At 38.7% G+C, this 144179-nt stretch overlaps 2 protein-coding genes across 2 annotated transcripts; one reads left to right on the forward strand and one right to left on the reverse strand.

The window, feature by feature from the left end:
• Positions 1-736: 736 nt before the first annotated feature.
• Positions 737-8855, reverse strand: COMMD6 (COMM domain containing 6). The gene is made up of 7 exons (XM_062487777.1): positions 8164-8855; positions 7902-7960; positions 7375-7440; positions 7135-7211; positions 5697-5865; positions 4433-4585; positions 737-3441 (listed from the first exon to the last, which is right to left on the reverse strand). Exons 1-7 carry the CDS (start codon positions 8219-8221, stop codon positions 3391-3393), a joined length of 633 nt encoding a protein of 210 aa, XP_062343761.1. The 5' UTR covers positions 8222-8855; the 3' UTR covers positions 737-3390.
• A 4975-nt stretch (positions 8856-13830) lies between these two features.
• On the forward strand, positions 13831-54015 carry UCHL3 (ubiquitin C-terminal hydrolase L3). The gene is made up of 9 exons (XM_062514793.1): positions 13831-13872; positions 14093-14104; positions 23746-23874; positions 26999-27155; positions 27508-27593; positions 28690-28737; positions 49480-49555; positions 52132-52190; positions 53462-54015. Exons 1-9 carry the CDS (start codon positions 13831-13833, stop codon positions 53543-53545), a joined length of 693 nt encoding a protein of 230 aa, XP_062370777.1. The 3' UTR covers positions 53546-54015.
• Positions 54016-144179: the final 90164 nt, after the last annotated feature.

Below are 144179 nucleotides of genomic sequence, written 5' to 3' on the forward strand. Positions count from 1 at the left end.
AAAAATAAAGGGGGTGGGCTCACAATGAACAAGAAGGTCACAAACCTTCAGAATGTGGTTAAAGAAAGGCAGTATAATTTTATGGAAGCCTAAAACTGAGACATGCTTTTACTTGGCCAAAGTGTGCAGAAGGTAAATATCTAAATACTAGTGCACAAAAATACTCCAGCCATTTGTGCACTCCTTCTGTGGAGCCTTCTACACAATAGCTTTCTGCAAGTGGGCTGATGTGTTTGAAATACATGGAGAAAAAAAAAAAAGTCATGTGATGAAGGCAACAGTCACGGCTAGGACATTCCTTCATTATTCCCTCTCCTTCTTTTGTTGACTGTGCAAGATTCCACCCCCCCTTCCTTTCTCCTGCTCTGTTCTAGGCAAATGTTGGAAAAAATAAAACGTTTACTTGTCTCCAAAATACAGTTAAGGAAGGAAAATCACTTGCATGTAATTTCCTGCAAAATTTCATTAATCTTATATGTCCTGTGTCTTTTCCTGGTTCAATACATTTTATCTAGCTTTTAGTAATTGATACAAAGCATCCTTGCAGCCTGCAGTTACCCACTAACTCCTTGGTACCCCATCACAGAGAAAGACTGCATATGTCTGAACTTCTTCCTAATTTAATAAGGAAAGAAATTTAGTCATTGTCAAGTCCTGAACTTTACTCATTGCGGTATTTACAAGACAGATTTCTATGCGGTAGGCTTAAAACAAAACACAGACCAGCTTTATTACCTACATGTTTAATGACTGTGGACTTACAAAAATATTCATGTTATACAATTTCTATTCATCAACAATTAGAATTAGAAATACACAAGGACTCCTGATTCTCTTTGAAAAGATCTGGTTTCTGCATATGCAGCCAAACAAATCATCAGTTTGTTTGGACATATTAGTATTGCTACCCTTAAAACTGTTACCTTTTTTTGTTTGGTTTCCTTTTAATAAAATACTTAATTCTTCCATTACTCAGTAGAGGAATTCCTGCTGATAGTGATCAGGACACATTTCAAAAGTTTGAGTACATAGCCAACTTTAAATCATAACTTCTCTGAAAATTCTCCAGACAGTAAATTGGTACAGTATACATGTCCAAGCATCTTCCAGCCAGAATTAGAACATGCTGGAATTCAGGGACATTTAAAAAATATATTCAATGCTTCCAGAATATCTGACTTGACAAAATAAAAGCATTTACAAAGGCTGACAACTTTCTCCTCTTGCTGATGGAGCAAGCAAAAATGCTAATTGGGAATTTCCTCATTACCTTCCCACATCTACTGAACTGTTAAGACATGATTAATTACATCTTCTTTTCCATGCAGTTCCAATGAAGGCACAAGTATTTCCAGCTATATGAAGAATTTATGTGCATTAGAACAAACAGGAAATTATTTATAAGACTCCAGCTTTACTAAAAAAAAAAAAAGAAAGAAACAACCTTATTTTTTTCCTGGAACTCTTGCACTGATGTAAAACAATTAATTCACTAGGCCAAAGCACAACGATGTTTTCCAGTTATTGCAGCCTTACACTCCAACTTCTGCAAATTAAAAAACAGCAACAGAAAAAAAACCAACAGCTGCTCACATCACTTTTCCATACACATTTGTGTGCTCTGTGTTCAGCTCTGAGCCCTTGCAGACAGATAAGGGAAGAGGCAAACAGGAAGTGTGCTCCCAAGAGCATTCTGTGATACTGTACCAGAAGCGTCCCAGATAAGACCAATCTGCCCTCCCCAGCCACAAGGCAAACACCTCAGACTTCAACCAGCATAAAGAAAGAATCATCCAGACCCAGGGTCATGGCCAAAGACTTTTGTCAAAGCCAAAACTGTTTCACTTATTTGGGCTTCTAACCAATTCTAACCAATGTCTTTATGCATCATGCATAATGCCTAAAATAGGGGCATCCCTGAAAGGATTGTAGCATATGCAGCACGCACAATGTCTGCAGTTTATTTTCATAGCACAAAAGGCAGGTATAACCTGTATCAGCTTCAGCCAACTCTTAAAAATGTTAATTTAAAAAAAATATTTGAGTCAGAAAGGTACAGTAGATGTTTGCAATTTAAGTGGCCCTGAAATCATTTGAGGATCTGTCCCAGCAAAGCTGGTACTCAGTCTCTAGCAGCCTGAAGCTGAAGCAGAAACTTCAATCTGCTTATCAGCATGAACTATCTCTCTTCAGATTTATTTGTTCTATTACACCACCAGCACATGTGGAGATGCAACAGTATTGCTTTTATTTCATCCCACATTATTTGCAGTGTGTTTTGTTTTATGGAAAATTCAAGGGAAAAAATTAAGAGGAGAGCATGCAAGCACATTGGATTTATCACCCCCTTTAGAAATGCCCCCATTCTTCAACATCAAAGCCAAAATTTTGTTGGTTAGGACACCTTCTTAAGGCAAGCATACAGAACACAGTCCAGTGGCTGCCTGTTACAATGCAACACACGAAGAAGTCTTAGTGTGGTCCTTTCTCTGATGTGCTTGGCCACCTCTCCGGCCTGAATGTTCAAGTTTCCTCTTGATTTTCTAGTTCAGAAGTTAAAGTGAGGTAACTACATCAATATTTTAATTTAATTAGAAAGAAGACTGCTGACCAAAATATTAAGCAGAATGCCACAGATTAACAATGGATGGAATGAAAAAGCAGAAACCTATTAAAACACTTCTGAATTAATCTGCCTTTCTACCTTTATGTAAAATTAGCCTCTGGGCTTCATTAGAGAGAATTTTGGTCTCTGGAAAAACTCAATGCATTAATTCAGTCTTTATAAGTCTAGGTGGTGGGAAATAAATATTTGAAATAAACAAGGTGTTAGGACAAGTACATTTTCCAGTTAATAAAAAACTGGAAGCCAGATCTGCAAATAGCTGCAATCAGCTACTTGACAATGCTATTCTTCAAGAGTAGCTGTATGCTTGTTACACATAACTTCATATTCTCCTAATATGTAATACTATTGTTGAGTCCAAGCCCATCCTAATCTTACAGACAAAAATATTAACTCGGAATTTAAACCTGTCTCAGTATCTTCCCAGTCAACATTTTCAGTTGTCTTTCTGCAGTATGGAGTATGTGTGCAGTTTTTTACTCGTTGGTATTAGGAAGTCTACAGAGATGCTTCTCCATACACATCCTGATCTTTTGTCTACGAGGATGGGTAAAGCTGGACACGTTTTCACCAACACTGCAGAGTTGACTTCAAGTCATTAAAAAGCGAAGAAATCTTCACAGCAATGCAAGGGTGATGGTGACCAATTCCTGTCAAGAAGACAAGGATACGTACCTTGCTGAACAATGGCACTTTATTCCCTGTGCAGAATGTAAAGTTTACTTGATCTTCCTCCAACATGTCACTGGAAATACAAGTTCCTTTCAAACCGTTTCAAGAACAGATGCCATTTCCTTGAACTGTCTGAAGAAGTTCTAAAAAGCAAGAATTGAGACAAATTTCAGTTGCTTGAAGAAATGCTTAATGCATTAGACAAAAAACACTGTCCATATTTCTCACTTCCAATGCACAGCTCAAACTGAAAGTTTCTGCCTTTCTTTCTGTGGGTGGGTTGCCATTTGAACACATGAACTACAAAATCTACAGTGGTATTGCCTTAATAGCATGGGCTTGCCTATTAATAGGAAAAGATGCTAGCAAAGAAAAATAAAAAGTAGCTCTCATGCCATAAAAAAATTTCTCACACGAATGTTTCTACTCCCAGTTGAAACAGTCCAGACTTCTCAAATGTAGCATTCATTTCCTAAAGTAGCTGATCAACAAATTATTGAATAGGCTTCAGAATAAATACATTTCCCAACACCCAGATTCAGGATATCCTTCCCAAATTTCTGCCAATCAAATTCCAAGAATCTATTTAGGTTTTTATGATATTCTAGGTGATGCATTGACCCTTTAAACAGGAACAATAATACAAGGGCCATGTTTATGCAAAATTAAAGTTACATAAATTCATAGATGGAGATATAGCAATTAAAAGTCAGTGGTGATAAAGCGGACTGATCTCTATTCCTAGTCATTAGCAATTGTTAGGTTTAAGCCAAGTTTTATATTTTGAGGCTGGGGAACAGTTCCATAGAAAAACATTCTATGAATTTTTAATATGGCAGAGTGATAGCTGGCAAGCTCTTAAAAATTTTACGTCTTTGGTTCTTAGTTTATTTGTAAGAGAAATTATCAATTACTGTTAAATTGACATTTTCAACTAAGTGATGTAGAACTAAATACCATGAAGTAAGTATTTAGCTTCTGTGTTTTAAATAGTTATTTACTGCTTCATGTTTGCATGACTGTATGAATAAACTAGCAGCACAGACATATGTATCAGGGTATACAGCTGACCCTCACAACAATGGCACTGTTGTTTTTAGGAGACTGAAAGTTCAAGTAACACTCACTACAGACCTTGAACTGTGGGATAGTCATTTCAAAAGACTTGTCTGTTATTTGTCCCGAAGGATCTGCCACTGTCAGTGTCACTGTCACATACGGGTACTTCAGAGACCTGCAGGTGTCAGAGCTCATCGCAACTCCCAGTTTCCATTTCATATCTACAAACTACAAAGATGGAAATCATTAGAAATAGTGTCAAAGAGAGATCCATCCCCTCATGGCTATTCACTTGGAGGGATAGCTCACAGACAATGCAGGACATCTAGAGATCTTAGCCAAACGAAAAACGAACAAATATTCAGGTATTATTGTGAATACAAATCATCTGCCCTTCCCTTTAATGGTGAATAAATAAATAATTTAGTAAGGTTTTTTTTTAGTTTAGTAAGTGTTTTAAACGCTTTATGTGTTTTTCTTATTCAAGTACAACAAACAGTCAAGTACACTCTTCTGAAAATTTTAGCAAAAGGAGCTTAAGCCACAGAGTTCACCCAGCTTGTGTATCATGCATGGGGTTTTTTTGTCTTTTTTTTTTTTTTTAGAAGTTTCTAAATCAAAACCAAAGTTTCTAAGTCTAAACCAAATAATTTTTAATGGCAATAATAGAGAAAAACTATAGCATTTCATAACTGCATTTTAGGTAAATCAAAGTACATAACATATACATTTCAGACAAGTAAGTTATAATTTTTAGCCTTTCATGAAGAAGGGTCTTTGGAAGTTTGTATCAAGCCTCAGAAAAAGATTCTCCCTTTCTAATTCTGTACTCTTTTAAACTTCTGTCAGAGCAAAAAATCTTAAAATGTAAATAGATTGCTATTTTTTCAAGCAAAAAGGGAATGCTGGAAATTGACAAAAAGTATCTTTTAAAATAATGTTTAAATTTAAGGGAGACAAAGAATAAGCAGTCAGGTGGTGCTGTTAACAATATACACTTAAAACAGATTTACATAATGAGCCAGTACAATAGTCTGCCAGACTGACTGCCAATCATCTTCTCTAAGAGTACTACAAAATATAAATTTTTAAAAAGGTACAAAATGTGACTTTATCACCCAAACAATAACATCAGAAAACTGCTCAGAATGTAGACAACCTTCACCGTATATTCTGCTTTATCTGAGTAGGTATTTGGCAAGATGCAAATGTGCACACAGGTAGGAAAGCTTTCAGCACTATCTACCACTGTCTACCTGACAGCACAACACACACAGTGAGACACTGACATTTCTGAAATGTTCATCATTAGCACAGCTGCACTTTGTCCTTTAGTTACCTGCCCCACTGTGGCCACATTTCTTGCATCTTCTGACACAGCAATGGCTTTGCCATGCTCATTCCACACGTGACGAATAACTTGAACTGCATGTTTTGGCAGCGTGCTGACGCCACTGCCCAAGGTGGCGACGAGTTCTTCTGTAGAGAGGTTGTTCCTGGCTGCTGTGCTATAATAGAAACATCCAGAGATCACTGCATCAATTTCATTCTCCACCAATTTACTACAATTCCTCATTTCACCCCAAAGAGACAGCTTTTATTTCTACTTTACGTGCACTTTAAAACAATTCAGCAGCCCGTGATTACCTTTTTCCCAGAAAGTTACTGGTCTTTTGTATGCACGTGCAAAAAACTAACATGACCTCAATATATCTTAATATGTAGAGGTCTAGCTTTGCTGGGCTCACATAACATCCAATAGCAAATCAAAAATGATAACAGCCTCCAAGTGCTGTAGCAACCAGAACATTGCTCACATGTCAGCCAAGGGTGTATGCCCAGAGCAGTTAAACAGTATCATTACTTTAGAAAAGACACCATTTAGTTAAACACTCAGCAGGTGGAATTGAAGAACCTCCAAAAGCAAGGACTTCTCCTTCATGGTATAACAGGTACTAACAGGAGTCAAATGATGCCATAAACCCTTCAACTAAAAAGGCAGCCAGTCTAAAGGAAAATTGCCATTTGATTTCCTCTACAGAAAGAAGTAAACAAAAACTCCTACTGTATGTTTGTTCATGCAGGCTCACTCCTCTTAAAGAGGCATTAATGTAAGAGAAAATGAGTTGGTCTTCCAAGTAGTGTGGTCAAATATAACTTCAGACACTATTTTACAGATGGGAAACTAGTATTTTAAATTTCTACTGGTATATTTTCCTAAATTGTATTAATGTTACATAAAATACTTAGATACTAGATTTTTAAAGAACAAGAAAGATCTTGAAATTTTTAACTTTCTCAAAATAGAAAACTTTATCAACTAAAAAGACTACCTAAAAACCCAACTCATAGCAGAATGCTGTAAGTGCTGTATCCTTCAAAAAGGCACCAATGCTGATTTCTGACCTCCAAGAAACAAAAGGTTTTCCAAACACACTTTTACCAGGCAAAGGCCAGCTGACTTAGCTTTAAAAGTGAGCTTAACTTCCTCTGTCTTGCCACTAGTTCTAGAGCTTGCAGATAGCATCTTGGAACAATTTCCTCATTTTATTTTTTAATTACAAACAGTGATACTATATATTAAGCAACTACACTTTTTAATGACACAAACTAAGCCCAGATGTTCTTTTCTGTGTACTGAGACTTACAAACTTTTGCCCTTTACCCACATCAGTTCATTTTATATCCACATTTGATAAAACATTTCAATACCACCATTAAGTTGTGATGGAAGGAAAAAAAAACACATGGTGCAAAGTAAATGATTCTGTGCTTACCTGAACAGAAATGAAAGAGCGTTAGCTATTTTTGCCAGGTCACCAACATTAATGTCAACCCCCGATGTTTGAATTCTCTAAAAACACAGTGTTTAAACAATTACAAATAATAAACTACACATTAGTAAAAGCACCTTTGTATATACACACACAAGAAACCCCACATCGAGGTAGGAATTCTATCCTTAACAGCAGATACACCTACTATTCTTGCTTGCAAGGGCTGGTGTACCAACTTACCTGGCACAATTCAGCTGTATTTATACCTGGGATCTTATGGTTCAGATGTTGAATTATTTGTTCACACTGTGAAAAAAACATGTTTGAAGACACTGTTGATACAAAAATGGACAAAGAGAGTGAAAAGGGCAGAGTAAAGAATGAGGTAATTGAAATAACTGATTTTAAAATTCCATCAAATCAAAGGAAAATTAACCAAATAAGACTAGTTTCTACTTCCCTATTGCTAATTAACACACCAGTTTCATACTACAGTAAACACACCAAATTATTTTTAGACACATTAGCTCAGTATATCATTTAAATGACAGACAAAACTAATTTTTAGAAGTCTTCTGCGATAAAAACATAAATTTAAACTAAACCCATTGCTCTTACTGGGACTGATCTGTCTTATGAATCAAGTCAAGCTACCACATACTTCAGGTTCCCTTTGCATCACACAAAACCCAAAAGAGCTTAAATAAAAAGGCTTCCTGGAATGCCAGAAGCCCTTCCCCATTTATCGCATTTATCGCCCTACTTACCAGCTCTGCAAAAAAGTCTTGAGGTATTAAACGAATCTTATCTGCTGCACCACCGCCATCTGAAAAACAGTAGCGATCGGAAGCGAACACCTAAATGAAGTGTCAAACTAATACATCTAATCTTTCTCTGAAAGATGCCTAGGCCATCATGCAAGCATTTACCGTCACTTAACTCAATTAACGTTAAGCTACACGTACCTAAAGGAAGCCCCCGGCCGGCCGAGCCCCCCGCTCCCTCACCCCGGGTCCCCGCCGCCCTCACCCAGCGCCCCCAGCGCCCCCAGCGCCCGCACGAGCGCGCCCGCGGAGCCGGCAGCCATGGCGCCGCGTGCCGCCGAGCCCCGGCTTCCGCCGCACAGCGCTCGGCGCGCTGATTGGCTCCGAGCGCCGCCAGAGCGAGGCGGCGGCAGCGGCCCCGCGCTGATTGGCTGCAGGGCGGGGAGCACGCGCTGCTCCCGCCCTCAAGGAGCGGGATGTGGGACCGGCCTCGGCGGGGTTGGTAAATGTCGAACTCGTCCGGAGGGAGTCACTCTCGGTTGGAGCAGTTTTTTTTTTTGGTTTTTTTTTTTTTTTTTTGGTTTGTTTTTTTGTTTGTTTTTTTTTTTTTTGCTGAGATTGGTTTGCTGACAGGATTTTTTTGGTGCTCAAAGGCGCAGTACGCAAGTCACAGAACCATAGAATGTTAAGGGGTTGGAAGCGGCCCTAGAGATCATGCAGCCCCAATCCACTGCCATGGGCAGGAACATGTCCCATTAAACTAGGTTGTCCCATCCCACCTGACCTCGAGCATTTCACGGATGGGACATCCACAACCTCTCTGGGCAACGTATTCCAGTGCCTCACCATCTTCACAGTAAAGAATTTCTTCCTAATGTCTCACCTAAATTTCCCCACTTCTAGTTTGTACCCACCCGTTCCCCCTCGCCCCGTCACTACATTTGCTGGCGAAGCGTCTCTCTCTCCGGCTTCCACGTAGGTCCCCTTCAGACCCTGGAAGGTTGCCGTGAGGTTTCCACACGAGCTTTTGTTCTCCAGGCTGAGCAGCTCCAGCTTCCTCAGCCTGCCTTGGCAGGGGAGCTGATGCCTGTTCTGCGTGCAGGCTCCGCATAGGGTGACTTGGTGCTCAACGACCGTATTTTGTGCAGGTGGACTGTGGAATCAGTCTGTATGCCTTCAAATAAACTGTGCCGTTGTGTAGGTAAACTATGTCTTCAGCTTTATGGGGAAATAGCCACCTTTGTAAAACTACAAACAGAACTGTGTTCGGTAAGAATTTCATACTGATATTTATTAAGTTTGGGCTATGGCTGGACTACTAAGGCAACACTGACCTTTCAGCAGTTTCACTTGTAAAAATAACACTTTTACACTTCTCTAGTATCAGTTTTACATTTGCTTTTAACCTTTTTAATATATATATATAGAGAGAGAGAGAGACAATAATATAATCTCAGTAGATCTATTCTGAGGCTGTGACCCTAGTAAAACATAACTCGTCCCACAGTACTGCCGACTAAATCTATGTATTTTCAGTGCTAATGAAAGTATTGATGCATACATAACTTAGATAAAGTTACAATGTGCTTATATAGCTTGAGCTAAAAGAAATCAATATAACCTAAATCATTACTGTTTATATATCAATATAACCTGATATATCTATATAACCTGATATCAGTGTAACCTAAATCATGACATTTTATATATGTATATAACCTGATACCTATATAACCTGAATCATAGTTTTTTATACTTATATAACCCGAATAATAACTTTTTATACAACGTAATGGGTAGTATATGGTTAACTACTTGCTTAATGCTGAGTAGAATAAAAAAAAAGAAGAAAAAAATCACCAGGTGGGTAGCTTTAGAAACAGGTAAGTATAGTACTAATGAAAAATTGCTAAGTGCAAAGCCAGCTACCCACAAAACAGAATTTAGGCTGATTAAGACTAGACAAACCAAGGAACACTGTAACTGCACATGCTCCAAAAACGAAGTTGAAAAGTTCAGATGCAAGGAAGACCTTGGAAGCTTTCATCAAAGACCCCCCATGACCCCCAAACTGGGGAGATGCAAGCACAGTGCAAAAGAACTATCCAATAACCATGAGATCATGCTGTGTAAATTAGTTCTGGCGCATATGTGATGATGTTACAGTGACACAGAGACACAGTGATACTAAGCAATACTTTCTGTATAAATATACCACAGCACTTGACAAAGGTGGGTGAGTTAGGTGGAGATATCCCCCCTCACCACCACCACTGCAATAAATAAATACCTGCTGTGTACATATCAGTCTATGGGGATTTATTTCCAGCCTATCTTTTGGGCACCAGAATCCATAATATATTTCAGGAAAAGACTAATCATTATGGAACATGGTGTGTTTTTATGAGCTTTATACATTTATGACCTGTCTGATCTTGGCCTCTCCCTTCTTAAGTATCTAACTAAGTATGCAAATGATTTTGAGCAGTCTGTGTTTTTATGACCTCATGGTTGTCAAAATACTGGCAATGTATGCATCACTGAGATCTGTCTCTGATGCCAAGGACTTAACAATCTCTTTGTTCTTAACTTGCCTAACTCTAATACATACTTTGTTATCTAGAGAACTTGGCATACTATTTTATATTACAGTTTCATTAAGTCTCTCAGTAGTGCCCTTAGCACTATGACTAATACTCATTATGGAACTTTTCTTCCTTACTTTCTGTCTTCAGCATGTGGAGATGGGAGCTGAAGTTTAATATCTTGATGGTTAGGTAATTACAAAATCATTTGCTAAAATTTTAAAATATTTTGGGTTTATTTTCATCGACATATAAATGTGCATTATTTTTTTAAAATTTGGAACAGAAGGTGGTGAAATATGAATGGATTTTGGCTTGTCTCCCTATCCACACAGTTAAACTGTGCATCTTCAGAAAATTCTGCCTTCTGGAAGTGTTTTCTATGAAATTTTTCATGGCAGAGAATGCAGATGCAGGCCAAGATGGTGCTCTGACATTACAGGCCCATCTTTTAGCTAGAGAAAGACCAAGAAACTAGTATGAGGAGACACTGTATAGAAATTAGAGAGAAATGCAATGAGCTACAAGTATATTGGATAGAGAAATGCTACAATATTGTTGATGGGCCAAAGCAGAAGCTTCAGGCATAGACATGCAGCATTACCATAGTCCTGCTAAGTGATTACAGGGGATGAAATAAGAGCTTCATTAGGTAATTTACTTCATTTAGTACACTTAACATTTACAGAATGGGACATAATTTGCATCAAATCCCTCAAAAGAACTACACCAAGTTCTTCAAAAGCTCTTCAGGCACACAGGAGAAAGCGTATCTGTTAACTGTGCTCCTCCAATGCCTGGGCCCTAAGCTGTGTAGTATCCCCATCCTCTGCCCTTTCTAGCCTCCTGGCACTTGAATACTCCCAGGTGCCACAGTACCTGGAGACACCATCTGCTCCTGTGAGCTGGCAAAGTTCCCAGATTTCCTACACCCTCTCTGCTCACCCCAGATGTAGATTCATGCTCAAGCACCTGTTTCCCATTGCCCCAAGTCTTTCTGCTCACGTGCTGGGCAGCCTGGGAGGCCCAGCTCACAGACTTCTAGAAAAACCTTGTCCAGATATCTGCTTCTGAAAGTTCAAAGCCGTATATGAATGCTTCAAGGGGCTATGTAGCTCAGCTGCATCCACAGAGAACGGTGAGCAGCAACAGTTGGGGATGGCTGGGGCTGAGAAATTATGGAATCAATTGGGTTGGAAAAGACTTCTGAGATCATCCAATCCAACCTATGATAGAACATCCCAATGTCAACTACACCATGGCATTTAGTGCTATGTCCAGTATCTCCTTAAATGCTTCCAGGGATGGTGGACTCCATCACCTCCCTGGTCAGCCCATTTCAATGTCTAATCACTCCTGTGAAGAACTTTCTCCTATTGTCCAAACTAAACCTCCCCTGGCACATCTTATAACTATGCCATCTTGTGCTGTCACTGGTTACTTGGGGGAAGAGGCTGACCTCAACCTGGCTCAGTCTATTTCCAAATAGTTGTAGGGAGTGATAAGGTCCCCCCTGAGCCTCCTTTTTTCCAGGTTAAACAACCCCAGTTCCCTCAGCTCTGCCAGGGATGTGCTCTCCAGACCCCTCACCAGCTTTGTTGCCCTTCTCTGGACTCTCTCCAGCTCCTGAGTGTCCCTCCTGAACTGTGAATTCTAGGATGGACACAGTGCTGGAGATGTGGCTTCACCAATGCCACGATGTGTTCCTTTATGTTTAGCCTTTCTGAAAAAACTTGAAAGAAGGCATAACACTAAATCTGGTATGTGTACAAATATAAAATGTAATCACACAGTACATGGTATGTATGTATTAAACTGTGCTTTATCTTAGCCAAAAGGCCAAGAAATGCAGTATTTAATGGTCCTGAAATGGGAAGCTGTGGAGGAGTTTTGGGCCAGTGAGGCCGCAGAGAGCTTGCTTTACAGTGTTGGGATAAATTGGGCTGTTTTAGTGCTAACAAAGGCATGCTGACCTTGGACTGAGAATAAGAGATAAACAGGTGGCAAGAGTGGGAAAGCAAGCCAGGATGTGCTAATCACAAGAGCAAGAAAGTAGAACATAAACATAAAATGCTGTAACCAATTAGTAGGGTAGTCCCAGCGCATGAACAGTTACTTGTAGCCAATAAATTTTAGTATTAGGCGCATGGGCGTGTGCAGGTATGTTAGAACTTTTTAAAAGACAACAGCTTGTATAAGAAAGTGAAGCATTCACCATAACTCTATGAGTGTTACGTGTCTGACTCTGGTCACTCTTCATAACAGGAAGTATGATGGGATTTGCAGCGATAGCAGATAAATGTTGTTTTTAATTGTGTGTAACACATCTTGCAGTAATTTTCAGCAGAACATATGGGGACCTCACCACCCGAGTCCTTGCTGCCACAGTGAAGTCTCCTCAGGCAAGATGAAGCTGGGGAGCAGGCACCAATTTTTCTCTCTGGCAATCAGTGCCAGGACCTGAGGGAATGGCCTGAAGTTGTGTCAGGGGAGGTTTACGTTAGATAACAGAAGTTTCTTCATCCAGATGGTGGTTGGGCACTGCAAGAGGCTCCCCTAGGACGTGGTCACAGCACCAGCCTGGCAGAGTTCAAGAATGGTTTGGACAACACTCTCAGGGACATGGTGTGACTCTTGGGGACGTCCTGTGCAGGGCCGGGAGCTGGACTCCATGATGCCTGTGGGTCTCTTCCAACTCGGAATATTCTGTGATTCTATGGTGTAGGGGTAATTTACTGCCGCTCAGCAGTTCCTCTGACTAAAGCAGTTCCTTTATCCCGCCTCGCCCCGTGGCCTGCCCCGTCCCCCGCGGGCGTATTTCCCTGAACGCTGCCCATGCCTTCCCGCCGCGGTTCAGCTCAGCTGCGGGACGCCGCTTCGGAGGGGCCGGGCTGCCGGAGCGCTTGGCGGGCGCTCCCCACATCCCCGCCGCTCCCGCCGGGATCGGCTCCAGCCCTTGCCGTGCCCCGACACCGAGCGGCCGCGCCCCCCGGCGGCTGCGGCGGCGCGGGAGAGGAACCACCCGTCGCCCCGCTGGGAGAGTCCATTGCCAGGGGAGCCAGGAGGGCGGGGAGGCGGGGGGAATCTCCCGGGTATCGCCGCCCGGAGCACTGCGGGGACGAAGGGCGGCCACCGCCGAGCGCGCCGCCTCGGCCATCTGTGCGGAGCGGCGGGGCGGTGCGGGCGAGGGCCGGGCGGGAGTTTCCTCCTTCGCCCGCCCCCCCGTGAGGCGCTGCGCGGTGACGCGGCCCCGGGTCAGGGCTGAGGCACGGCGGCACCGTGAGGCGCTGTCAGAGCCGCGCTGAGACAGTCCGCTCCGCTCCGCATCGGGATCCGCCGCCGCTGCCATGGAGCCCCATCGCTGGCTGCCCCTGGAAGCCAACCCCGACGTGAGTGCCCGGCATGGGCGGTGCGGCGCTGCCCGCCCGACAGCCTGCCTGCTGTGGGGCGGGCGGGAGGATGGCGGAGGGGAGAGGGCAGAGGGCTCTGGGCCGCGCCGGACCACGTCGCCTCTTAAGGGGTGGCTGGTAGTGGCAGGGATGGAGGAAGGTCTTAGCCCTTGGATCCGACTGGGTCTTAACTGCCTTCTGTTTTCTGCTTTCTTTTCAGGTCACGAATCAGGTAAGAAGCTTTTATTTGGGATAACCTTTAGTCTCTGCAACTTTGGGCCCATCTCCTCTCGTTTTCATGTAGTAAAGGCTCCTTCCTGTCCAAGGAGAGTGCCCCCTTCCTTCCCCACGCGTGTCAGCGCTCAGTCTTCTCATGTCGAATCGTACTGGAACCTCCCCCATAGACATACTGTATGAAAGAGAAACGAACGGTAAAAAGACGATAGTTGTGGCCTGGTTCTTCCTGTAATGAAATCTCTAATGTTTTTCAAGGTGGGTTTTAATTCATTAATTAGCGATTAAAACATTTATTTATGTATAACGTGTGCCAGGTGTGGACCTGTACGTGGTAGCTTTGGGCACATGTACGAATCTGCTTGTATCACTGTATTGTAGTCTCATTCTTTGACTGACCATTAAAAATAATGCAATTTTACCATATTTGCACTTTGGTGCTTATTCATGACAATATGTACATGATTGGTTGTTGCTGCCTTTGTTAATGTGGTAGAACCCACGCTAGAGAAAGGAAGCCTGTTCTAGTACACAAAACAATGCTCCCACTAAATAAGCTCTGGCTGAAAGGAAATCACACTCTAACCCCGCATCATGTTCTCAGTGACAGTTTTGAGAATAGCATTGATGGTCAGTTGTTGATTTCAGCAGGCCGGTTGGTAATGTTAAAGATGGTGTTTAAGCCAAAGGGCTCTGAAACTTCCAGCAGCAAAATTGTATTCTTAAAACTATATTATTGAAGTATTTTGGTGACTGGGAATGTGTGTGAAGAATATTTTGAGTTTTGTTTTTTTTTTTTTATTGTGGTTGCTCTAAGATACAAACTGAATCTGCAGAAGAGTGAAGGGTTATTTGATGCTTGGTTGTTTTGTGCTTTATAGTTTCCTAGGCAAATAATTTTACAATTCTTACAGTGTTACTGCTGTGGAGTGATTTGAGAAGTCTATAATCCCAGTCTTCTGAGTTAAAATCGACAGTCTTTCCTGGAGCCCATCTTGAACATGCTCTAGATATTTTTCTTTTCTTTTTTTTTTCTTTTTTTTCCTTTTTTTTCTTTTCTTTTTCTTTTCTTTTTCTTTTCTTTTTCTTTTCTTTTTCTTTTCTTTTTCTTTTCTTTTTCTTTTCTTTTTCTTTTCTTTTTCTTTTTCTTTTCTTAAATTCCAGTTTAGAAGAAAATAAGCAAATAGATAACTAGTGAGAACTTCCAGTTATCTAACTTCTTCTGACTTTCCAGATGTTGAGATGAGCTCGTCATGGTAAAAATTAAGACCACCTTTGAAATAGAAATTGAGGAGGAAAAAATAGTGACATTTTTAAATCTGAAATATCTTGTGTGTTTATGTTGTGTGGAGAAAATCCTAGAGGAATGTCAAATGAACAGTTTTAAGTGTGTTTAAAATCCATCTGTTTTGCCCATTGATTTTGCATTGGTGATGGATGTCTCAGTTGTAGATGATCATGGATAATAAGAATTTATACTCCACATGGATTTTCTTGTTTCTGTTTCTGTATAGAAAAGGCCACTTGAAACCAATTAGACTTCCTCGGAACCAATTAGACTTCCTCCTTCACTATATTTTCCAGTCTTGACTGAGCAGGGATTGTTGTTATCTAGACTGAGAGATGTATATTTAAAAAAAATAAAAATGGTGGGTGTTGAATATGAACGCACCTTACATTATTAATCATTGTTCTTTTAATCTTGTCAGTACAGTGGTGAACTGTGTAGCAACAGGGCTGTTAGTCATAAGTTATTCATATCCCGCTTGTGTTTAAAACAGCAATAATAGTAATTTGAAATTCTAATGAAGCTGAAAACTAATTTTTAGAAAATCCTGTTAATTGCAAGGATGGGCATTTCTTGTAGTACTCTGTACTGCGCTCTGTAAAATAGTCTAGAAGTCTTTATACAAAAATCCAATAGTGTGCCCTCTACAAACTGTAATATTAGTGTCTGGTAGTCATTTAACACGTGTATTTGGATAGACATCTAGCCAAGTGCCAAGTGTTTCTTCTTGGGGGTCGTTCTTTTTTTTTTTTTTGTTATTTGGCTTTTTTAGTTGAGTGTTAGACTATCCCTAATGCATACTGCTTTTGTTAGTGTTAAAATTGTTGCTAGGTATGGTAGTAAAGTCTTAGACAAAAAAAAAAAAAGTCATTCCAGTGACATGTAAGATGCATAGTTTCTTAGTGTTAGGTTGTAATTAGAACTATCATTCCAATTCAGTAAGTGCTTACACTGTTTTGATTATTGTGCCCATCATTTTATTCCCCTTATTAACAGTAACTAGTAAGGAAGTGTATTAAATGCAAGTTCATTTGCTTTTACTGTGTTCTTACCACACTGTGTATTCTCTGGTTTTGTGGTATAGGCTGTAAATTTGAGGCTTTCTGTCTTTGTAGTAGAAATTCAGATGTGTCCTGGTTTAGGGCAAATTTTGGGAGGAAACCTCCAAAGGGGTCTCCTCTAGAAAGCAGATTTCAGTGGCCCCTCCCACAACTGGTTCAGGAGAACCAGATGATGGGTATACTGGAACATGCAGTCACCCCAGGACAAGATAAGAATGGAAAAAAAAATGGTATTTCTCAGTTAGGTATGTGAAGTCTTTAAAAAATATCTCAGATGTTTTTCTCTCTCTGAAAGTGTTTATATTACAATACAAGCCAGGAATTTGTAAATCCTTAATCTATATAGAACCTCTCTTTGTGCATATGTGTTAAAATTATTTGAAGGTTCAGAAACTGGCTGGTGAGGCTAAACAGGAATATTCTTTCTTAGCTTTAAAGATTTCCAGTGGCAGTAGAAATCTGCCACGTGTCTGTAGTGATGTTTTCAAGAGAGGACAGTTGTTCAATGCAGCACACAGTGCTGGCTGAAATTAGTGAATTCAGGAGTTAAATGTACCATGTGGTGCAAAGTGATTGTCACTGCACTTTTTTTCTCTTTCACCTCTGCAGTCTGAAAGAATGAATTGTTGTCTATCTCTGATACAGAAAGAGCTGATGATGTAGCATTTACAAAGTTCCATTTTGTGTGCAGTGATGACAGAGAATGGTTTCTCCTCCTTGACTTCCACTGGGGGACCTGACATGACCAGTGCTACCCTCCTTCCTGGTATCTTATGGGATTTTCCTGAGAGAAAGCAAGAAAATAATGTTTATCGGTTACCATATATATTATGTTTGTGTATCTTGTTCCCAATTTCTTATGAAAAAAAGACTGATTTTTTTGAGTGAAAAGATCAGAACACAAGCTGGTTGTTCTTCATCATAATGTTGCTTCTGACTTGCAAGTCTGACTTGCAACCCACAATTGACTGCCTAGGAAGTGTATATAAACAAAAGTATTGGTGGATATTTTTCTTGATGCTCCACCTTTTTTTAATTCTCTCTTCCCTTGCTTCATATTGTACATTCTAAGAAGTATCTCTGCTTCCTGGATAACATTTCAACTTATGTCTTCATTATATCCAAATAAGGATGGAGTAATTGACTGCATGATTATGAAGCTCAAGCACTGGCTTCAGAGTTCAGCTAGTGAGTGTCGGCTGTGGCTTGAGTTTCTCTTGCCTGCTAGGACTTAGTTGCTGGTTCTTAGAAAATTATTTGAGCTCATGAACACCATTGACAGCTGTGACGTGAAAGTTGCAGGGACAGTAAAGCTCACAAAGCATGGAACAAATGGCAGAAAGTGGATATAGACAGTCTTTATCCATTTATGGAACACCTCTCTTCAGGGTGTCAGTCAAATACAAGGAAGAAGTAAGTATCTGGGAAGCAGGCCTTAGTCTTCCTAAAAGGTCTTTTTATTTCTTGGACTCTGAAACATTATCCCACAGGCTTTCCCAAAGAAAAGCCGTAGTGATCAAAATAAATTGAAAATGCAGTGCGCACAATTCCCGACGTGCTTTGGGAGGTAGCACTCATAGATGAGGTACTGTCTTGGTGTGAAGGGACATTAGATGTGGAGAAACACAGACGTCCTTCTAAAAATGACTAGCTAAGATTGCTTTATTTTTTTCAGGTGAGGGCGTGGAGTTTAATTCTTCTGTGGTAAGCAGAGTGAAAAATAGTGGAGATAGCGTACATGGCTTGGAAAACAGTATGTTGTTTCTCATATAGCCTCAGAAGGTGGAAAACCAGGATTCAGTTTGTTTCTTTCTGTAAAGACAATATCCCAGAATGCCTTTCACAGAGCCAGCGAAGGGGAATGTTGAGCCTGTCATGCTGCACAGTAAGGAATAATCACGAGGATAAATATGAAGGAATTTTTTGGTGACCACTGTGAGAGCACTTCCTGAATGGCTTCTTCTAGTTTAAACTATCTCAAGCTAGGTAGATCTCTGACTGAGTTTAAATAGGTAAATATGTTGCACAGGGAACATTGTAACTTGTTTTGGGGTTTAGAGTACTGTTTATATGAATAGTTGAAAGATTGCCTTAGTTCAGTCTTCAGTAATTTGAAGCTTCATGTTCTTCAGTAATTGAAAGCTAAGAAAAGTATGTATTTCATTCCTCTGCTTGTACTTGCCACTTCTGGTCCTTCTGATGTTCTTTTTTTACTCAGTTTCTTGGTTCTTGTTACAAGGAAACCCTCACAGTCTTGAAGACAGAATATGGTGCTACAAAGTGGAAAACAAGTGACAGTCGTTCGGGCCTTATACTATCTTGCTGCACAGAAAATGATGTTTCCCACTTCAACATTTTCCTTGCTTAAAGGATCAGCAGAGTCAGTAGAATCCAATGGTTGTTTCAGTAAAGTGTAAAAAAAGAAATGTGTATAACAGCTTATTTAGAAGAGTGGATTGATCCAGCTCATCCCTGTTATGAGTAACCTCTTAGATCATGGAAACAGGTCTGTTAAGTGTTTTTTCACAGAATAACACAGTATTCTGTTTTGAATCAGTGGCTCAGTATCAACACCTCAGGACTCTGCTGGAAGCATTTTAAGGCTCTTGCTCACTGGTTTCAGAGGAAGCCTGGGTCAGCTGGTTCATCCAGATTTCTGAGTGCTTTTTTTTGCATTGCTGCCTGTGGGATGCCCTATTTCAATATGTGCAGCAATGCCTGGGCATACTGAGTGTTAGGTTTCAAAACTGCTTTATGGGTACGTGAAAAATATATACCTCTCATTTTGAAGAACAGGAACACTAACTATGAGTCAGTGTTGCTCATTTAGATGCCATCAAGTAATGAATACAACTGGAAGAATAAGAATATTGTAAGTTTTCTCATTTTTTTGAAAAAAAATAAATTTGAGATGGGCTGATTCTTTGAACTTTATTGTGGCATCCCAAAATACAGAACCTGAGGACATGAAAGAATTTGTAATAAATTTTGATTTTCCCAAGGAAGTCTTTTATAATGGATCATCTCTTGTTTGAACAAGATCATACTGTGGCCATTCTTAAGTGAAGAGTAGTTGGTAAAGAAGAATAATGCAGCTTATGTAAGTTCCAGCTATCTCTTTGCCCCTGGTGTGCCTTTTGACCTGCTGTACAGAACTAGTTTTTCAGCTGCTAAATATGACTGAAATGACACTGTCTCTAAAATGTAATGAAAAATTATTCCTTCATTTTAATTACATTAATGTCATGATGAAAGAATGAAGAAGTACATCCTTATAATGTTCCAGTAATAGAATGTTGTTTGGGTGGTTCCCTTATTTCTATAAAGGAATTTCACTTCTGAAGTAGACTTGGTTTTATTACATGCTTCTAGAAATGATGTGTAAAGAATTAAAAGCAAAATATTGTGCATTTGTATTTTTAATATAGATTAATAAGATTTGGATACTTTAAGAAATGAATAATTTCCTCTTTCTTGATGGTAATTCATTTTACAGTTACATTTTCAGTTACATTTCAGTTACATTTTCAGTTACAGTTACATTCAGTTACATTTTACTCAGTGTCTTACTACTATTAAGGGAAAAAATTACCTTCAGTTCAATAAAGTGCCAAAAATTCTTGTGCTTTAATGAAAAAATTAGAAAATATTAATTGTCTTAATCGGTTTGTTTACATGTTGTCCTTCCAGTTTCCTGAAACCTATGAACACTTCACTTTTGCAGAGGAAAGTCTTAGCTGTTGTTTTGTTGTGATATAGAGATGCTTTAATGCATTCAGCAGAAGTAGAGTAAAATGTAGATTCTGTGGGTGATTTGTGTTTAGAAGAGGATGGCAACAGTTGGTTCTTCCCACAGAAGCTCTCTTGACTTCTGCGTCTGAGAGTCTGGAAATACTTGTGCATTTTGCCGGTTTTATGCTTTCACGGTTCCAACTTTTATATAAATACCACAGTAAAATGTGGGAAAATCCAGGTCTTGAGTATAATGTCTTAATATTTAAAATGTGGTGTTCCTGAACTATTTGCAGATGCTGTCCAACTTAAATTGCACTTAAGTTTCAAACTCCTATTTTGTTTCAGTTTTTGTCCTCACTTCATTTTTACATGTGACAGGGTAGAAAAGCACATTGCTACTTAGACAATATTGCAATTGTGCACTTAGTACATAAGTTCATAATAAATGTATTCCTTAAGTTGTCTTGTCCCTCTTACCCTTTCTCATCTCCATAAACCTGATAGATCACATCTTCCTACTGGCTCTGTAACTGTGTTGGCAGAAGTAGGATTCTAAACTCATACTGAAGATAACTGCTCTGTGCTTTTTTCAAGGCCTAACACTTAGTAGGCTGAAGTAGTGGTACTAGCAATGGAAACAGAATAGCTTAAACCACCTGCTGCATAGGTAAAGTGCCTAGAAGTACCTATTGTAATGTTTATGCTATTAACCAACATTTAGACATGCAAATTTACTGTTTGTGATAATTTAGAATAGAATTGGGTAGGCAGGAAGGGGCTTTTGAATTCTGCAGATCAACCAGCTCTGTTCAGAACAAGTTGCTCAGCAACCTGTCAAGTTCTGAATTTCTCAAGGCACAAACTCCACAGTCTTTTGGACAGTTAGGGCTAGTGTTTTACTATGATTGTTATTTTAAAAATTTATTTTTAAATGTCTTCCTTATCAAGTTCAAATTTCCCTGTGTTTCAGCCTCACTTCTTCTTGTTCTACTGTGTGCTGCTGAGATGAGCCTGTCTCCATCTTCTCTATGCTCTCCCTTAGCTAGTTAGAAACAGTAGTGGTCAGGTGAGAAAGAAGGGCCTTCTGGAATACTGGGACAAAACAAATTCATAGGAAGTGCAGATAAGGGTGTAAAGTAGTTTCTAAAGTGGCTTTTTGTTTACTGGTTAGCTGGACCAGTGAAAACGTAGGAAGTGTTTTTCAGCAAGGTCTTTTAAGACAAGAAGAAAAGAGACAATCAAAACTATGACAATAATCTGTAAAAATAAAGTTGGGAAAAAGTGAATAGATACAGATGTGTGGGGGGTTTTGTGCTGCTGCTGTTGTTCTTCCTGAGGTCCTCTAAGACTTCTGTAATATAGCCAAGTATTTTTCTTTTTTTCTTTTCTAAGGTAAAAGCTCAAAGACCTATAAATTAAGAATTGTCAGCAGTTTGATAATCAGTGTCCGAAAAAAAATTCTAATACTCTTGTGCAGATCTAGAGAAATAGGAAGCTGCTGTTTTGTATTATCTTGCTTACATAGTATCAATAAATTAAGAGAAAGTGAACAGCCGAAGAAGAGTGAACCCTCAAAGAACTCTAACTGTTCTTTATGGTAGGTATTTGTAGAGTAAAATTCCTTTGATAATCCCTAAATAATTGGAAAGGAAAACAGTAGAGCTCTCACCTTTTTAGACAGTGATGCTGACTAAAATGCATACTAAACTTCTTGCTGTCCTAAAACAGAAATGACTTCTCCCATCTTGCCATCTATTGTTCATCTGTGACCCATCTATCACTCTCTCTTACACAGGGACTTATGCTGCACAGTTTTTAAAATCTACATAATAAATTTCAGAAGGATATTTCTTTCTTTTTTTTCCCATGCCTAGATGAAACCCTCTTGACACACAGAAAGATATCTTCTTTGCCAATTTGGGGTCTATCCTTAATATTTTATTTTTGGTTTATGATTCTACAGTAGAGCTGTTAGTCTGGTTGTGTGTTAAAATCACAGCTTGTCATACTAAGCCTATGCTCTTGCTGTTCTCTGTAGTGCATATCAGAAAAATGTCAGTGACATTTTTCCAGCAAACTCTTATTGTTTGCTGGAAGTTAAAATTTCTCAGATTTTGAAGTTTCTCGGTGGTATGGTAATGTGAGTAATGAAAGGTGCCCTGTATCTATGGAGTTTTAGTTCCATTAAATTCTTAATTCAGGAGTTTGAGTAAACCATTCTTGAGTTTACTTAACATTTTGTTGACTTGGGCTTTAAAGGGGTTGGCTTTATTTTTGTTAATTGGTTGCTTAGTGTTTTTTTTTCCCCTCAGTGGTGTACAAAAGGACAAGAGAGTCTACATCACTTATTTGTCCAGTAGCTTAATGGGATCCTTTATAATTGTCTTTTTTGGTTTCTGGGGTCTTTTTCTAAGTGAGTGCTGTTTTTTTTTATTTTTGAGCTTTTGTAGCCTTATTTAATTGCAAAATATCAAATTATATTGGAGTAGAAAATGGAATTTTTTCAGTTGTGTTACTTTTCCTGCAATAAAAATGATAGATTAATTGCTGGCTTAATAAGAGAAGTACTACAAGTACAATTAATATTCTAATGCATCCATACATGTAGTCCCTTCTCTTTTGAAATTTCTTTTTTTCTTTTTTGCTATTCACAAAGTGGTAATTATCTTCACATTTTAGAAAGTTAGAATAGAGTTTCAAAACACACTGTCTCTTGTTTCATCAGTTACTAAATACTTAACACTGCCCCTTTTCCCCATGTTCATTCAAAGATCTGTATGTGCCACAGTGTAAAATTAGATTTTTCATGGAATTGTCTATGGCCACTGTGTGTGTGTAGTAACGGCAGTTCCTGGATTCAGTTAGCTTCTTCCAGACTGACAATGAAAAGATTTCAAATTGTCTCAGATCATCTCTGTAGTTATTAATTCTGCAACTGTTGTTGTGATGCCTAGTTTACTCAAGTACAAGAAGAATATCCAGTTAAAAAATGAACACCCAATCTTCAAAATATATTAGTCCATCATAGTTTGAAGGGATTTTTCATGTAAAAGGTACACCTACTAAAATGTGTATCTTGTGTGGTTTTGCTTCTAACATCTTTTTGCTTGTAGGAGCTCCAATATGACCACTTGTGCCAGGTATTCTGAAGCCATGGAGTCAAATAATACCTTAAGTTTGTTCATATGTGCTCTGACTGATGGCTCTGATGATTTCTAGTTAATGTGAATAATCAGTGCTCTTCTGTTTTGTGACAGAACAGTTTTTAAATGGTCGAAATGCTTTAATGCTTCAGTAAATAGTGCTGAGAGTGTTTCCACTTCCCTTCCAAAAAGACTATTTAAATGCATAAAACATGGGGATTTTGTGTGTGTTTGTGTGTGATTTATTCAGCCTTATTTACTAAAACTTGTATCTCTTATTCTCTTTAAATTTTAGAAAGCATGAGCTGTTTTAATGTATTTCACATTGTGGATACTCTGAAAAGATAGATGTCTGAGTGTACCTGTTTAATATTATGCTTCTTTTTTCTTTTTTTTTTTTTCTCTTTTCCAGTTCCTGAAACAGTTGGGTATACATCCTGACTGGCAATTTGTAGATGTTTATGGTATGGAACCGGAACTGCTTAGCATGGTGCCAAGACCTGTATGTGCAGTACTACTTCTCTTTCCAATAACAGAAAAGGTAAATGTTTATTTAATAATCAGTTAATTGCTTTTGCCATAAGTTAAATGGGAATGAAAGTTTGAACCTTGTACTTTGGTGTCATATTAGAATCAAGATGAGACTCAAGCTTTATTCAAGAGACTTCTTCATTAAAAATAACAGAAGAAAATGCTTCTTTCAGAACCTTGTTTTGATAACCTTGCATGTATATTTCTGATTTCTTTTCAAATCATAATGGGGCAAGCTAATGTAGAAGCACAGAGGAATATGCCTCACACTTTTCTATTACAGGCAGTTTAAGGGGTTTTTTTATAATAAGCACTGTGAAATGGCTCAATTTGCTAATTTTAGCAGAAAGCTCCAATAACATAAGGAAAATAAGAAATAGAGTGTAGGACGGTATGCAACTCCTTTTTGAATCTTTGTCCTGTTACACTGACAGTTCTTCAAATTCAATCCATTTCAATCCACTTTCAGTTCAGTCATCAGTATTGATATGGCTTTTACTTCTTGGACAGATGGGACATATTATTGATGAAAGACAATTTCCCTGTCTTTCACTATGTTGGACTTTGAAGAGTTTGCTTTGGTTAAACCTTCAGTGTGCTTATTATGTATCATCACATGCTTTTACCTAGTGTGGTTCATATTGATCTTTCAATTTATAACAGTATTACATGATTGTGATAAGGTCAGTCAAAAAGGTTGAAATTAATCTGTCCACAATTCATTCTTTTAAGGTGTCTCTCAAAAAGAATATGTAGCATGTAAGGACAAATCACTGACCTATTGAAGTTTAACTTCTGCTACAAAGAGGAGTGATAGGTCAGTCTTCCTACACATTATATCCTGTAAATCTCTGCGTTCTCAGTTTCTCCAAAACAGCTATGCAGGCAGTACTTTTCAAGCTTGATTTCAGCCATCTTGACAATTTTGAGTTTAATCAAACTTTCAACTCACCTGTCTTCAGGAAATGTCCTTTCTGTCACCTTGGAGGCATGTTCTGTGTGCTGTCATTTCTGTCTGGCTGTTTCAGCTACAGGTCTGAGCTCCTTTCATTACTGTCACTTTCCTTTTGACTCCCTGCTTGTGCAAACCCTTTTTTGGATCATGCTATGGGAGCATTATCCCATGGGAAAGAACAACCTTCCTCTTGTTCCAGAAGGTGTATCTGATTTCATCCTAAGGAAACATATAACAAACAAAACCAGAGAAACAACGTATGCTCTGTTGCATGAATCAAATCTGAGAACCAGTCAAGTGTTGAGTATGTTAATCCTTCTGAAACACAAGGGACACAAGTGTTTCTATCAACTATTTAGCCTGGCTGTGTGAAGGATAAATGTTTCATGGGAGGTCCCAATGTTCTGAAGATTTTGTAGGTCAGTGTGAACTCTCATTATCCTTGAGCATTATTTTGTATTTCTAAAGTAGTTTTTCCCTTCTCAGCCTCCTTTTCAAAATGGCCTGCAAAATTGCACTTTTATTTAGTTTATGATTTATTTGTTTCTTGGCTGTGTCTACATCTATGAAAGTACCTCTTAGTTTTGCTACCTTTGTAAACCTTGAATAATTTGTACTATTTTCTCACATGTCTGTCTGTTCTTCTGTCTGGAAGTTCAGTTGTTTTGTGTTTCCTGTATATCAGTTTCCTTGAACTTGTTTTTCAGGGCAAGCTACTCTTGTTAGCATATAGATAATTTTAGGATTGTCCTCTTTAAAGGTCAGTGGCTTTCTTAGTCTACATAGTAGGTTATAGACAAAGTGAATATTGTGGGTGTTGGCTATTTTGGGCCTAATGAATGAATATGAATGAAAATTATGGGCTATAAATGAATATATGAATATAAATTATGGGCTATAGCTTAGGTTAGGAGGAACCTCTTGAGGTGATCTGGTCTAACCCTTGCTCAAAATTGCATTTCTGGTACTATCAGCATTTATATATTTATTTTTGCTGTGGATTTTATTTTAGTTGGGACGGAATGAATGGCAGTTCTATTGTTCACCTCTCTAGTCTGAATGTTTTGTCCAGTTAAGCTCTGAAATTTTTTTTGTCTCATTTAAGGCTATTTTTTGTTAGCTTGTAGTTAAACTAAATTAAAATGGTTTATAATGCTCTTGCTATTACTTAGCCTATTCAGAACATTAAGACAACCTGCAAATGTGGAATATGATGCTGGAAATGATTTTTGGTTTTGTTTGTCACTGACAGTACAGAGAGCCCAAGGGAAATTTGCAGGAAGAGTTCCTTGATAATATTCTGCATTTATACTTCACTTTCATCATACTTGTATAAAAAGCCCATCTACTTTGGAATTATTTTTTTGTCTGCAAAAGTACCTAGTAAAAGAGGCAAATGAAGAAGCATTGTCTTGAACATCTGCAGATTTATTTCTTTCTTTTTCTGTTTGAAATTAGAATTTAAAGAAAGAAAATAAACAAAAAACCTCAAACAAATCCAGTCAAAAAAACCATAACAACACCCCTGCAAAAGAACCAGCAAATCACAGCCAGCAACAAAAAAAACCACAAAACCAACACACTATTGTGCAGTATAACAGATTTTAGTTAAATATGATCTTTTTAAAGCAAGTACTTTAGATTGTTCAGTCAGAGCAAATTCTCTTTTTGCTACAAAAAGAAAATAACGAAAGAAAATAAAGACAATAAAACTTTGCTTTTTGATCATTGCTTTAGAAGGGCCTGTTTTGAGGCTTTGGGTGTTATATAGACTTTATTTTATACTCCTGGGAAGAATTAAATGTAACGGTTGAATTTTTAAAGAATGTTTCATGATGATTAATCCCCTGAAGTATTATGGTTTTCTTGATAGCACTTTGACACCTCTGTCCTTAAAAATCCTTTAGTTGCATTGAAGAGAGTTGGTGACATGTGCTCAGATCAAGGAAATACTTTTTTTTGAAGTTATGTTAGATAACACACATTCAAAACAACGTTTCAAGTGTGAAGGCACTGGGTTGAGAAACATTATAGAGCAGTTCAGGTAAGTGTTCATGAACCTGTTGGACCACGTGTTAAACATTTCAAGTGGCAATATTAATTAGCTGTTGTGGTTTATAAATTGTTTTGTCTTGAATAATTTGTAATATTTATGAAATGTCTTTTACTTTCCTTCTAGTATGAAACCTTCAGAACAGAAGAAGAAGAAAGGATAAAAGCTAAGGGACAAGATGTCAAATCATCAGTGTATTTCATGAAGCAGACCATTAACAATGCTTGTGGAACAATTGGGCTAATTCATGCTATTGCAAACAACAGAGATAAAATGAACTTTGGTAAGATATTTTTGGTTTGTTTTTTGTTGGCTTTTCCTTTTCTTTCCTCAACTGTGGGAAGCCATGGAGGGAAGGGTATGTTTTGCACTATTTTCTTTTAATATAACCATTCATAAAGGCAAAAGGAGTGCATTTTTACCTCTAATTACAAAAATTAATATTTTATACTAATTTATAAAGTAAAGCACTTGAAACATTGCAAAGTTCAGCAGTTAGCCTTGCAGTCAGCCTTCTGTGTCTTAAAAATACAGTGCAATTCTATCTTCAGATCTTTTGTTGGATTCTGTAAGCTGTGAACGAAGTTGCAATATAAACATTACACTAATTATGTATTTTTAATTTTTTTTTAAAGAAACTAATTCTTCACTGAAAAAGTTCCTAGAAGATTCATTATCTATGACTCCTGAAGAAAGGGCCAAATACCTAGAAACTTATGAAGTTAGTATCAAGCTTTTACTTTTGTTTAAAATGGTGTAATAATTACTTGCAGGAGCTGGTACTGTCTTGGGGATTGACTGAGTGAAGCACCTAAACAAATTTTGATTTTACAGTAAGCTTGTGGTCAAACAGTTACTACAAAGGAAACTCTGCTTTGGTATTTTAGAGTATTCCTGCCTGCCCATAGCTCAGTCAGCAGAATGGATTTGAATGGATTTTATCAATGTTCTCATCCACATTAATTCCCTGGCTTAGTTTAAAATTGCTTTGAAATGCATGAGAAATGTGTGCATATTCTTTTTTTTTTTTTGTGGGTTCAGTATGTAGTTTAATGGCAATTTAAGATGAACTGGGGTTGTTGCTGTAAGGAATAGCCTTTTGCTGCCTCTTTTAATTTGTGCCTTCTAGTCATAACTCCATGCCTTTAACAGTTGAAGCACACAAAGAGCTGATTTGGGTGAAATATGATCTGCTTCCCCTACCATCCTAAACCATGAGATGAGCTAGCTGATAATGTGGTTAGCCACATCATTAGTACTGTTTGAAAGGATATGGCAGAAACATCTGGCCAGTGGTGGATGAAGAACAGTGCTGTTGCTCCTGATGGTAATGATGGTTCTCTCTCAAAATGAAAACCTTGATGATTTTTAAGTCAGAGTTCGCTTTTAGGATGTTGTGAAGGCCTCAGGAATATGAGTGTTAACATCTGGCTAAAGGAAGTAGTAACAAACAGAAACAGTGGGGATTTATGACATCTATGGGAATGTTGGACATAAAATGACTGATCAGAGCTTCTATATAAATTATTTTTCTGCTCAAAATGATAGATAAAAAAATGCTTGTAGTGTTTTCTGTGTGCAAAAGTGCCATTACAAACTCTCAGATATATGACCTGAATTATTGTTATGAAACTGAAATAGTGGTCTTCTGAGATCCTTGGAGGTAAAGATTATTTGTTTATTGTCTTTATTTTTATTAGAAGCACTGAACAAAGATAGTTACATCCATGCAATTGATAAAGTGAAGTGCAAAAATGGTTCTTACAACAATGAAAGTCTCTCATTTAAAGTCTGATTGAAATATATTTTGATTTTAGGCTATTCGTGTCACTCATGAATCCAGTGCCCATGAAGGTCAGACTGAGGTATCAATTTTTTAAAAAGTGTTTGTTTATATCTACTTTGACATGAAAGCAATTGTATATTAAAGATTTACGGTGAAATTGAGATTATTGCTTGGTTTTCAGTATTGTGTCATTAGTCCAAAATTAATTTGCGTTGTTGTGGGGGAAATCAAACTTGAAGCTTGGGGCTTTTTGTTTGTTTGTTTGTTTGTTTGTGGGTTTTGATGGTGGGGGTTGTTTGCATTAGATTTTTTAGTTCATAGGTAACTATGAAAAATGTTTCTAAGCTTCATTTTGGAGTAAAACAGACAGTAACAGAAACTGGAGGTTTCAATGTTGCACATTTGTAGGTAAGACTGTAAGATTCATAGTAACCATACAAGTGTAATGAATGTTTCATGAAAGTTTGAAGAGTTATAATTCAGGAAAAGAAATATTCAATAGTTGGTTTGCAGTTGTGTGTGAGCTGTTTGTATACAATACAAAATCAGATAAATTCTTACTCATATATGCATTTATCAGCATTTATGCCCCAACAGATTGTGTGATATGGAAAAAACAACCTGAAAGCTGACCAAAAAAAACCCTGAAATAATCATAAACTTGAACATTCAACATTTTTCTGCTTCAGGCATACTAAGTCAGTTTTTCATCTTTCCGGTTCAGATTTCAGTATCTGTTCCAAAAAAAAAAAAAAAAAAAGGGGGGTTTATTGCTAGACTGCTTCGTTTGACAAAAAGAGAAACACTTCTATGTTTGGCTGTGACTCCAGTGACTCATCCATCCATTCTGTCTTCTTTTAAGTGCAGTAAGTGATGTTTTCTTTTTTTCTGTGCAGTGTCTTCTATACAATGTAGGAGAAAGCAAAGCAGTCCTTTCTGCTCCCCCTTGCCCTGTCTAGAAAAGGAAGTGATGAGAATTGGTTTAACTATTTCTGTTATAGATACTCAACTTCCTTTGTTGTATTTTCTTTAAAAAAACACTCCACTCTCTCTTCTTATCTCGTTCCCTGAATTAGTTAAGGTTCTATATTTCAAGAAGAAGCATCAGAAGAAAATTGTGTTTTTTGAAAGTAAGAGAGTAAAAAAGATCTGGTCTGGCTTTTTTTTTTTTTCTCAGACAAGTCCATTTCTAGATATTCTTGGCCAGCTTAGAAAGAGCAATTATTCCAACAAATTGCTGAAGACTGAATCTCTTCCTAAGATCCTTGTGAGAGAGAAACTTCTGTAGTTATTTTGATATACAGTTCGTGATGAGGTTCGTGTAGGGAACGATCTGTTTCTGCATTCTTTTGGCAGATATTATGGAATAATTGGGAAAAAAAATGCAAGGACTGTGTGTTTCCAGAGTCCTCATGAAGATTCAGGAAGCACTTAAGTGATGATGGAATCTCCTAATAAGGGACAGTTAACTTCTTGAACTTCCACTAATTAATTTGTTTCCTGATCAAGATAGCCACAATACAAAAGATTAATAATTGCATGGAAAGACGAAGACTTCTTTTCATAATAAAAAATTACAAGATTGTCTTAGCAACTATACCTAAACACAGATATTGAATAGCTAGTTTCCTTGCCAATTATTTATTATTCCATTTTGTATAACTCTAACTGTAAGTAATTCAATATGGATATTCCTTAGACTGGCAAATTAACTTTTTCCTGTCTTTTTGTTTCCAAAGTTAAAACAGTACAAAGACTTAATACATTTCCCAGGATCATTTTTTCAGAATGGTTCTCATCCATCAACCAAGGAGGGAGAAATAAACAAGTTTTGTTAATGGAACATCAAATTGCCTGGAAATCCTGTCCTACCAGATGGTAGTTAAACAGGGCAGCAGGCCTCCCCATTCACTGGTACCTGAGGACTTGCTTTACTTGAAAGTGAAATTCTTTTTAAGTGAAACAAAATATGAATGTACTGAGAAGTGTAACTGAGAGTTGAAATGAGTTCATCTCTTCTTCCTTCCATGGGTACATTTAAAATGTCACTGTGTACTCTCCATGTAGTGGTTGAAGGGAGTGATAAACAGCATGATCTTGCAGGTGCTGAAGTTACCATACACAGGTCATAGGAGGTTGTTGACTTGTCCTGTGGGGTAAGGTGAGGATTTCTAGCACCTTTTGGGAAAGAAAGAAGAGAATCCTATTTCTCCTGCATCTTTGTTATTTGTTACGATTACTTTCCTGAGCATTTAAAGTTCCTTTAAGAGCACAGGAAAAGAACATGGTTTTCTTCCTATGACTGGGGTTTTTGACCTCCATGCACCCGCCCAGCTGTCCAAATAGCCAAGGCATGTTGCATAGAAATCTTTCCTTTGAGTAAAGTGGCTTATTTAGTTGCTGTGTGATAGTAAGTGCTTTGTGAACAGAAAGTCCTTTCTAGGTCTCTTACAGATTTAAAGATTAAGAAAACATGCAGGCCTACTTTTTCTTAGGATGATTAACTTGGTTTGTGTTCTTCATGAGAAAAGCCTGCTCTGTGGGTAGTTCTGTCCCTTAGATAGGTGTTGCATACTACTGTCCCCTCACATTTTTAGAAAGTCTTTCTTAAAAACATCTGTGGTAGACAGAATAACTTCCAAAAGTGGAATGGATAGTAGTCAATTCCACTGATTTGTTGAGGAAGGACGTTTCCTTCCACCATGAAAAACATACCATCATACCATCGAGATAATGTTAAATTTTTGCAGAAGGTTTAAAAATAGCAGAGTGCAGACAGGTTCTCTTCTGTTAATACTGTTTGGTGGGTTTGTTTCTTTTTTCCCTGGGTTCTGATGTTCCATATATTTGAGGATTCAGTCTTTATTTGTTGATTGCCCTTGACACTCTTGCTATGTCTTCACAGACTTTTTTTATAATCTCAGTGACTACTTAGATTTTACAATATACTGATGCCATTTTCTGCTTCTTTTTTTTTTCTTTTTCATGTACATAAGTATTTCAAACCTCAAAGCAAGTCTAACTAGAAATAAAAATCAGAAGTAATAGCATAAAGCAGTGCTGTATTCCTAGTATCTTTGTATTCTGTCATCTTGTCTGGTGGGTAGGGTTTGTTTCTGTTTTAGTATAATCTGTAATGAGTTTTTTGGGTTTTTTTTTCCTCCTAAGTTTCGTATGCTTTAAAAAGTTCTTCTCAGGGGAAAAAACTCACACTTGGCAAGATATTACTTGTAGTGGGCTTCTAGATGGTGACTGCTGGAATTTACAGTGATCAGTTTGCTTTTGGGATGTATCATTACTGTGGGACTTATTTGAGTGAACATGAGGATGAACTGCTAAGCAAGTGAATTGAAGATGAAAACTATAGAATGTTCTGCCTTGATGGGTGCTTGTAACAGGCTTCCCAAGTTTGATAGCTGTTTAGTTTGAAAAAACCCAGCTACTGTTCTTAAAAATGAGAGATTTTTTTTTCTTTCAAGGAGATTAAACTTTTAAGAACTGTTAAGCAGTTTTAATTTTGATAATTAATTACAAGTGTGCTAATTGAAAGGGTTGTAAATTTGCACTTAATCCTTCAGACCAGGTTTTGGACTACGTTCTGTTAATCCTTCTGGATTGTGTGGCTCCATGTCTCACTTTATTAATACAGTAGAGCAAATAAATAGCTAAACCAGTCTTATGGGTACTTTTTAATGGATACTTCTGTGTAAAAAATGTAGGTCTTTTAAAATTACTTTGGTAGCAAGCAGTAAGATCTGGGAATGGTTCCACAGGAGAAGTGTCTTCTTGGCTTCAAGGGTGGTTTGATTCTGATCTCATGTTCAAGTACCATATTGAGGCAATTAATGTAAGGTTCCTATAACAGTAATTCTGTTGAAGTTTATGATAATGAAGCTTACACCTTCTCAAATGACAGGTATTCCATATCAAAAGCTGCCAGAAACAAAGGATCTAGGTCTTTACCTTAGAGCTTCATAGATCCAGTGTACTCTTCTCTATGTGACAGGTCCTAAACTGAAGATATTGTTGGGAGTAGAATAGGTGCCAGATACTCAAGATCCTCTTTATTCTTCCATGAGTCTTCTGCCGCGCATACACTTCTATTTATAATATCTAGAATGTCTTAAGATGTGGAAAATAGAACCTGTTTCTTTGCAGAACTGTACACACTTTTAAGCTGATCCTTATTTTATTTCTTTGTGTTGAGCTGTCTTTGAGTTTTCCCTTTTGTTTTGCATTTGGGTTTTTTTCCCTTCTTGTTCTTCTGATGCCTTCTTGAGCAGTTAATAAGCTTTGAAACCTTGTACTGCCACACACCTTAATATTTCTGATATCCTCTTGCCAACCCCCCCCCCAAAAAAAACCCACCCTCTCCATTTGAAAAACTACAACCCTTCAAAAATATTAAAATGACAGTTTGTGGATCTGCATTAGCAGTCTAATCAACAGTGATCAATAATAACTAAGTTATGGCAATATTTGAGGGAGTAAAAGTACTAATTTATAGCAGTGATCAGGATTAGGTTAATATCTACCTATTTTTTGGCATTGCTATCTTGCATTCCTTACTTTCAAAACAATTGTAGTAACTATTTGCAAGTAACAGATCAGAAAATGTAAAGGGAACATTTTTTGAGAAAAGGAAAATTGTTATTAAATGAGAGAGACGTACAGGTCTACAGTCTGTAGCAGAGTAAATAAATTTTGAAATTGGAATTGGGGAAGAAACTTATTTTGTATCCTACCCCCTCATTTGCATTAATAATATAAAGGTACTATATAGTTGCCTGGGAGAATAGGAGAGGAGGAAAATGCAAAGGCACATCCTGTATAGAGATAAGCCAGTAAAAATTGTTTAGTTCAATTAAACAATCACATGCTTCAGGGAAGTTATTCCAGGTATAAAATATTATCTGTATTGATTCTTGAAAAAAATGACCTTTTTAATATGTGAATATAATAATGTAAGTAGATTATACTTTTGTTCTGCTCTCATATTACCGGCATCTATATCCAGTACTTTTTCAACTGCTTCATTACAGCTCAATTCTATAGTAAGGAATATTTCAAGCTATGCTGCAGAAATCTTTTCAAAAGATTAATTGGCCTTTAGGCAAGGAATTAGATCCAGAGAATAATTTGTGTTCAGTATCTGCATTTCTCAAGGCTTTGACATGCTTAACTCCTCTTCAATACTCTTTTGGTAATAGTATCTGAAGTTTTAGCCAGCTCTGTGTATCTCTGTTAAAATCATTCTGGTTTGGCAGGTTTCCTACAGTATCTTCACGGGCTTCCCAAACAGTTCCCTGGAACAGCTGATCCTGTAGCCTTGTAGAAGCTAATACTGGCACAGAGGGGTTACAGGCACACTCCTGAGCAGAGGGGAGGAAGTTTAACTGGCTAGACTTAGATCAGCTTTTGTGAACAGCAAATACTCAAAAAATTGTGCTGTTAAGATTGGCAAGCTGTTTGTGCAACATCAAGGTGTCATTAACTGCTGGCAATGGCTTTCCATATCACTTTTTCATGTAAAGTACAAGTGATAAAGTGAACTTTTTATTATGTTGCGTGGTACTTTTGGCATATGGAACCACTTCTGTGATGGAGGTAAAAGTTATTTTGGGCAGGGGACTTTTAGCAACATCTGTGCATTACTGCTTAGCAAAATGTGATGTGTGGTGTTTGGGAAAGTTCACTTCTCTAAGTATTACTACAGCATGGCTCAAAATTATGTTTCAATCAAGCAAAAAAGCACGAGTGATATGGCCACTTGAAATACCTATGCTAGATATTGGTTAGAAAGTACCTGTGTTGGATATTGGCTAGAAAGTAATAAGAGCTTTTGATTTTGTTCATGACCTAAAATCTTAGGAGAAAATTAAGAGCTTTTACATTCATGTATTTTCTTTCCTCTTCCTTAGAGACTGATGAGAATGTTCATCTAAACAAAGTTTAACCTACAGTGTTTAAGATTAGTTGTTAAGAAGAGGAAGAAAGACAAAAACAGAACTGCAGAATAAAATGCATCAATTATTAAGGGAGGGCACAGAAAACACTGCCTTTGTTTGGGTTATTTTAGTACCCTTTGTACATCTATTTCCCAACTGACAGCTTTGGTTACTAGAACTGTATGTTGAGTGAAATGAGGCTCAGAATTGAATGGACTGAGGTGTAGCATCTGAGCTGCTACTTCAAATGGAAACAACATTCTTGCACCTCATTAGACCTTTATCAAAAATATTGGTAAAAAATCAGCCTTTGAAAATCAAAACTGGCGTTTATACTGAGAGCGTCAAAAGTCACAAATAAGTGCATCTCAGATGTTCACAAAAAGCTGAAATACTGGCATACATCAGTGTGTTTACTTAGATACACTTTTTGTTCATGAGTATGATCAGGAATATTTTTAACATGGATTGAAGTTGACAGTTTCTAAAAACACTACCACAGCTTGGTTTCTTCTTTAACTCAAAACATAACTGCAAACTGTAGTCTGTAAACTTGTTTCATGTGCTTGGAGAACTATAATCTTGCTTGGAATGCACAAAGTTAGACTTTGATCACAGTAACAGTCGTTAACATTGGCAAGAGCTAAGTAGAATCAATGCACTCTGTTCCCAACTGCTATAAAACTTGAACTTTCAAAGATCTCTGGTCCCCTGGGGCATTACAATTTATTGTTAGAGAAGAAACATAAAGAGCTTCCCTTTTGCTCCTGCCAAGAGCATATGGTGGGATTTTTTTCTTAAATCACCCATATTCCTTGATGTTTCTTCTGAATAATCCATAGTCTTCTAAAGAAACATTTGCATCTTGAGAGAATATAAAATCATGTAATTGTTTCATACATTATTTTTAAATAAGCATTAGAGAACAAGCATATCATCTCTCCTGTAAAGGTGGTGAAGTTGCCTAAAAATTTTAGCTGTGACTTTTTTTCTTTTACAGTCTACAAAGCAAAAGTGTAAAAAAAGACCTTACTAGAATCATGTGAAATGTTTTGGAAATTGTGCTTGGTTAGTCTGTGACTCATTGCATTGCCATGTTATCTAACATGTTAGTGTTTGAGACATGCATTAATCTGATTTCTATACTGAGCAAATCGCTAATAAGGTATTAATACAGTAGAATTGTTATTCTGGATCTTAAGCTTAACCATAAAATCTGCATGAAGGAATTCTGATTCCTCGGGTGAAACATAACTATAGAGGATATTCGCACCCATAAAGCCAACCATGGATTTAAATAACAAGTTTATAAGAAATAAATAACACAAGTGAAAAAACATCTCTACAGTTTTGCATCCAACATCTCTACCAACCAACTGCCATGAGGTTTTTTTGTTTTCTTATTTTTGTGGGTTTCTTTTGTGTTTTTTTCTTTTTGTTTGTTTGTTTGTTTTTTTGTTTTTGTTTTCTTTTTTTGTTGTTGTTGTTTTTGGTTTTGCTTTGTATTTTTTTCATCTCTCCAATCCATAATGCTTCCTGTGCTGTTTTTGCACTGTCTGTAAGAGACAGCAAGCAGCAGGGTATAGCCATGTGGGACAGGTGATGGCTGAGTTCTTCAGTCAGCCTTTTGCCCTTAGGCAGAAGAGAAAATTATTTGGCTCTCGTTTTTTTTTTTTTCCCTTATCAAACCACTAATTTGGAAGGAGAAAATTAAAAGAATTTACAATTCTTAAGACTTGCAACATTTTACCAATATGGCTGAAGCTAGACAGTGGGCTAACACTACTCAGAGAATTGATGTTGCATCAACTGACTTTGCTCAAGGAAGCACTCAAAAATATAGTATTTGGTGTGCAATAATGCTGTTTTATTTCAGAAAAAAATCTTGTGAAGGAAAAACTATTTGAAAAAAACCCAATCTGGGTAATTTAGCTTTTGCAGAGCTCCCTAACCTTTGAAATTTTCTTTTTTTTTTTTTTTGTGTGAGTCCACTTTTTTTTGATCACAGAAGTCACCATTGTGATAATCTAGCTTGACTTTTGCCTAACATAGACCATAGAACTTAATTTTAAGTCTTCAGGCAGAGATAAATTACCACTAATTTCTGGAAAGATTTTTTGGGGTGCTCTGATCTCACCATTTTTCTTGTCTTTACCTGTATGTCTAGCAAAGTAATACTTTTAGGATATTGTCCATTCTTAATCATGGGTTAAGCTTGCATGGAGAATACTGTAAATATTTTTTTAGCAACTGCAGAAGGACTAAGTACACAGACTGGTGCAGATGTTGATCTGCTAGCAAATGTAGCTCAGTTTGGTCTGTAATCTGTCTCAATACATGTTGATAATTGTAATGTTGGCAAAACAAGTAGCTCTGTTTTAGGTCTGGAGTTTATGAATCTTAACTTCCTAAGAATTTGAATGTTGGTCAGGTTTTTGTTGCATGTGAGGAATATCTAGTTTAGAAAAAACTTTTCCTGCAGTGGAAATGGACACAATGTCTCTAGTTCATGCGTATTCTGTGATGTATTGTTGTAGATGAGCTTTTGAAGCACCTTCTGCCTCTGTGGAATTCTTCTTTTGTAAGACTCCTCTCCTCTATCTGGCTGCTTATCTTTTTATAAAAACTTGAAGGAACTTAATGTCTCTCAAGATTTCATCACCACCACCAACATAGGTTTGAAATGCTGTTAAGAAATTGAAAACCCTTGTGAAGGAAAGAGGAGGAATTTTTTCAGACAGTGTGATACATAGATTTAATTTACATGTAAAATATCCAGTAATTATAATGACTAAGGAAAAAGAACACAGTTTTAACTGTAATACAGACACTTTAAAATATTGTGTTTAATTCAATAATGAGCAATTATTTGAGAAAAACAGAACTTCGAAAGGTGGTGAGGAAAAGTGATTGATAGATACTAAGTACACCCTCTCTGACAATAATCTTAAGTTGTAATAACCCTTATATTGCCCACTTGGCTGGAAAAGTTGTACATTTTATTGATGCTTCAGCCTTCTCCCATCTCTGCTCCAGGGATTACTGTATGGGAACTCTATTGAACAGCATGTTGTGAGGAGTCCCTGCACACTTGTGGAACAATGCAACTGAGCAGATGCAAGAACATGTGCCAGGGCCTCTGATCGCTGGCTTGTGCCTATGAAATAATGACCAGGAGTGAAAGTATGCCATCTCCTTTTGTTTCCCAAGTTTCCAGACAAGTTGTTATGCAGTTAAAACTCATTTTCTCTCTGTCCCAGTGCAGCTGGCATTTTATTCCACACAGTGACATAACCTCAAAATGGAGGAAAGAAGAAAAACCCCTGTCCAAGCTGTTGTGAGCTGATAGGCAGGGAAGCTTCCAAAGAGGAAGGTAGCATGGGTTTGAACTTTCCGCTGCGAGGATGCTCTGAACCCGAGTTTCCAGATAGATGAATTTTTGTAGCCACTATCAAGTTAATCAATAATATGTATTTCTTTTTTGAAATGGTCATGCTTTGTCCTGTCTGGTCTTCAGTGCATTACACGTGCACTGAAATAATTTGCTAGATTGGGTTTCACAAACAAGATGAGCAAAGAGATCCCTGTTTCTAGAACCTGATAGGTTTGGTCATGAACCAAGCTGTGAGCTCCTCAGCATTATCAAACCTAGGCACTTTTAGGTATGTGTGAAAGCACAGCTCTTGGTGCCTGACAAACTTAGTATGTGATTCCTTTTAGATCTTAGATTTTAGTAACATCTATATATAGGAGTGAGTTTTGGATTGAGGCAGATGGTAATTGCCTGAATATTTTCTGGACCTACTCCATGAAGCTTTTAACTTCTTTATAATGTATTTTCTTGCATTTCAGACAATAAACTTGATGTGCTTACTGGTTTATATTTATATGACGATAACATTCAGTTCTGTTTCAGGGCTTTTGTTTTACCACTTCAGATATTTGACCTGTTATAATTTTCAGCACAGGAATATGCTCCTGTGACCTTTTCTTCTTGTGAAGTTAGACTAATTCTCTCTTTTCTACAATTTCTAGCTGTTAATAAATTTTGTATGAATAGAGTGTCTCAAGTTAGGATTTGTCTTCCATATTTTAAATTAAATGTGAAATGTATGACTGTATTCTTTATTTGGAAATGTGTATTTAACATTAATTTCATAGCAATATTGGCATGTAATTCGAATTCAGGGGTTTTTTTAATATTCATTTGAAAACAACTTCAGTTCACATAGCTTAATTTATGCTTATTATTAAAACAATGCATAGAATTTTCTGATTATTACAGCCTTGTTAATTAGCCATAATCCAGTATTAAGTTTGCTTTTCCAGAATTCCTGGTACTTTCTACAGAAGCAAAAGTATATTTTCAATGGAGAGGAAGTTTCTCATTCTCTTAGTTGAGAGTTCCCCCTCACTAGGGGACCCACTAGTATAGGAAATAAATAATAGAAAGATTCAATGAATGGAAGTAAAAATCAGGACAAATATTAACTAGAAATACTAAAATATTAGTTGCCCTAAATGACATTCTATGATGTAAATTCAGTTTTGAAAAACTAAAGTAATTGGTCTCATTGCATTCAGGCAAGGGGTATTTTTAATATTTTCTCATTATTTTAGCAATATTGGCCAGAAAAAAAATAGGCACAATAAGGAAAAATGGTGGAAGTATAGACTTGTGGTAAAAATAGGAACAAAACTAAAAAAAACTGCTCTCTAAAATAAATCTTTCAATATTGTGATCACCCCTGTACTGTTAAACAATTCTTAAATTTGGTACTGTTCAAAATCTTATCAATAGTTTCACAGTAATTATACAGAGTCCTAAAAAATAAGGGATTTTTTTCAGAGTGAAAGTATACAGCTTAACAGCTTCCAGTCAATGGAATGCATCAGGGTATCATACTCTCAGCAAGGTTTTTGGTTCCATTTTTTTTAACGGTTTCTCACTGAAAGATACTATAATTCACATTCTTGGAAGACTTATCAATTCTGTCTGCTATAATGGCAGCAGCTTACAAAATTGTAACACAAGTGTGTCCTGCCTTTTATCATGAACTGGCTAGTCAGCAAAGCTCTTAAATTTCTGCTGGACAGCAGGTTCTAATCTTATAGGTTACTCCCTCCACTGGGAGGTCTGTGGACTATGAGGAATTCTAGAAGCAGTCTTTTATCAGCCATCTTTTTAAATTTTCTTAAGCTGAGAACAGATAATTTTTATGCCATCTGATATGTTATCTAAATGTAAAACATCTCATTTTAGATCAGGTCTTCAAGTGAAGAGTATGAAAAAAAACCCAGTCAGTAGTACAGATAAACTGTAATAGCTACTAAGCTCTTGTAAGCCATTCTGTCTTGTAGAAGTATTGCGATTGCTTAATTCCTTTTAATTAATGTAGTTCCATTTTTGTATTGGAGATTTTCTAGTTTTGTCCTCTTTTATGAGGAGCTGCTGAGATATACAAGGTGGATCAGGATGCTTGAAATTGGAAAAAAAAGCCAACTATGACAAACCTGTGGAAAACTGTGTTCTCTGGACAGGTTATCAGACTTGGTAACATTCCATGATTGTCTTTGAGCTCTACACTTTCTACTGTACTTAATGCTTGCTCTTCATGAAGAATTCCTAACCCTATCTTCCTTCTTTAAGGAAGTATGGGAGCAGAAAGCCAATTCATTGTCCCACTCTTCATAGGAAAAAGAAAAACAAAAAGACAACTAAGATTAGTTGCTTCAGATATAATAAATAATACAAAGAAACTAAATAGTTTTGACTGGCACTACAGTGACTTATTTTGACTAATAGAGTGAAAATATTTTTTTTTTCAGAGAAGCTATCTAATGCTTGCTTTTCACACGTCCTACTGGAGTCATTCCATTGAATGCATAATTTGGGACAACCCTTAAGAAACTGCAGTTTCTATTCTGCCTGCCCTAACCTGGCAGGTCTCAGGGCAGATAAGTGGGGTGTCAGATAAGTGGTGTGTTAGCTTGTGTGTCTCTGCAGGGATTGGTTCTATGACCTGTAGTATTAAACAGTCTGTCGGTGATGTGGAAGACAATAGCAGGGTGAGTGGATTGCAGCCTTCCAGGTACCTGAAGGGAGCCTTCAAGAGAGCGGGGACTGTGCAGGGATATAGTGACAGGGCAAAGGGGAATGACTTCAAACTGAAAGACACTGGACTTGGATTAGACTTTAGGAAGAAATTCCTTACTGTGGGAGTGATGAGGCAACAGAAAAGGTTGCCCAGAGAAGTTATGGATGACTCATGGCTGGAAGTGTCCAAGGCCAGTTTAGGTGGGGCTCTGAGCAACCTGGTGTAATGGAAGTTACTGCCCATGGTGGGAATTGTAACTAGATGATCTTTAAGGTGGGCCCTTCCAATCAAAACCATTCCATGATTCTGTGATTAAAATACACCCCAAAACCTGCAGGCAGTGGAAAAAGATCAAGAGATAGTAAAGCACAAGACATCAATGCAGGACAATCTGGATCACCCTTCAGATTAATTTCAAGCAAATGAGTGTTCTTCTGAGGCCAGATAAAAGCTGTGTAATTAGCACAAAATATTAACTTAATTTCTTGCCAGAAGGTGAGGTGTTCTCTGAAAGGCTCTAGATAACATTGGGAATTTTTATATATTTCAAGATAATAGTGGATGAAATACTGAAGATGAGCTCCTGGTTTGGCATTGTGGCCAGATGAATAATGTAATCTATTGTTCATGTTATGTCATCATTGAACAGGACTAAAAAGATTGCATTTTCATTTATGAATTTTAGTAAACTGTATGAATATGCTGCTTATTGTCTCAGTAGCTATAGACAGGATTGATTGAATTTTTTATTTGTTCTGATATTTTTCATTAGTAAAAAATTTGTTAAGATTGAGCGTTAATTTTCATTTTATGAGTATGCTCTGATCAAAGCAAAACTTCAACTTGTTTGGTCCTGTGGCCTGTGTGGGACAGAAGATCAAAACTAAATCATCACAATGGTCCTTTCTGGTCTTAATATATTTACTATGACTTTGTCAGTTGGAGATGAGAGTCATTTTTAATACTTCTATGGTCTTTCTTCTAATAGTAACAATTTGAATGGTTTAACATAGTCCTACTGCTTCCACGGATACTAAAGGGATCCTGAGTGTTAATGGCAGTACTGCCACTGGCCTGCTATTTTAGAAGAATAGGTGAAAAACTTAGGAAGTTGCATACCTCACCACGGTAAGCTTCCCTTTTCCTTTGCTTTCCTTTTATGTTAGACATGGAACAGTAAAGAAACTCTGGGTTCTGTTACCATAGTTACTTGGTTCATCTTAAATCCCAGAGCACAATCTAGCTTTCCCAAATTGCCAAAGAACTGCTGCTCACAGCTTTTGTAGCTGTAGACAAAACTGATTCTTTCTCTGTTCTTAACTCTTTCATTAAATGGTGCTTAAATCCCCTCCCTCCTCACTTTCCAACACTGTCTCTTAAATGAGTCAGTTAATTTGTGTTCATATTGTGAAGTTCCCTGGGTGTGAATAACCTCTAGCTTATCTGACTATAAACATCAGCTTTGAACAATGTCTTTGCTTATTTGCAATGTTCTTTCATCTTCTCATTTGAATTCAACACATCCTTGATTATTATGTGTGTGATTTGAGCAGTTAAAGGACAATATACTCAGTAGTGGACACTTTTGCAGTTGCTATTTGCTGCAGTTGCAGGGGTGCTATTTCAAGTTTAAGTGGGCTAAGTATGTTCTTTTTTAATGTTTATGTAGTCGTCATCGTCCTCGCTGTCTTCACCACCATGCTCATCGCAGCTTCAGGTTAGCCACAGCAGAACGAAGGCCTCACCATTGTGTCACTCTGCATCCCTCTCCTGGGCCAAACGTAATCATGTAGGTCCTGCAAAGGCTCCCAGTCCGTCAATCCGTCTGCGTCGGTGGCGGCCCTTGATACGCCTTCCATCTGTTGGGCTTCATTCTGTTGTAAGTGTAGTCCATCTTCAGTCTTTTCTTACTCTGACACCACTGGCCTTCTGCCATGTAGCTTCAGTCTTCAAGGCATCATGTTTTGTTGGAGTCTTTTCTCAACCATTCTAAAGATTTCTTTCTTCCTGGTTTATTTTTCCCCTTTCCACCATGTCAGACAGCAAAAGTACATCATTCCATGTTTTGCTGTCCAAGTATTTTTGATTCCATACATTTGCCAAATCATTTTCAAAGCATAGATGAAGTTTGCCTTTCGTGAACTGGTGCTTTTTTTTGCCATAGGCTCCACATCCAGCCTCTTCTTTTCACCTCATCTTCATGATCTTTCATTTGGAGCTGCTAAGCCAAGGTGCTTCTAATTTTTTGCCACATGGTATTATTTCTTCTGTGTTTGAGACCTGGTTTTAAGTTCTCATATCCTAAACCTAGTCTCGTTTTTTTTTTTCATTAACTCTCGGTTAATGGTCCCTGCATATTTCAGTTATAATAAAATGTTTCCTTTAATCCCAAGGGACTGGTTACTTTCTCACTTGACATTTTGTTTCTTCATCTAGTTTGTAGGCAAACATTGTAGTTGAATAGGACCATGTTCCAATAAGAAAAGCTTGTCATCAAATACATAAACTTTTTTTCTTCTTCACTCACAGACCACAAATGTATCTTGAAATTTTGGAAAAAAAATTATATGTGCAGAGTAGTCCATATTTCTAAATGGCCTGATGGCCACCAGCACAAACACCGAACTGAAAGAGTCTTTTAGTGCTGTTTCATCCTGCTTTTAAGGAGTGATCACACTTCTAGTGCATATGTGAATAGAAAAATAAATCTTGGTATGTAGAAGTTAATGGTCTGGAATGCAAAACTGGAGCATTGATTTTCTTTTTATCATTCTTTGATACTGATCACATTTCACCTGTGTTCCTGGAAATTCTTCTTTGAGATATGTGGATTTTTTTAGAGGTGAAATAACTACTCTGATTGTACTCCAGATAATTTTCTTTTTCATTCAGATGTGTCTTTGCACATCTTAAAAATTAGTGTCAAATTCTTCCACTTCTTAATAGCTTTTGTATTTTTATTCTGATAAATATCTCAAGATGAGGCCTTTTCCCAGATTTCCTTCTCTTCATGTGAATAGTAATTGCTTTTATTAAGTATCTGTCTCTCATGTAATTCAGAACTATGGAAGATTCTTGATGTTATCATTTGGATCTAGTTAAATATTTTGGGATCTGAGGAGGCGTGAAGTTAAGCACAGACTTAAATTCTTCCCAGCTCATGCTTCTTACCCCTCATTTGTTTCGCTGACTTTGACAAACATCTGACATTTTACTTGGGGATTTTATTGTTTAGCAAACCCTGGAAAATTATATTTCTGTAATTTGGAACTGGGATATTGTTTAAATTTGACTTATCTACACTTGATGTTAAGGAAAGACTTATTGAAGGAGACTTGAGTTTGAGTCTGCCTGCCTAAAATAAAAGCATTAACTGAACATGAGTTTACTTCAACAGTAAATAAACTATGACTTATCTAAAGATGGATATTACACCATAACCTGTTGTCATTGTAGCAGAAAACCAAGCTGAGAGTTTTATTAACTTCAGAAAATGTCTAAAAACAAGTACTCGTCCACGAGTAGTGAGCATTTGCTTTCAAAACGTTCAGAAAATTAGTTTAGCTTTCAGTACCACTCTATTTGGCAAAACAGAAGCTTGCCGCTAAAAGGTTTTAAAATATTATACCTTAATTCCCCTGATGTCCTGTCTTCATCCAACAGATAAAAATTGCAAGGACTATGCACAAAGATTTATCAGTGAATACTATATAGTCTGATACGTACTGGTAACTAAATGTTGTTCTCATCTTTACACTTTTGTATAAATTGCCTTACAAAAAAAAATCAAGAACACACAGCATATTTGTAAATTAGTTTAATATGCAAGAAACCATACAGCATTTTTGGCATTAAAGCTGTCTCAGTTGGCTTGGTAAAATTTGAATGATAAGGCAGTACTTAATGTCTTCTCACCAAGTAGTATAGTGCAGCTCTGATATTTCATTCGGTGTACAAAGAGGCTGAACTGCTCATGCAATGAGCAATTTCCTCATTGCATGAGAGAAATCTATGAGCATTTTAGTATTGGTTTTTTAAAGAAATCTATGCTCTTGAATATGCCCGGGGTCGGGGCGGGGGGGTGGAACATTCTGTATATTATGTTTAAAATAGAGTTGAATTTTTTTGTAGTTCTGAGTACGTTTCTACTGCTAAAACATTGACAAACAGAAAAAAAATATTTCAGAATTTAGAGCAAAAGTTTTGATTGTGGGAGACTTTTTCTAGGCTCCTTAAATAAAAACGCTTAGCTGTAAGCTTTCCTTGACTTCAAAGGTGGTTGACTTTGGCTGGACACCAGATGCCCACTAGGCTGCTCTGTCACTTCCCTCCTTTGCAGGTCTGGGCAGGGAGAAAATAAGAGAAAAAAATTCATATGTCAAGATAAAGGCAGTTCAGTAAAGCTTCACATGAAGGCAGGGGAAAACAATAGATTTATTCTGTACTTCCCACCAGCAGGGGATATCCAGACACATCTTGGGAAGCCAGTCTTCAGTATGTGCAGTGGTTGGTCAGGAAGACAAGTGTCACAATAACTAATTCCTGCCCCCTTTTCCTCCTCCTTTCTCAGCTTTTATTGCTGAGTAGACCTCATATGGTACAGAATATGCCTTTGGTCAGTTTGAGTTGGCTGTCCTGGCTATGTCCCCTCTCAAGATGTTTCCCACCCCCATGCTGCTGCTGGAAGGGTTGGAGAGAGGGCACTGAGGCAGTGCCAGCGCTGCTCAGCAGTGGCCAAAGCACTGGGCTGTTATCAGCACTTTTCCAGCTAACAATGCAAAGCCCAGCACTGGGAGGGCTGCTCTGGGGAAATGAGCTCCTGCTCAGACAGACCCAATACATGTTTTTAGAGTAGATCTCCATATGAGTTAAGACTATGTAGGGGAGGGGCAAGAAATTGAAAATACTGTCCTGAAACATTCAGTGCAAATCTGATCAATTGCAGTAGATGTAGCAAATTTTTAAGATAAGCTAACAGCATGCTTGTTTAGTAATGTTGACTTTCCCTCAATCCTTGTCATTTTCTCTTCTAGCTCATCTATTCTTTTAGTGTCTCTGCTTGCCTTAAATTTTGCTTTTACATGCCAAACTCACTGCAGCATATTGGGTATGAATAGAGATGTCACTGTTTTGTGAGAAAAAGCCAGAAATAGTCTTGCTAAAAACTTGTGACCATCATTCTAATGGTCTTTGTTTTAGTCACAGTACTTTAACAGAGACCCAAATGCTTTTCACAGTCCCTTACAGTATATTTGCCCAAGCACATCCCATGCTGCAAAACAGAAGTTACAGATGTCTCATCTATTCAATGGCAATTGCATCACTTTTTTCCTTTTACTTCAGAACTTATTGAATCCTAGTATTCTTCTTTTTAGGGTATGTTTATCTTTGGCTTCTTGTTATTCCTTATGAGTGAATTTGTATAGATAAACCTCTGAGGTTTTTCTTCTCTTAAAACTGTAGCTGCTTTTGTCATGATCTTTCAGTTGGCTGTATCTGATTTTGTTTTATTCCTGAAGGTTCTGCAAAACTGTCTCTTCCCTATCAGTTTTCAGTACTCTTCCATAACTTGACAGACTCCTGATGCCAGTTTCTTGACTTAACACCAAGTAGCAATTTTTTTTCCATTTCCAGTCACTACCTGTATTGCAAAGCATTATGCTAAACTGATTTGTGAGGCTTCTTGCATTGCTTCTTCCTTTCACAAGCAAGTGTAAGGGAATAATAAAAATGCAAGATATAGTTGGAAGAAATTGCCTGAAACCTGTAATGTAACACTGAATCTGCTTTTATAATGTGGTCTTTCATAAGCAAATTTTAAGCAGGGTGTGGTGAGGCTTGTTTGGTGAATCCATGAGACCAAGGCCATATTTTTTCCCCAGTTATAAGTTTGTCCCAGAAATGAAGCTTTTCGGAAAGGAAACCAATTGCACGTAAATTTGACAAATGGTTTTGTCTTGACTTAGCAACATTTGAAGATCAAAGGATTTCAAATGCATGAAAATTGAATACCAACATTTAGATTGGAATAATGGTCTAAGTATTGGGGGTTTTTACCTTAAGGAGGGGAGGGGTGGACGGATTTTGAATCAGATTCATCACATTGGGAAAGATTAATCCAGTTACTTGTTTGCTTAAGTTGTCAGCAACAGATTTTTATAATACAAAGTTTTAGGTCACTGTGACTATTCAGACCTTATTGTTTCTCTGTGCTTATGAGTATGCTAATATTTTTCTGTTAAATATTATTGAAATCCTAATTTTTCAAGAAATGCAGCGGATCAACTTTACTGCTATCTAGATTAGATGAGAAGCAATCTCAATAGAAGGAGACTGCCTACATTAGAACATATGGTAGAAAACTTAATAATGGCATGGTACTTTCATTCTCTCTGAGGTTGGGGAATTAAAAATGTGAAAACATAACATTTCTCACGGTTTATGGCAATAGCACAATGAAAGCATGTTATTTAGATTAGTCATGTACAAAAACTCAGCAGGATTCTATAGGAGTCTGTCTCTAAGTAAACTTTATGAAAAGTCAATCATGTTTTTTTTTGATGGCTTCCTTATTCATCTTCTTTCTATATATAGGCTCAGCATTCCAAGCATGCCAGTAGTGTTTCTCTAGAGAAAGGGTGTTTATTAGAATTTGACAAAGAACATAACACCGAAAATGGTCAAAAAAGCAACTATATCTTGTTTCTAAATGTGGTCAAAATCGACTCCTCAACATCTCAAAATCCTGTGAAATAGTGATGTACTCTCCTACTTCATGTCACCTTAAGCCCCGGTAGAGTATATTCAGATTCAGGCTTTACTTCCTTCCTAAAGTGTCACTAACTGGCAGTGGTCTTTTCCCTAATCTTGAAATTTCTTAAACCCAGATTTCTTAGTTGATATGTTTAATTGATAAGTGAACAGTTGTGAAGTGATAAGTCTTTGAAGGGAATTAGGTGGTAGTGTGGGATTTGACAAGCATGCTCAGCCTTTTCTACCTGTACACTTTTGTAGCCCTAGAGTTTAGATATCTGTAAAAAGTTGAGTGATTAAAAGCAGTAACAAGAAGATGCCATTGGATGTTACCTACTGTCATGTGTGGTTTTATGGAAACCCGTGGTCCTTTGAAGTTTGCAACTGGGTTAGTCAAGTTCTTAGGGCTGTTTGGTTTTGCTAAGTCCTGGCTCTGTTTGGCCTTCTGTGAAACAAAATTATCAAAGACCATTTCACTTAGACTGCTTGAATTTCTGGTGGAAAGATCATCTTGCCCTTTTGATAGATGCCTCATATTCAGTGGCCAGAATGCCTTTCCTCTATGCTAGGCTTTTTGAAACAGTAATGAAACAGGGTATTTGTGCCTTTCACACTTTTAACTGGTCATGGATATAAATCTTAAATGAGAGTGAGGGGAACTTGTGTGGTTTTTTGTTTTTCTTTTTTTCTCATTTTTGAGTTTGCTACGCAGAATTTCTGTAAGCTGTTGGCAGCTCCTCCACAGTGCTGTGTTCTTTGGCCTTCTTGAAGTGTTTGAAGGACTTGTGGTGATTTCTTCTCCTTCAGTCTGTTGTTCTGCTTGTTTGCCAAATATCTTTTAAAGTCTTTTCTCATGGCCATCATCAGAAAGGAAATTTTGAACCCAGTCTTTAAAAGATGATATGACTTTGAGGTTCTACAATTATTTTACCCTAATCTGCTTCTAGCAAGTTTTTACATTTTTGGAGTCTTTTAGAAGATTCATGTAAGCCTAGCAGTAACTAAAAGATGAAAGAAAATTACGTAAAATACATTTTCACACAAGTCAGATTCTTGATAGTGAAGAAATCCTGAAGTCCTGTCTCCCATTTGCTCCAAACAGTATCATCTTAAATTGTGGATCAAAGTTCAGATGCAGACTGGACAGACTGTTAAGGAATTAACGCCATCAATTGCCATTGAGCACAACAGTTACAATAGAGCTTTTGGCTCAGAAGTGATGATAGATCTTCTGGCTCACAGGTTCAAACACCACTGCTCATCCGGTGCTGGGAATGTGCATTGGTAGAGCACCATGCTGTGCATGCCCACAAACTTCTGCAAAAGCTTTTGCTGTTTGGTGTAGTTGCCAGCACAGTATTGGGCTAGGTAGATCTTTACTAACTGTAACCATTTTTTATGTCATGTTACTTGGTGCTGTCACTGTACTTCAGTCCTTACTGGGTATGATGAGTATGATGCCACTTCAAAAATTCAGCCTGGGCACCACTGGTTATTATTTTTCCTTCCACACCTAAGATGTGTTTGTTTTGACTACCTGTGAAGAGGAAACTGGTTAACTGGGGTTGGCTTATGAGGAAAAAAATAATTTTGACCAAGTGAGTGTTTTCAGTTCTAAAATATTACAGGTTCAGAGTTGAGTCCTGCATCACTTTGTAGTGGGAGATAGTTTAGTGGAGAATTTTTTATTTATATTAAAGTCTATTTTTGATGTTTATGTATTTGAGCTGATTCTACTTCTAATTCAGTAATGAAAAATAGAACTTTTATGTGGAGCTGTAATCAGAAATACTTCCAGATACTTACTACATGGATTCCTACTGATATATGCATTACAGACAGTTTCTTTGTGTTCTAAAGTGTTTCTCACTTGACTTCTGCCATTCTGTATGGATCCAGAATGTGCTTCCCAATTGTGATTTCTTTTGTCCAGGTGTTTTGCATATTATGGTGATATGTGCACATTAATCATATAACACTAGTAGTAAACACAATTTCTTTTTGTCTTGTTTTGTCTTGCAGGCACCAAGTATAGATGAAAAAGTAGATCTTCACTTTATTGCATTAGTTAATGTAGGTGGTCATCTCTATGAACTGGGTAAGAACACTTTTTATCCACTCTCTCCATTTGTTAGAAACAAATGCAAGGAGTGATGCTGTTAACTGTCAAAGTTTCAGAGAGATTTCTTGGTGTTATGTAGGGCTTAGGTTCTTTTCAGCTGCATCTTAGGGGTCTGGGGATTTCTTTCAAACTACTGCAGCCTTCTTCCCATAGTTGAGTTTTTTGTTTTGTTGCCTTTTTTTGGTGTTTTATTTTTTTCTTGTTCTCCTTCCCTCAACTCCATCCTATTAAGATAAAATGGTACAGAATAGTAGACTGCCTCCAAACTTCTATGGGCATTTATAAGGACAAGAAGCAAGAAAAATAGATAAACATTCAAAATTGCACAGCACTTTTGTTATATTTATGCTCCAGAACTGCTTGTGAATTGAATTAACTGTGGGCCACTTCAGAAATGTTATCTATATTATTAGGTTGTGTGATACTGTTTAAACTCAAGGTATATAGTCAGGCTAATAAGAGATACTAATATTCTGCAGCTCATTTGTAATAGTATGGCCATTTTTTCCTCTACTTGTCATGGTCAATAGACAGTTAACTGTGCAGCAGTAGTCCTTATTTTTTGAAATACAGCTATTTTTTCCCTCTTCAGATTGTGTAGCACTTAGTTTGGCTCAGATATTCTCTAATGACTCCAATCTTAAATATGTTGCTGGGCAACTAGGTTTTCCAGCAGGTTCTTCAGAAATCCAGCAAGCAGATCAGCATTTAAAAACTGCTAGTCACTGACCTTTCCTAACATAATTTTTGCAGTATTTTATGGTGATAAGATTTTCATATTTTGAAAATCAGCATGTAATTAAGCAATGCCCTTAACAGGTGCTAAGTAATCACAACATGGGGCATAAGCATGGCATATATATAAGCATATATAAGAAGTGCTTATGTTAATATTAAGTTGATCTAAGGGGTATTGCCAGTCATAACCAATAGGCACACATTTTTGTATTTTATGATGCTGTGTATCTGTCAGTGAACTAGATCAAAAACCTAAGTACTGTAGGATGCAATAAACATTTTATGGCCTTAAATTTCAAGGCATAAGGGATGACTTCCACTTTTTTTTTTGGTTGTGTGCTACTATTTCCATGACACGTTTTCATTGTCCATTAATTTACACTGCTTAAAAAGTAGAAACTACATACTGTGATGACCATGTTTACCTGTTTTCTGTGAGATGTGAGAGAATGTGAGATGAAACCCCATTGTGAGAGAAACCCCATTTAAATTTTTACTTAAAAAATTAGAAGAAATTTAGCTCTCTTGTACAGTGGAATGTCAATACTACTATTTCTTCTGTTCTTAAAATAACCTCTCTGTACCAGTGGATGGAAGCAAAAAAAACCCCTCCAACTTAAAAGTAAGAAAATTGAAGGTTTTGCAATTGATTGGAAGGTTATTCAGTTGATTCACTGGCTTCAGACAGTGTGGGCAGCATATGGGCTTTGGCATGCAGAAAATGCTAAGGAAGCACATGGATATTAAATATATATGATGTTTATGTCATAGAAAACACATTATTTATAGGCACATGAAATTAAAATGTTGTTCTGCCAATAAAGATGTTAAAAAAGCCCCAAAACTGACATAAACTTAGCGTGCAACAGTGCAGGGTATTCAGTTCTGTTTCCCTTGCAATTTCTGAGGGTTTTGCCTTGTATCTTCAGTCATGGCAGTTACAATAATGAACGACTTGTTGTTCATATAAATCTGAAAGTTTTCTAACATCAAATCTAATTTTAGTTACGGAAAATATAGTTGGGAATTCTTGTCAACTTTGGTGGCATCTTTGGGGAGGGAAAAGCCTTTTACAGGGAAGACAGAGCCAAAAGGGATTTTGGTTTAGGAAATACTCAAGATACCCTGACATAACTTTTCATACTGTTAACTCTTTTCAAGTAACCTGAAGCATATTTATATAAATGAAATTATGTTTTAAATGCTGAGAACGACAAGCAAGAAATGCAAGTAAAAAACCCTATTTAAAAAAACCTATAACAACCCTGTTTAAATTTTCAGAAAGTAGTTAATACTTAGAGCTGTTTGGTTTGTTTGCTAATTTATTTTAAATGACAGAAACATTTTCATTAGTGCCAGACTCTTAAGAATGGTGGGTTTGCTACTCTGGTCTGTTGTGGAGTCCCTGATCACAGCTGTCAAACACCACAGACCTACAGCTGTCTGTCTGCATAAATCCACCAAGCATAGCTGAAATTTTTCTGCTCTGTTTGAAAAACTGAAGTACTACACCAGCATTAAAAGAACAGCGACTTACAGCTTTGAAGTTTTCAAATTAAATATTGAAAAATATTTCATTGTTTTGTTTGGATTCTTTTTTAAAAGCCACAGACTGCCTATAATGATATTGGTAGAAGTAGTTAGCAGTGGAGAGACCAGGGAACAGCTAGCTGCATGTGTGAACTTTTTGAAAAATGAGATAGCATTTTTGAAGGTGAAGTACAAAAAGTCTGTTTAAATAGTTTTAACTGGAAAAAATGAAGCTTCTGTAATTTTATAAATGTGTTATTCAATCCCACTTTGTCTTTGAACAGATGGGCGCAAGCCATTTCCAATAAACCATGGGGAAACCAGCGACGATTCTTTTTTAGAGGTAGGGATAGACAACCTTCTTAAATGGTGTTATACAAAATTCTTGCTGTATCTCCACATAATTTATAAAATAGATATATGAAAATACCTGTACAGGTCTAGCTATATTTATAGTTGGATGAGGAATAGAGCAAGTAGGATAGTGATGCAAAATTAGGTTTGAAAAGAGGTACTTTGGAACACTTACCTTGTAGCTCTGGATGACAAGAGTATCACAACATAAATGTCACAATTGTTGACTATAACACAAGATCAGACTGGTTTATCTTCTGTGCTTAGGTTTTCATATAGTCCAGCTCCTTTCAATTAGTACATCTAACAAGAAGTTAGCAGATTGAAAACTTAAAATTTTTTATTCTCTTTCCTTTGGTTTATAGTTTGATAGGTCTCACACTAGACAGAAGTTGCTTTCCTTTCTGACCCTTGCTAATAATCATTCTTCTCCACTTTCACAGCTTCTTTTGGGTGCTTCTTTGTGTCATGAGCTGAGAAATGAATTGCAAAGAGATACACTGAGTTGGGAGGATAAACTGTCATCCCCACAGAATGATGCAAAGTTGAATTGAGAGAAGGCAATGCATAGATCCGAGTTTTATGATATCCAGACTGAATTAGCATTACGAAAGGAAGAAACCAGAGAAATTAAAACCAACAAAATACAAAATGGTTTTATAGTTTAGAAGCATAGACTAATGCCTGTAAACTTTGCAAACAAATTGTGCTTGCTTTGACAGGAGAAGAAATTGGATAAAGCTTTCTTTATTCCATATGTGACTTTTTCCTGTTTCTGCTGATAACATGTGCTCTCCAGATTGCACCCTAAAGCTAGATGAAGGAATTACTTAAAATCTTTCAATTACTCCACCCATCCTAGATTCATCTTGAAACAAAGGAAAAATTCTGAAAGCAGCAGTACTAGTTCAGACAAATTTAGAGATGCTTTTAGACTCAGACAAGCAACACATCTGCTGCACAAAGTAATATTCAGTCATAAAAATAATCACTGCTAAAGTCCTTCATAAAACTTTTGCTCTTTTAGGCTGCCCATATAAGCAATGTAAGTAATCTTGAGTAGCAATTAGAAATACATAAATACAGTTTATGTAGGTTTGTCACACTATATAGTAAACCTTTATGGAAAAATCCATTTGGAGCATAGCTTGGATAAAGCAATCTTCATATTTCAGTTGTGTTTTGTTTAGATTTTTTTATAGCAAATATGATTTCTACTGTTTCTCATTTTGGGTTTTTTTTGTACTTTTTTCCCCCTAGGATGCAATAGAAGTTTGCAAGAAATTCATGGAACGTGACCCAGAAGAATTAAGATTTAATGCAATTGCATTGTCTGCAGCTTAAAAGCCTTTTCCAATGAGGCAACTCTATTGCAATGGATTGTAAGAATAAAACTGTTGCCATATGTTAATAGTACAAATTTTGATACTTCCCTAACATCTTGACTAATTGTAGCATATGTGGAATAAACTTTGCATTTGTCCTTGCTATATTTTGCTGCTTGTTCCTACAGCAACTTTGGGTATTTCTATACAGGCATGCATTTTGTGCAAGATTTCTGTGGTGGGTTTTTTTCCCTTCCACCCCCTTAAAAGTTTTGGGAATTAATGTCTGTGATATTTCCTCGTAAAAATGATGAGCTGTTTCAGAGCAGGATTGTCATTTGTACCATTCCCAGATAACATTCTGAGTGGAGTATGTGGTATGGTAATATTAGGCTGAAAACTTGGAGTATGAGGCTATGTCCATCTTTTATTTATAATGGTGCAAGAATATTATGAGAACTTCTTCAGGTGACTCAAGTGACCAAGACATTTTTTCAGTGCATTATTTATAAATAAATGGAAGGAAATAGGCAGGAAGTATTCTTACTGTTGGTGAGCACTAACATTTTGAAATTATCTTAATGTTTACATTTTGAATAAAACTTCACTTTGTTTCTCAAGTCTAACAATGTTAATAAATTGTCAAAAAACTTTAGTTACACCAATGTTTGCTATTTCTATATGTAGAAAAATGACGTGGATTTTTTCCCCAAAAAAGGCACATTAAATAGTTCAAATGTTGGGACTGTGGAGGGCACACACGGGTGAATACAGCAATGTGAAGTACCTCACCTAACTGAAATAAATGATAGAAAAGTGATGATTGTTGTAATGAAGTTTTGTTTAGCAACAACAGAAACAGATTGGAGGTTTAAGGCAGACCTGATAGTCATATACTTTTCTCCCCTGTAGGAATATCTATTGTAAGTTTGTCAGGTAGTATTACTGAATGCTATATGATAGCCTTCCCCTGTGCCATCCCTGCCACTCCACCCACTGATCTTAAGGTACTGTTGACCAGTTTCTATACCTGAATTAGTAACATTGTGGTTGTTTCGAGCTTGATTTTCTTGTTGGTTTTGGTTTTGGGTTTGGTTTTTTAGCTAGAGCAATCTTAATACTTTAGGATTCTTGTGAAGATTGGTTTGGGTTAATGTGAGTGTTTTTGACATTCAGGACAAATATTCCTTATTCACTTCTTTGAAGTGGAATAATTTAGGTTTGCTTCCAATCAAATCCACTGCCAAAGGAAACTGAATCCTCCACGTCCCAGAGGGCGCATTCATTCTCTATCAATTGTCATTGCAGGAAAAATGAATGGGGTTATGCCAGAAGCACTCTGGCAGAGTTTTCCTTCTTTATAGAAAAGAAAGAGGCCTGGGAGTCTGTCTTATCACTTAAGAACATCTCTTGCACTCTAAAGAAAAAGTTGGAGTGTCTATTTAAAACATGTCACCTGGAGAGTCCAGTAACAACAACAGTCTGTTTTCTATAAATGAGCTGGTTGGAAAAACGAAGGAGAAGAATGACACTAATGAGCTTCTATTTCTGAAGCTTTTGCTTTTTCACCCCAATAAAATGCAGTATCATTAAGACTTACTTTATGTTGCCATACTCATTAGTGAAGCCCTGAAACTTGCTTTTAAATAAAAATCAGAGGCTTTAGTAACCAAACCAGCTGTGTTGTCTTCTTGCTGATATCAGCAAAATCAAATAAAAGTTGTCACCACCGAATTGGGATATTGCATATTTTAAGCTAATGCTGACTTGGAGGATTGCCTTTCAAGTAAGCCATAGTTAATACAGATAAGGCCCTTACAGGATAGGAAGGAAGGTTGAGGAAAGACAGCAAGTGCAGTTCAAAGCTATTAAATAAGCTACATCAATTGTGTGCTCTAGGGCAGTGGTCTCATCATATATGATGAGAAGATTTCAGTGTTCAGATTTCAGTAGGTTTAAGTAAAAGTGGTGTATCTCTGTTTTTGTGCAGCTGTTTATCAGAAATGGAGCTCCTTGTTGGGTACAAGGACTGATTAGACAAATTCAGGACAAAGGATGATAAAGTTAGAAAAGCAAATTTGGGGTGGGGTTTTCTGTGGTCAGGCTGAAAAATACATCTTGAGTCTTAAGTAAAAACTTATAAATAAGAACACTTGGTATTTAGGCAATATTGTAATTTTGCTTAACATCTACATAGTCTTCAGTTTTCTGCAGGGTAAGATTTCCCTCTTCTATTTTCAGCATTAACTTCTGGTTTATTGCTATATAAGATGGTACATTTTAGTGAACACTGCTGTGAGATGCCAAGGGAAGACTGCACTGCAGAAATACATCTCACCCAACATGGACAATGTAGCAGCCTTCCAGAGCTTGTGCAGCCATGCTTTTACACAGGCTTTGGCACTGTCTTGAGGAGCGCAGGAAGTAAAGGGATCTACAAGCTGCTGGAATATCTCCATCATTGACAGAACCTGTGTAACATGGATAATAAAAAAAGTGAGGTATGAACACTTGGCTGACTTGTCAAGCAAGGTCCTGATTAGAGGCTGATAAACCCTGCAGACCCCATGGTGCTTTTGGCTCTGCAGTGCCCCAATGTCTGTCTGCATCATCGCCTGAGCTGTACAATCTCTGCTTATTAGCTCAAGCTCCGTGGGAAAATAACACTGTATCTTCTAACTGGTGCAGCCCTGCCAGAGCCTGGACACCTTTGTGTGGAGGAGCATGGCTTGGCCACGGGCGTGCAGTACCAGGAAATCCCTCTTCAGCCTCTGCAGTCTGGTCTGGCTGTACACACCATCTTACGGAAATGAGGTGTAGGAGTGAGGAGATGATGCATGCTCTGTGCTTACATTAATTGTAGCTCAGTGGAGCTGGTGTGCAATTAAGCACTCGGGACTGTTCAAGCTCTTTTGAGTATATTGATGCAACTTTTCCTGTGTTATTTACATACATTTTGTTAAGAAATCATAATTCAATAACCAGTACAATGCTCTTTCCTTTCAATTGTGGTTGCATGATTCAGTTAAGGGAAGAAGAAGAAAGTTGTTTTCTGACATTGAAATGTATGTTTTGGAAAATAAAGACACTTAACACCCTACATTTACAAAATAAATATGGTCTTTCCTTAAAGAAAGAAGCCTGCCTTGGTAGGAAATATTATTGTGTCAAATATTTGTAGAACTCTCCTTGAAAAGAATATGACGTAAACTGTTGCTTGATTTATCCCTAGGAGTGCACACATTGAAAGGGTTTATTTTTGTCAAGTAGAACAATATTGCGTTTGCTACTTTTGACAGCAACAATTAGCAGTCTATCTCGTATATGTAATCTTTCTCTGATCTAGGACTCTGGTGACTTACATTGTTAGTGCAAAGGAATAATAAAACTATTTTGGTTGCTCAGGCTTGCATAGATAATTTATCTGTAACAGTTGATTTAAAATTCACTTTGAGAATGATATTTACATGTTGGAACTTTTTTTACTTAGTGTGGAACTTTGACTTGAAAGTTGCTGTGATCCAGGCAGTCTACTTAAAACACTTAATCAAATTACATGATTACTGAAATTACTTGAATTACTTGATTCTAAAACATTAAACGCTTCATTTGTAAGGAAAGTGATTTGATTTGATTTGTTATGAAGTGAAATAAAGCAACCAGAAATAAGTGAGAAACATGACCTCTTCTGAAGCCTGTTTTATAGAATTCTTAGCTATTTTCTCCTACTTAGGGATAAGCACTGTATACTTAGGTTAAGGGAAAGACCTTTAAAACTGGAGAAAGGCTGCTGTAGTAGTTCTCAAGAAAAATGTTTGGTAACCTCAGGTAATGCAAACTCATGTCAGCTGATACATGTTTTATTTAGACATTTTTAACCTTTGTAATTATGGATGTTAAAAGTGAGATGAGAGGGTTGTTTTCTGATGTTCAGGCTTCCCATTCAAGAAAAAATGCAGATTCTTCATTTGTATTTGGTCTTGTGGCTGATCTGGCTTGGAACAGGAAAAAAGGGCAAGAAAAACACCCCCAAAATTACAGCTTTGGTTATATTATTCCTTGATGGTTCTATAGCATAGATGTCTCAGATCACACCATGGTGAGGAGCTAACTGCATAACTTCCATGCATTTGTAACTTTAATAATAATGTCAAACAATACCGGTAGAACTTACTTCAGCCAGAGTCACTGCATTTTCCCTCCTATGTGTAACAACAGCAACACTGATTTCCACATACTGCAGAAACTGATGGCTCATAGTTTCTTGGCTTGTTGATCTCCTAAAATTCTTCTTCCCCGTTCTAAGAAGGATTTTTATAAAACAGAAGATGTGTTCCCAAGTAAGCATCTCAGGAGAAGTGACTTTGTATGTAGTACAAGTTTTAAGTTATCTTTTCTCAGTAGTCCTTTAAAAATTATATATGTTCTGCCATGGGCTGTAAAAGCACAGGATGTGTGCAGAAAACTCAGTTTTACTTACAGAGAAGACATGGAAAGAAAAAATACTACAAAAAGTTCAATTAGGAAAATATCATAGAACGATGAAGTTTGAAAAAGAATTCAGGTCATTGAGCACAGTATTAACTAACATTGCCTTTTTCACCACTAAGCCACGTCCCCGAGTACCACATTTTGAACACTTCCAGGGACAGTGTTTCCCCTACATCCTGGGGCAGCTTGTGCCAATGCCTGACCATGCTTGCATTGAAGAAATTTATCCTTATATCCAATCTAAACTTCCTCTAGTGCAACTTGAGGCCATTTCCTCTTGTTCTGTTGCTTGTTACCTGGGAGAACAGATCGAGCTCTACCTCAACACAGCCTCCTTTCAGGTAGGAGTAGAGAGCTTAGATACAATGTCAAAATGAAATCTAGTGCTCCAAAAATCTCAAGCAAACCAAAGCCAAAACACAACCACCTAATGTTGTGGATTAGTATTACAGAAAATGTTTCCCTCCCCCCCCCCCCCCCCCCGCCCCGATACTTAACTTTTCTGCTTAGCGCTTGTCCACCCCTGTATTGGAAGAAAGGATTTCACTGTGTTCAGCCGGCAAGCCATCTCATTTCTGGCTCCCGTGCTTCGGTCAGGGTTGATGACCCTTTGCTGCAGCACGGCGTGATCCCAGGGGGCAGAGCTTGAGCTTAGCTCTGAGACTGGGATAGCGCGTGGGGTACAGGAGTCGCAAAAATTCTGTTTCATTGAGCCGGGGACAGGGACACGAATGAGCCAGAGCAATGGGCACTAGTGTGGGTGGCGTGAGCTAAACCAGAGTTGAAGCCAACGGGACTGGGGAGAGAAGCGTGGAAGCCGAGCCGTGTGGCTCCAGCTCAGCCAGGGCACCTCCGCCTCGTTCACTTTGTACGAGAAGCGCTCATAACAAAGTGCGTCCGAAACAAAGACTCTCGTGTCTCATGTAGCTGCGGAAAAGGCTCCTAACTTCGCCCCCAGACGGGACAGCACTGCAGAGTGTGGAGCGCTTTCCCGGGATCTCGGCGCTGCCCGTGGCTGGCCGGGGAAGCCCCACCGGTGCGGAGCAGAGGGAGGCGGCCCGGGCTCCCGGGGCTCCCGCAGCCCGGAGGAAGAGACGGAGAGAGGGAGGCAGGCGGCGGCGCGCTGGGCAGTCCCGGCCGGGCGGGGCGGCAGGTGGCGGGGGCCGGGGCGGCGGGGCCGGCCCTGAAAGGTGCGATTGTCCCCAGCTATTCCTGGTATGCGCCGGGGCGGGAGTCGCCGGAGGCGGCCTCCACCGGCCGGGAGCGCGAGGGGCGCCGCGTCCCGGCGGGAGGGAGCCGCCACCGCCGCGGGGGTGCGGCCGCTCCCGGGCGTCCGGCCGCCCCGGGGGTCCCGGCGCTGCCACACACGGCCCGCGGGCTCTCCGGATTCCTGCGGCCGCGGAGCGCCAGCGAGCTCCCGGGAGGGGGAGTTCCGCGGGGAGGAGGCGGAGGGGGAGGAGACGGCGCGGGCAGCGTTAAAAGGAGGCGGCTGAATGACAGCGGCCGCTCCTGCGCCCCCGCCCCGCCGAGCGCCGGCCGCCCCCCGCTCGCTCGCTGCTGGCCATGGACGGGAGAGAGGACGCGGAGTGCGACTTCCAGGCGGCGTTCGCCGAAGCCCGACGATGGCTGGAGGTGAGGCGTCCCTCGGTCCTGCTGGGTGCCAGCCCCTCATTGCCCCCTGTGCCCGCCCGGGGTCCCGCCGCAGCCCCCGCACGGCGGAGCGCGCAGCGCGCTCCCGCGGGGCTGCCCCGCCGTCCGGCAGCAGCTCCAGGGACGCGGCACCAAACCTTAATTCTTTGTCGGCAGCTGCCGACTGCTATTTTTGGAAAGTATCGTGGCAACTTGCAGAAATCTGTCCGTGCAGTATCGCCACCGCCCCCTCCTCGCAATCCAAATTAAAGGCTGGCTTGGTTGCCCTCCTGTCATTAAGGCTCGTAATTTCTTGCCATCTTGTAAATTACTTCTGTAGCGCTTGTTTCGAGACACTCTGAATTAAAGACACTCCTTCCTGTCTCGAAAGAGTTCAGGGCAGAGAGCAACCTGAAATTAACGCTCATTTTCTTCTCTCCTATTTTTAAACATGATTGTCTGACTTCACATAGCGTTTGACGTAAATATCCGTGTTTCTGTATCTTTACCCCGAGCCACGCTGCTGCAGTACGTGTTAAAGCGTGGGGAGGGAGGAGGCTGCTCCTGGGTGTACCTGAGGATGACCAGGGCAGCATCGGCTGAGCGGGCGAGGCTGATGGCGTGGAAGCTGAGAAATATTAGAAATACTGAACAGCTGCCCTTAGAGTCTTGGTGCGTTTTTAAAGAGGAGCTTTAGGGTGCTTCTCTTAGAGGGCTCCTTTAGAGTGCTGGTTTAGATGTATTTTAACATATTAAACTTATTTCTTTGTGCTTTGTCACTTAAGATGAAACTTATTGTTGTCAGAACCACTATCACAGTAACTTTGGAAAGAGGAAACATGCAAAAAAAAAGGATGTTTGTTACTTTTTACCCCTCGTCTTTATAAGCTTGTCAAAACCTGAGTTCAGATTTCTTTGTTTCCTCTGTAAAACAATGACATCTAGTGCTTAAAATCTATTGAGAATGTTGAACTGAGAGCACCAAAGGCAAGGTAAATGACCTCCACAAGTGTCAGTTTTGTGTCCTCTGTGAATGTAGGTAATTATAGCAGTCTTGGCTTCCCCACGTGTCAATTTTTCGAGAGCTAGCTGTAAGTTTAAGTAATTAAAGCATTCCTCTCTCACGTATACCTTTCTTGCATTGCTTTCTTTAAGTTGGCAAAGCTTACTTTAAAAAGTTTCATTACGGTGATGTAATGTCGTCTTTGAAAGTCCTATTTTAAGGGTTTAGGGATTTGTTTTAATTATTATTACATTTCATATGGTACTGGCTGGTTGTCTCATTCCTACAAAACGTTTTGTGTCTTTGCCTGCCAGTAGCATGTGGGAGCTCTAGCAAAGTGATGTGAGTATGAAGTGTGCACTGTTTGCATAGGTGGAAAAAACATGCTCAGCTTCCCCCCTGACCAATCTAATTTGTGTGACTATCCTTTGATATGTGAAAGCTGTTCTCATTTTAAAGTAACTTTTAAACTTACCCCTTGGAGAAACATTTTATTTTAAAGCGAGTAACTTGCAAACCTTAAGGTATTGATAAACAGGATGCTAGGAATTCCATAATGTTAAAGGAAAATGTAAATATTTATTTCCGTATGAAATGAGGTTTGTGTTTCAGAAGATCCATTGTGTTTCTCTGCTCTTTACATCCAGATGGGTTAAAAAGCCAAGACTAACCATTTCCGTTGTTGTATGGAAGAGTAATGGTATTTTTAGGATAATGAGGCATGTCCCAAGGTTTTGTGAGTCTTGGTGAAACAAAGTGGTGTATACATGACTGAGAGTGAAACTTGGTGAGTCCTAATGATTAAACAATTAGTTTTGAAGATGGGGCAAATGTTCAAATATTTATAAACTTGAACTTCTGATGTTTTGGTAATGTTTTGTGTACCAGCTTCTCCCTAACATTAGAGGAGATGAAAGCATACAGACACTAGCTACTATGTCTTTAATGGAACAAGCCAAAATATCTATGTAAACTGTTACTCTTCCCCTTTGCTAATGATAGCTTTGTTAACATATTTCTGCATTTCAATGGAGAATCCTTTTGACTTTGAGACTTAAAAAAACCCCTCCAACCTTGAAGCTGAGGGCTTCTTGGTAACAGGAATGAGCAGCTGTATTTGTCAGTTCCCAAGAGGAGTAAAAAATACCCCCAAACCATAAAGAAATGTTAGCCTGTATGCTTTTCAAGTTTTTGGTGAGAGAAAAATATGTCCTGGTCAGGTTCCTTTTCTGCCTGCTCCCAAGCTAAATTCTCCATGCTGTAGGGCAGCCACTGGCTCATGGGAGCTCAAATATTTGTTCCTAGTTCTAATGCTGCAAACCCCCACCCCAAGAAAACCTAAAAACAAACCAACCCCAAACCAAATAAATCCCAGCCCTGGCTGCTGCACCCCCCCCCAGCCCAAATGTCCAAACAACCCAAACCCAAAAAGCACAAGATCTTGATTAAGAATAATAACAACAACAATTGCATCTGGTATCTGGTGTTACTTAAAGAAAGACTTTGTTCTTTAATTCAGGTTCATGTTGAGGCATATTTTATGATAATGCAAACAAAGAAGGTCTGTATTCTTCACAGTGCAAAGACCTCTTAAAGTGTGGTCCCCAGCCTCTTGTGTTTCATGTGTTGGGAATGGGAAGGGGATGTTGCTTGTCTCAGTTACACAGCTTGGATTCACTGGGGCAGCTGCCTGTTGAGGATGTCTACTTCAGGGGAAAGAATGATCATTTTCTGTGCAAAACTCAAGCTCTTCTCAGGTGTCCTTTCTATCAAAGCCAGTACTGGTTAGTGGTTTTGGCTTCTTGCATCTGAGACTTTTGGCACTTTCTGGGCTCTGCCTGGAGCAAGTGGTGCTGATCAAACTCACCCTGACTTCACCTGGCATCTCATCGGGCAGATGGTGCATGCTGAGAATAAAAGGTTGGAATGCCACAACTTGGAAATAGTTTCTCAAAGAAGAAAAGACCAAGGAGAGACCTCATCACCATTTACAACTCCCTCATGAGGGGAAACAGCGGGCAGGCACCGAGTGACCAGTGATGGCAGCCCAGAGAATAGAATGAAGCTGTGTCAGGAAGGTTTAGGCTAGATATCAGGTGGTTGGACACTGGAACAGGCTCCCCAGGGAAGTAGTCACAGCACCAAGCTCGGCAGAGTTTAAGAAACTTTGGGATAATAATCTCAGATACATGGTGTGACTCTTGAGGCTGTCCTGTCCAGGGTCGGGAATTGGCCTCAATCCTTGTGGTCCCTTCCAGCTCAGGATTTTCTCTCATTCTGTGAAAAGTAGAGCTTGTTTGCCAAAGCTAGAAATAGCTGGGTTAAAATTGTTTTACTGTGTTCTGTTCCATATTATAACTTAAGCAAGCCAAAAGCTGTTCCTCCAAACCAAAGCATTCTTCCCCCAGCTATTAAGTATCCCAGACTGCCGAGTCTGTTTTCCTGCCTCAAGATGTGGGAGGGCAGTCTGCCTCTCCCTTTCTGCAGACCAGCACCAAGTTCACCCTCATGAATGGAGGCGAGACACAGTCCTTCTTCCCCAACACGCTTCACTGTTTTTGGAGTGATGCCCCTTGAAGAGTTTGAGAGGAAAGAAGTGTGTGCTGATTTCTTGTAAAATGTCTCAGCTTTTGATTCTACTTCTGTGTTTTAAACGAATTCTAATCTCCTGGTAAGTGTCTATGGTTTGAAATTGTTTGCTATAGCAACTTGAAACCTGACCCACAAAGTCTGTAAATCTTTAGTTTAAGTGCCTTGAGGCAAATAACACTTTAATTTTTTTTTTTCCCCCCTGAAGTAGTCAAATGTACAGATCCAGACTGCGGGAGGGTGGCCAGCAAGCGTGTGCCTGAATGAATTGTTGGAGTAAAGCAGCAAAGCTGTAGGAAAGCATGTGGAGCAACTTGAACAAATCCACTGAAGTGAAAAATGGGTGTTCAGCCAAGTAACTATTAATATCGCAAATTAGTACAGCTCTTCTTGTGAGCTGAATTTCTTTCTCTAAGAACTCCTATAGAGTTGTAAGTCAGATGTTCTGAGAGCTACTAATTTCATCAATGTGTGTTGAGAGCGTCAGAATCAGGACACTGTAGTCCTAGCATTGTTCCTCACACAGGGACACTGCAATATAAGTCCTTCCTGGTGCTGAACACTACCCAGTGATGATGGAGAGAGCTGTTTCACCATGAGGATTTCCATAGCAAGATAAGGTTTTTATTAATTTTAATAGACAGAGTTAGCAGAAGAAAGTCCAACTCATCTGGATGGCAACTAAAGATAGCTTTGCTGCTCCTGTCTGTCATGGCCATTAAATGGGTAGTGAAATTGCCTAATCATTTATTTTTAATGTTTTTGTGTATTGACAGCTTCACGCATTATTGCATTACAGTAGATGTTGGAAAATTATTTGGGGCTTTTTTTTTTTTTTTTTTTTTTTCTTAATTTTCCAGGACAAGATGGATTTGTGTGTATATATGTGTGCACCCCCTGCCCCCACCCTCTCAAACCTGCTCAGGAGATTGAAAAAGCAGATTTGCAAAGTAACTTGGTAGAAAGAGTCTGTTGGAGGATAAAACTTGAGAATCAGGACAACTTATTGAAATCTTTTGGTTTGGACCAACAGTAGAGCAGTCAAATTCAGGGAATGGTCTCTGACATGTGGTCACCAAATGTTTCTTTTTTTTTCGAAGCTGTTCGAAGTTTGTATTTCTACTGTATATTTTTATGGCTTCTGCAAATGCAGCTAGAGGTCCAGCAGTGATGTTTTCCCTGTATTTGCATAGAGATCTTACTTCAGTGATTATTTTGTTTTGTTTCACCCCCAAGCATGAATCTAATGCATGCAATCTAGTATGGGAAGAATAACTGTAGAGACAGAAGGTTAATTTCACTGTTCAAATCCTCTTTTTGTAGGTACCTTTATTTAAGTTGAACTAATTATTATGATTTTTTTTCTTAGTTCTGGGTAACGTATTCTTGGATAACCTCTAGAGAGCCAGTCAATATCCTGAATAGTGCTAGAATGAAAGATGTGTGAATGAAAAGGCAAAATCTATATATTCTGTTCCCTAAACCATTTTTAATACTGGGTAATTCTGTCAAGTCATAAAACCTGGGTGGGCTGGTTTCTGGAGAACTTCTTACAGCACAGCTGCCAAAGTCCTGGCTCACGTTTACATAAGGGGTGTATTTAGCCCTGCTTTAGGTGGATGCATCAATATTTTATTACTGTGTGTATATTCTTGGCAATGAGTATTTCATGGAATAAATCTAAGTGTATCCAGTTGATGTACAAATATTACTAGATGTATAAATGTGCATGGTGTGAAGTAAATACTGTGGGAATTTTAATACAGGAAATAATTTTCTCTCCATTGCCTGCAGACTATGAAAGTGCTTTGGTAAAATGCCATATAATAGGGCTAGCAACAAAGGGAGAGGGTGACAGTAATACCCTTTGATCTGGCTGTACACTTTTCTCTCAGTTTCTTTGCCCCCTTGCTTCCAGATCTCAGGAAAGTTGTCTGTAATATGTTTGAGAGAAAAAATGGGACTAATTTTTGCTTGAGAGTAAAATCTATTTCCTGGTTTCTGAAAGGTGGGTTTATACATTTTCAAGTCTATATTTGGAAATTCTCAGGGATAATCAAAAGTCTGTCTTCATGTAGTCCTGTGTGATGGGCATGCATGCATAGCTTTGAGCTGAGTTCACAATGTAGTTTCCTTTATGATGTTTCTCTTTGTACTTTTGAGCATTGTTTTGAAACTTTGCATGAAAGCAGCATCTGCAGGCACTTTCAGAAAGAATTAACTTGTTGACTATAGAAGCAGCGGGTATGTCTTCTATACTGGGGAAATGCATTGCAGCTTAAGGGGAACTACAGACAATGCTCACCAGGCTTTTGTTTTCTTCTGGTCTGTATTTTGTGGTGAGCAACTAGAGTTAGTTGTGACATTACTTTTGTTGTTCTTCTCCTTTCCTTGTGTTTGTTTTTTGAACTCTGTCCTGATCCTTTCTGCAGTTTTGTGAGGTCAGGTGGTTTTTTTTCTGCCTATAGGTTATGGAGAAGGTGAGACGATAATGATTTTCTGGTTTAGCATGCTTTGCCTTGCCCCTTCCCCCCCACTATTAGGACTCACTCTTAGCACCTTTTCTTTGTCAGGCACTTTTTTTGGTCCAAATTTTTAAGTTTTTAATGAGCACTTGTGCATATTACATTAGATGGTGACCTTGCTGAGCTTTGGAAAACACTTGGGTTTTATTGTGTTGTAACAACCAGACACATTCCAGCTGTTTCTTGTACCTACCACTCCTCCACTTTAAAGTTCCTTTATCCACTCCTGCAGGACATTTTTTAAAAACAAAACAAACCCTGACCTTTTCTGCTTAACAAGTCTAATATAACTCTTAACTATCATTTTCTAAATGGGCTTTCCAGCTACAGCAGTTTAATGAAAAACAGCATGTGCTCTCAGACCCAGTGTACTAGAAATGCTTCTGCTGGTCTAAGGTGTGCTCGACACACCTCACTTATTATCCAAATTATCTTGGGAGGGGTGTTTTGGTTTTGCTGTTTTTCACATTGCTGAATACTCTCAATTCAAATGAAAATCTAACTTTAAAGCAGTGTAGTGTACTTTAAAATAGGTTCTGTTTTTCTTTGTGCTGCGAGCTTCTGCAAAGTGTTGTGAATTTAGCATTTATTATTAGTGCTAATTTTTTATTTTTCCAATGAAAAGAAAGACGTATGGATCTGACTCACGGCATGCTAGCTTCCAATTGGATACTTAGCTGTAAAACTTTCATTTGCGTTATATTGAATAGGGAAACCTAATTTCAACAGTGTTTTCCATTCATAGTACAAAAAATCTGGGATTATCTTAGAAGGGCATGAAGACTGTAAGACTTGCTTTATATTTTTTTGCCAATATTGGCACATGTTGTGCAAATGTTGGCACATTTTTTTGGTACCAGCTCATCTGAAAGTTCTCGGTTTCTGGATGTGTTTCAGCTTTCAGCTGTTACTATTAGAAAAGAACATAATATACTAACTTTGGGAAATACTGTGTTGGCCAAAAAAGTCAAAAATCCTTGAAATGTATCACAGCTTTAAAAGCATTAGCCTAGCTGAGATCAGTTCAGCTAGCACAAACAGTGAAATCTGTTGTTTGGTCCCAGCTGTCCTCCTACAGTAGGTCCCACAACAGTGTGGTTTTGTGTTAGTGCTGAGGTGTTATCCCAGCAAGGTGTCATTGAAATTCCCATGCTTGGCCTGTGCTTCCCCTGCCTCCTTTTGCTGTGGCAGTGGTGTTTGTCTGATGCTTTGGTGAGTTGGCTCAGGGGAAAATCATAGTGTTTTGTGGTATTTGGTATTTGCTTGTCTCATAGAAGGCAAGAAGGGCATCAGTGCTCCAGCCAGGGAAGAGGTAGTGTTGATGGAGGTGGCCTTTTGGCAGCAGCTTGCTGTAGGGTTGCATCTGACTAGTGGGATGAGAAGAGGCAGACACCTGAACTCAGACAAGCCATCTCTTTCCCTGGAGGTTTCTCAAGTCACCTGCTTCTGCTCGTTGCCTGGCTCTCTTCCTTACATGACTCAGGATCTGTTTGCTAGGTGCCCAGGGTCGAGGTATAAGCTAGACACCTGGATTAGGGAGGCTGGCTTCTAGCCATAAATAACTTCTTCAGGATGAATTTCATAAGGCTTGTAAATACAGTTGGAGATGTTTTAAATAGAAACTGTGCCAGGAGTTTCTGAGCCAAAGTGTTTCAAAGTATTTGATATGCTCATATGCTGACTTCTACTATGGAAGAAGCTGTGCTTGTGTCCCACTGAGGTGGTGTTGGTTGGGAGATGGTTTTTCAGAGATATTGGGATATCTCACCCAGCAATTCTGCCGTCATCATCACCTGCCCTTCACAGGGGCAATCTAATCCCAAAACTATTTCCAGTGTTATTTGTAAATTCTTTCCTGGAACTGCTTTATTGACTGCTATTTGTTATTTGTTTATTTATTACTTTTTCCTTCAGGAAGGAATCGAGAAGTCAAGCTGGAATTTGATCTGAGATTTTCTGTGCGGTCAAATGACCATGTCAGCTAATAAATCAAGATGAGATAAAGAACAGAAACAAGTGTGGGATGTTTTTTCTGCTTACTTTAAGGAAGCGGATGAAAAACCACCCAGTACACATACCTTTTGTATAGCTGGTGTCAGAATTTGGGAATGCTGGAAGTGGTGGATGGGTGCACAGTGTCAAGTTTTTCTGCCAGTGGTAACCACATAGCCTGGGTCAGTCATGGCAGTACTGTGTTCTTCGCTGATGCCTCCAGAAGTATGACATAAGTATGCTATTTCTATTACTTAGTATATATTTGACATTAAAGGAAGTAGACTGTTAGACTTGGTGATCTTTAAAAATCTTTTCCAACCTTAATGATTCTGTGAAGCCAGATGTCAGAGTGGTTGTAGAGGAGTTAAAAATAAAGATCCAGGTTTGTGAGTGCAGCATTGGAGGAGTTTTGTAGCATTACCTGTTGCACTGCCTTAAAATGCTTCTTTGGAAGCTATTTAAGATTAACTGAAGCAGGGGGAAAAGGCATTACTGCATTTTTGCTCTAGGAAAACCTTTTCTTCCTTGTGTCACCATGCTCTGTTTGCCTAAACAGTGCCGTTGACACTTGATGCACCTGAAAATGTAGTCCTAAATGAAACTGGGCCAGCCATTTGGTTGCAGGTTCTTTTGCAAATATAAGGTTGTAAAAAAAGTGACATTGACTGTCTTAACTAACTACAAGGGTCTCACCTTTGTGTATACGTATGTACGGCGGGGGGGAGGACGTGGTTTTGGTTTGTTGTTTTGGTTTTTTTACTATCAGGTGGGCACATTCACTGTGAGTTCTCAACATTCAATAAAAAGGCTGCTTGTAGCTGATTTTATTCAGACTGAATGGAAATGGAGTGAGGATGAAGGCATGAGCTCCAGGTACAGATGGATATCTTTCACAGACATTTGCCTGATGCTGTGGAGGCAAAAAAAAAATCCCTGATATAATAAACATCAACTTGATGATTATTCAAGAGAGTATTGCTTCACAGCTACAAGCCTTATGTGTGGATGAAGTTTTCAAAGACAAATCCCCATTAAAATGCACAGACTGGGTTGCTCACTAATGACCTAACTTTCATGTGTCTGATAAAATCCCAAAGTCCTCTGTGACTTTGGGGTGGGTCTGGCAAAGCGATCTCAGACTCCAGGAAGGTCTGCATGTCAGGTGTCAGTGGATAGGGCTGGGAACTGTGCGCTCTGAAGAAATGTCAGAGAAGAGAGGCTTGGAAAGGGATGAGGAGAAATGTGCACCTAAAGTTATTTGTCTATAACTGCTTTTTCCTTCATGAATTTCTTACCTTGTAAGTATTTAAATTGTGGCATTTAATCAAATGTGCCAATTTTTAAATCTGCTGTTTTCTGGTTTTTTGCATTTGTTTAGCATTTTGCCATTTAAAAGATTGGGAGAATGCAATCTCAGACTATTCTAAAATTCTGAATGTGTTACTACGCTTGTTTTCATTTTTTCACTTATTTTAAAATTAGTATCTTATCTGCTTTACTTACCATGGAACATGGAAGCCTATTGTTATACCTGACTGAAAAATGCTTATCTGTTCATGCTTATGGCTCCTTTTTTGTTTTCTTCCCTTTTTTACCTCCACAGCTAAGTATTTCTGAAATGTTTTTTTCTTTACTGTGGCAACTAAAATCTTGTGTTATTCCATTTTTCCAGTGGAATCTCTGGTCTTTCCTTGTGAAAACTCTCTTCCTTTGGAATGATAGTAAAAATGTGAATGTTCTTTCCCCAAACATATTTGGATATACCATAGTTAAGAAGGATAATACTATTAAATCTTGTGTGGTTCTCAGTGTAATGGTTAATTTTGTCAGAGCACGGAATATTTACCATCATGCACATTTCAGCACCAGGATTTGGTGTGTGTATGCAGGCAGGTCTCTTGCAAGACCCAAGTTTCCTGGTTGTGGTGATGAAGTGGGCAGCTGGAGCAGTGGCTCCCAGCATCTGGCCAGATGTGGCTGGGAAGCTGGCAGTAATTTGGTTTCCTGTGTCTGTGCATTGATGGCTTAGATGCGATCCAGCCGTGCTGATTTCCACTGGTGACTCGTCTGATTATTTTCTCTTCCCTCTGTGACTAGCTGAGGAGGTAGGATAGAGGAAGATATCTCTCTGGAATTAGAAGACACGCTGTCATGCTACATTTCTGATATGGGGGAATGAAATGTGGAAAGGCTAGTGGTGTGTTTCAGCTGTTCCTAAAGGGATGCCAGCCTTCCTCATGCTCCTTTTTTTTTTTTTTTGTTGTTTCCTTGGAGTGTTATTCCTAACCCAGCTGGGCTGTGGCTGTAGCTTGGCCATGTCTTCCCTTTATTTTTGCACTGCTCTGGAGTATAGGAACAGGTGAATCTTGTGTGCACTCAGCTGAGCACACACTGCTCCTGGGGGCAGGATGTGAAGATGAAATCTGGATCTCCAGGTTCTTCTCATCTCAACCTTAGTGTTTCTACACTCACATAAAGAAGTGTATGTGTTTTTATTTTTTTTTTTCCTGGAGGCAGGAAATATGTATTCCCACTTGGGCAGGAGCATTTTTCTGCAGACTGCTCGAGGAGGCAAATGTGAAGTGCAACAATTTTACCAATTTTTTAATCTATCAATGCGTATGATGTTGTTTAGGTTGCACGTGGTGGTTTTAATTTTTGACAGAGGTGCAGATTTAGACTTCTAAGTGCTTTGACCATGTCTGCCTACCTGATTGAGGATGGGATCTTGGACGCAGCGTGGCTACTGTCACACAAAAGTCCATGTGAGCCAGTATAGGCCTGGCAAGAATACACACAGCATTGTGCAATATAAATATCCTTTGAGATTAGGTTGCTGTGCATTAATTGCAGCCAGGCATAGCTCATTGTTCTCTTCATCTGAAGAGCCTGGATCTTGCTCACTTTATTTTCTTTTGTGAGAGAAGATTTGAAGTATCAAACTTGCTTCAGTGTAACTGCTTTTATCTGTCAGAAAGACCTGTTTACCAAAGTACTAGTACATAGGTGCCTCAACTGTTGCAAAAATACAATGGCTGTTTATCCTTTCAAGAGCTTTACAGTTTTAGGGAATGCATCATCCTTATCATGAGAAGTCTGTTGGAAAAGCTGTTCTTGAGAAAGCTGCTTTAAACCCTCTCGTGTTTAGATATTTGTGGATTTCATATGCTCTTTTCTTTCCTTTATTAGATGTTAATGCCTTTTTATAAGAATTAAAGTCCCTGTGTAAATGTTAGTGTTATATATCCCCTCCTGTCTACTTTTAAAGTAATTTTGATCCTGGGATTTGGAAGGGAAATGGGAACATAAGGTACATGCAGCTAAAAATCCATCCTGTGCTGGGACCACTCTGATAGACATTGTGATGTATTGAGGATCTTTGTGTACAGTAAGGAAGATTTTGGGGATTGCATGTTATTGTAACACCAGCAATCAAGTTCTGAACACAGCTGCCCATTACACGTGCGGTCGTGTAGCATTCCTCAACTTAGTAAGAGAAGTTTTGGTCATCTGCTCAACTTCCACAGGCAACTCCTGCTTACCGGCTCGCTTTAAATGATCATGTTTTGGTTTTTTTTTTTTTTTTTTTTTTTTTTTTTTTTTTTTTTTTTTGCATAGGTTTATGATAATGATACGCTCTGGTTTTCTGCTAAGAAAAATCTGATTTTAATATTGAATTCTAAGCTGTGGGTTTTTTTGGGAGGTACTTAGAAGTGGGCGTGAAGTTTCAGTATGAACTAAAAGTTCAGTTGTTTCCTGGATATAAGTTCCTGGACACTTTCTGCTTTACAATGAATTTGACTGGGATTTGTTGCAGTAGCTCCCAGTGGTCACTAAAACTTTGCTTCTGCTGTTATTTCATTGCTACACGGAATTTAAGTGACATGTTCTGGAATATTTGCCTCGTCCACTTCTCTCTATTTAACTTTTTAGTGTAGTTAGGCTACAGCACTGTCACAAGAAACACAGTTTTAGTAATGTGGAATCTTTAATGACCTCTGGACCATTGCACAAATACTGTTAAGTCAGAGCTGTCAGGCTGCAGTTGTGAGAGAGTCTCTGAAGCAATGGCTAGTTTCAGGGAGAGAGTTCCCCAGCAGTCAGAAAATTGGTATAATGCTATTTTAGACCTTAAAACCCCCTTGCTTCTCTTTGTATTTAGTGTCAGTGGAAGCTTGCTGATGATGCTTGTTGCAGATATCACACGCTGCAGTCACAGATGATGGGGAAACTGCTGCATAGAACAAATGAGCAGCTCATGTTCTCCCTCTGCGTAGATTCATTACTTGAACCGAGTTGCATATATGCAGTCTGGAAATACTAGAGGTCTTTGATCTTCAAAACTTAATGTTTGAAAATGTAAATGATGTGCTCCTTTTGATCTGCTTCTTAAATTAAATGGTAATTGTGAAAATTACATTTGGCAGTTTTCCACTTAAGGGTTTGTACGTCTCATTTCACACTATGTTAATTTTAAGCTGTATGTCCTTGCTGGTTCCCTGTCAGTGAATTCTGGTAAGGGGGTGATCCTTATGTTTTTCGCATGTCCTAATTATCAGCAGCATGTGTATTTGGTGCTGAGATTTTAACATGCAATTGCCCTGAACACAGATGCCAGGGACTGCCAGTTCTGCCTGTATGTCCGTGATTAGGGTAATGGGAATCACTAAGGCTGAGCAGTAGAAAACTGAGAGTTTGAGCTCAGTGTGCCCAGGATAGGAAACTCTGGCTTGTTCACCTAAGGTGTGGAATGGAAAATGCTTGGGCGCGTGCTCCACTGCAGTTTGGTGATGGGTCCTCGCAAACATCTGCTGATACAAAGAAGAAGCAGCTTTTTATCTGTGTGCTTCTGTGCTCCTGCACTACTTGCTGTTGCCTTTCCAAATTACTGGCATCATCTAATCAAAAAACTACTGGATAATATAGGGCTCCTAAAATGTTGATGAAGCTCATGCAAAGTTCGGTCTTTTCCTTGCATCAGCTTTCTAGTGTGTAGAGGATTTGTCTCTTATTTAGCATAAATGATGATAAAGACCTCTCTGCCTTTGTCCTGTTTTCTTATGAAAGAGGCCTTTGAAGTCTGAGGGCCACATCAAACTGCAGCAAGTAACTCACAAGATTTTTCAGAAACTTACCCTTGTAATAGGTTCTTTTAAACTCTGTTGGTTGAAAGCCAACTCAAAATCAGCTGCTAAACTGAAGTTGCTAATTACCCCCTTAGTAAAATCACTTTGTGTACTTTTCAATTATTATTTGCTTGACTCTGCAGAGATTAAATTTGTGGGGGAGAAGGTTCAAGGTGGTTAGTACTGAATGTCTGCCACAACAATTTTAAGATGTACTCATGGCTGGAGGAGGGGTTTTGTTTTATTGGGTCTTTTTAGGAGGAGGTAAAGATTCTTTGTTTGAGATCATAAACAGTCCGTGGAATGGGTTTTTCTGTTTTGAATATGATCATGTGGACCTTCTGCTGGAACTTCTGCTACAGTACTCAAATTTGTCTTGCTTCCCATCTCCTGTTGATTACCTTTAGGGATGTTTGCATTGAGTTCAGCATCACGCTGAATTACCATATTGCTGATTTTGCTGATTTCTGTTTGTCTGTGTGCTGGCAGATTTGAGCATTCATCTCCGGGATTTTGCATAGGATGTTAAACAACCTGATTGCTTTAGTGGCGCCCATCAGAGTGAGGAAATTGCCCAGCTGAAATGAACAGGAACATTGCGACTCAGACCTGCTACAGAAGCCTGCCTGTGAATTTGAATTTTTTATTTTAAGCATAAAATAGAGAGAAAATATTTCCAACTGGTGATAAAAACAGTTGCCAGGGAAAATAAATTTTAAGTATCTTTCTGTGATTATGGAAATAATTTGCCTTGTGTTTGTGCTCCAAAGTTACCTCTCATTATTAATTTTTTCAGTAAATAATGACTTAAACCTTCCAGATAAGCTTTCAAAATGAAAATGAGCTTAGAATTTTTTTTAGTTGGAAACTGGATGCTTAAGTTTCACTTCTTTGTTGAGGTGTGGAGGATTTGGAATCATACTTGTTCAAAATTTCTCTCTCCCAGAATATTCCTTTGGCTTCTCTAACCTTCTAGGTAAGCAAGACTTGTAGAATTATTAAACCCTCTTCCCCCACCCAGTTCACATTTACACGTGAATTAAAATTATCTGATCAAAATATTTGTGTTGGGAGCACAGGTATATAACAGAGGTTTTCTATTCCTTCCTGCTATTAAGACAGAGACCCTCACCAGACACAGCTGGCCAGGGGTGGGACTGTGCAGTCTGTGCAGTACCAGTTTAAAGATGCTATTTTAAAATACCATGTGATGCTGAATTTTTGTTTTTGCTGCTCCTTCATAGTGATTAAACTAATCTGAAATTAAATTAAAGCAAGTCATTAATTAAAGTAAGGAATTTTTGTAGCCCAGTTTTTTCTTTTCCTCAAACTTGAAGCACTTGAAACAAGTGAATTCCATAGGTGCCTAAGAGTAGAAAACTTGTATTTCTAGTAAATTATGTAGCCAGTTTTAAACCTCTCTCACTGCTCCTTTAAGGCTAGCCCAGAAGTAAATAAAATAAAATAGAAGACCTTAAGCTTCAGTCCAAGTCTTTGACTTTGAATGAATTGCTCAGGATGAAAAAAAAGAAGAGGTGGGTGTGTTCTGTTTTATGAAATTTAAAAAACAAACAAACACAAAGTAGTGTCTGCAGTCAGAAGAGCTTCTTTCCTGGAGCCAGACATTCATAAACATTCTGGAGGTCTTCACTTGTCCCAGTGTAATTTCATTTTTTAGCCCTGTTTGAGGAGTCTCACAGCCTCTTCAGAGTGGAAAGTTTTTCTAGAGACCAGAGCTACAGATCTGCCATGGCTCTGTAACCTTTCATGCAGCCTTCTGTGTCCGAGCCCTTGCTATTTCCTGTAAAACTCAGTAGGAACAGGAATCTGATAGTACAAGTCTCTTTGCTTTCTAAAGTGTGAGGATCCCATTTGTCTTGTAACCAGAAAAATACATAGTTAAATAGCATTATGCCTAGTTGTATTCTTCTTTCCCTCCCCTCCTACAAACACTATAGGAAAAGGCTTGACAGTGACATCTCAAGCTAAACTTGCTCCTGAGGGACTTAGTTACCAGCAGAAATGTAGGTACTTGTTTGAAATATTGGGAAACTGAAAGGGCCAAGATTTAGGCTTACAGAAAAATAAAATAGTTGTTCTTATATGATATGTACCTACAGAAAGTCATCAGATGTCCTTTGCAATTTTATGTTAAATGGTATATGCTGGGGTTTGGCATTAAATCTTAAATAGGATTTATATTAAATGCTCACAGTTGGATAAAATGGGCTTAGACAGGCTGTACTTTGTTTTGCTGCTCTAGAGGTAATCATTTACAAATTGCTGTGCTAAGAGGCACAAACTAATGACATTCCAGCATCTTAAAATATCCCTTACTGTGTCATACTGAAAAAAGTGTATTCTGTGTTCAGATGTTATGAATTTCAGATGTTTATTTATGTGAAACAAATAGAATCAAGACAGAAGCTGAGTTGCTGTTTTGTGTCAATTACTTCTAGTTATTCTGAATGCTGCTGTGTATTTTTGAGTAGCACAGAGACCTTTGTTACGTTTGCAAAATTTCTTTCTAGTAAAAAGCTGCAAAGAATTTTCTGCCATAACATCTTCCCCGTGTAGGGTTTTAAAATATTTTTAATGGAGATATGGGTATCACAAGTTTACTCCCAAAAAGTACACTAGACAACAAAATGTTTATTTCTTAACCCAGTTTCAGTTTGTGCTATGTTTTCGATTTCTTGAAGTAACAATGTCTTCTATTGCAGAATGTTGCAACTTTCCAAGGATTCAGAAGATATTTTTTAGGGATTCTCAACTTACCACTACACTGTTTATGAAGGAAATCTTTTGTTTCATAATAGAATATTTTCAAATAATGTTGAATATGTGTTTCAGAATTGTTTTATTGTACCCTTTGTTTTTTGTAAAAAAATGTCTTGTAGGTAGTTATATTGTAGCCTTCTTCCTGCATGTAGGCAAGAATATTAACAAGCTTTTTGATTGCTTTGTTGGATGCTATTTAATTTTAATTTGGTTTTTCAAAGTAATTAAATGGAAGATGGGTAATTTACTTTATTGACCCCAGATTTGTCTTTTGACATCTATTGATAAATTTAGTACAAGTCACTGACAGAGACTTTTTGCAGACATAGAGACACATATTGGTATGACTTTTATGCATTTTAAAGTGTGGCCTTGATTACTACAAATCTTTGTCCAATCAAAACCTTGATGGGCTACCTCTGATTTACTAGTTTTACATTTTGTTTGTTTGTTTGTTTTTGGGGGTTTTTTGTGTCATTATCATGGAATATTTATTTATCGGGCTTTGAGGCTGTTTTAGTTTGCCAGGTTTCTGTGTAAAATCCCTGAATTCAGCAGCAGTGTTGCACAGGATTTCTGGAAGCAGCAGTGGAACTGGAATTATCTGGGCTCACAACTCTTCCAGCATAAATGGGTATAGATGAAGGGAGGAGACCAAGGTGCAGCAAAAGTCGTGTCCCTGCTGCAGACCTGAGGCAGGGTTATGTGAGAGCTGTGCTGGGTACTCTGCCAGTGTGGGCTGGAGAGGATGTGGCAGAAACAAAAGTGGCTCTTCTCATCTTCCCACCCCACTGTTTCTCATATGCAAACACGACAGCATATCTTCTAGGGATCTCTACTTTTGTCCTGTGTTTCTTCAGCTTGCACCTCCAGCAGCAAGGCTGTGTTGAGGTTTGCATGTTCCTCCTTGAGGTGGCAAAAGTGATTTATTTTTCTTTCTTTTCTTCTTTTTTTTTTTTATTTTAATATATATCTGAAGTAATACTTTGGGCAGGTGGATTTGTGTGTCTGTGACCAAAAGCAATGTAATGAAGTCCAGACCTGCTTTTACTTTGAATATTCCCTTCTAAAAAAAAACAAAAAAACTTCTTTTCTTATGTGGTTTCTGGAGGTTCTTCAAAGAAAACCCTGCTGTGGTTGTAACTGTTCTCTCCACTGGTACCTGCCTTATTCCCACATCACTCTGCCATTGCAGGTGCCCAGGAGGAGCCCTTTGTCCTTCAGTGCCTGTAGGTCAGTCATTTTTACTTACGCAAGACATCTTCCATCAAGCAAAGGGAAAGCAGGTTTTTTTATTTGTTATCTGACTATCATGTAGTCTCAATGGAAGTGTAGAAAGTGCCAGTGGTGCACAGGCATCCTCAGCACCCCCACCCTGCACTCTCCCACTCTGCAGGCATCTCCAGAGGTTCCAGGGTCACTAGAGAAGCACAGGTGTGCCACATCTAAGCAGTGTCACCTAGCACATAAAGAGCAATCAGTTTCTTCTTCCCTACCTCCAGCAAGTGATGAGAATTAACAGACCATACAAAAGTATTGATTAAAGAATTCACTAGAGAGCATAAGTTGCATGTAGACTTCAAATTCTAGTAAATCCTAGCTCTCTATGCATCTTCTACCATAACTTTAGAGTTACTGAGCCTGGTGTTTGGGTTATATGTGGTAGTGTAAGTGCCACTTAATGTTGTGCCCTCAGAGTTGGCAATTATCCTGATCTGAATAATCATAGGTACTTGTGGGGGTAGTGCTTGTGTCAGTCCCCTCCACCATGCCTATACAGTTTTTCTTTTCTGTTGCTTTAACAATGCCATGTCATAGTAGGCATTACAGGTTTAAATTTCTGCTTTGGCACTTAGAGTGTATGTGCTAAAATAAACTAATTTATTTGTAGAGTTTTTTTGCATCTAGGTTATTGTGTGTTTTGAGCAGTTGCTACGAAGTACCTAATTTCCAAAACAGCACCAAAACTCTTCCTGACACTCACTTTATTCTGTCTTGTGCCTTAAATCATAGAGATGCATACCTGCTTAATTAAGAATTTTTAACTGGGATTAGTATTTAGATGATGAGACAGAGTGAGTAATGAGTTCTTTTATGTAGAAATTGCCTATATGGCTCAGAGAAGTTTATGGGTCGTGTAGTTCATGAGTACATTTTTGTAAGATATTCTTATACCTAGACCATTCGTGGCCTCTCTGTCTGTCTATCTATCTATGTCCATATATTTTACCCTCTTAAAAACTGTTACTTATCTTTTCCTCCCTAATGCATGACAATCTTTGCTGCGAAGTAAATCCATTAGTGCAAATTTTGCTTTGATAAATTTGGAAAAGAACCATTCCCTCTCATCTCTTCTTTGCAATAACTAGTCCTCATACTCTTAAGTGTCTTTTCTGGAAGCACAATACATGAAACAACATGAACCAAACTAAGAGAAGGACACCTACTGCACCAATACAGATTGGTGAATAAAGCAGTATCATTGCATAAAAGGGTATGAGGGTAACTGACTACAAACTGACATTGTCTGATGACAAGAAAAGTCAACATTGTTGTGAGATGCACAGGAATATCTCATTGATATGTTTGGTTGCCCTGTTTTAAGAACAAGATTTTGTAGCCAACCTTGAATTTTTCTTGCTGGACTTTGTACCAGTGTGCCAATTTAGGACTTGAACAGGGAGTTTTTGTCTCTTGTAATGTCTCAGGTTGAGTTTGTAAATTATATGATGGTTGTCCATCACCTAATTCTGTTAAGAACACACTAGAGTTATTTAAAATAACTTCTCTTGGGTCCAGTTTAGTACCTTACCCCAGCTGACACATTAGAAACCCCCTCTTGACATGTGTGGTCTTCCTACTTTTATGTCATGGCCTTTTAATCTCTTTATCTAGATTACATTTCCACAGTCTGTCTTTAAATAAAATAACAAGGCCTTTTTTTCCAGTTGCATAACTTCAGCTCATCTATAGCACACTTGCTGCTTTTCTTGTGTAAAACCAGTTTATTTGCCAAGGCAGGAAAGTGTCTTTTCAGAGCAAAGTGTTCCTTCCTTTCAAAAAGCTATGTCCTTGTGTTGGTGGTGAGTCAGCAAGTTACCCATCTAGAAGGTAAAGTTAAGGAGAGTAGTCTGAATGTTTTTCTTACCCTTTTCTGGTTTCTTTCTCATGTCATCAAACCTCAAAAGGGGATTTTTTTTTTTTTTTTCAGTCAGTGAGACCTTTCCAGCTCTTTGAGTTAAAAATAATTGTAAATGGCTTAGAGCGTGCTCTAGAAGGGGCAAGAACTTTAATTATGCAAATTCTTCCAGGCTTTTCCATCTTAACACTTGTATTTGCAGTGGTTGTTTTCCCAGTCCTACACTCCTCTGAAGCATCTGCCAGCTCTTTAACTGAACATCATAACCATCTTTTCATTATTTGTTTATTTACTTTCATCACGCCTGCTCTGTCCTTTGTTTCTTCTAGTAGGACCATGGAATTTCTGCTGTATTTATCTTAATTATTTTTAACCTAAATTTGCCTCTTTTTTGTGTTAGTTGTGTGAATTTTATTCTCTTCTGTTCTTGTGAATTGGTTCCTCAAACTTCCTGTTTAATCATGGTATACTTTGGTTTAGGCAATTCAAATTCTCATCATACTTTTTAGCCAGACTACAAAATTAAACTAACCATAGTACTTTATTTATTCTATTCAAGGATATTATAGAATCTGACAGATTTTCAATCAAACCAATAAAGCCTTGAGACCACCTGCAGGATGCTGCTGTATGGTCTCTATGCAAAGAGAGCACAAGGCTTCCTCCTTATATCATCCAAAACTCTTATATTTATCAATAAAATTTATGCTTATTAATAATTTTTTTCAGTGGGAAGCAGAGGTGTTTTAACGTGTCTTATTTGAAGTAGTTCCATATTTTTAAAAAGCCAATTGTAATGTTAAATCCTGCAGGATGCTTGTGGAAGTCTGTATAATTCATTGTTTACCATCCTTGCTAACAGACTAGGTATCAGTTACTGGAGGTGCAGTAATGTTTTGGTGAGTCCACTCTGGTTTGGTTTCCAGGGGGTGATAGTTTTAACTGGGGCAAAACAGAATGTGTGAGGTTGTTTATTGAAAAAGGGAGTGTGTGTAAACTAACAGGCTGTCTTGGGACATTTGTATGGTGGAATAAGGTGCTATGCTGGACTTTAATGGCATTTTGTTCTGTAGCTGTGGTTGAGGATCCTTTAGGATTCAGTGGTTTATCTCCATTATGCAGTTGCATTTACTCCAGTAAAGGTGAAAATGCAAATTTCCATATATTTCTCTCAGCAGAGGCAAAGTATTCAAAGATTAAAAAAAATTAAAATTAACTATGCATGAAGGTGAAAATAAAGTTGCATGCAGAACAGTAAAAAACTCCATTAATTGTAGCATTGCTTAGAAAGAACACAGTTAATTGTGAACACTGAAAATAACTGAACAAAACTATTTCTTATGTTTAGAACTACAAGAGGTAGATTCCTGTAATGAAGGTAAACTAGCTGATTTTAGTTTGGGGTCTCTTCCCTAGTTAGACATAAAGATAAAATTGGCATTTAGTGCTGAAACACTCATTGTGCACTGTGTTGCTGTCTTTCTATTCCTTAATCAAAAGTGTTCTCTGACTGGGAGGCAGTCTGAATTCATACTACTTATAAATATTTGATCAAGTATTTTATCATCTCTCGAGCTGTGGGGAATCAGCAAGTCTGGTGGAAATCACACAAGCTGTACATTCAATTTTATTTTGAAGTGTGACAGGTGTTACAATGGGAAAGGGAGAGAATGCTCTTTGAGAATTTGTGATAAGTACAGCTTCAAATGTTAAACTTCAAGATAAGGTCTGAGAAGAAACTTCTTATCCAAAAAGGAAAGAAGTTTGGATGAAAAGAATCATGATGGGCCCCCTTTCTTTCTTCTTCTCCCCTCCAAGGGTACCCATAACTTAAAAAGTGGTGTTTTGCTGCTTTCAAGAGTTTGCTAACCAGTATACCATCATTCATTCAGATTCACAATTCCATTGATGTTAATGCATGGCATATTTAGAATATGATTTTTTTCCTTACCTGTACTGTCACAATTCAGTGTAGAGTCCTAGACTTGAACATAATTTAGAGCTTGCTAGGTTACTGTAGAATATTTTGGTGGTGAAAGTGCAACTTACACTGGGGGAAAAAAAAGTGCTGTCTAAAACTAGTATGAATTATTTCAGATTTGTGGTAGTCTCTGTTTTGGGATGTGCTGGATGTTTTTGCTGGTACCTGTCACAAAAGCCTAAAACAATTCATTCTCCAAGAGATGACTGGGAGCATACAGTGTCTAGATAACCCCCAAAAAACAACAAAAAAGCACGTGTGTTTATGCAATAGTCAAATTATGCAGGTTATAATAAATGACAGTATGGTAGAAACATGAGGGGGAGGGAAAAAGCATGGGAACTTTGTTTCATGGTGTAAAATAAAAGTGATTTTCCCATTGTTGATTTTCTCTGGATAGTTGCAGATATTGAAAATTCTTATTCAGCTGAGGGCAGTGTTTTAAAGAAAAAAAAAATATTGTCAAAATAAATTCCACTTTATAACAGCAGAGGTCAGAATCTGTCAAGATATATGAGATCAGTTTTTCAGTGACTTTTAGGTGGGGTATGAATTCCCTCTTGTTATCAATGCAGGCTCTCAATCTGAGGCACTGGGCTTGGAGAATACTGTCCTGCATAAGATACATGAGTTTTTAGTGCCATATTCATGGGTACACACCTTAGCTAAAAAGGCATTGCATATATTTATCACTTTGGACTGATTACAAATTAGACTTGTGTTCAAGTTCTTCTGGGTGCACATCTCCATATGTTGTACGGTGCAAACAAAGAAATCTTTAAGCAACCAAGTATTTTTAAAAGCTTGACATATAGGCACAGGAGGGAAGTGGTGGGTGACATTTCTCCTTTCTGTAATGATTTCTCACGCAAGAGAACTTGTATGAAAAGATGTGTTACTCTCCCTGTGTTTTTTACCATTTAATTATAGAGAAGGCTAGAACACCTCTGCTCTGAATTTGAAAGTACTGGTATCCTCCCTCCCCACCCTGCAGACGCGCTGACATACCTGGTATGTGTCACTATCAAACTGAGGATCCTGGGTGGGATGGACAACTAGTTTAATCCCTTGGGATAATTCCTTTGTTAGTCTGTAAATGTTGTGCAAATCATGTTTGAGTGCTTCAAATTGAAATTATATCCAACATCTTGTTCTAAAACATGATCTGAGTGTGTATGACCAATAAAACACATGATTTTGTGATGCTTCCAGAGCCAGAATTAAATCTTGCGTCAGAAATAGCATCAGTGTTGTGAAGTATCATTCCTTTCTCTCTGGAATTTTGAATTAAAAAAATCCCCAGAGACGACATTCTGTTCTGATAAAGCAGTGGACCTAATGTTAAAAGCACTTCCCAGTTTTGTGGTTTTCTTATTTATGGTAGGAGGATATCTTTGTTACTGAGATTTAAATAAAATGGTCAAAAAAATAATGTAGAAATCCCAACTGTTTATTAGATCAAGCAGCAGAAAATTTGGCATAACTTCGTGCAACATGTATGGAGTAAAATGTTTAAATTGGGGGCAGTCTGTGCTTTGCCTGTTGCTAGGCAAAATTTCAGACATTCTTGGAGCTTGCATGTCCTGGAAAACAGTTGGTCACAGAAACCATTGTGGCTCAAACCAGAAATGCTTGAGGCATCTTGCCTATGGCAGAAGAAAATCTCTGTCTTCCAGGACAGAGTTAATTCTGTCTATGAAAAACTGTAGGAGTTACTGATGGTATTTCTCTATTTAATGCCTTTATTTTAAAAGACAAAATAAGGCTAAACTGAGGACAAAAAATGCCCAAAGAATATGCATCTGTTCATAATCCAAATGGTAGTTACAAGGTACAAAATACTAAATGAGTAAAAGAGAGTAGTCTTTCAAGACTGTTTTTATAGCTCTGGATATGTTCTTCTAGTGCAATTTGCCTGCTTGTGTCATAGCTCTTTGTGTGTGTGTGTTTTGTGGAGCTTTTTTAATCACTGTGGTTGTATCATTAAAGGAGATTATGTGAATACATGTGAACTAGCTCCCTGCTAATTGAACACTGCACAGGTCAGAGTGTGTCTTTGAGAAAAGATGTATTTGCTATATGCAGATAAATTCTTCAGAACACTGGTGACTTGCTTTCCTCCGAATAGCAACAAAAAAATTATTTTCATCAATATGGAGTTTTCTAATGGTTTTAAAAAGTGGATATCAATGATTCACATTTTAAATGCTTAATGGGTTGAATATGGAGACTGTGATGTAAATTTTTGCCTCTCCCTTGCAGGATATGGAATTGTTTACAAAGAGTCATGACTATTTCTGCAAGGATGTCATAGTAAATACAAGCAAATTATAATTGTCTTATGTAATCAGGGAGAGATAGACTGTTTTTGACTAGTAATTAAATCCTGCCTCTGGGTAGTGTACGTAGCAACTCTTTGTAGCTGCTATGATAATCCATCTTATCTTGGGTTCCTCTGCACACCCAAGCAAGGAGGTAAGCACTCTGTCAAACCCGCTTGGCTCCTCAAATAATTAAATAAATAAAGCTGCATTGGTAGAGGAGCAGTAAAATGGCTGGAGGAAGTGTCATGCTTGGAGGTGGTTGAGTAACACTGGGGCCATGTGCAATGCTCACCCTGGATCAGAAATGGAGTGCTCAGTGATGATATTGAAGAAGGAAGGGGGAAGTGTTAAGAGTTTGGGCAAGCAGCAGTTGTCAGTCATGATTTCCCTTCTGGACCTCCGTGCTCTTCACCTTAATTCTTTAATTGTAGTGCAGCAATTATCCCTGCGTGGGGCTGCCTGTGCCTGGCAGCTGATCATGTGTCTGCTATCTGTGGTTTTGCAAACCATGCATCAGAGATCCCTGGAGAATAAGAGTTGGCTAGTAATGCTAGCCTTAATAAATACTCCATCAGCTTCGGTAAAATGTTTAGACAGGAGGGACATGTGACAGGCAATGTGGTGCTTAAACATGGAACTTCTCAAGTCATGTTAAATTGTTAAATAGGGTGAAGTCCTGATTTTTGAGGTCATTAGTAGCCTGATCCCTGATTTCTGCTGGCTATGGCATTTGCTGTTTTGTAAAGGCAAATATATCTCAAACAGTGAAGGGTTTTGGTGGTTTTTTTTTTTTGGGGGGGGGGGGTGTGTTTAAATGTATCTATAATTATGAATAGCGTGTGGTTACTACTCACGGTGGCACTGTGCCTGCTGTGAGATGATGGAAGGGTCTTGAAGGAGGGGTAGCTACAACAGGATCCTCTGAAAAGCTGGAAGCTCTGTGTTTAAGCCCTAGAAAATGTTCATTTCAGTGTTTCCAAAGTATAAAGACACTTGACTTGCTACTTGTTCACCAAATATTTAAATGCTCTGAAAGGGCAACATTCGTTTTTTGGAACTCTTGAAACACCTAATCAGTGACAAGTATTTGTCAGCAAACTTGCTGAGCCTAAACTTCTTTATTCCTTTGCCCAGACTGATACTCTGCCTCCTTTAGCTGTTCTCCTGTCATCTTTTCAATTACACACCATCCTTTTGTGGCTGCCTTGGACTTCAATTTCCTCTACAGCCATTCTTCCTCCTCTGACTGCAATTATTTAATTTATTTGCCAGAGGCGATTTCTTTCATCTCCTGCCAAGGAGAAAGGCAGCACATCAGCAGAGAGCCTGTGGTCGTGTGTTGTGTGTGATGTCTCCCTTTAGATGGTGCTGTGCAGCAGTGGCAATGGCCTCTGCTGGGATACAGGAGCTCGCCTGGAGTGCAGCATCCATCCTCACTAGCCTTGGGAAAGGGAGCATTCGAAATTCTTGCTCCAGGTGTAGTAACTTAATCCACGCACAGTGCTTTTCAAATAGCCCGATATAATTAGTTCTATGTGTTGATATTCCTTTCAGCTCCATATTTTAAAAGTTCCGAATAAACAGCCAGGAAAACCCTGACATAAAATTTTTCTTGGTGTCACTGTTCTGTATAGGTTCTCTTACTGCTTACCTACTCTCATATTATGAAATGTAAATATAGTTTAGAAAGCCCTCAGCTACCAAACAGGAGCTTTGTAATCTTGCTTTTTGTTTTTAGACAGGTCAGATCAGTGGAGTTCTTTTAAGCTAACTCTTCCTCCCGAGTAATTCAAATTCCAGAGAAGAGCATAGTATTTCTCCACCTGAAGTTGGCATTAATTTCAGTCACTTCCACCTGATTGTTTATTTCTACACAACTGCCTCTAGATAAACAATGCAGTTTAGAAATTTCAATGTTAAGATCTGCAGTTAATGCCAAGTGCCGTAGTTTACTGGGAAGTGATGTTCTGACTACTTTTCCAGGGTCTGTACATGACACTAATTGCCTTTATGGTGTCTCTGACCCTGTTAAATGTTCATTTCCACACAATTTCTTTTTCCGCTGTCCATCTGTTTCCTTGTTAATGGGCTAAGAGATGCTTGTGAAATGGCTTGGAAACCAGCGTGTGTAGGAGAGAGAGATCTCAAAGTCAGGGCATGTGGGGGCAGGAGGGAAGATGCACAGAGAAGGCTGTTTGTTCACCAAACCCCACGTGCAAGCAAATGGATGTAGTGTAAGACGGGGGAGGGGGGGAATGTTGGTGAATGCTTTGGGCTGGAGTGGACTCAAGGCACGTCTCAGTATATGTGCTGCTCCAAGTACTGCTTCCAGTAAAGGCTGAAATATTTGAAAAGATTGACAAATCTCTAGTAATAACAAGAAACTACTTTCATGCATGAATAACCTTGCTAAACACAGGAAAACAATTGTATCTAAAGCATTTCCCCTTTGTGTGTGTTTTCTTTTATCTAATGCCTTTTTTCCCCCTGCTGCTGAATGTAATTTCAAGACCTTGTAGTTAGCTTCCTGGTTTGCTCATGGCACCAGGGCTGGTCTCTGGAGAAGCATGGAGAAGTATATAAATATATGAAAAATCAAAGTATTGAGTTCACCCAGGATCAAGGCAGTCAATTTGTAAGAGAGAGCTGTAATCTAGGGCAGAAGCATGTTCTGTTCTTGGCCATTTCATCTGGTATCTCTGTATGTCTCTGCCACTGATATAAATAATCCCAACAGGGACCTGCTTGCAAACAGTACCAGAGTTTTAGCATGTTTTTCTTAATTGGTGTAAGCAAAGATATTGTTTTATTTAAGGTCCTCCCTGTAAAAATAGATGCCAGTGGATTGAGAGCCTGTACTGAAATTTTCAGCATAAAATCCAACCTGGAGTTATAATAATAGTAAAACTGATTTTAGGAAATGGAAACATCCGGAAGCTTTTTATAGTTTGCATTTGTCTTTTGTTCTAAATGAGCAATACCAAATATTTAGAAATTCAATTACAGTGAAATGGAGACATTATTTAAAATACTAAATATAAAATAATAGATTAAAATGTAAGACAAATGTTATTTTATTACATCTCCAGCAAAAAAGTCTAAGCTGGTATTTGCTTTAGTAATTTTTTATGTTTGCCCCAGGCAAATACAATTTTTATTATCATAACATTCTATCTGTTAATATTGCTAGTAGTGCCTCTATTTGCATTGAAGCTTTTAAAAGCAATCTCTCTTTTCCCTGTTGTTCCCCTGAAAGAAAACTGCTGCAGTTGTCATAGGGTTTTTTTTGTTTTTTTTTTTCTCCTTTACCAAAAGAAATTTGCTAAATTTCTTTTACCAGACAGATTTTGCATAGAGGCTTTTGGAGTGGAATTTTTTATTATTGCTGTCTGAACTTGAAGTTCTTCATGAGGGAAAGTTCCCTCCCTGTCCCATCAGTTGCGTTCTGCCTGGCTGCCAGGGTGCTGTATCACTGGATCTTTGGGCATGCCAAGCCTCTAAAGAATCTGCACAAAATCGGAATGTTTTCCTTTTGTGATCTCCAGCATGCTCCAGCAACCCTTCTGTGATGCTTGGACCTCCTGTTTCAGTTGATGTGCTTATTTTTGGGGGGGGGGGGGGGAAGAGGTGGTGGGATTTGTGTGAAGGAATTACATGGAGATGGGGTTGGGTCTTATTAATATATATTTAGTACTATATTGAAACATAAATAGCCTGGATGATTGCAGGACACTTCATAAGTGCAGACCCTTCACATGGGCATAATGAAGAGAGTGGGAATAGAGGCTCTGGTGCAGTTTCAGGACAGCAGGAAGATCATGGCTTTCTCCTGTGACTGGACTGCTCAGCCAGCCTTGTGCATCTTAAGTATTCTCCCAAGCCCTCTTTTCTAAACTGTGTTGTTGCTGATACTCTTCTAGTGTTTTTGTTTTGACATCTGGAGGGAGATATTGAGAACATACTGATATTCTATCCAGTATAAGCTTTTTTTATGGCCCTGGTGGACACTACACAGGATGTAGCTATGAATGTATTTATTAATCCAGCTGCAACAGCTATGAATGGATTTGTTTCTTGATTCCCCAACTTGGGAAGGTTTTAACAACTTGAGGTCAGATAAGAACCAGTGTAGTGCTGAACATGTAGGTGTTTCAGAAAAAAGAATAAAAAATGGTGTATGGAGTGACTGACTTTTACAATGGGCAAGTTCAAAGTCTGGCTAGGATGAGACTGCATGTATTATAAAACATGGTCATTAGAAGATCTCTAAGTAGTGAAACTGGAATTTCTCCATGTAATTCCTTCTGTTATCTCAGTTGATGACTTTTCTGGAAACCATTCCTTCATAGATCTTTTTCCCTGGGTATGTTTACCTATTTTCTCTGTCAGAAAGAAGGACTGAGGTCTAGCACACCACAGTTTTACTGTGAATTAGTTGACAAAGATAACTTTCAATAAAATGGGTTTTTACATACCTCTGAAATTCAGTGCTTGCTTTTTGCTTATTTCAGGGGTGAACAGAATGTTTGAATGTCTGTTTCTCCATAACTGTTTTATCCTTTTCTCTGTTTAATAAGGAACATTTATGGTTAAGGGGCCCAATACTACCATTCTTTTACCACAAACTTCTAAACAAGTATGGAGCTCAGCTGGACAATTTTAAAATGCTAATGTTAGTATTCTGTTGTCTTGGGAAGCTGAATAAATACCTACTTTTATTTAACTGAAATTAATTGTAAGTACACAGGAGAAAGTGAATGTGTGGTTGAAGTTGAAATCAGCATGCATCACTAAAGGTGGCAGCTCTAGAGACTGTGTGCATTTAAATGGTGTTTACAGAATTAATAGTTTCCCAAGAAATTAGAATTAGGTGTAGCTATGTAATTAAATTATTTATTTATTTATTTATTTTAAGAGATGGCTAGCCATTCAGATTTCACTTTGTGACCTTTGCATTGCTGGAACATCTAGTTGATGGTGCCCATATCTGCACATACAGTAACACTTTGTCACACAAAGTAATGTATGGTGGTTTTCCTGGTTTGACACCTGTCAGTACAGTCATCAGGATAAGCAACAGTAGGCTTTTTAATCTTGTTTTCCTTTGTGGGATGATCTTGTTTGTGGGGGGAAGGCTTGACAGAGCTGATGAATCCCAAATGTTTATCCCTGCCCTCTCTGCAGTGTTGTTTCACCAAGCCAGGCATTCTGTGAACCATTGGAAGGAAAACTTTGTTTTCATCCTTCAGGTGGTGTTTCTACATGTGGTTTGACAGAATAGCTGTAAAGAGCAGAGAACAGGCATCTGATGTGCAGAGATCTGTGCTTTTCACACCTACTACACCAGTCATCTTTGCCCTTCTTGCTTACCCCTTATTGTTTTTCTTCATCTTTTTTAAGAATGTAGCTGTATGTTATTTCAGGCGTCTTGGTATGTTTGTCCAGAAGGCATACCACAATAAGACCCCATCATTATGTTGTTGATAGAAAATAACAGTTAAGACTTTTTTTTTTTTTTTTTTAAATAATGAACCATTTCCTTTTATAAATATCTGTTCTGGTTTGCTATCAAAGGCAGTTTGGGCTGAAGACTGAAAAATCTCTATATTCTCTGAAATGTAATGATGCCTAGGGATTTGGGGTATGGGGTTAAACAGGGGACTACAGCCTTGGACTGAGACTGGCAAGAGAGTGAATTATTCCAACTGAAAAACATTACTGTTGTGGAGATAAAGAGGAACATTCACATAGTCCAGCCTAAGTGATCAATGGCAAAAATACTAATCTCCTTCTCTCTTCTTACTTTTGCTATTCATTTAGATTATACAACACATTTATTTGTAGATATTTTTCTTAATCCAGCTAATCCAGCCATCCCAGTTCATTTTCTCAGTGGAATCATGCCCGTCATGGAGTTTAGCCATGAGGTGTTGGGATTTAAAATTAAGACTTTTTTTTTTTTTTTTTTTTTTTTTTTTTTTTTTTTTTTTTTAATAAAAACCTAGGTCTTGCTCTTGACTCCTGTGCAGTTTTTAGGTTGGACAGTGTCAACATTTCATTGCTGGAGAGCTGACTGGGAGAGCCTCTGTGGGCACCAGCTTCCTGAGGACTTGTTGACTGACCCCTCAGGAGTTTGTTGGACTGTGAATTAAATTGTTGATCAGAAGGGAAGATAGCAGCATTTTTCCCACAACAGCAGCCTTTTTCTCACAATGACTTTGCCCACTTTGGACCCGTCATCGCTGCTGTTACCAGAAATAAATCGCCAGTAGTATTTTCCCATGGATGGGAACTATGAATGCTTGTTCTTACTGTATATTTTCCTGGGGCCCAAAATTCAGGGAGACAGATCTGCAGGCCTCAAAAATAAGCTGCTCTTTTCTACTGCTTGACCTTGAGAAATCTAGTTATTGCTATGGTTGGGCTGTTTGCTGCAATGGCGAAAGTTTTCTACCCAAATGGCTGATTTTGAGCGTGTATTTGAGACTGCGTACAGCAACCTTCTAAATGCGACTCCTACCACCCTATGCCTTTTGAGAGGGATTTGGAGAAAGCAAATTACTACAGAAGAAATTGGAGGCAATGTTGTGATTTTTATGGTTTGGTATTTTTTAAAAAAGATGGGCAAGATTTAAAGATTTGGGAGGAGAAGACTGGATGGGGAAGACTGCAAATGCCAGACAACACAAGCCATTTACTTCAAAGCATAATGACAGCATTTTCTGGTAGCTGTTCATACCCACACTGTTCACAGACAAGCTCATGTACTGTATGGCATTTATATAGAACTGCAAATAGCCATGAAAAGGAAAGGTAGGACTTTGGGTAGTAGTGCATCTGAAAGCAGGAGAGGGAAAAATCCTTACTGCCTTAAGGTAGTTATAGCTAAAGGAGTTATGTAAATGGAGGAATACAACACTGGGGTTATTTAAAAATGGAGCCATTTGCCATGTAGTCTGATCCAGATTTTTTGGTAATGGGCAGGGAGAAGAAAGACTGTTGGAAAGGTAGGAATTCAGGCATTCATACAGACATGGTGTGATCTGCTCAGGCAGGCATTGCGACAGGAACTGGCAGGTGTAGCTAAAATTCTGTACTGGGGATGGCACCATTGCGTCACCGTTGCATCATTGTCCCAGTTGCCTGCAGAAGACAGCCAGTCCTTTCTTCATCATGCAAAATCTGTCTTTTCTTGCTGCAGGCCATGCTGGGGGCCTGAAATTGATAAATCAGAGTTGATCTGATTAATTGCCCTCTGAATAATTGTTTGGCCCATGAGATCCAGGCATAAGTCTGCCTTCAGACAGGTGCTACCATGTATGGTTCAGTATCTTAAATCTTCCTTCAATCTCTTGTATCTCCTTGTATCGGGGAGCTGTGTGCTTCAAGCTGATGCAAGCAGCATTTCTCTCAAAATGATGCACGGTGACCTTGCCTGGTTTGAGGTGGTGTAGTCTAAAGGGAGGGTGGCAGAGGAGCTCTGAATGAGGTGGAGAGAGCAGGCTGGATGGTAAGTACCTGTGCCAAGGCATCGCTGAGGTTGCAGGCTGGGTGTGGTACCTCCTTGTCTCGGGGCAGCTAATGCTGTTGTGATGGAGAACTGGTCAGCCAGCATGCCTGGGTATGTGGCATGATTCTTGCATTGGATGGGGAGAGTCTATCTTGGCTGTTTCCATCACAGCAAAGTTAAATTGAGGAACCTGCCAGTAGCTTTGCTTTGAGTTTCCTGTGGTGGTAAACATCGAATGGCCTGTGGTAGAGCTGCCTTTTTGCTAAAGCCATTCAAACCTTTGTAAACCGTGGAAACAACTTGATATGAACTCCCTTAGAATTTTTTTATTAACACTGAAAAAAAAAATCTTTTAACTTTGGATAGATTGTAAGGCAAAGAAGCCCTGCCTTATGATCAGCTATATATTGTCCTCCAGTACAGCAAGCCAAAGAATTGTACTCAATGATTATTTTGGTACTTAGGCATATAATCAGCATATTCTGTGCTATGTGCTTTTTGTTCAATCCATGGTGATTTTGATGTCATGCCATGCTCAGAATGGTTGATCTTTGGTTATTTTGTCTTTATTTGTCTCCTCCTACAAGAATCACAGCAAACCTGAAAATATCCCTCTGTGTGTAAACATTCTTAAAATGCCTATATTTAAATAAAGATGTGATTTGCATACTGTTTGAAGAAAATTGTTTGGACCTGGTATTTGCAAATTATCGAAGTATTAGGGGACTCTGTCTTTCAAAAAAAAATTATCTTTTATAGCAGCAATTCAATTTTATTTTATGATATAGCCTTTAATTATGTCATTGCTCCCGTTCTATAAAAAAAGCAGTGACTGAAGCAAAATATATTCAGCTGACTGGAGGAGAGAAAAGAGGCATATAATTTAGAAAGGGATGTTGTTCAAAGATGGATAGAAATCACTCTTGTAAGGTATTTTCTTCATTATTTGGTTGCTCACATGGCTAAATGGTTGAAAAAGTGTCCAAAATCAATTATGCCTATTACATAAGAGTACCACACCCAGTATAAGCAGTTTTCACGAACAAACAATGAGTCAGAAATTGTAGACATAGTTTGAAGATGTAGTATCTTAGGGTGGGATTCATTTTGTCTTATTGGGTTCTTAAAAGCCAGGGAACTCTGAGCCAGTCTGTGTTTGCATTTTTTTAATGATACCTGGTTCCTGGGTAGCTATCTTAGTTACAGCTGAGCTTGAATCTCTGCACTGTGTATAAGCCAGATGAAAGTACATAATAAGAAAAGTCCTCAGCCTCTGTACAAAAGCAGATTTTAAAATGGAGCACTTACTTTTGTGACATCAACAAATTCAAGTTGTTGTGCAACTTGGAAAACGTTTTGGTTTCCAGCAGCAGTGTTAAATTGTTCTTTGAGAATACCTTCTAATTACTTAATTATTAGTTATCCTTTGAACGTCAATATTAATGAAACCTAACTTGGCAGAACCAATTATTTTATTTTCATATCAACAAAACACATAGTTGTCAAAATCAGTGGGTCACAAGATCAGTCTGACGGCTCCATCCTGTATAGCAAATCAGTGTTGATTGCTGCAGCAGCTGCACAAATAACTTAGTCAAAATACTTCCAGTGTAATGTCCTCTAATATAATTTCAAGAGGTCTGAAAGTCTAATAGAGGCATTTACAGCACTGTACACAAACTGGACTCTTGCTGTTCAAGGAAACAGGATTGCACACTGTAGCGTGGCATTCTTGTGTTCTGCAAGGGCTGCTCTGAAGTTTAATTAGTCTTCAGTTCTTCAGTGGCACATGTTCCTTGTCCTCCACTGAATGATTTTTGAGCAGTGTGAGCCTTAGCTGCATAATGAAATTAAAAAAAAAAAAAAAAAGCAGGAATTTCACAGTGAAGGTTGATTATGGGTACAGAAGACATTGCAGGTTTGGGATGGGCCCAACTCTTGAAGGAAACACCTCATCATCTATTGCGTGCATGACTTGCCAGTAAACTCTCTATAAACCCAAACATTTTGACTGTGTCATCCTGTAGATATTAGTGAAGACTCCAAAACAAGAACAATTTTAGCATTCTTAAGATTTGATTGGAGTTTGAAACATAGCTGTAAACCTAGACTCTAGTCCTACCAGCCCTTAATACAGTACAGTTCTAATGTATGACATGCAAATGTCAAATTTTGAACTTGCAAAATGAAGGTACTTATTTTAAACTAGGTATTCCTATTCCTCATATTCCCTATAACCTAGGGAGCATAAATAGTTAAAGTTTCAGTGCTATCATGTTACATTGGATAGTTCCCTCAAAATCATTATGACAAAATATGCAGATTTGGAAACAAAATACTATGTCATAGATGAGATAAGGGTAATTTTCAGATTCTGTGTTTTTTAAGTGATTTTGATAATTATATTTCTAAGATACAACTTCTAGTTTTCTGTGGGAACAGACTGTTATATGAATATTGTATAAAGTGCAGTTCTATGGGAATCACTATCATCCTTTCTTTCCCTGAATTTTGAAATTTTTCTCATCTTGAGTTGGTGTGCCATCATTCATTTTTTTTCACTATTTATTACATTTTAGAAGAAACCTTAAATGCAAAAGAAGATTTTTGCAATATCTTATTTTCTTCTCAGTAGGAAGATTGAACTTCTAGCATTAGAATGAAAAGAAAACATGTGTTAAAGCTAATTACTTAATTTGTAGGATTTCAGGTGTTAGTGTACATCCCTCTTGGAATTTAGAAAGAAAAATAGGATGATAATGTAATAATTTAACAGATCCTAAAAGAGCTTCATCCTCTCTTTTGCTCTTTTTACCAAGCACAACTCATTTTTTCAGTACTAATTGCCTTAATTACTGTGGTAATCAGTAGCTTTGCTCTGGATGCATGCAGGTTCCACAGCACTTTTAATTGTGTGTCTGAAATCCTGCACAGGATTGAGGATGGTCAGGATCCCCAAAGGGCAGTTCATAATTACCTGGTGGCTGAATATGGTGACCTCTAATCTCAAATAAATAAAATTCCTAGTATTTGATTTCTGTTCCCAGCTGGCATAAAACATCTCATTTGGACTGATGGCAGAATAATATGTCCTTTTTTGACTTGCATGTGGATTATTCACTTGGGGGTTCAGAAGAAATCTGCCAAATTTGGTCCCTGAAGGGAATGTAGGCACAGAGGGGATCTAGTAGCAGCTCCAAGTGAGTATAGGCTTGAGCGAATGTTTTGTTTTTTGGGGGGGTTTTGAGGTATTTTTTGAAAACCACTTTGCTGAAAACTTGCAGTCAATTCTTTTGGTTTTGGGTGTCTTAAGTCCTTTATAAGACATGGTTCTTGTTCACTGCTTTTTCACTCTGAATATACAAAAGAGTCCCATTAGTATAGTCCTGCCACTTGCCAAGGAATGGGAATTGATGTGCATGTGGTAATGCAGACTTGGAGTGGTTCTTTAGTCACACTGCCTTAGGTGCAAGTGGCACTAAAAATCCCCACTATTAAAATGCTTTGTGTAGCATATATCATGGGTATACACACTATAACATGAAGTAGGAAATAAGACTTTCACATTTCTGTTTGGAATTTCTTTTATGCTTTTCAATGTGACTGGTATTTCTTTAGAAAGTAAGTATTCCTGCAGAATTTAGCTGAAGATTGACTTACACTAGAGGAAACTGCTTTAAGATGTTGGATCTGACTTATTTTGAGGTATAAAGAACTGGCTTTTAAATACTTGCTTCTTTGAAATTAATGTAAGAAAATAATAGTATGAACTAAGTGTTAAATCAAGGTTTGTTGGTATGTTGGTTTGTTTTTTTTAACTACTACTAAGATTCTCTTCCTAGTCCTGATTTTGTTTTTGTGTCCAATTAACTCCCAACTCTTATTCTTATAGGCAGTTACTGGGCAAAGCTTTGGAACCAAAGACTTTCGAGCAGCTCTGGAAAATGGAGTCCTGTTGTGCGAGTGAGTATGGACTTACCTATATAAACCCCTTCTGGTTCATAGCAGATGGCCTCTTTCCTTCCTGGCCTCTGAATTTTTTTTTTTTTTTTAACTACCAGAAGTATTTTGTAGTAAATAATTTATTTTTTTTAATACCTGTTGTTTGTCATGGGAAGTAAAAGCAGCTTTTGGATATACTCCATCCAGATCCACATGTTCTGTGTGTTGTCCTACACTCTTCTTTGTGTGATACTGAGAGGATCATGCTGTTGTTGATTGATTATATTGGTTTGGGTTATAATGCTCAGGGTATCTCTGGGCTTTCTTTCAGCTTCTGCAAGGTGGTGTGGCTGAGGCTGGGATCAAAGCACTCTGTTACTCCTATACCCACTGTTGTTTGGATTTCTGTCCTCCATCCCCCGCCCTTTAGTGTTGATTCTATAAATCCTGAAACTACTTATTCCTATCACAGGACTTTACACTCAGCTTATTTTGGAGTACTTTCTGTAAGAAGCTTCCTTGTGCATATGTACTGTAGGCTTGACAATGATGAGACTTGCCTGGTTTCGTTGCTAGACTGAGTCAGAGGTGTAAAATGTCCACTCATCAGGTCTCATCCACATATCTGTAATTGGCTTGGTACTTACTGGAACAGGTTTCCAGGACTGAAAGTGGTGCTAGTCTCTTAGTATTTTAAGGAACAGCAGTTCGAAATGCCATTAGAACATCAATGCAAGAGAAATCTCATTAGAGAACTACTTGGGATGCTAAAAAAAAAAAACCAAAAAAACCCAAAACAACAACAACAAAACCCCACAGATCTCAGAGCCACTCTAAAATAAGTTCAGCAAAGCTAACTTTCAGAAAATATTTATGAAAGTTCATTTCTCTGAGCTTCTTTTCCTATATATTTTTTTTCCTTCTGTGAATATTAACGTGTTTTCATTTGCTTTGGACCTTTGGCCCTCCCAGTCTTGTCTTGCTACTTGCTACTGAAGTTATCTGTGATATGGGGCATTAATTGATTTTCAATAATATTGTAGAGCTGGATCCTTTATTTTCATTACTTACATAATTAAGTGTTAATGAATGTGAATGTGGTAATAAAAATAGTTTATAATTTTAACAAGAAGGTATTTCTTCAGGTATGTGCTTAGTGGAATGTATATATTTTATTCAGCTGTTTAAGAATTGGCCATTGACTGATACATATTAATCTTCTGATATCTTCATTGTTGACACTTATTTGGCAAGAGAATGAGGCTCCGTCTGTCAAATGCAAGCCAGCTAAAGTTATCTTTAATAATAATGCAAGAAAAACATCCTGTAGTTTCTTCAGCTGAGCAGCTTGCCTTAGGAGGCATGCAACTTTGTTTAAAGCAAATGCCTTATTATGTTATACTAAAATAGCTGTTCTCCTGTGTCATAATTTTAAATCTGACATACTCCTCCAAGGAGGAGTGATTTTCATAGAAATTCTGTAGAAACAGGACAGAGCAGATGGCAAAAATCTTCACATGTCCAATTTTCATCAATGACAATATAGTGCAAGATCTCAAATAATTGAGGCAATCTAGAAATTGCATTGTCCATTTCCTTGGTTCACCTATGGCATGGCTAATTTAGCTGGATGTATTATCTCTGTAGATTGCATATCTGACTTAAACCATAGCAGATAAGACCTCTATTTGCACATATTCCTATAGCATCCAGACAGATTGTTTGTTCTAGTCCATGGCCAAGTGCATACGTTGGCTGAACAATCAGTCATTGACAAAATAAAGCATTTTACATTTTGCCAATTCTAATGTGCATACACTAGAGAAAGACATGCACTAAAGTTTTTCTGGTTGCATACTACTTGATGTTCTTCAGTAAAATAAATCAAAAATTATGCATTTGGAAGATTTAAAAACAAGAAAAATGGGAGGCATGCAAACTTTTTTTTTTTTTACTCTGCCTCAACAGATCACTTTTTTGGGTGGGAAAAGTAATTAAACATGTCTAGTTTGCTAAATAACTCAGTATTATTGAAAAAATCTCAGGACCTGCAGCTTTTTTTTTTTTCTAGGTATCTGGAAAGGTATTCTTCATTCCAATATATAGGGGTAAACTGTTCTTTGTGTTTATTTCCCAAATACATTTTCTGCTTGAGCAAAAGATGCTTTTTCCCCACACAGTTTTAAACTCCAGGTTTTGTCTCTGCACTAGTGTGGGTAGATCACAAAGCCTTGCTGATGCCTTGTGTGGTATAAAGGATCTGGCCAGACAAACAGCAACAAGAAGTGAAAGCAAGTAACAAAAAATCCTCAAAGGCATAGAGGCAGGTGAAGTCTGCAGGGTTCTCTAGTGACCCTGTGGTGCAGGGTGTAATTTGGAGAACCACAATATTTCCCTACCTCCATGACTGAAAACCTGGGTATAAACTTGGAAGGAATCCTGTGCCTCATCCTCAATGCAGGATAAGGTATGCATTTGGGCTTATGTGTTCAATAGTGGTGTGTTAGTCTGTCCTATCTTCTCAGCTTAATTATGAATTTTATGTGAAGAGTGAGAGCAGCTACAGTTTCTTCTGACTGAGATGGAGAATGACTTGTGCATTTAAATGACGTGTAAAAAACAATTGCTGCACACAGCATGCTGGACTTGGTAGCATTATGAAAACTGGTTTATTTCTCACACTTACAGGATTATTAGTGCTATCACACTGAACTCTGAAAATAAATATTCTGGTATATTTTTGACATCTGCTCAGAACCTTTATGAGAAGAAAATCTATTCATAGGAAATTTGAGTCTAATTAACGTTGCCACCCATGTAGTAGAAACACAGATCCTTTTCTACCCATTGGCTCCTCGGGAATTTTCTTCTTTCTCACTTTGCTATTCCCAGAAACCTCTTTGTGTGTGACTTGTTTCATTTTTACTTCTATAATCTGTTCTTGCTTATCATTTCTTGAGAGTGTTAACAGGTTCAGCTCAAGCTCATTCAGATCATGTTAAGTTAGGACCACATGCAAAGTATTTCTTAATAAGAATTGATGCTTATATTTAAGTACAGTAAATTATTTAACAGAAAATCATATTTTTTTTTTTTTTTTTTTTAGTTTGATTAACAAGATCAAACCTGGCATCATTAAGAAGATCAATCGTCTGCCAACTCCAATAGCTGGCTTGGTAAGTAATGGCATTGAATCTAATATCTGGCATATGAACCAAGTGATCTTTGTTTTTAAGAAGTTGTCAAAATTTTAGCTCCATTTTAATTTTTTGTTCAAAATGGCACCATTTCTACATTATCTTAGACCACAAAGGATACCTAATCTGTTATTTGGACCTGTAACTTCAGTCATCCTGTCATTGCATGAAGCTTCATCATCCCCAGATGTATCAAGCACTGGCTCCCATACACAGACCTCTGTAGGATTACTTGTCCCTGTTTAAAGGCCACCATGCCATGTTACATTCAGAAGCCACTTCCCATATCCCTTTCTTAGGGAATGGGCAGAGTAGGAAATATTCTGTGTAGCTAAAGTGTTTTTAGAACCTGTTTCACTCCACCCACAGCAAAGCTTCAGTTGCATTAAAATAACTCTGGTGATGCAAAGATCTCTCTCCAGGCTTCATCTGAGGGATTTGCCAATGTTTTGGCTGTAAATTACATTGCTGGGGATAGAGGTGGGAGATGTATGCCATAATATTCACAGGAAATGTAGAAGTTTTTCTGTATGCTTTTTGGAAAACTTGCTGCCCAGAGGTGAGCATAAGTTTTGTAGCCATTTAGCATCAGAAACCCTTCTGTGGGCAAATGAATTAAAAGAATTTCTTCTTCATCATGTTTTTTTTTCACGACAACAGCCTTGTTGGCTAGCCATGTCTCTTAGGGTGTAAAGACTATTTAGTCCTGCCACAAGAACTATTGGTCTCATATTCAAAGATCCAAGGTGAACAGGGACATATGCATGGTAGCTGTGACAAATGGAAGCTCCCACCTTATGATAAGCATGCAAGATCAACAGTAGGGAAAATTACCTGGTTTCTTAGAAGGAGTAGAATGCAAAACTTCTCTAGATACTTTTATTTACATGTTTTAATGGGACGAGCTAACAACACATTGGCTTTTGCTGGTCAACCATGTAGTTCATTATGGAATAAGTGTAGTTAACTTGACTGGAGGTCATAAAATTAGGTTAAATTGCCCTAAGTTATTGCACAAGCTGAGAATGTGCATTTCCACATCAAATGAATGTAGAAAGTATTACTTGCCTTTGTCCCAGACAAGCTCAGGTATTTAGGCTTGTGAATAAGACTGCTGCACATTCTTTTCCTGTGAGGCATACAAAAAAAATTCAAATGAAACCAAAATAATTGTGAGGAGGACAGCAGAGTTATTTGATCAGTGGTTTGATTGCCTACATGGCCTCTGAAGTAGCCATTAGATTCAATCAGAAAAAACATAAGCTATATTTCATTTTTGTGGTGATTTAAGTGTGGTCTTAAATCATAACTGCAAACACACTTGTTTTTTTGTGCATTTTTATTTCCAGATGTAAAAACGCAGAGTATTCATTTGCTGTGTAATTTGTGTCTTACTTGTAGTGTATTATTTTTTCTTGAAGTTGTTTCTAGTTTCTACAAGTCTTCAAAAATAAAGAGGTGGAAAGGTGAATGATTCTTGTAAATCAGGCTCATCCAGTGTTTTTGTTAAAAGGCAACTTTAAGATAGTAAATGAGAGACCTGATATTTTGTGTTAACCCATGAAAAGGTTTTCCATCAACATTTCAGTTTCAAAAGACATCAATTATGAAGACCATATTGGCATGGTTTCAGAAGATGGTGCTTATGGTGACAGTAGTGGAATACTGTTTTTCACAGACTTGAGAGGAACCTTCTCAGTTATACCAGTTTTGAAGAGCCTAAGTTTCATCTCAGCATGTAAAACTCAAACTAAAAGTTATGGAGATTTCCATTTATATGAAAGCCGACATTGATATCTGGCAGGCTCGGGATACTGTAATTGCAAGGTAGAATTTAGAAATAGAAATAACTTACTGGAAATTTGGTGGTAGGTTTACTTGACATGTTCTGGAAATATTTTCATTGCTTGTAGGTTGCTTCTCCTACAAATTTGCTTCTAGTATTTTCTGTGGATTCATAAATGTTACATATACTTCTGTGGCTCTCACTTCTGCTGCCTTCAATGCCTTTGAGGCAAGCTTTCATGAGATCTAGAAATCACTGTTGGAAGGGGTGAATTTGTTTCTCATTTTTCTCTTATTTTCTGTGTGGTTTTTTATTTTGTTTGGGGGGGGGTTGTGATTTGGTTTATGTTTTGGGCTTTTGTTTTGTTTGTTTTTTTTTTTTAATCCAGATGGAAATGTTAATATTGAGAGATGGCAGGGGTTTTTTTCTAAAACAAAAAAGAGATCTTTTCAAGTTCTTTCTACAGATCCTTTATATTCCTCTAGACTCATATCCTGACATCCATTTCCAGAACACTGTATGTCTTTATTGCCTAATAAGCATCCATTTCTCTCCTGACTTTCCTGATTCAAAGGAAACAAACCCCCCGTGATTTTGCGAGTTTTGTGGCAGTCTGATTATCAGAGGGAAACAAATGCTTTGAAAGACATCTTGTTTCTCTTCCCCCTGCTTCCCCTCCCCTTTGTTTTTCTTCCCCTCTAGGAATTCCTTGAATTTTGGTTTTGCTCCCCAGGGAGTTAATATATTTTATTTCCATATAAGTATAAGTTGTTTAAGCATTGTGTTCACTTCAGCGATTTGACAGGTTTTTTCAGCAGTGCAGAAACACAGTGTTGAATAGATGTCTTTGGCTGAATCTCCAGAAAGGTTTTGTTATCTTGCTTCTTTGAGTTCATGGTTATTTTGAAAACAAACTCTTTGAGTAAAATAGTAAGTGAAGGCCTGTAGGAATAATGAAGCATTTTTTTCTATATGGACTGTTGTGTGCTAGATGATTTTTTTTTTTGTATTGAGTTAGTGTGAGGTGCTGCTTTTAATGAAGTTCAATGCATTATTGATTTGTTACATTTTTTTTCTTTTATGACACCTTACTTATCATAAGATCTAATGGGGACTTTATATTAGTAGGAACATTTTGTACAACTCAGATTAAGTCTCAGATTTTACCTTTAGTTTGATTATACTACTGCCTACTGATTTTTAGGTGTGGATTGCAATGCTTCAGGTCTAATCATGATGGAATGGAAAAATAAATGCATGTGTTTTGATGATTAAATACTAAAATGAAACTTGGCATTCAGTTAATGAAAAATGCTTAATTGGTACCAGGAAAGTTCAAAGAACTGATTAAACTGCTCCTCTGTTTGGCATGGCATGGGAAATCTGGGCTGCAGCTTGTGTGGAAGGGTTTGTAAGAACTCCTTGGGAAGAAGAGTTGGATCTGGCTATAACTTGGTATCCGTAAAGCAACTTTATGCTCCAGTCTCCCTGTTCCAGTTCTCTCCTGAGGCATGTAGGTGAGATGCAGCTGCTGTCTTAGCTGCATTTGCCTGTTCACTTCTGTTCCAGTTTGGAAAACAGAACTGCTGGGGTGAGGCAAGTACCAGTGGCTGTAGGGAAGCTGTGCTCAGGACAGGTGACTGAAGAAATGTCCATGCAGCTCTTGTGTTGGTTTCCTGGACAGTGAGGTGTGCCAGCAGCAGGGTGCTAAGTTCCAGCTCCAGCAGTAGTTACAGAAAGCTGCTGGTTGCAGCCAGTTGATTTTTAACAGCACATGGCAGATTTTGGAGACAGTGGTGTACCCATAGATTTCCTGAAGGGAAATGGCTGGGACATGGCTGTTGGGGTTTTTGCTTTAATTTTGACTATTTTTTAAAAAGCCGTTAAGGACCTTTGCACTAAAATAATTTCTGGAAAATTAAAATTTAATTTCGGTTATATTTCAGCCTAAAATACACAGATTGTATAAACAGCAGTACATGTATTTTTTTCCCAGTACAGCAGAGGAGTTAGCAAAGTGGTAGAGAGCAGCCCTCAGGCATTTCTATGGGGTATGGGAAGGGTAGCAGAAAGGTCAGAGGGTTGTGGAAACTGTGATTTCATTATGAACAGTAGAAAAAGTGCAGACTCAGACTGTCCTTTCTTACTTTCAAGATCCATCTTTTCTGGTCCTTATTTGTATGAAACAGAGATGGCGTTTAAAGAAAATTACTCTAATTGACAAATCTTGCCAGGTTCAGATCCTGCAAAATTATTTTGATTAGACTTCTTGGGTAGTAGGGGTGGTAAAAATAAAATGAATGTTTAACAGAAGCAAACACAGAGGAAATATTTTTTTTTCTCAAAAATACAGAGTTTTCAGCTTGAATCCCAGCATGTGAGGATGGTTTGAATATAATCACATGAGAGGGAGGATTTTGTGGTTTGACAACATATTTTCCAACAAGGCTTTGCTGAGCCGTTTCAGAGGTGCATCTCTGGCTGCAGCACCATTGTTCCCCAAAAACTTCCTGTTTTCAACTTGGCTGAATACAGGGAATCATAAACTGGACTGTCACAAGATGCTGTGAAACAGTGGGAGTATGAATGAGTTATGGATTGTTTATGCAAGCTGAACATATCTGTCAGAATAATACATTGCTTGTTGCTCAGGAGGAATAAGTGTACACTCTTCAGCAAGGCAATTTTAGTTAAGGTATGTTTCCAGCTGAGATCAGGTGGTGAAGCAAATTCTGAGTAAGAGCCAGTGTCTCCTTTGGAGAGGGGTAGAGAATGGAAATCTTGCTTATACCAGTTTTTGCCTTGCAATATCCCAGTTTGGTCTTCTAAGACCATCTATTCTTGCTTGCAGCTCCCATGAATAAGGTGGAAGTGCAATGCTTTGCACTGTGGTTGAGAAGCTTTTTCTCATATGAGAGACATGAGGGCTGTCATCATATAGCAGGGCAGACTAGAAAGCTGTTGGGTTTTTCAGAACTGTAAATGAAATTACATTAGCACTTTGGTTTCAAGTTGGTCTGTGATTTCAAACAAGGTGAGATGTTGCTAACTCAGTCTTCAGTGTGAGTGCTGGATGAACATGAGAACAAAATGTCATCTTCATAAAGTTCTTCAGCTTTGGAAAAGGGGTTTTTTAAATCAATTTTTGTTTCATGTTCTCACACACAAATAAAGCAGCACATTGTCTAGGCAGTCCCAGGGCTGAAAATGTTTACCTGAAATACTGTAGAGTGGGATTTTTTTTTTTTTCTAGTGGGGAATGAGGGTTCATTTAGGGTAGAGAGCCTCTTGATGGTTTTCCATGAAGATTTTTTTCAAACATTTGTTTTCCTGATCCAACAGGAAATGTATCCTTCTGACAGCTGCAACTCCAACATCATTGCTTCTCTTTAATGCAGTGTAATGTGACACCATTCTAAAAGGTGCTTATTGAGTGTATCAGGAGGTATTAATACCACTTGAACCAAGGCTGTCACCTGAAACTGTGTTACTTAGGTCTTTGGCATGTACCTTCTAAACCAGGAAAATAGGGAATAATAAAGGTAAAAAGAGAGAAATAGGACAGAAAGCTAAACTCAAATGGAAGGGGAGGTAGAGAAAGGGGTGGAGATCATAAAAAATAAAAATATTTTTCTGTGCCTTTGTGCTTAACATTTTGCAAACCAAGGAACCGCCCTGGTATTTCCGTATCTTTTGTCATCAAGGAGAGCTGGCCAAAATTTCCTTTTCTGTGGGAAAATTTTCTTGACAGGGTGATGGGATTTTTTGGAGGTGTGGTTTTTTGTTTTTTTTTTTTTCCCCTTGTGTTGTAGGGGAATAGTATGCAGATGACATTTTTACTTTATTATATGGTCCTTTCAAAACAATTTTTTCAGGCAAAGTTCACACTTGTACATATTACTTCAGTTGTATGTTTGATTTAGGACTTAGCTGCGATCTTTCCTCTCTAGATTATTTAGAAACAATTAATTGTGTTTTTCACTTAATCTTAAGAAATCTGATGATATATGAGAGGCTTAATTTGGTATAATTAAGTAATTTTTTTTTCTTCAAAGCATCTTTTTTTCCAAAGTTCATTCTTTCATGCTGATTATATTCTCTTGCTGTCACCTTCTAGTCATTATACTGGCACATCCTTTGTCTTCTTGTATTATATATTTTTTTAATAATTATTTTTTCATTTTAAACTCCTGCTCTTTGAATTTGACTAGTATAGGCTACAATAGTAATAATGGTATCTTGTCTGCTGTGAGAAATTGATTATAAAAAAACTTCTTTTCCATTCCTGATGAAAAATGAGGGCAAGTACACAAGTACATGGAGTAAATGATATAAAAGCTGCTGTTGTTAGTTAATCTGGTAATTTTTTTCATAAAGCAAGGCACAAGGTGATAGCTGTATTTTTCTGGAAACTTCGTAATTTAAATGTGTAAACAAAATCAGAGGCATCATTACCTGATTTCTAGGTGACTATGCTCAGCACGTTGTTGGGAAATTCAGAAAGACAAGTGTTTTAGGAGATTACTTGGCATAATCCTTACATGAGGGAAAACTGTTTTGCAATAGCAATTGGTTTTTCTTATGAATGAACTTCAATATATCTAAAATCAAAGAGGAAGAAAGTGAAAGTCAGTATGACTTACTCAAACTCATGCCCTGCTTCTAACATGCTCTCCTTTATTAGGCAGTTTATATGTTTAATACGGGCTCAGGAGCACTTTGGATAGTAGGAATGAGGTCAGGTTCCTCTTTATAGTAGTAGTTTTCTCATTCAATATTCTTATTATGCTGCAGGCAAATAAAACTTCCTAAAACTCTTATTTTCCTTTTTCTTGTGGGAAGCAAGAGATTTGTGGGCAAAGGGAAACACTGTACCCATCTTTGAAACAGGTAGGAAGGAGGGCACTGGGAACCACTGACCCATCAGCCTCATCCCTGTGCCTGTTTAGATCACGGAACAGCTCCTCCTAAAAGCTCTGCTAATGAACACAGTGAACAGGAATGTGATTTGGGACAGCCAAGGGTAAGTCCTACCTGACCAACCCATTGGCCTTCTGTTATGGAGTGACTGCATCAGTGGACAAGGGAAGGAATGCAAATGTCACTTATCTGGCCTTCTGTAAAGCCTTTGATACAGTCCCCTACAACATCCTTCTGCCTAAACTGGACAGAGAGAGGTTTGATGGGTGGATTGTTTGGTGGATAGGAAACTGGTTGGACAGTTGTTTGGAGAGGGTAGTGGTCATAGTTAATGTCTAGAGAGAAACTGGGGACAAATGACATCCCTTAGAGATTCTTGCTTGGACAGGTTCTGTTTAATGTCTTCATCAGTGACACAAAGGGATTGAGGGCACCCTCAATAAACTTGCAGATGACACCAAAGTGAGTGGTGCAGTTTGCACACCTAAAGCATGGGATGCCATCCAGGGGGACCTGGACAAGCTCGAGACGTGGGCCCATGGGAATGTCAGGAGGTTTAACAAGGCTGTAAGCTCAAGGTGCTGCACCTGGGTTGGGGCAACCCCCCAGTATTAATATAAGAAATGAGAGCAGCCCTGCCCAGAAGGGTTTGGGGGTGCTGGTGGATGAGGGGCTGGACATGACCCAGCCATGGGCACTCACAGCCCAGAAACCAAACGTGTCCTGGGCTGCATCCAGAGCAGCGTGGGCAGCAGGGGAGGGAGGGGATTCTGTCCCTCTGCTCTGCTCTGGTGAGACCCCACCTGGAGTGCTGCATCCAGCTATGAGGACATGGACCTGTTGGAGCAGGGTCAGAGAAGGGTCACAGAAATGATGAGTGCCTGGAACACCTCTCCTACAAACACAGGCTTAGAGAGTTTGGATTATTCAGCCTGGGACGAGAAGGCTCCAGGTTTCAATATTTAAAGGAAGGTTATAAGAAAGAAAAGGACAAACTTTTTCAGAAGAAACTGTTGTAATAGGACAAGAGATAATGGTTTTAAATAACAAGTGGATTTAGATTGGTGTAAGGAAGAAATTCTTTACTGTGAGGGTGGTGAGGCATTGGAACAGGTTTTCCAGAGAGATGGTGGATGCCTCAACCCTGGGAACATTCAGGGTCAGGTTGGATGGGGCTCTGAGCAACCTGGTCTGGTTGAAGATGTCACTGTTCACTGCAGAGAGGTTGAACTAAGATTATCTTTAAGGTCCCTTTCAACCCAAGCCATTCTATGACCCCATGTTACCAGTATGAGAAAAAAATCTTTTCACCTGGGAATTAACACAGCACTGTATTTAAATATGGCAGTCCATTAAAGTGTTAAATTTCTTACTTAATGTGTTTTAGTGATATTTTTGTCAGTGCTCAGCAAATTGCAATTGGAAATTAGTAACTGTGTTTCCATTGGCAACTGAAACTTCTGAATTTTACATTACTTCAAACTCCTAAGCAGATGTTTCTTCACGTTGGGGAACATGATGGCCACAGTAACTGAGATGAAAATTCTGTTTAAATAGAAAACCAAAAATAAGTTTTTGATTTTTAAAATGTTTTTGTAAAATTATGAAGCATTGTAGAAATCCGATTTTTAAATAGTTAAGTTTAAGAACTTAAACTTGCTTCTTTTTATTTAAGAAGTTTTTAATGTGACAGATCTTGGAGTTATTTCACAAAGAGTTCTTTACCTTTGCTTCACTTCTATACCTAAAGATGAGAGAGTGTGGTTAATGAGAGTTTTAGTGGCTTTAGGGCTGATGTTAATAAGCAAGTCATCATAGGGTGGGGAGCAAATCTTGACTTTCAGTCCAGTTCTCTCACTGACCACACTGTAAACAACAGCAACAAAAAAGGGTAAATTAGCAAATGTCATGAGTGATACAAAACCTGCTAGGAATGTATATGGTACTATCAATCATTTTTTGTGCTCTTTCTGCTGTATTCCAGGAAAGAGGAATGTGGCCTGTATGGAAATACTTCTAGCAGACAATTAAGAAAAAGGGATTGTGTGCTAGAAAGGAAGTATGGTTATTAATAGAGATGACATTGTTCTGTAGTCTTTCAATGCCTGATAGTGGGAGTATGTAATCTCAGCAGTGGTTTACTGATGTTTTGTGCCCCCCTGCTTGAACACATATGGTACATTTCAGCCTTAACTCTGAGTTTCCTTTAATTGTTTTCTGTTGCTGCCTGAACATTTTGAAATGTAGGGTATGGAGAAAGAGGAGGTTGATGCAAACTCTTTGTGAAATTTTTAGGAGCTGCTCAAGGCATGGATCAGGCAGAGTGAAACCCAGACATGGGGTTGAACTTGACAGGTTTTTAGACAGGTGATGGTGAAGTGAAATGTGTCTAGGAGACATAAGTGAGGAGAAAGTGTATGGAGGCAGATGCCAAGAAATGGTGGTTCAGCTACTTTCCCTGGGCTCTTGTCAGGGGGACAGTAAGTGCTGTGCCTGCTGATTGATCTCTAAATCAAAAGCAGTATTTTGGGATGTTTTAAATGAGATCAAGTCTTCCAAACCAATGCTTTTAGTGTGTTACTAGGATGAGATGTCAAAATCCTAACTAATTAATTAGTATTTTAGAATCTTGTCAACTGACTGTAAAGTAATATGATTGGCAGCAAGAACTTTCTAATATGGAAAATTTTCATCCTTCTTCGTGCTCTAAACCAAAGCTCTGAAAATGTATTACACTTTTTTCCTCAGCTTGCTGTCACTTAACAAAATACAAAAATATGGTTGCCAAATGAACTGCAAGAAATTTCCATTTATCAGTTCAATCATCTGTAATCTCTGGTATACTGTCGCTTGTATGCTATTTTTATTTCTGAAGTAACTGATGACTGTGTCTGTGTTTGTCAAGAAACATTCCTTCCTTACTGGAAAAAAAATGTCAACCATGTAAAAGTACACACCTTAAACTCATACTTGTCATATTCATAATCTGATTTCTCCTTCCTTTGCCAAGGAAGTGCAGATTTAAGATTCCTTGCAGCACTCTGTGGTTTTTTTGTGTTAGATTTTTGTAAGGTGGACACTGGAGTACTTTCCCCCCTGTCCCCCACCTCTGGCTTGTCAGATATTTATCAATGCGAGGTGTTTAAAATTCATGGCAGTTTTCAAAGCAAGTAGATGCTAATTGCAGCAGTGATAACTTTCTCTGTGGTATCTGTGGTGGAGCTGTGCAGCTATGCTATTTACCCTTCTGCTTGGTACAAAATCCTCATACCACATCTCCTGACGCCTGTCTGAACACCTCCGCGCCCATGTGTGTGTGCTGAATCACCCTCCTCCAGTGAGGTTTGTGAAAGAACTATTCACAACAGCACCAGCAACAAGTGCTGCCAAATGCAGGGTGCTGAGCTGCTTCAGCTGGGCTGACCCAGCTTGGCAGGAGGATAGGGAGGGACATGAGGAAGTCTGGCATTGATGCAGGGGTTCAGGTGGGCTCCAAGGCAGGTCACCTCCAAACCAACTAATTGATCCAGGGTGCTGGGAAAGCTTCTCAACGGCATGGGATAAGGCCATGTTGGGCAGGAAGGATTAGATGCACTACTAAGACCTTACTCCTGCTAAGAAACAAAAGATGCCAGGCTCTTGAAGGAAGCAAATTTAGAGGAAACTTCCAAGTGCTCTCTTAGGAAGAATGAAGAACTAAATAATTGTCCAAAAATCAGGGGCTGCATGAATTGAGGGTCTGAGGCTCTGTTTCAAGTCTTGTGTATAAAGAAGCTGAATTTCACCTATATCAAGTTTTTAACCTGTGTGAGCAAAACAAAAAAACCCTTATGTATACAAATAAAAAGAAAGGGGGGTGGTGGAGGAAAGCTAGCTCTGCCAAAACTTCGTGTTTCAAGAACAGGAGGTCTTTACTTCTTTTATTACTCATTAGGCTTCAGGGGAGTTTCACCTTTAAGTGGATTACTGTCATTCCAGTTCTGTGTAGTGGGGTGACTTAGCATTGGAGTATTCAGCACACTTTGCTCGAACAGTCTGTTTTGTATAAACTGTTTGGGGTGTAAAGCATATCACTTGAATTTTTATTTTTTTTCCCCCTTGACTTTGATTGGAATGCAACTAACTGGTGGGAAAGTTAAGGCTTGTCTAAACAAGGAAATAAGCCAGGCTAGTTCTTCCATACTGACTTTCCAAACCTATACTTTCCCTACAGTATGATTGCCTGTGAGTGGATGAGCTCTATTAACAAGGCTTGTCTGCCAACATGCTGTACTTTTGCCCTCTCCATTCCAGATGGCCTTATTTGGTAGCAGTGACATCCCAGAAACACACCTGCAGTTTACTTCTCTTATCAATAAAAGGCTCATTTGGTACATGTTGTTGCTGTGATAGATGTCTGTAATGTCACAGTGAAGGTTGTGCTCTAGCACGGTTAGAGAGATGAGCCTGGGAGGCATTTCAACTCTTTGAAGACAGTTGGTCCTTTCTTATGTTCTTAGCACCTTAAAAGCTGTCAACTCAGAAATCCTGTTTTAAAAACACAACAAGCTACATTAATTTCTCTTGTGTTTTCCTTAATCCAGTTACTCCCATTGTGAAGAAACTGTGGAGCTCAGTGCTGCAAGAGGTTGCAGGCACTGAGGTGGGCTGAGCAGAGGTGTCTTCTGCTGGCCATTGCACTTGGTGGTGGGCAGTGGCAGGACCTGAATAACAAGTTTTGGGGAAGATCCTTCAATACACACCTTGGTCTTACAGAGACCTGTAACCAGCCGCAGTCACTGCAGATGGAATTGGGGTTTGGGAGACAGATGGACCTTTTTGTCTAAAACCAGACTGATTCTTTTCCTAAGACTGCTTCAAAATGTGGTTTCCATAATGGTTGCAATGGGGAAGGGGAATGCTTCTCCTCTTCCTTGCTAATCTGCAGCTACTGATACTGGCTGCACCAAGGTAACTGCAAAGTTTGTGCACAGTTTCATTCCCGCCTTCTCACAGCAGGAGCACCTGCTTTCTGAGAGGAAAGCTGGCAGTGAATCATTAAAGATTTAGTATCTGTAATCATGCATAGAGCTGGAGCAGGGAATCCCTGTGTCAAGGATCACAGTAATTTATTGTTTTACCCAGTGTGGAAAAGCAATGAAGGGTGCGCAGAGGGGAGTGGCAAAGCAATTAATGCAGTTTCTGATCTTTGGCCAACACAGTGCTCTGTGCACTCTGTTCTAGGTGGGATAATGTACTGAACAAAAGCCCTGAGGTCACTCTAAGTCAAATTATGTCTGCAGGATGATTGTTTTAATTACTATTTTTAGTTTTGGGCCCAAAAAGGGAGGAGAAGAACAGTTTAGGCATCCTATCCGCTCCTCCTTCTGCATTTGGTTCAAGGTTGAAACTGTTTACCTTCAGAGAAATACAGAGAGCTGTAGGAGCTGGGATCACACGCTACAGATCGAATGGGTGGGTAATGGGCACTGAACATCCTGGCATTCAAGGCCAAGGTGGTAATGGGGAGTTCCTGGCTCCCAGGCCTGTGGTCAGACCACAGGGTTTGTGCTCAGCCCTCCTATCCTCTCACCCTTCTGCCTCCACCTGCACCCGCAGCCAGAGCTAATAACCGAAACACACCTCCGAGGAAGAGCGAGTCACCCAACTCGTTCAACGAGCTCCTGGTCTAGGTTCTTTCCTTTTACCCCACCTCTGAATATAAACAATGTGTAGCTGTGCAATGATGCTGCTGCCAAATGCAGCTCGAAATTCTGCATTGAACTGATTTGAGCCAACTTGAGTGGATGGTATAATGTCTGTGAAAAATATTTTCTAATTAAAAAAAAATGGAAGGTTTTTTCTTTTTAAATGGAAATTGCCCGTACTTAAGGGAATGCCAATAAAAGAGGGTTTGTCATGAACGTGGAGTTGGAGACAGCTTTCGAGATGACTAAATGTCTTGATAAATGCAGTACTAAGGAAAAATGCCTGTTAAATGTGATCTACTCAAACGATTTTCAGAATTCTGTAGCCAAAAAAAAATATATGCATCAGTCTCTCTTAAAATGTCAAATTTTTTGTTGCTAGGCACTACAGGTACTTGGTGGTTTTTGTATTTTTATTTTTTAATTTTTTTTAATTATTATTTTTGAAAGCCTGGAAACTGAAAACAACTTCTGGCACCAAATCATGGTCTTGATGATGATGTAACACTTAGTGCAAGTACACACCATGATCTTGCAAGCACAGGGTACCATCCCCTTCATACAATTAAAATAACTGCTTAAAGTCCCCTCCACAACCCACAAAAAACCCACCCAAGTACCCTCTTCCCAACTCTCCCCGCCAAACTAGAGCTTGAATGGCAGTAGAAATAAGGGGTTTGACTGAAACTGTTTGTATCAGAACAAACTGTCTCCTATTGGCTGGTGCACCCAGGAAAAACAGAAAAACGCCATGTTAATTAAATTGTTTTTCTCCCTGTTGCCAAGTGATTTGAAAGATGTGCCATAACTTGTATGCCTACGAGATTTCATTGTGTTCTGGTGCACATGCAGGGATTCAGAGATACAGTTAACTCTAGGGAGAAGACCAGGCTTACCACACAGCATGACTGCACCCTAAAGAAAGAAAATGTATTTAAACACTTTTTAAAATTAGTATTCCTCTCCCACCCAGATAATCATGTTAATGAGCTTTTTTTTTTTAAATAAAATTGCAGCTCTATTACACTAGCTGAATTTAGTGTGATGTTGCATTGCATGTAAGTAGTCAAAATAAGATGATATTTACATGGTCTTATGGGGAGACCTCTTATATTAACTTTTACTTTAGGCATTTCTAAAATGTTTTTTCCTGTTTTGCACACTCCACACTCTCTGTCCCTTCTCAGGTAGGTGACTTTGGGGTTTTCTTCCTGCTGAAGGTTAACCTCTTCTTGATCCTTTTGGCATCTTTTGTCTTTTCTCATACTTTTATGTTGCTCGTGCTGGTTTATTTTCTTTTTTCTCGTTTAGAAGTGCTCTTTTTCTTTGGCTCTTTAGGTGTTGAGGAACCTCTGTATTTCCCTACCACCAGCACCTCACCAATGCTCTCTGGCCTTTTTTTCAACTTCTTGCCAAGGTGACATACATTAGGAACTGATCACAACTGCAACACAGAACCACTGCCCCCTTTTTTTTTTCTTTTTTAAAAGTTGCTCTTTAAAATTGTTATTTTTAAAGGAAGGTGTCCATATTCTTGTGTTTCTCCATAGAGTTATCAGCCTCTTTCTTCTTTGTGGTCTGGAGGATAGTGATAGTGATGAGGAGCCCTGCAGCAGTGACCTTGCTCTTCCCCTCGCATTCACCTGCTCTGGCATAGCTTCTCTGCCCCTGGCCTAGGAGCAGGAGCCACACTGAGGAACAGCAAGTGAAGGAAAGACTCAGCTCTTTCCTCATGGAGTTGCAGGAGTTCAAGGCAGTCCTGCTCTGCTTGGGTGCTGGAGGGAGGGTGTGGATTTTCAGCCCACAGTCTCGTTTTCACTGTAGAGATGACATTTTGGCTCTTTCAAAGCATTGGTAAGAGGGAAATGCTTTAATAACAGGCAGAGGGAAGGGTTTGTGTCTAGTGATGCCCCTTGGGGACTAGAAAATCAGGTGCAGAGCTGAAGGTGTACTGTATTGTTTGCCTTTTCCCTGAACAGCAGTATTTAAAAGCCTGCTTGTGGACAACCTGCTTCCCACTGGCAGCTCCATCTCTCCCATATTATGACTTTGCAGAGGTTTTGGGTGCAGTTCGCTTTGAAGTTTGAGGCATAAATGGAATACTGAAGAGTAATGGCTCTATCTAGTCAGTGTTCTATGTTGTGCATTCAATGTAAGTTTGTACAGCATGTGGAAAACTCAAGATGTGCTAGGAACATTTGAAATGCTCTGCTCTTCTCTCATGCACATTATTTGGGGAAAAAAACCAGCTATTCCCACAGTCTCTTTCAAACCTCCCCACCCCCTACTAAGACATCTAGAAGTAGTAGCAGCATGCCAGAAATGAATTATACTTGAATTTTGTGGTTTAGACTTCAGGCTTTATTTTTTTGTGACTTCAAACCTGTGATTCTGTGTTGCTTATCCCAGCTTCAGAGGCTCAGGGAAATACAGTGATTGAGTTCTCTTAATAACATGAACAAAAATTAACTTGATGATTTTACCCCTGTTAGTTCAAGAGCTTTCTCTAATAATGGTCAGAACCTTGTGTTCTGCAAAAATGTATTTGATCTCCCCAGTGATGAATCCTTGCTTTTGAAATGGGCAACTCTTCTAGTTTTGCTTCTCTTGTGCTGATAGGTTGAACCAGTATTTCCTCTCATGATCTACTTTATTGGTATAATGTGTCTTCATTTGAAAGTAGAATACATACTTTTGGTCGCATTCTGCATTGCAACCCAAGACAAATGGAATCAAGTTCTCCAGTTTGTCTTAAGTCACTCATCTTCCCTTATCCTCATAATCCTTTTTCTCTGCTAATTTGTTTCTTTCTTAAATTTAAATGGCCTGCTCATGTTTACAGAGATTGAGAACACCATGGTGGCAGAGGAGGATGGTGGGTGCAAGTATGAATCTTTTTCTCTTAAGCACACCTTGTCAGTGACTTTTGTCACCTGGAGAAAAGTCTGGTGTATTGTGCTCCTCCAGGATTTTGAGGTCTGGTTGTTTAAATAGAACCATTTTTGTCAAGTGTGATGAGGTTCAGATTGCAGTATGTCCTTTGAAGCTGCAGTGACAATGACCATTAGTCTTGTTAAAGTACAATTGCATTAGTAAAAGGAATAGCGTAATGGTTTCTATATTTGAGTGCATTAATCACCGAAAAATGTTCCCGTTCACATTTCTAATGATAAATTTAATTGCTAGGTTGATAACTTTTCTTTTTTTTTCCCCCTACTTTTTTCTGTGATGCTATTTAAAATTGATCTTCCCATTCATTATTCTGGTAGAGTTTAAAATGGCTGTTAGCTATTTTGAGACCTATGGCTTTACTGATTAACTATTATGATTAGGGATGGTCAAGTATAACTTGTCAAGGACAGTGTTTAGAAGTGCTGATTTGTTTAAATTTGTGTCAATACCCAAACCTGATAAATAGCCTATTGGGTGTGTCACCTCTTGATGGTGCGAGGGTCATTTCCAGGCCCTGACTGCAGAACAGCTGGTGTTGGGGCAGTAACCTGTGAGATGGCAGGCGTGATCTAACTTCTGGCTTGGGAGCAGAGGGAAGGAAGATTTTGAACCATGTCTTATCCTGTAACAGTGTTCTGCTTTCCAAGTTCTCTCCCTGCTTCTGACCCCATTCCTGACAGTCTTGACGCCTGTCAGCAGGGATGTTCTCAGGGGCTGTAAGCGCTATTTATCAGGAGGTGGATGCTTGATAGGTTTAACTGCTGAAGCACCTTCAAAATTAATTCTCTCATGTGCCAGCAGTTTGGTTGTTGTGCAGCCAAGCATCCACTGATGAGAAACTCCTCTGCTTTGTTTTTGTTGCTCTCAGGGTGTAGATGGCATCTATTTTTCTAAATCTGACTCTTCTTCCTTGTTTACAATGTGCTCATTTGCAGCCCTGTGGTTGACATAACCCATTGGTTTGGGAGTTTGCTCTGAGTTGTTGTGGTGACTGGTCAGACTGATCAGACCATGTTGCCTTCACTGGTGTCGGTGTCAGTTCATTACTAGGAGTTACTTATTCTTTCTGCTCTTCTGTTTTCTCCTTGGGCTTTATTTGCCAGTCTCTTAGACTCTCTAGTCCCCTGAACACTGACCTGATGGTTGCTTGGCAAGCAGTTTCTCTTCTTGCAGTGCGACTATAGCCCGTGGCTTTTTCCATGCAGAGGAAACAATACCCTTTCAAGTTATTGCTGTTTTGGTAGTAATGTGATGCTCAAATATTAATTGAATAAATTCAGTGCATCTAGACAGCTTTCCCCGTATTGCATGGAAAGAAAAAATAAATGCCCCTCCTGAGGCTGCATCTTACAGCATGAAGCTCTTCCCTAGGCAATTGTGCAGGCAGCCCTCTGGGCACTGCAGGGACCAGTGCCTGGGCATGGGTGAGGCTGCCTGTCCTCCATCCTTCCCAGCCTCCTCCTCTCATCTGCCACCACATCGTGTGCCCCATGTTTGCCATCATGTTGCACCCCCCCTGCAGCAGAGCAGCCCCCACAGTGGCACATCGCATCAGGCCTTGGGGCATAACCTTCACAGGATGAGACACCTGGGACCTTTCAGATGTGGTAACACAGAGCCCGCAGCCTGCATGGGGAATACCTTGCTCAAATATTTTCCTTGAATTAAGCCATGTTTACAAACTGATAAGAAATACTAGAATCCCAGGGACCTTCAAAACAGACGGTTATGGGGATTCTTTGGTTCATTTTACTTTCTATATTAGGAGCAGCTGTTATTTTCTTTGTAGATTTTTTTAAAAATTAATTTTAAATGAAGTAATAACTGTTACATTCAGTGATTATGCGTCACAAAAATAAGTTTAAAGCATGTAAATTGCTAAAGAAGAGCTTCTATAGCCTGTGGAATTCTTATGCCGGCACCTTGACTTACAAACCCTTAATGACAAGGCTGTGTGTAGCTTATGAATTAAGTAACTTTGTGTACCTTTTCCTCTGGCTTGCAGCTGAAGGAAGCAAGTGCACAAGAGGGCACATTCTTTTGTTGTTGATAGCATTCCGCCTTAACGAGAAGGAATTTCTTGCCTATTGCCCACTGTTTATGAAGTGGAAAGAGATCACAAGTTGTGTAATCTCCCTCTGTATCATTAGATTTATTCCTTTTTAACGTTTCTCTCATGGGTTGGTCCATGCTGCAGCAGGTGCAGAGAGTGGGTGCCGCACCTATATTTTGTCACAGAACAGAGTGAAGTTGTGGAGAAGGGGGGGGTGTGGGAAGGGGAGGATCTCTAAGGAGAGAAACCCCCCCAAGTGAGGCAGCAGCAGAAGCTCTGAATGCAGTTTGGTTTCTGTCTCTCCGGAGCTTTGCTCAGCAACCAAACCCAGACTCCAGGTGCAGTATTCCCTCATCCGTCTGTGAGCATAGAAACGAAGAGTCCCTCCTCTTCTTCCTCCCCTGCCAAGAGTTTCTGGGTGGTGAATGTCAGTAGCTGGAGTTATTTTTAAAGGCAAGAGGTAAGGCTTGTCGTGCTAAGCTAGGAAGAGGGCGTTTGTTTGCTGAGCAGAGCTGACATCAAAGTGGAGATTGCTGCCTACTGGCTCACCGCTGCCTTTTACCAGGTAATCTTTAACATACCCCTCAGTCCCTGAGCTCGCAGCCCAGCCTGCCTGTGTGTATGAGAACTAGGAGCGTTTATGATCCAGAAGATTGCTTTTCCAGTATTATTTACGTGAGCTGGACTTTGGCATTTAAAGGCTCGCACTAATCATCTTGCAAAACCTGCTTAGTGCTCTTAACTGAGCAACTGCTTTCTACTTCTCTTTGCAGGATAATATAAATGTTTTTCTGAAAGCGTGCGAAAACATTGGACTGAAAGAAGCTCAGCTTTTTCACCCAGGAGATCTTCAGGATTTGTCCAATCGAGTTACAGTCAAGTGAGTTTTGTGGTTTTGTTTTCTCCTTTCCTTTCTCCCTCTAAGCTCTTTCACGGTCTGTTTTTGTAAAAAAATGTTTGCTTATGGAAAATTCTTCTTTTAATCTGGTATGAGCAGTTCTGAATACTATGGTGAGGGTTTAAGCCTTGTTAAAGCTAGTGGATAAGACTTTCAGAAATGTAATTAAAAATGAACTATTATTATAATACTTACCTTACAAGCAAACTAATTTTCAATGAATATTTACAACATTAAATATGAGATAGAAACTGTCCTGCTTATTTTAGACTTGGAGCAAAATTGTTAAATGATATCAAAAGCATCACTTTTCTTTATGATCTGTGATTACTGATGTAAATCTGAAAGGCTGAGGTTGTACTTCTGATACTTATCCAAATGGATTTGAGGCTTAGGTATGGTGTTCCTAAAGGACTGCTGGTCTTGCCACTCCAAGTATTAATCACACATTTGTCCTTGAGTGTCATATGCCCTGTCAAAGGGTATGTGTGCATGTGTGAGTAGAAATTAAGTACTGAATTGCATGAAGGATAACTGGCATGTTTATGGAGGTAGGAGTTTTCTTGTGAAATGGCAGTGTCTTGGTTCTGAAATATATTTGGTGGATTTTCATATTTCAAGACTGTTGTGTCTTCTAATAAGAATTTTATTACCAGTTTCTGAGAAAATAAGGTGAAACCTTACTGTGTAGACAGGTGTTTTAAGATAAATGGGTTGAGGCAAAAATCATCCCAGGGCATCTTGATTTGTTACAGTATAAACTATTTCTATTATATTGGGACAAAAGAAGATCTTTAGTGGTTTTTTGCTGGAAACCTGTCAAGTTAAATGTGAAGGATTGATTCCTGTCTTAAATTACCAGTTTTATCAAAGAGGAACAGGCAGTAATCCTTCTGTAAATACAAGGAAAAAGAATATTGTGAAATGACATATAACTGCTTTAATTAGAAAGAAATCTCTTGTAGGTAGATCAGGCGGTAGCCTGTTGACATGCTCTCTGCCTGGTTTCAGAGTGAAAGTTCACACTGTTTTGAGGTCTGATACGTGAGATGGCAATGTGTTTTCCAGTCTTTGACTCATACCCGAAATGTAGTTTCTCACTAATCTGGTGTTTAGGCACTTGGCACCCTCCAAGGACGGTGGTATTCTCTCTGCTAGTTCTTACATCATGCCAAAAGCTGGCGGGTTGGTAACCTCTGCTGTGCTTAAATTACCCACAAAGCCCTAGCAAAAGTTATTTTGGTGGAGGTTTGCTCCAAGGGTATGGCTGGGAAGGGTTGGAGGCGGTCAGGAGCTGGCGTTCAGCAGTGTCAATAGCAACAAGCTGGAACCCCAGGGAGGTCGAGATAGCAAACTCTTGTGCAAGGTATGTTGTCCAACTCGTCCCGACATTAAACCGTGGCACCCAGGTGAGGTCAGCTGTGAAATTCATCCAGTGGGTCTGTAACCAAGGCTTTTTTGGGTCCTTTCAGCACCGCCAGTTCCCTTCCCGGCTCCGTGAGCAGAGAGTAAGGCTGGAATTTGAAGTTGTCACGAGGCAACAGGGGTTTTACATGGTACCTTTTCAGCAATGGTTTAATTAGTGTTTTTCAAAAAAGCAGATTTAACTATTGAGTACTTCCTATGTAAGGACAGCAATGCAGGGGGTCTGGGTAAGAATCAAAAGAGCTGCCAGCCATACAACCATGTTCTTGTAACTTGTTTCAGTATGAGTTTGCTTCTCCACACATTACATATCCTATGACAGTCTTGCAGTGTGTATTAAATGCTTCCAGAGTAATTCAAAACTTCTGTATCTTAGCATGCTGTAAAGTGGAGTCCTAACTGCACTAGCACTTTTAATGTATTTAGGAGGTTGGAGAGGGATGGGAGGGAAGTTTTATTCCAAGAAATGTAGGAAATAAATTACATGGTAACTCTCCCCATTGAAAAGTTAATTATAGAAATAATTTTATTACCCAGAGGGCAAGCTATTCTTCAGAGGATTTTCAGAGAGATTTATGTTTGTGTTAGGAGGGAAATGCTGATCAGGAATTTTATCTGATTTGTATTTTTATTATTTAATAGAAATAAGTAATTTTATGTTCAAGTTGAATTACAAATGTCTTCAGAATTTTTAGGATGCCAGGCCTAAGAAAAGGGGTACTATTTCATGTCTTGCTTTGTGTTATCCTCTGTTAACTCTATTTTTGTAATTAGAAGTAAATAATTTCTTGTCACAAAGAGGGGAAACTTTTCATCTCCTGACTTATTTAAAAGATTGCATTTAACTTTTGGATTTCTAACATTCCTAAGCAGATTCATTTTGCTGCTATCACCTGAGGCTAATTACCCACTTCTTGAAGCAGCTGTGATATGTTGTATGGGATAACATTAATAAGTGCCTGAAGCAGTGTGTATTTTGACACCGCAAGAGGACTGCTGTGCTCCCTGTTGCACCACTGTTAGTACAGGGCTTTTTTTTATCTACTCAAAATAGATTAAATAAACTGTTGCTTAGAAAAGTCAGCTTAACAGGCTGGGGTGGCAGAGAACAGGTTGCTGGTAGGACACATGTATGTACTGTCAGGTGTGACAAGGTGCTTGATTTGCCTTGGATGTTGAAAATTGGTGAGAGGAAGGTGCCATTAAAAGGGTGGGTCTGCTTCTGCTGCTAAGGACACGAGAGTTGTCATCTTATGTAAGAGCAAAACCAGTCTTTCCCATTGTCTGGGAGTTTGCATCTCTGTCCCTGTCACTCTTGTCCAGTTGATCTGACACCTCTGGTGCTGGGTGGGTCCTCAGGAGGAACACTACCTATTGAAGTGGATGATCTCTGTGAAGTGGTGCTCCATCTGCTTCTCCTGTCTCTGCTGCCTGGCAGCTTTGTGTGGTATCTCCTTTTTACCTTGTGGGAAGTCATATGCACTCAGGCTGTTGGCATCTCAGACCACCATCCTGTCCTACCTGGGCAGGCTCCCTTCCCAACAGGAAAAGTTATTTTCTCCTTGTACTTTATGTGCTTGCTGCCTTTCACTGTACCTCTGCGGACAGCACTCTGTTGAATCTACACCACCAGGGCCATTCAGAGTTACCAAACTCTGCTTTCTGATGCAGTGTCCTTGTGTCACCTAAGTTAAGGTTAATACCCTCAGTTCCTCATGAACAGAATCTGTTCCAAGAAAATCTTTCCATCTGGTGAGGAGGCTACAACTTTCACTTGTATTTTGTTTTCCCTTGCAACTGAGATGATGCACAGGCATGATGTGAAACCCTCTATAATTACTAGAAGTAATCTGGGACAAGAGAAGCAAGAATCCTCTTACATACCCAGACTTTTAGTTCCAAGTGATTATGTGATTATCCTTTTTGCAAAGGAAAAGCTCCTTAAAATTTTATTGTTTAGAAGTTTGTGTGAAAAAGGCTGACTAAAATTATTGGTTGCTGCTCCAAGGCTTGCAAACTTCATGCTTTGCCAGATCAGCAAGATTGCTAGTTGGGTGGTGTGGAAAAACAGCCCTGGCATGGATGGTTTCTTTTCTGCCAGTGAAAATGGGAGTGTGGATTAATGCCTGAGATTTATAGTTCTGTCTTTATGTAAATCTGCAGAAGTTATTGCTTGGTGGTATAGTGCAGCAATATGTCATGTGTTCCAAGAAGGATCATCCAGATGGACTTATTCCTCACACAACATTTCTGGCAATCATATGCCTATCATCTTGTTCACTGGCTAGTTATTTTTGTGAATGCATTTGTGCCCCTCTTCAGTTCTTTTGGTATATTTGATTTTTGTTCTTCAGTGTAGGGTTTTATTATTTCTAATTGGAGATGTTGTTTTAAAACCCAGCAGTCAGGGAAGGTTTTTAAAATTTATTTATACTGATGCAAGATTGTCTTAATACTTAATTTGATTCTTTTCTAGTTCTGTCAAAGTAAGAATGTAACACAAGCTTAGTGACTCTCAGTTGTCAGCATGGTTACTATTTAAAAATGTTAAGCACTTCCTTACCCAGCTCTTTAGGGGTGACACACCCAGTTGTTCCCAGCTGTGGAAGGGTTTTTAATAAAATCATACCATGGAGTTAAAAGGGAGAGTTCACATACGCAGACACCAAACGTCAATTCTGATGGAGTTTATCTCAATAATCAGTTTTAAAGAAGGCAGCCTGAACATTCAGACTGAGAGTGTAAATTCAAATGTCTCTTTGAAACAAATTAATTATTCTACATGAAAAAAAAATTATTCTGTAAAATGAGATGTCCAGTTGAAGAATATAATTCAATTCTAATATTAAATCCAAAAAATGGTGAGTTAATAGCTAAAAATATTAAAATAAAAAGAAAAGAAATAACTGCAAAATCCTACATAGGAAATGCTTTTAAAGCTACCACGACCCTGGATTCTGATACTGAAGTGTTACCATACTGATTCAATTTTTCAATAAAAGAGCAAATTAAAATACTTGGCTCCCATTAATATTATTACTATGTTATATTTAGAGTATGTCTTGAATGAAACTCAAAAACTTGGGCCTCACCTGGAGCACTGTGTCCAGCTCTCAGGCACCCACCACAGGAGCTATGCGGACCTGCTGGAATGACTCTGGAGGAGGGCCATGGAGTTGTACAGGGAGCACCTCTCATATGAAGACAGGCTGAGAGAGCTGGGGTTGTTCAGCCTGGGGAAGAGAAGGCTTCTAGGAGACCTTCCAGCACCTAAAAGGGACCTAAAAAAAAGATGGAGAGGGACTTGTCACAAAGATGCATAAGATAAGCCAAGGGGTAATGGTTTTAAACTGGAAGAGGGTGAATTTAATTTTAGATATTGGGAAGAAATTTTTTACTGTTAGGGTGGTGTGGCACTGGGATAGTTAGAGCTGTGGATGTTCCATCCTTGGAAGTGTTTGAGGCCACTTTGGATGGGACTTTGAGCAATCTGGTCTGGTGTGGAAGGTGTTCCTGCCTGTAGCAGAAGGGTTGGAACTAGATAATCTTTAAGGTCATTTGCCACCCAAACAATTCTGTGATTTTTTTTTTTTCACCAAGTTAGCTGGAATGATCTCATTACCTTTCAGAACCTGGTATTTGGATAGGCCTTCATCTTTTTGCTGGCCTGCACTTTTCCCACATATTCATTATCAGTCTTGTAATGTGTTACTTCTATAAAGCAAACAGAAAGCCCTGTTGGAGAAATTTTGCTGAAGTGGGATGTAGTACATGCACGAGATAAAATAACAGAACTCTGACTTTGGCCCTGGCATTTCAAAATTTCGGGTAGTTTTTAACTAAATCCATTTAATGTTTCTTTAGCATAATCTTTTTTCATGAATTCCTAAACAAAAAGTAATCCTGGAAAAATAAAATGTCATGCTTTCTGTAACATAAAGCTCTATATAACTGAAACCAACTGGAGAGAAGTATCAAGTGTTAGATGCTGTGTTTGTCCTTGTGTTCCTGCATTTCAGCTGAGCTTTTGAAACAGGCTCTCTATTTCAGTTCAGAGATAATACTTTCTGAACTTAAAATACCGCCAAAAAAAGTTGTTCAGAGAATAGATGCTTTCAAAATAAAACATGAGAAAATTAAATAGTTGCTGTGTGGTGTGGCTGTAAGCACATATTCTGCACCTGTTGTTCTATTTGGAGCAGAATATATTTCATGGGGTGTTCTTCTGATTATATAAGAGTGAACTATTATACCAACCAAAACAATATTTTAAGCATATGTACAGAATCACTACCTTGCATACCACAACTCTTGTCTCTCATAAAGAAACCCTCTCCTTTTAGGGCTTTGTCAGAAGGGAAGCCTTCTAGCAGTGACTTAAGCTAAGCATAGTGCCCTCTAGTAACTATCTTTACCATCCTGTAATTTAAATTACAATACTGCCAGTGCTTCCTTTCAGTGATAAAATTGCCTCACTTGCCCTTTTGGATGCAGCCACTAACTATGCAGGTCTTATAGGATTCCTAAAAATAAGAGTGAATTTAATAATAAGAGAATATGATAGAGATGAACCTGAACTTGCTGTGCTGATTTTTCCAAAAAAACATCTGTTTTAATGAATTGAAAACTTAATTTCTAATTTGACCTCAAAATAAAATAAAAAACCCAATGAACTCAAAACACTCACAAAACATGGAACCACCCTTTCCTGCCTTTTTATTTTGTGTAGAATAGAAAGTTGTGAGATGGATGAAAGCCAAATGCTGTAGTGCATGAAGTATGAAAATGACTGGACCAAAACTTGTACCTCCTTTAATTCTCTTGCTTACACCTATGTGACTGAAGAGTCAATCATCCCAAAGGCTTCAGCATTTTAGAAACTATCTTCAAATTCAAGCTGAGGTGAAGCAAATAAGAAACAGATTTTTGTTGGTCTTGAAAACTGAAATGCATAGCATTTAACCAAAATTTAATTAGGACAATGGATGTGGCTTTTCCCCCATTTATATTCAGGGAAGTAACATTTTTTACACATATGGTTTTAATAGAACTCTATTGTGGTAAGTAAATTTCCTAGTGACAGTTCCCTTGAAATGGAAAAGTGCAGCACCCTCACTTCAGATTGACTCTAGGAATGTTTCTACAACTTTGTAAGTGCGTAAATTCTTTTTCTATTATTTTTTTTTAATTTTTTTTAATTTTTTTTTTTGCTATAGGCATTGTCAAAGAAATGTGTTTTCTTCCTGGGTATAGCTATATTCTAAATATTGAAATTATGGTATTTATTTTTTTATTGTATAACTAATTTTGAGAGCAGTCATTTTGCATATTTTACTTCTTTTAGTGCTTTGGACAATTATGCAGAGATAAAGAAAATGTGGGTTTTCTTCAGTCTTGTGAAACTGATATGCTTAAGTGTTAAATATTCGTGTTCCTGTCACTAATGTGCACAAACTGTAATTCGTTCCAGTAAAAACGTTGAAGGCAATAAAATATGTTCCAGACTTTGGACCATACCTGCTAGAAATTTGCCCCTAGTTCTTCAGTGTAAAGTCTACAAAGTGTTGGGTGTGGTGCTGTTTAATCTGTCTGCTTTATTTTCTGGTCATTGCAAATAACATTGAGAGAGATCGTTTTTGTTGTTGAGTATTTTAACAGTTAATAATTTACAGTTCCTTTATGAGATTATACTTTTGATGGTGTTTGCTTTTAGCATTTACCTATTTTGTGAAGATAATTCTGCTGTCAGAGTGAAGAACTCTGGAGTACTGTACCTGTACCTACACATGTACAGGAGGAGTTTGAACAGTTTGGAATAACAATACATTTAGCATGTGCTAGTTGTATCCAAAGCAATTCAGGTATCTCTAGTGACACAGATCCATATTGGATCTTATACTGGAATTGAGGTAGTTCTGCTACAGAAGTGAATGATTTGCTGAAGGAGATTACAGTTGCTTTCTGCTGAATTGTTGGTTTGTTCAAAGTCCTCATTTTTGGTCCTGCTACATTTCAAAAGTATCTCTGGGACAAACTTTTTTCTTGGGAGGGGGAGAGGCTATAAAACCATTATTACTGAAGGTCTTTATAATGCTTTTTCAATGTTTGTTTGTGTTAACAGAAGTGTCTCTAGCATTTTAGGATTCCCATGGGAATCCATCTAAATCTTAAATACCTGTATTCATTTTAATCCCCTAACTTCTCAGGATTAAAAGCAGTTTATAAAGCAATGCATGAGAGAGAAGACAGCATTTTTGATGAGTAGCAGTGCGTACCTTACAAAAGAAGGTAAAGAGAAAGCCTGCATTTTTTGGTGGTGGTTCTTTTTTCCTCCATACACAAAAGTTTTTGTGCTTGATGTTGGACATTGAATGACTTAGAATAAGCTTGTATTAGTTAACATCAATTACACAGAAACAGATATGCAAGTTCACTATTGTGTTATTCTAAATTGTATTTTACTGCTAAATTGTTGAAGTTCTGTTAGCTTTTCTGCAGAGAGCTCAACAGGAAGAGCTTCTATATTTAAATAGTGGGGGAAGCTGACTTCTTGAAGTTTTCCATGGATACAGGAGTTAGCCAGTTAACCATACTCTGTAAATAGAGAAAGTAAAGCTGAACAGTGTATTGAGAATTTTTGGTCGTACTTCATGCAAAACCCTACTTTTGGCCTTTTTTATTCCTGAGCTTTCAGAGGTTTCAGTTCTAATTATTATTATTGCTTAATTGGAGTACTTACTGTATACTTTAAAGTGGTGTTAATGCTATTTTTTTTCTGTGAATGTTACAGAATGCAATTGGCAATGAAATAACAAATTCCAAATATTCTTATAAACTTCATTTCCAGAGGGCTGCAGGGTTGTTTTTATGTTGTCACTGAAACCAATTAAACCAAATAATGTCTCACCACATGGTTAAATGATAAGAAGGGGTGGAGGGTTGGAATAAAGAGCCCTAGATAGCAGCCGGGCTTAGCCACACAAAGGCATGTTTCTTTTAAATGATAGAGATCTGTTGTCCTTAAGAAACAAAAGGAAAAAACCCCAATAACAAAAACAAAAGAAAACCCAACTGGAGAACTGATCTCCAGATTGAACAAGCTGGGTGATCAAGCTCGGGATCTCCAGCTGTGAACATCCTGGTGATCTCCACTCAATTTGCTCCAGTTTATCAATATCTTTCCTGTACTGTGAGACACCAAACTGGGACAGCAGCATTACAGTGGTAGCATAATAAGTACTGATGAAAGGGGGAATGATGAGGTCTGTCAGCCTTCTGGCCACGCTCCAGTTTGCACACCCCTGCACCATTTCATTCTGCCCTGGGTGCTGTTGACCAGTGTTGTCAGAATTGGCTGCTGGCTGAAGTTCAGCCTGGCAGGACTGCCAGGCCCAGCTCCCCACCCCACTCTGCAGTTCCAGGAATTGGGTCCATCCAGGGGACAGGAGTTGGACTTTGTGCTTATTGAATGTCGTATGAAGTTGGTTCCTGCAGAGGCAATCCTCCCAACAGCCCTGCCCTCCAGTGTATGTATCCCCTCCCTACGATTCTGTCTGCCTGGGGAGGGAGCGTGGTATCAGAACCTGAGACAGAAAGCAAAATTTTGAAAGTTGCTGCAGCTGCTTTATGGAACTCGAGTAAGAAGGTTGACTAATGCTGATGATATTTCCTCTTTCCTTTCCCTTCAGAAAAATACGTCCTGCAAATGTAAACACGCACACACCTTTGAACCCAGTATGTGCAGATATGCATCAACTGACGTGGATTCCAATGTGTTATGTGATAAAATATTTAACTGGGGTGGGGAAAGGGAGTCCAAGTTCAAAATACTTCTGCTCTTGCAAAGGCTATTAAATTGCAGACAGCCACTTGTTCCCTGTGAATAACCACTGAAATACGCTTGTCAGATTTATGATGCAATAATGTATTCTTTTTAACTCTGTGACCCGATGCTGTAAGATGCCCTCAGCTGTGATAATTTTCAGGGGTGAGGGATGTACTTGGTAAAGCACTAGCTAAAAATGCCAGCGCTAACAGAAGGCACAGTTTATTTATATGTGGTTTGACTTGGAGCTGTGATGTATTTTCAACACGGATCTATGAAGTTAGAGAATTACTGTACAATTCCACAAACTAATCCTAATTGGTCCAAATATACCAGTTTTAACTACTCTTGTAAAAAGCTTTTAGTAATAGTTTTCAGGTTGTGTTTTTTTGTTTGTTTGTTTGTTTTTTTCAGAGGCTGTGCTCTTTTTATGTATAAAATAGAAGGATATTTGGGTTACTTTAATGAGTACAACAAAATCAGAACAATTTCAGCTTTTTGTATGAAATGATGAGTTCTGGAATAGCTAATACTGCTCAGGCCTGAGATACAGGGGTCAGAATTTTTGTGAAGGCAGTGTTCAGTGCCAGTCAGAAAAACCCCAAACAAACAAAGTACAACCCACCAAGCAGAAAAAGAAAAGGACCCAACCTTACTCCAGAAACAAGTATTAGGAATAGGAAAAACATTTGCACTGTACTTTGCTGCTCTGGCAAATCTGGCATTTGCTGGTGTTGTAATACCATATGAAGCTTTGCACTTGGATATTTTTCCCTTTTCTCACTGTGTCACTTGCCCCAATTCCCCCAAAAGCATATCTATGGAACTGGAATATCTTTACCCTCTTATATCTGACTAAAAGTAGGACTAGCTTCCCCTGCAGGCTTAGTTATGCACACTGAGAGCCCTGAGCGAGAGGGAGAGAGCTGAACAAAGTTGCAAGCTTAAAACAAACAAATAAACAAAAGAACCCCAAGCAGATGGTGTGAACAAATGTTTGAAATGGTCACTGCATGCTGTGTTATATGAATAATCAATGAAGGGGCAGTAGGATTCCTTGCCAACAGATGATGTGTATAGCCAAAGTTTACTTGTGTTCAAGGGATAGTGGAGAAATTTAAAGAGGGGAAACCTTTTAAGAGTTACTTAGTATGTGGAAATCACATCTAGCTTGGAGAGTCGACAAGGGAGAAGCATTTTTCCTGCTATATTTTCCTCTTCCTTAGGCAACCACTTGGGATTATATGGGAGGATGAGATCCTGGGCTAGATACAGATTTTTGATCTGGCCCCATGTGGATGTTTCTGTGTGTGGTTTTGGAAAGGTTGCATACAGTAAAAAGCTGCTTCTAACTTCTGTAGCTCTATGGAAAACTCCAGGAAGCATAACTAAGGAAAAAAAAAACAAACACAAATCATATGGAAGCAATTGATTTGATTTTATAAATCAATCAAGCAATCTGCCATTGTTAAACTTTAGCAAATGTGGAACACTGTATGTACAGCTGTCTGAAAAGATGAATAAAATCATGCTAGGTCTCTTAATCTACACCAGTATCTGACCAGTCTCTATATTTCTCTGTGACTGGCCTGTGCAATAACAGGGAAAAGATGTTATGATTAATTATTAGCAATTCAACATATGATAGTTTTTCATTAAGCTGTTGGAAGTTTCATGAAGGGCTTCAGAAGAATAATGAATAAAAATGGCTGAAAGTCTGTTGAAATAAGTTGGTACATGTACTTGCGTATGCTATATTCAGCATCATTACTTAAAAGCTACTTTTGCTCTCAAAAAATCAGTTAATTTAAGAGGTTTTGCTACTGATTTTGGCATGGGAAGTGTAACTGTAAAATCACACATCAGATGGTTATGTAGAAGGCACACCCACGCAGGTTGAATAAGCACAGAATAAGATGCATTGGTAATGATACTCCGCTTGTCCTGCAAAACCCTCTCTCTCTGTGTGCAGAACATTTTATTCTTTGAAATCTGAGCTTGCCTCTGGTATTGAATCTTGGCTGCTGTTGAGAAACCATACAAAAGTCACTTAGTGCTCATGGTTTAGATGTATTTGCCATTTCATTGTGATATTTTTATTCCCTCAAGAGGAACAGAATCTCTTGCATAAGGATAATTTTCTTTTTATAAGCAACATTTTGTCTTTCTGAAGCATATTCCTCTTGGGCTGTAAACAAAGTCCCTAGTTTAATTTTGCTTTCTCTAATACTGCTTGAATAATCTATGAATGTGTTCAGCAAGCTAGATAAGTAAGCTATACAGAAATCCCTAGTTATCCAGGTAACATACTGTCTGTCATTGTGATCGCAACCTAAATGAAGTGACAGCATTTGTATTTTTTGTTCTGTATTGTTTTTTTTTCATTGCTAGGATAAGATTTAAATCTACAAATCCAGGGAATGGTGGCACTGAACAGCACGAGTCTGAGTGCTTGAGTTTTGCTTGCTTGGGTGCCATGTGAGCAATGGGGAGACTGGAAGCTGCTCTCAGTGTACACAAGGCTGCCAGCACAGGAGGACTAAAGCAGGTGCTCTGTGCTGTGTCAGGTGTGGGCTGAAGTCGCTTGTCAAAATTCCTTCCTTTAATGGTCAGTGTGATTTTTATCAGGAAAGAAAGCTGGAATGAAAGACTGGTACCTGGTTTTCTCAGAAAGTGTGTTTACACAATGGGGCACTTCAGTGAAAGGGCTGATGGGGCTTGGGGGGGAAGGAAGTTGCACCCTCAGTCAGTTTGCAGATGACACCAATCTGGGCAGGAACAGTGATCTGTGGAAGGTAGGAAGGCTCTACAGAGGGATCTGGACAGTCTGGATGGATGGGCTGAGGCCAGTTGGATGAGGTTCAACAAGGTGAAGTGCCAGGTCCTGCTCTTGGGTCTCAAGAGCATTCAGTGCTTGGGGAAGAGTGGCTGGAAAGCTGCCCAGCGGAAAAGGACCTTGGGGTGCTGGTTGACAGCCAGCTGAACATGACCCAGCATGTGCTCAGGTGGCCAAGAAGGCCAGTGGCATCCTGGCCTGTATCAACAAGAGTGTGGCCAGCAGGACCAGGGCAGGGATTGTCCCCCTGTGCTCGGCACTGGTGAGGGCACAGCTCCAGTGCTGTGTGCAGTTCTGGGCCCCTCACTGCAAGATGGACATCAGGGGGCTGGAGAGAGTCCAGAGAAGGGCAGTGGAGATGGGGAAAGGTCTGGAGCACAAGTCTGATGAGGAGCAGCTGAGGGAGCTGGGGATGTTCAGCCTGGAGAGAAGGATGCTCTGTGGGGATCTTACTGCTTTCCACAGCCTCCTGAAAGGAGGGTGCAGCCAGCTGGGGGTCAGCTTCTTCTCCAAAGTAACAAGTGACAGGCTAAGAAGAAATGGCCTTAAATTATGCCAAATGGCCAACCTATTGTGCAGTTTATAACTGGGGTTTAGGACATTTTTCTTCAGTTGAACACTTGTGAAGCATTGGAACAGGCTGTCCAGGGCAGTGGTAGAGTCACCATGGAGATACGAGACTTCCAGATGTGGTACTTGAGGACTTGGTTTAGTGGTGAACTCAGAAGTGCTGGGTTAATGGTCAGACTCAGTTATCTTAAAGGTCTTTTCTAACCTAAACAGTTCTATGATTCTGTTCTTATTAGGGTTCAAGAGATGGAGAAGCAGTGAACACTCAAAATTTCTTCTTGTAACCTGTTGCCCAAGAATGCGTTTGTGTGGTTCCGGTCACTTAAAAATTACTACTCTCTGATCAGTCAGATGCAGGGGGGAGAGAGGAAGACTGCTCATCTCCCAGGGCAAGAATCTTTTTGATGGATGTGTACCAAAGGCACATGTACATTACTTATAGAAGGAGCTTTTGTTTGCAGAATTTTTGTCAGGAAAGCAAATACGTTCAAGCTCCTAGAAACTGTTTGGTCAAGCTTAATTGCATGTAGGTTTTGGCATTTCAGCATTTAATGGAACATGTTACTGTTATTTGTGCATCTGCAGTCACAGGAGAGACCGTCCTTCTTGAAAGCTAAAGTAAGCAGCAGTGAAAACAGTGAAAGAAAACTACTAAATTCTGGACGTTTTTTCCAACCTTCACACATGAGAGAGTATTTCAGCTAATTAGTTCAGGTTGCTTCAGCCCTGGTAATGTGACTTCTTTGTTAATGCCATTTTAAATTATGAAGACTCCCTTCAGTTTCAAAACCAGTGCACTGAGATTTTTTTATTTATTTATTTTTTTTAGTTTACCTTTTTTAGTTAACTTTTACTTTACTTTAATTCCATATTCTGCGTTCACTGTGAATGAAGAGGAGGTAGCACCTGCTTGGTTTCTAGTTCCTTCTAGTTTGTAGGTAGTCTATGTGCTACCACTGCTGTTATTTGGAATAGCCTTCTGTAACTCTTCAGCTAAATTGGGATACCCAGTAAAGATGCTTTCCTGCTGTTTTCATTTTCTATTGCTCAGATGTCTCTGCCAGGCAACTCACAAAACAAACAGCAACACCAGGTCAGCTTCAAAGAGTGCATGCTTTGAAGTAGAGGGCAGATGACAGTTATGAAAGGTTAGTCTTTAATGGTATTACAAAAGGTAGTTGTGCAGGTTTCAATGCATTTGCTTATTAAAGTGTGTAATGCCCCAATCCTTATGTACAAAAAAATAATTAGTGAGTAGTTCTTAGAAAACATTGCCTTATACTTTCCCTAGTGGTAGAGGATACAGCGGAGATTAGATTAGGGCCTGAATTTGAAAGTGTGTGACTCTTTTTTTTTAAGTGATGGTCAGCATAGCACAATACAGGAACAAAGAGAAGAGTCTAAGACAAACTGGGGATAGATGATCAACTTAAGACTTTTAGAAGAGAGAGGGCAGAAAGTCATCTCATTAAATACAGCAAGTTTCAATCCATTCTAATGTACCTGCAATAAAATTAATAATTACCTAAGAGAGTAAATACTGTGATATTGTGTTCATTGGATAATTAGATGCTTATTTTTTCAAAGGAAATTGCTTTTTGTTTTAGCTAAAGCTCTGTAACCACTGTTGGTGCTCACTGGCCAGTCTTCAACTTGTGAAAGAACTTTGGCAAGCTTTGGTTATACGTGTGAAACACAGGATCTTCTATGCAAGCTAAAATTAGCTAAAATAAAAGCCTGTGTGAAGGAAGTAGAATTTAAAAACAATTTTTATTTCTGTAAACTGCTGTGTAATCATGAATGTGTTAGTGGACTTAGTTTTGAGGGGAGTTGGTATGACACTCAAAATAAGTGCATATGAGATTTTACAAATTGAAAATCAACACAGACTTAGTTTAAATGTGCATTTATGTATTTTAAATGGCCTGTTTACTTCACATCCAATCTGTTGATTTCTATGCAATCAGCATTCATCAATTTTAATGTCACTGCTTAAAAGGAGAATAAATTTGGGAGTGCATTTGAGATGAGAGTTCATTTTCTTCTCTTTTCAAAGAATGTGCTTTTGATTTTTATTCTTTTCTTCGTGGATCTCCTTTTTGAAGGATTGCATAGTTTTTGTTGGTAACTATATTATGTAAAAAAAAAGTTCAAGTGTACTCACCTGTGTACCTATCCTGTGTCAGGGTTTTTCCTTCAGGGCCTTAAGTAATAACTATGCTACTTTTAATAATATTTCAAGTAATTACATGCTTGACATTCTGTCTGGAGTTCATGCAACAGTTCTGGATTTCTTTCCCTAGCAGAAGCTTTGACAGATTCTTTCCTACCTAAAAAAAGGCACATATTTTTACATGTATTCAATGTGCTGTTTTCACAGGTTAGAGTTTAAATGCATTGTGGCAGAAGGCTTCATATTTATCTTCTTTCTCTTTGAGCAGTAAATATCTGACTGTTGAAGCAGTTCTGAATCAGCGTGTCTCAAATAAATCAGTGTCCAACAGATGGCTGATTTGTTATATTGAACATAACATTTGTTATATTTGTGAACTGCTTGTGATAGTTCTGATTTCTGTTAATAAAGATGATGTTTGCATAGTTAGACAGCAGTGTGAGCTATTTTTTTAGTACCTTAGGAAACTTGGGTACTATCCTACTCTGCCATAAATGCATATCCTTGGTGATGAAGACTGTTGTATGTCTTTGTACCTTCACTTGCTTAAAAAAAAATCTACAAAAGGGACTTCTATTAAATTTATTTTTAAAATATATTACCATAGCAGGTTAAGTGGACCACTAACTGCATCTGCACTGAAATGGAGAGAAGATAATACATAAAGAGCATTCCATCTATTTTTTCATGGCCTTTTCCACCTGTCTAACTTTATGCAGTAAGAAAGTGGTAGCCTATTGCAAAATGCTTTCAGTGTTGTGTGGGTATTATGGTCAACAGTTTCAGCAACCAAACTTGATGATAATACTCAAGCTTATCGTCTGCATGTACTATCTGTAGGTCAAAGGGGGAAGGTATGTTCATGCTGCTCTTTTCTCCTGTACTTTCTAGTGGTTACCTGTAGCTCTGTTAGCCTGGAGGTGAAAAGAAGGAGGAGAGATCTTGGTAATTATTCTGAGTCTCACTGAGTCAACGTGCAAGGTGCATGTTGGTGATGAGACCGCTGAGATGACTTTTTGTGTGACTTCTGCAATTGTAATTTGTTTCAGGTGGAATTAAGTATAATCAAGAGAAGAAACATCCCCTTAATTTTATTGAAATGCCTTCTAATTTTTCATCCTGTCTAGATTATCAGTCCTAATTGCAGGATGATGGTGAAGTCTTGGCTTTTCACTGAATTTTAAAACTATGAGTATAGTGACAGCACTGTTGATGTTGGGATTTCTGAATAAAATAGGGCCAAACACTTGAGATCAAAAGGGATACTTCCATAGACAACTCCAAGGTAACAGGTCTGTAGCAGTTGCTAATGCAGCATGCATGCTGGCCCATGAGAAGCTGCAGTTTTTAGTAAGATGGAGCTATTGACATATTTTTCAGTTTAATCATTAGTTTTATAATCTTTCCAATGATTAAATGCAGTACTGATTGTTTCACAGAGGTTTTGAGACACCCTTAGTTTTCAAAAGCTGTGGTTTCCTAGATGAGGGTGTCAAGGTTTTTGTTAATCTTCCTTTGGTTGAAAAAGTGCCTGTTTTTCATGTAGAAATTATGAGGATTGTTGGAGAAAGAATTTGTAGAATAACTCTGTCAAGAGCCTGAGTGTTGCTTTTGTGTTATTTTGGCGCTGTGGTTTGATTGACTTCTGGGAAGGATAGCTTGCAACCACCATGTGTGTTTTAAGGAGCCCACTTCTCCAGTGCTTCATCTGGCTGGGCAGCTGGTGAAATTCTGCAGATGGCTAACTGTAATTTCCAAGACATGATGCATGTAGTATCTTCTTTCTCATGAGAAGGAAGATTCCTAATTTAGCATTTACTCATGCACTCGTTAAAGATGTTGGGAATATTGCCATGGCCTCACTTGGAGCAGAATCTGATCATTTTTTTTCACTCCTTCCCTACCAGCAGACTTAGCTGTAATAGCTTGTTGGAGCATTTTGGTGATGTCTTAATTGGTGTATTAAGCCTTTTTTTCCCTCAGTCATCAGTTTTGTGATATAAATTACATGCTTCATGAGTACTGGTGAAAGAGCTGTGTGAGATCATCTATAGTTCCCTGGCTAGGATTGTTTTCCCATATCGTTAATTTTCTTCAAGTTTTTATTCTCAGACTCCTCTAACTTTGCAACAGAAACTCCTAAGTGACTAATAGCACAATTGGTTTCAGTTGGTTGGGATGGTCAGAATGAATGTCAGTTCTCCAACTTCAGAGGTATACAGTCAGACTAACTTAACTTTTCTCCTCCCCCCACCCCCCCCCACCTTTTTTTTTTTGCCTCCCACACAGGTTTTCTAACATTCTGGCAAAGCAAATATTTGGACTTCTACCCATTCTCTCACTTCACAGTAAAGGATTCATTTTTCCAACATTAAAAACTTGGCCAGAAAACCTGGCCCAAAAACTTTAATGTTTTGAGCAAATGTTTAAAAAATACCCTCCGACTTGGCTGCTCGAAGTAGCCTTAAACCACTGTTTTTTGGGGGGGTGGAAAAATTGTTTTTCACCCAAAAAAAGCTAATTAAAAAAGGTAATGTTTATCCAGTAGTATTGATAGCAACAAATTGAATTTAGATATTTAAAATGTTATAAATCTGAAGCCATAAGAAACCTGAATCAGAATAGCTGAATCCTGAAGGAGCTCCCTTAATTGTGGATGTTTCAAGAGGTGGTAATTGCTGGAAATGTGGAAAATAATATATACTTGTCTTACATCTTGTTGGTTCCCTAAAGGAAAAGGGCACTTTTTTTCCTTAAGTACTACACTTGGTAAATTCTGCTTGATATTTGTATCATATTTTTGATTTAAATTTTGCTGCTAGTTCACACCATGTCTTCTGGGAGAGCTGATTCAAGGGAATACATCCTCTTTCAGTATGTTTTTCTGTTAACCTTGCATTGATTAATATTTGACTTTGCATTAATTGAGGAACTCTTTTTACAAATGCAGGCAGATCAAGAAAACATGGGAAATAATTAAGTTCAATTTTATCTGCATATCTCATTCCTTTTGGATATCTTTGATCACCTTAAGTTATTAGAGAATGGACTTTAATAGAGAGAAGTCTGTATTTCATATTCTTGTGCTCTGTGTGATGAGTGATAATGTTTCTCTGTGTTGCTAGGGTAACACAGAGAAACATAGAGAAAATACGGCAAAATTCCAAAAAGGAAGCATTATATTTTTTTTTTCAGTGCTTCTTATTTGCTCATGAAATATTTTTCCAGAATATTACAGAGAAAATTCAATAGTTTTTTGAAGCTTTTAGTTCAAGTGTAGAGACAAAACAAAATTCGGTCATGCAGTAGTGATTTACTTCTACTTAAGGACAGATGCAGCATCACTTTATCTTGTTTCCAAAATCTTGTTCATGGATTAAGCTGCTCTTACCTTGTACCTCCATTTCTTCATCTTTTCTCTGTATCTCTATCAATAAATCTAGATTTTTAAAAAGCTCTAACTCTATGACTCTTTCCCAAATGCTGTGCTTTTACTAGTCTCCCTTTAAACTGCAGAACAAAAAAGCATTTGTTTTTTCAATAATATAAATAAGTTTAGAATTAAAAGAGGGTCTGGCATATATACTGCCCCTGTTCTCTGTCCTCCTGTGCAACAGTTTGGCCAGCACTACATTGGAGTGGCTCTAAAGGAAAAAATGAGCCATCGGAAATCGGTGAAGTGACTCCCAGGTGCTGTAAATTCCATGTGTCCCCAAAGTGCAGGTCTGCCTCTTCTTCAGAAGATATAACTATCTCTCATACATATGTGTGGCGTTTATGGGTCTTGGCTTTTCTGAGGAGATGATGACTGGAGTGGGCTAAATTCTGTATTACTTTTATGGGCCAAGAATAGGGCATCTGTAGCTTCTGCTGGTAACTCTGAGTCACCTCTGTGCTGAATTGTTTTGAGTATGTGTTGTAACAACAGCAGCCAAGCAGATGCCAATTTGGAATGGTGAAGCTGGATGCAAACACAAGCGTGAACACAGCAATATCCAGTGCAAGTCATCAGTTATCTTCTTTTCTTTACCAGAAGATATGTTCATTGCCAAATATCTGATAGAAATTATGCAGCATAGACTTGAGTTCTGGGGTTTTTTTCCTTATTTTTGCATACCCCAAGGAATTGAGTAAACCTTTCCTTTGAGTGCTATAAGCTGTGATAGTCTTTTGTTTATCAAAAGGCACTTCTGCATCGTTGCCTGTTTGCTTGACGCAAGGATAACAAAGGTTTACCTTTACTAGATCTTTCCCTAGGCACGAACCAAGGGAGGAGATTGTATGAAGGAGGTTGTGGGGTGTTTTTTTCCTCTTCCCTATATACAGAGGCTGTAAAAATATCTCTCTGTGAGCAAGAAGTGTTGTGTAACCTGCCAAATCCTAGCACTTCCCAAGGGACCACATCTGAATGCTTTATCCAAGGTGAACAGTTGTGTTAAACCTGGGGGTTGAGTGTAAGAGAGTCCACATAGGCAGTTGCTAGGAGCAGTTGATAGATGGAAATTTTTTTACCCTTATTTACCTTGCAGTGACTTGTTTATCCATACCTGGAGTTGTTACAGACATGTCTCATCAAAGCTTGGTGGGAATTAATGTGGTCAGTCTTGAGGGTTATTCTAAAACGTTACCTCTGGTTTCTGTGTGTGGAAAGTGAGGATTTTGAAATATTCCACTTAGGTGTGAGAGTTGGGAATAAAAAGGACAATGGTTTTGGAAATACTAAATAATAGCAAAGAGGCATCAGGCAGCAGAGAAAATGAGTTTTGGTTATGTCTTGAAAGAAAAAATGCTGTGAGTTGGCATGGTTGCTGCAGCTTAGCTGAAGCAAATAATAGACTTTATACATAATTTTTTTAAATAATGCTCTTGAACTATTTTTGAGCAAGCTAGCAGCTGCACGTTTTTGTGGTTTTGAAGATATTTCTAAAAATTTATATAATTGCTCTTAATTGTCTATTTTGATACTTTTTTTTTTTTTTGCAGTGACTCCTCACATATACCAACTATTTGTTTTGGAAAGATTGTTAGCAAAATTGTACATTCCCCATCTTGACTTGTCTTCAAATTAATCTACAAAATTTATACAATATGGTCTAGATTTGTGTGGGGGAATGAAGGTCAAGGATTTTTATAACTAAACACAAGAGAAATTAATTTAGATAATGATCCTGATGATCAACAGGATGAGTTCAATATGTTGATTTTTGAAGTACAAGGAAGGAAAAAGGTAGAAGGGGGGGAACATTTAATGTAATCCTTGCGCAAAGGTCAACTGCAATATGTATAGGTTTTTATAAAAAGGAGAAAAGGCAGCAGGGAGATAAAAGGAGAGATTGAGGAAAATTATATGCTCCAAATCTAACTATCAAAACTATTATAGATATCTATCAATTTACCTAGAATACTGTGTGCATTAAAGTGCTTTTTTTTTTTTCTTGAGAAGGAACTAATTTCACCTCTGAAGTTAAAAAGTCCTCTCAAATGTGAAAAAAGTGATTTGAGAACTCCTAACACTCTGTGTGAGTGGAGAATCAACTGCATAACTTCTAATACTTTGTGCAGAGGGTCTATATTTTCTCATAAGGCAGTGGATGTTCTTATGTTTCTTGGCCAAAGTGTATGGCATGTGACCACAAGATTTCAGAAATAAAATACCTGCTAGGGTTTTTTTGTAGATGCTAGTCTAGATCTGGAATTGAAAGTACCCAATGCAGATTGGCAAAGCATTCGAGTTTTGTCCTGGAAAAACCAAGCAAACAAAACAATACAAGATATACACAGTTTAATTTCCTGTAATTAGTGAAGCTAATGAGTTTTTACAGAAGGTTAGGAATGGAGTAAGAAAAAGTCACAAAAAGGGACGAATCAACATATCTACATTAATTATTATAAATTTTAGTACCATTTGTTATGGAAAACACCTCAGAGATCATCCAGACCAACTTTAATTTTCTTTAATAGAGCTTAATATTTGAGCAGGAAGACGTATGTTCCTTTCAGCCTCATTTTTGCCGCAGCAACAACTTGCAGTGAGTGCTCCATACCACTTGCCCTGCTCACCCCTCAGACAGGAGCCAAGGAGTGCTCAGGTTATCATTGAGGCTCTTTCTGCTTGTTCTTCTGGGGGATTTATTTTTATTTTTTATTGGAAAGGTGTGCCTTCTTCCCTACATGATACTAGTTTTCTCTCTGGGAGAATGTCTAGATTAGACTGGAATATGAGGAAGCTGGCAGAGATGGACCACCCAGGGAGGGGTCGGAAAAGAGCATGAGGAAATGGATAATGTTATCGTCTGGTGACTTGCTGGGGTTGATGCACTTTTCTAGAAGTGCCTGTTTTTGTTGTGATAAGGGATTTCAGAATGGTGTGGAGGCATAATGGGTGAGATCAGCAAGGAAGCACCATGCTCAAGAGGCCGTGTGAGAAGACAAACTCTGAAGCCATGGATGGTGATGTGTTCCCACGGAGGGTGTTGGCTGGCTCTGTTCCTTCTCTGCCTTTCTTTTCTTGAGCATTTCTCCTCCACCCCTCAGCATTAGTAGGTGGGGGCACGGGGTGAAGACGGGCAGCTCATTCATCCTGCCCACAGAGCTCCTTGCTGTCAGCCAGGGGTTCCATAGGGGAACGGAGACATGCTTTCTGCTGTCATTTTATACCTGACTCTGTGTGCTGTTATGATGTGAGTGGCATTGGATCCAGTGGATGTGTTGCTATGGAAAATGTGTGTGCTTTTTATAGTCAAATAGAAAGGTGTGTTTCCAAAAGCTGTTCTCTAACTCTGCAGCCATAGCCTGGCTGGTTTATTTCCAGCATTCTCAGCAGTGAACTGTGGCTCTCAGGGTTGAATATCAGTTTGCTAAGAATCCATGTGCTGGAGGAATGTCCTCATGTTTCTGTACCCATGCAACAACCACATCTTCCACTGGAGCCTTTCTATTCTCAGCAGCACGTGGGAATTCAGTGAAATCCGATAGCAGCAATATTAATAGCAGCTGAGTAGGTGGCCAAAGAGGTTGAAATTTAGCACGAGCCCGCTGCTAGTCGGACAGGCAGCGTTCATCTCCTGTGCAGCAATACCCGGCAGGGGTGCTGGAGTCCTTCAAACCCTGTGACATCCTCCTCAGAATCGTAAGTGAAGGTGGTTGATGTAGGGCAGGAGCACCTGGAGCTCGGCAAGGAGCTGAGGAGTGGGCTTTTCTGCAGTCATCTGATCTGCTCCAGCTCCCAGGCCAGGGTATAGCTCTTCCAAGCCCTTCAAAGGGCATATTGGAGGTGTGACTGCTGCCTTGATGGATGGAAGCTCAAAGGGAGAGCACCAGTACTACTTCTTAAACAGAAATTTGTTGAAATCTTGTGTTTGTGAGATCTGTAGTTCAGAGGAAGGGACAGAAAACAGGGTTGGCAGTCGTTGGGGTTTCTGAAGTATTTGTCACCAAGGGATGGGTTTGGCACTGGGCAGGGTGCATTTGTCACTGGCACATTCCTTTCTATCTGTGGGAGTGTCTCTGTTCCTTCTTTCTCCCTGTAAATGGGTTCAGATTTGTCTTATCTCTTTGGATAGGACCACATGTATTCTTGGCAGCTAACCCTCATTTTGGGGAGGAGGAATCTCTGTTCAAACTTGTTTCTTTCTTTGTTGGTTTGTTGTTTTTGGGTTTTTTTTGAAATGGTCAATTGATAATTATATTTAAATATGTTTCTCTATGAGAAACAGATCCTTCTCTGAACAGGACACTTTAAAATAATCTTCCAGAGTTTTTCTTAGACTTGTGGTATCTTGGATGTGGTCTCCACATCCACATTGTTCTTCCTGGAAAATAATCAAGTGAAGTGTTAAAGTAGATTTGACATTATGAGTTGCTAGTTGCTGGAATTTAATACATGTTAGGATGTGGGGGAACAAAACTATCGTGTGTCAGAAAAACAAAATCCAAACTATTACGTTATTGTTTAAAAGTTTTGAAATAAGTAAAAAAAATTTAGATTCTTAAATTGCACTGCTCTTTTGTATAGAGGCACTGCAGAGGTGTCTATAGGTGTCAGTGAATATATTTTATAATTGGTTAAAGTCTAGTTCACAATTTCTTAAAAGTACTGTGGCCTGCTAGCTCCTCTAAAGTATATGATTGTAAAAATTTATTATTATTATTATTTTAAATGGCCCAAAATGTATTAAAATAATCCCAGCAAGCTTTCCTCACTCCTTAAAAATGGGAACCACAGAGCACTTCTGTCTCAGGGTCATCACATGGAGGTTCTCACAGTACTGGTGTCTGGAGCAGAGTCTTCCTCCACCAAGCTCTCTGCCCACTCTTCTGAAGCAACACATTGTCTCTCACAGTGATGGTGCCATTGCTTGTATGAGTATGATCTAAAACAGGCCAGTAAGCTAATTTGGGGGCTGAAAATGTATATTAGGAAAAACCCATAGGAACAGGTGTAGCCCTCTTGGCAGCATGGAACCACAGTGTGATTCAGGGTTGTGTTGGCATAACCGTGGGGGCAGCAAACAGGAGTGGCTGGAAGACAGAGAAATCCTTAAGCTAGAGCTGCTGCCAAAGCCTTTGTATTGTCAGGCTAGGGCCTTGGTGACTAATTCTGCTGTTTAACCTTGAGCAAACAGTGGAGCCGAGAATAAATTCCTTGAGCTGTGGCTCAGTGTGCTGATCTGTCGTGTCGCTTTGCTTTATTCTTGTGGAGTGGTCTTCATTAGAGAAATATCTGTCTGTCCATGCTGGCTGGAAGTGATGTTTGTCAATATGTGTTGTGTTCAAATGTAACAGGTATTTTGTCCCTAAGCATATCATGCACCAACAAGTGAGAGCTATTTCTGTCCCATTTGTCTGTCTTCTGTTTGCTCAAGGATTGACGTAGATGAGATGATTTACACAGAAGGTATTATTTCTCCACAGGTGGTTATTACACATCTTTTTTCATCAGTGTTCAACTTGGATTTATGTGGTTGTGCTTCACAATTACTATTATAATATCCCCCACGTGTTGTTATCTCGTGGCCTTTAGACTTTCATGCAGTGTGATTAGGAGGTTTTTTCCAGGGTGGCTAATCTTGAAGTTGTATGTAAACTTTTATTAATACCACTGCCAACATTTAAGGTTCACCCTTTGTGAATTAGATTCTACTTTTACAGTTTGGAGACTTCTTTGTTAGCTGGAGTTTGGTATTGAAGTTAGGATAGGTAGATTGGTGTTGGTTTTCTTTTAAGCTTCAGAGTGAATGCTTAAATGCTGAGACTGTGGCAGGAGTAGATGAAGTATTTATAATAAAAAATTTACATCAAGATTTAACTGCTCTACTTAGTAGCTTTCTCTGCTTAGCTCAGACATCTTGTGCAAAATTTTATTGTCAACGAAAGGAGATATAAAAGAACCTGGGGGAAGACATAGAAAATAATGGTTAAAAATACACAAAGTGATTTAGTAAGTAGTGTTACATTGCCATGTGGGGAGGAACTGAATTATTTCAGCAGATTAGTTTCAAGATGCAGCTTTGGCTGTGCCATCCTGGGCAAAGCAGCAGCCCACTTAAAACTTTCAGTAAAAAGGTATTCACCTATTCATACCAGAAACTGGGTTACACAAGTATTCATAAAGAATATGATTAGCATCAACTGGGCTCTATGACAACTTTGGATAAAAACAGAAAAAAGCAGACTTCTTTCACAGTAACCAAATGTAGTATTGGCATTTATTTGCATTGATGAAAATACTTCAGCAAGAGAGCTACCCCATCAGTTCCTAAGTTAGCTGTTGTACGAGAAATGTTGTGTGCACACTTCAGTGCTATAGACTTATGTTTAAAATAAGACTGTAAGTGTCCAAGAGTGTTTAAAAAGCTGAAAAGCTACTTTGAAGTTGTTGTACTCCATCTTCTAAATGGTTTATTCAAATACAGTTTGAGAAACTGAGTGTTGGAGCCCTGTGTATTTAGAACCAGGATTGCAGTGGGGAGATGGAGGTGAGAGCAGGAGTTTGCTGTTAGGTAAAAGTTTGTCAGAAAAGTTGTAGGGTGATGCCTCCTCTTCCAGCAGCAAAGAATTTACTATGCTTGAGGTTGGTGCTTCTGTCTTGTCGCATCCTGTGAACCATAGCTGTTCAGAGTTATGCACAAAACCCCAGATAAATTATTTGCATAGATTGCACAATAGTTGCATTTTATAACACTTCGTGAAGAACTTCTGCATATTAGAATTATTCCATTTTGTGTTTTCATTTACTATGATTGAGTTAAAAGCCTTCGTTTTTTTCTATTTTTATACTCACAGGAGAAATTCACTCCTCCTAAAAGATCTTCAGTTTGTATCACACATCTAAGCAATAGATATTTACCCAATCGACATTTTAAATGGAGTGTCCTGGAAGGGAATTGGGCAATGGCACGTGCAACTAAACACAGATGAGCTTGTACAGGTTGTACATATAAAAGGCTTTAAACAGAGTTTCAAACAGAGAATGTTAGCAAGCAGATCCAAACTATATTTTTTGCAAGTTGCATGCCAAGAGGAAAAGTAGCTGTGAAATTTGTAGGTCAAAGATTAATTTTAAGACCTTCCAATAGGGTAACAATATTGCAGTTTTAATCAGGATTTTTTTGACTACAACAAAAATTATATACCAATCATTTAACACAAATTCTAGGATAGTGCATTCATCATTCAGAATCATCCTTTTCCTTGGTTATGCACCATCAAATAATTAATCCATGCATATAAAAATGAGGAACAGTGTTCTAGATCAGCAGGGTTTCTCATGGGTTTTCTCTTACCTTCTTCTGCTCAGACTGTGTCTACCATGACAAGTTGTTGAAAAGGTTTAGAAACCAATAGATGCAGTTCAGGGAAGAAGAGTAGTAATGCAAGTGAAGAAACTTCACGAATGAAGAGTAAACTACTTGTCTGTTTGCTTCTGTTGTTAGCGGACTAAACAGGAATGAAGCAGGGTCTGTCATTTGAGTCTATGAAATATTTCCCTTCCTGCTTTTTTTGGTCTCAAACTGACTTGTTTACCTGAATGTCCTAAGTTTTGTCTTGGTTTTAGTCCACGTACACAGGCCTAGGGTATTTATGGTTATTCCAGTAAGGAAATTTTACTGAAATACAAAGACAACTAAATATTGCTCCTGTTGCAAAACGGTTGACTGAAATTATCAGAGAGAGCTCAAGGAAAACAGAAGTGGACATCATTGTGTTCAGTGTTGCAGCTTTGGTCTATGTGAAGGCTGGCAGCCTTTTGGATACGTGCTCCTGCCAGCTAAGGGCAGAGTTTTCCACTCATTACTGGGCTGCTGAAGTTTGGGAGCAAACTTTAGGGCATCTTTAACAAGGGCCTCTGATTTTATAACTGCAAACAAAAGCAAAAATTTTGCTAACAAAATGCATTGAGGGTAAAGAATGCTAACCTTTAAAATGCTCTCCACTGGGTATGAGAAGTGTAAGGTTTATACAAGTATAGTTTTCCATTCTCTTCTTGGGAAATCAACCAGTCTCTAATAGCACCTTAGGTCACAGCTATGGCGTGCCCTCCAACATGGACACATGAAAAAAAATCAACCTACTGGAAAAAAGAGGGCAATTTTTTTTTTCTTCGAAACTAGTCTTGAATGAATAACAAAGAGCAATGGGTTTTGGGTGGGATTAAAATGCAAACAAATGTGTAAATATTTCATATTAAAGGAGGAGGGTCCTTCCTTACCTGTGGGAAAGAGGTCACTGGCTGCAAAACCAGAAGCATCTCTGGCATGAGATACTAAGGAAGCTGCAGGCAAGGACTGTGCAGGTCAGACACATCTCAGGACTTTGTGTTCCTGATAGCCTTGATTTCTTTATGATGTAGGGATGGGCAAGGCAATTAGAGCCACTGAGTGGGAGCAGGTGCTCCCAGAACAAGAAGAAAGAGGAGGAGGGAAAGGATGGTCTGTGTTCCTGATGGTTGTCACATCTTACTGACTAGTCCATTTCCATGAAGAGTGATGCACAGGTTGACCAGGCCCTGTCCTCTTTACACTAGCTCAAAACTGTTTACTGAATGGTTTATTCTCTTTTTTTTTTTCCCCTGTAACCTTTGACTAGTGTGTTCCTGGACAGAGAAAAAGGTAAATTCCTTGACACATTTTTAGTCAGGCATGTTAGCAGCTCTGAATAGGTTTATCTGCTGCTGTATGTGAAGTCTCTGCTTTTCTGTTTGAACAACACTGTGCTGTCTGAAGTTTGCAGCTGAACCAGCTCCAAACCAACATCTGGGGCAGGTGAAGAGTTGTTTTGGTGTATTTAAGCCATTTGCTTTTCTCTAACTGCTGGCACTGCAGGCAGCAATGTTGTTCAACTGCTGTCTGCAGTCTAGCTGTGAATATTTACATCTGGGGACTAAGAGGGTTTTGGAGCCTCCCATTCAAGAATTTTTTTTCTTCTCGCTCATAAAATGAGAGAACATTGGGTGGAGAACAGGACCACTATGAGTGTCAGCACACTTCCAAGGTGTGCTACAGACTGGGTGTGTATGGATATGTGTGTGTATATGTATATATATATATGTGTATATATATATTCCCTAATGTTAGTGATTGCATATGTATTTAATATTTTTTGAAAAAAAAATTGTATAAAAGAACCCAAACCCATCCTTTCAGCCCTACATCATCTCTCTCCAGATGTCCCAGTTTGTTTCTCATTCCTCAGTTTTTTGGTCAAAAAGATTATTCTTGGCTCAAGTGTTTTCTGTTGTCTAAGGCAAATACTTTAGAAAAAATACAATCAGGGAAAAAGTTAGAACTGAATGTCCTTTCATATGGAATAGAAAATTTGAGTTTATTCAGGCTGGAAAAGAGATGGCTCAAGGTACACCTTGTAGCAGCCTTTCAGCAGCTAAGGTGAGCCTACAAGGAATCTTGAGAGGGATGTTTTACAGGGACATGTAGTGATAGGACCAAGGGGGAATGACTGAACTGAGAAGTTGTGTAGAGAGGTTATTGGGAAGAAATTCTCTACTCTGAGAGTGTGGAGGCGCTGGCATGGATTGTCCTGACAAGTGGTGGATGCCCCATCCCTGTAAGGGTTCCAAAGCCAGGCTGGGTGGGGATTTCAGCAATGTGTTCTAGTGCAAGGTGTCCCTGCCCATGGCAGAAGGTTGGAAGTAGATGATCTTTAAGGACTCTTCCAAACCAAACCATTCTATGTGTCTGTGATCTCCTTGGCTTACAGAGGCTGTATTTCCCAAAGTCAACAGCTTGTTTTCTACTTCTATTTTGTTGGTAACTAAATGAGAGCTAATTAAAAATGCCT

This window comes from Cinclus cinclus, chromosome 2, assembly GCF_963662255.1.
Source record: "Cinclus cinclus chromosome 2, bCinCin1.1, whole genome shotgun sequence".
NCBI lineage: Eukaryota > Metazoa > Chordata > Aves > Passeriformes > Cinclidae > Cinclus > Cinclus cinclus.

Excerpts from the sequence above, each read along its gene's own strand:
- COMMD6 (XM_062487777.1), bottom strand. The coding sequence starts at position 8,221 with ATGGCTGCCGGCTCCGCGGGCGCGCTCGTGCGGGCGCTGGGGGCGCTG. Across the intron at positions 7,441-7,901 it reads AAGACTTTTTTGCAGAGCTG|TGTGAACAAATAATTCAACA; the intron begins GTAAGTAGGGCG and ends TTTTTTTCACAG. Across the intron at positions 3,442-4,432 it reads TGACTATCCCACAGTTCAAG|AACTTCTTCAGACAGTTCAA; the intron begins GTCTGTAGTGAG and ends CTTGCTTTTTAG.
- UCHL3 (XM_062514793.1), top strand. The coding sequence starts at position 13,831 with ATGGAGCCCCATCGCTGGCTGCCCCTGGAAGCCAACCCCGAC. Across the intron at positions 28,738-49,479 it reads CCCATGAAGGTCAGACTGAG|GCACCAAGTATAGATGAAAA; the intron begins GTATCAATTTTT and ends TTTGTCTTGCAG. Across the intron at positions 49,556-52,131 it reads TGGTCATCTCTATGAACTGG|ATGGGCGCAAGCCATTTCCA; the intron begins GTAAGAACACTT and ends GTCTTTGAACAG.